Below are 132,223 nucleotides of genomic sequence, written 5' to 3'. Positions count from 1 at the left end.
CACTGATTGGATGATGGATCCGGTAGCCTTTTGAACCGGAAGTTGTTCTGTTCGGAAGTTTGGTGACTGCTCTACCAACTTTTTTCCACAACTTGGACAAAACATGTTGGCTGTATCCCAATTCAGGGTCTGCAGCCTTAAAGGCTGCATTTTAAGGCCGATTACGTCACAGCGGCGCGCCGAAGGCTGTCCCAATTCAAAGGCTGCTGAAGAGCTTACTTCCTTTCTTGCTCAGTGTGTAAAATGTGGTACTTAATGGATTGAAAAGAAAAATGATGGCACCCTTGTAGTTCACACAGGTGGTGATGATTCAGGGTTTGAATTTGTAAGGTTTGAATTTTGAGCCATCATAAATTTTAAACCAGGAAAGTATACTGTTTAACATATGTTAAGTCAAAGCTAATATAGCTGCTCATATATAGCTACTTATAATTTGAAGAGCTGCCTACACCAATGAGTAGACTTCCCAGAATGGGAACAGCACTCTTTGTGTGGTTTGAGAAAACAGTCAAGTTGTTAAGAACTATGACTGAGAAGAATCCGCCTGTGTACAGCAGCAGGCTGCCTTCCTAGAATTTGGATATCCCCCGTGCTCTCGTCTCTGCATTATGTGCATTACCTCTCTTGGAAAATTAAAATCACGGCAGCTTTTTATAGTTTTCTTCATTCACTATCAGCTTACACCAAAAGTCTACTCTGAGTAAGATTATTCAAAACATGCAACGCAGTCACCAATCCCAGCAAATTCACCCCTAAGTCCGACTGTACAATACAGAAAATAAAAGAGCTACATCTCAGACTCTACAGGCTTCAGTTAGCATGTTAAATGTGAAAGTTCAGTTAGAAAATGACTGAACAAAAACGGCCTGAGTTGAGCCATTAACCAAAGTGACAAACATTGCTCGAAATAATACTCCCCTAATCCAAGTAGTCACCCAAACCTGGACGTGGATTTAGAGGCCTGAGGGCCATCTCACACATTTATTCAGAATAAAACAAGTTTCAATTAAAATTAAACAAATCAAAATCTCGAGGACGTATGCCTTTTACATGTTGGTAAAATGTTTAGGATGACATGGAGATATAACACTCATGCACCCTGAAAATTATGAAGGTCTAAGCATGTATCAAAGGGACTCACTGAACATCAGTGGATTTCTATGGGGCAAACGTACTTAAACCAGCCACTGTGACCATTGCTGCAGAGCAGAATGAATGATACTGATGGGGACTGTGAGGGTTTGTAGTTAAATTCCTGCTCTTACAGGATCAGTGAGTGTCTGTTTAAAGATTATTAACATACTTTTACATCACTATGGAACACCAGCATTTCTGCACAGGAGAGAACCACCTGCCTTCATCTACCATGATGCTCTGTGTTGTGTTGTCATGGCAATATGAAGTCAAATAAATACAAATGTAGAAAAATGCACATTTGAAGGAGGACAAGAAGACAGGCAACTGGAAGAGCTTTTGAAGCAGGAAAACTTTTCTGGATTTCTTTTAATTTAACTGGAAATTTTGCAAATACAAGTCAAGGAGGAAACAAGGAGGCAACAGGTTGGATTATATCTGAGGACAGGACGCATGAAGGAGAAGCATGAGGAGAGAGAAAACAGCAGAGCGATGGTGCAGAGCTAATCGTGGATCAAGTCGAAGAAGCAAGCATCAAAACTGTGAGTAAACATAACACACAAAGAGTTACAAATTACTGTGCTGATTAAGGAAACATTACATTTGGTTAGTTTGGGGTCTGGAGCTTAAGGTTTGTGGGTTCAGTTGGTCTCAAAATTGAGGAAAGACAAAAAATGTTTCTTTTGAAAGGTTGTTGGAGGATTCTTACTGTAAGAAATATCTGGGTCTGCATCTGCTTTTATTTAAAAAAGTTGAATTTTATTTAGTCACATTGGAAAGGGAAAATTGGAGGATCAGGACAATAATGTGGCCAAATTTACTGTTTCCTTAATCAGAACAATAATTTTGATCTGAACTAGAAATGTTGAAATGGGTTATTTTCTTTCCTCTCTACTGATCACTGTGTTAAAGGTTGAGTTACTTGTCAGTCTACATTAATGTTAATGGTACTTTAAAAAAACAAATGCAGTTTATTCGTAATTTTGTAGAAAAAGGCTCTGCACCTGTGAAAAAAATAGGTATCCACACCCCCAAAATCACTGTAGATCAGAGTAGCTAAGCCCTGGTTAACTGCAATTATATAACAGGAGATGAAAAATATTAGAATGATTGAAAGAAACAAAGATTGCTTTAAGGTTTGACGATTTGACTTTCTTATTGAAAGAGACGAAAACTAATCTATGTGTGACACTGAGAAAAAAACTGAAAGCTTAAAAGACCTGGACGTCCAACTGTTGTTATACAAATGTGCAAACTTGTTTTAGTGACATTAGAAAGAAAAATGGGATGTTTAAAAAGGTAATATATAAAATTAATTTTTATATTACTTGAAAAAATGATGTTGGTTAGTGCTGCTGTACTTGGAAAAATGCTGGGTCACTAGTAAGCTGAGATTTAATGTGATAAACTGAGGAAAGGTAATATAATCTACACACTCGCTATTATTGTTGCATCCATACACCAGTTAGTATTTTATCAAGCATCATTCATAATTGGTGATCTATGCAAGTTTTAAGCAATTATATTTATTTGCATTCCCAATTAATTTACAAAATCTAAAAACGAATCTTGGTTTTTTAAGAAAAAATTACGTTTCTAACTGACTTCAAACTTTTGAGCTGTAGAGTAGATTGATGAGCACGCAATAAAGTGAACTTGTTAGGGAGAGTTTGCCATCAATTCAATTTTTGATGATAGACACAGATAAAAAAAAATGAGCGTTTTGTTGACACTGCTGTATGGACTGATCACATGGTTATAAACCGGGTGAAAATTGACTTCAAACTTTTGAGCTGTAGTGTAGATTGATGAGCACGCAATAAAGTGAACTTGTTAGGGAGAGTTTGCCATCAATTCAATTTTTGATGATAGACACAGATAAAAAAAAATGAGCGTTTTGTTGACACTGCTGTATGGACCGATCACATGGTTATAAACCGGGTGAAAATTGACTTCAAACTTTTGAGCTGTAGTGTAGATTGCAATGATAGTGTATAGTTATCTATTACAGAAGAATATATAGAAGTATGAGGACAGGGAGACACTGTAAAAAAGTTATGAGCTGTCTTGCTGCAGAGAAAGTGGAGTCTGTCATCCTTGAAAAGCTCCCATGATAGGCAGCTGGCAGGTTGAATGATGCTCTGCCTCTGTGGTCAAGTACAGACATAGGCCTTAAGCAATCATGAGCAACTGATAAGCGTGAGAAATTAGTCCACTTAATGCATGTTTCCTAATTATATATGTATGAGCCACTAATAGGAGAAAATGAGCACGCAATAAAGTGGACTTGTTAGGGAGAGATTGCCATCAGAGTTAAAACACTCCAACTCAATATTGATGATAGACACAGCTAAAAAAATGAGCATTTTGTTGACACTGATGACAAAATCCTGATCAGTTACAGACAGACACATGCATACAACACACACTACTGCTCAAAGGTTTGTGGTCAGATTCAAACTGTCGTCTTTTAATTAATCATTTACATTTACTTTAACATAATATTACATGAAATTTATTAGTAATGTTTTCACAGATGTGTGTTTAATGAATCATTTATGTTAAATCACCCATGATGCATTAGGAAATGTCTACACACTTATACATGGGCCCATTTTTAGCAACAATCACTCCTGTGTGGACCGATCACATGATTATATACGTGGAACACATCTGATGAGTACAAACAGAAAATGGGATGATCCATCACAAACTTCAACAATTTGCTGTTTTTAATCCGCACAATGATTTTGGTTTGTGCTGATATCTTTGGAAAAAGGTTTTGTGACTGACAAGTTGGGATGTAACATCACAAACTGACATCTGGCAACACGATGTACCGAATGAAAATGGGCCTCTGTAGATGTCATGGTTCCCTTGTCCTCTTTTTCTGGCCTGCTTCTTTCTCTCTCTCCTCTTTATATTTCTTTACGCTTCTGATTAATTTAGTAAAACATCAAAAAGATTTTCACTGTTGTCAGTAAATAAGACATTTCTAATGCTCTACAGACTTTTGCGCTGTAGTATAGATTGCAATAATAGTGTATGGTTATTGTTTATAGCAGATGAAACAGAAGTATCAGGACAGGGTGTGAATAAAAGTTCTGAGTTGTGTTGCTGCAGAGAAAGTTGTTCACTCTGGTGAGGTCTAATGAGTCTAATGGGAGGCTGAGCCTTCAGCTTTCCTGTCCCTGTCCTGTTTAACCAGAAATGCTCTCGTCTTTTAACATTAAACTCATAACTTTCCTTTTTGATCAGTCTTATAGCTACAGCTGGATCAGCTGACCCTGTCCCATCCTTTAGTTACGCTGTTATAGGCCACAACTGCTCATTAACTTCCCATCATGCACTGAGCACTTCTGTCTTTTACTCTCAGTGTGTTAATATATCACTACTGCGTGTCAGTAACGTTGGTCCTCTTCCTCCCATCATGTGTTTTGTCTTGTCCTCGTATGCTCTTGATTTTTTTCTTATTTTGTCTTTTCTGTCATCCCCAACCAGTTGCTCGTCCTTGAGCCTCATTCTGCCGAACATTTCTTAAAAGGGCTTTTTTCCATCCCACCATCCCCAAGTGCTTGCTCATAGGGGATTATTTACTTGTTAGGGTTTTGTCTCTATTATTTTTAAGGTCTTTTATTTATTATATTTAACAATTATTATTGTAAAACGGTGCTAAATCAAATGTACTCAAATTAAACTCCCACTCAAACCTCAAGTCGTCTCACCCAATTTGGACGTCCAGCCTAAAAGAATACTACAATATCAACCAGAAATTAGAAGCATAGCCAGCAGCTGTTATATTTAGTTTCTAATTTAATCATTTTGGCTGGTTTAAAAATAAACACTCATAAAAGATCATTGTTTCATTGTCTGGTTTATTCTTTTTCCATTTATCGATTATCCAAGTCCTTAAAACACACACATGTATATATGAATAATTCAGTCATAGAAATATTAATTTACTGAGAGCCTGTGGTCTTACATGCAGATATAAAACTGTTTTTGTTAAACAATGACCTCTTTATTGCTTGATAGTATAAAATAAAACTATTTTGTCCATACTTATACTCTGTATGAGGACATAATTTTAAAAAACTATGTAATGGCACCAAAGTAACAACTTCCTGTTAGAAAGAGGTTTAGTTTTTAGCTATTTTATTCTACTGTATATAGTATTTTATTTTATTCTATTCTGTACAGTTGTGTACTGTATTTATTCTTATTGTATTCTAATTTTTGCTTCATAACTTTTGCACTGTCCACTTCCTGCTGTGAAAAAACAAATTTCCCACGTGTGGGACTAATAAAGGTTATCTTATCTTATCTTATCTTATCTTAATACTAAGCTGTTAAGAGGCTACTTACAATAATCTGCCTCCTTGAACTGAAACCTGTATACAGTCTGTGATCAGCTGATCTTGACCTGAGGTTTACTGCTTTTTGTGGATTTACACATCTGAATCCAACAAGATGTACACAGATGTTTCATGCTTTCCATCCCATACACTGTCTTTACACTGTTTAAACCAGAGATGTTAAACTGATTTTTACATCGAGGGCTACATACATGCCACCAGTGAAAATCTCCTGTGTAAAGTAGTTTAACTGCACATTTCACTTCTGAGCTATCTCAATATTGGAAAAAGAAGTGCAATTTCAACAGTATGTCTCAGTTTTCTCTACATGATAAAAAAAATGCTGTGGTTGCTAATGAAAGAAATCTCTCTTGTCCTTTTGTGCAATAAAAAAAAAAGTAATTTCAATATCCAGGCGGTATACTGCGCTAACATTTTCCTCCCCTGGTGCATGACCTCTAATCAGCTGGTTGTAGCTGAAATGCAAGTGGAACTGATAAGCAGGTGTCTTTATTAAATGTTTTTGTTACTACAAAGTCAAAATGTTATGATGGTTTCAGTATTTTAATGATTGCAAGCCCTGCATGTTTTCTGGAAGAAGAAATGACGATATCATTAATTAGATTATACGACATCCGAATCAGATTTTAGAGGAAGAGTTCACACCAAAACGAAATGTTTTCACTTTCCTATGTCCTATAATGTTATGGCTTCATTCTAAGACATCTGCTAAGGAAATGCCGGCCTTCTCTCCAATAAAACTGAAAAAAAAAAAAAAAAAAAGATTCAAATGCTAGTTTCTTCATGGCTCTTAAAGCAGCAAACATCAAAAAAAAATTGAAAAACATCTGTTAAAACTGAGCAGCAATATTTCTTTGCAGAAATGATAAACTGGAGACTTAACACTTAAAGGCTGGGGATTGGGTGGGGTGCTCCTAGGGTTGCCAACTCCCTGAAAAATAAATAAGGGACACCTCGTGGCCAGGGCCGGGCAACCCAGTTGTCTTCACCCTTCCCAGTGTGGTGAATTTTGTAGCTCTTTTTTTTTCTGTGTGAAATAATTTTTTTAACCATTTGACTTAATTTTGATTTAAGTAGATGCATATTCTTTGTGATATGACCATATGGGAAACAAATGATCATTTAGCCATTTATTTTTAGCTCAAAATGACAACATTAACACAATAAAACAGGTCTCTTTCTTAAACAGAAGCCTGTCATGCTTAACTTTTGAGAATATAAGTAAATCTTTCTTTAAAAGAACTCTGTCCTGCTTAACTTAAAATTATATAAATTAATAGAAAACAATAGAACGAAAAACATTCTTGTAACAGTGCACATTTAGTGCGTTTAGTGCAATTGGCTTCAGTTGAGGTATTATTTCAGCTTTTCTAATGCTAATCAGCTGCTGCCGTTTGTAAACCCGCTTGTTCCCATGATTACGCATCATAACTCATCATCATTATTCATCTATGTATTACTTTTATGTATTAGTCATCTATTTGTTGTAATCATCTATCCTTGCAGTTGTTTATTACACAAAATAAATTATATTATCACACTTCTGGCCACATAGCGCTGATATTCACTGCACATGCCCATATTAACCTTAACCAGAGGGTTTAAAAAAAACAAACCAGTGTTTACATACCATATCTGCTTCTGCCGTGGCCTGGTGGACAAAAAATTGGTTAAGGGTTCCCCGAGCTTTCACGCCCCTCATGTTCTTCATGTGCCCACCATTAGAAGCATGCCTATGGAAAAAGTGCACCGGCACACAGTGCAGTGCGCTTTATAGGTGTTGTGGTGCACTTTTCCAGCCCGGTGTTTTCCTTTTCCCATTCCTCCCTGTACTTTTGCAGCCTTTTTTTGCTTTCTCTGAGGCAGGGGTGTCCAAAGTCCGGCCCGCGGGGCCGCGTTTGGCCCTCAAGTAATTTTATAAATAGGATAGAATATGGCCCGAACTTCAACTTTTGCTTGAGTGTATTGCACTTCTTAGTTTTAACACCAGGGGGAGCTGCTGTTGATCAAGGCAGTTGCTCCACCAAAAAGGAGAATCACAGAAGAAATTTACCCCAAGTTACTAAACATGGCAGAACCAAAGAAGCGAAAGATAGAAAGTGAGTGCAGAAAATTTCAGACATGGTGGGAGAGTGAATATTTCTTCAAAGAATTCAAGGGGAAGTGTGTCTGTTTGATCTGCACTGAAAATGTGGCAGTTATGAAAGAGTACAATGTACGACGTCATTATGAAGCCAAACATCAGGCCTGTGCATCCTACACTGGTGCCGAGCGAGAGCAGAAATTAAAGCAAATGCTAGCTGTCCTGCGGGGTCAGCAACAGTATTTTTTTCGTGCTCAAATTGTCCAGGAAAAGGCTACAATAGCCCGCTATGAGGTCGCCCAACTCATCGCAAGACATGGCAAGCCTTTTTCAGATGGAGACCTCATAAAACACGGCCTCGTTAAAGTCACCGAAATAATGTGCCCGGAAACAGTGCAGGACTTCAACAACGTCAGCATGTCCAGAAATCCAGTTGTGCGACGCATTGAAGACTCGTCAGCCAACATTAAACTGCAACTGTCTGATAAAGCTGTGCTTTTGATTTTTACTCCATCGCATGTGATGAGAGCACCGATGCCACAGACACCGCACAGCTGCTATTTTTTTGCGGGGAGTGGATGAGAGCACGAGCACTTTAGGTGTGTAAAAAATACATTCCACAGTACCCGTGTGTTAATGTGCAGGTACACATGCTTCAAATATCAATAATGCGCATCAATTCTGTCACTACCCTGCTTTTACGCACCACTTTCTTATATGCGTTTTTCTTGTTAACACACAGAGTACACACCGCTGTACGCAGTCCACGCACACGCAAAGTCAGCTGATCTGATCTGATTCAGATTTGCTCCTTGATCAAGTGACATTTGTCTGGATTTTTGGCACGAGTGGCGTACGATCAGCACCGCGGCTGGATCACCCGATTTACATACCCAGCGCAGCTGATACTCACCAGAATAATTTACTAAAATTATATGCACTCCTGTTATTAAGTCCAGTTCAGTCTGTTAATGTTGATAACAGTTTCAAACAAAGGTTAATAGGTGTGTTGTATGGGCTCAAAATGTGGTCATAAATATTTTGTACTTGTAAATCAGGATTTGTATGTGTAAAAAGAATTTGTGTGTGTGTAAAAAAGATTTGTATGTGTAAAAAAGATTTGTGTGTGCGTAAAAAAGATTTGTATGTGTAAAAAGAATTTGTGTGTGCGTAAAAAAGATTTGTATGTGTAAAAAAGATTTGTGTGTGCGTAAAAAAGATTTGTATGTGTAAAAAGAATTTGTGTGTGCGTAAAAAAGATTTGTATGTGTAAAAAGAATTTGTGTGTGCGTAAAAAAAGATTTGTGTGTGGACTTAGCCAAAAAAACACCCTGCAAGTTACAAGTACGAATTTTGACCCTATTTTTCTTCCTTTCATCTGATTGGTCAATGTCATGTCAATCACAAATGTAATAATCCAATCAGAGAACAGATGTGTTTGGCTGTTGGAGGGGCACTTTTTTTGAACTGCAGGTCTTTGAAGGGAATAAATGCCCTTTTACATGCCAACCCAGCGTTTTCCTTCATCACCACGAAGGAAAACAGTCTGTGGTCGTCTGAGTTTGGTGATTTTTGTGTCACAGGTCTACGTGTTTAATACAGGGACTTCCACAGCCTTTTCAACAGCGCTGCGGACCGCGGGGAGCGGGCAGTGTTTTGGAAATGACAGTCTTCATTACAAAGCTTTCTTCGTTATGAATTAGCATACATGTTTTTATTGAACATTTGAAGAACCAGCAAAAAAACCCGAAACTCTTGTAGAGGACATAAAGTCAGAGATAGAAACGACAAGGAGCAGGTGCATCTAGTACAGGTAGAGCTGCTGCAAAAACCCACAGAGCCCAGCAGCCAGCGCAACAAATTCTGTATCCTTAGCTTTTAGTTAGCATTAGCAGCACATGCTGCGTTCGATGTGAAAGGACCTTTATGCTGCGCACTGTGACTCACAGCAATGGTCCCGGGTCAGCCCTGACTTTGTGTTAAACTAATCCTAAAGTAATGATGGTATTTCTAACCACTGACATACCACAACTTTATCCTTTCAACAGCTGCTGAAAGTTAGCGGACCTAGCTGCTATCGGATATTTATATAGAGATCCTCCAGCTTCAAACTGTATTACCCTTCAAGGACCTGCAGTTCAAAAAGCGCCCCTCCGACAGGCAAACCCATCTGTTCTCTGATTGGATTGTTACATTTGCGATTGACATGACATTGACCAATCAGATGAAAGGAAGAAAAATAGGGTCAAAATTCGTACTTGTAACTTGCAGGGTGTTTTTTGGCTAAGTCCACACACAAATCTTTTTTACGCACACACAAATCTTTTTTACACATACAAATCTTTTTTACGCACACACAAATCTTTTTTACACATACAAATCCTGATTTACAAGTACAAAATATTTATGACCACATTTTGAGCCCATAGTGTTGCTAAGCCTAAGAACTTAAATAACAAGCTTGAAATGTACCCGTCCCATTTTCCCCTTTATTGTTTTTTCTCTGTGCTGTAAATCTTCTGTCCAAGAAGAAATCTGCTGCTGTTCTGAGAATGAGCTACCAAAGCTTGTTCTGAATAAATCAATAAAGATCCATTTATGGAAAGCTGTGATGAAGGCAGTTTTGTCTTTAATTATATTCAACAATATAACACATTTGACCACTTTTAAATGATTATTCTAACTTTTATACAGTAAAGTTAAGGTTATATACCTAATTTCTAGTAAGTGGCCCAGCCCCTCCTATATTTTTATGTATGTGGCCCTCAGTGAAAAAAGTTTGGACACCCCTGCTTTAAAATATACGCCATTCAATAGCTGACCTTAATCCTACAGAGAATGTGATGATGTCATGGATAATTAAAGTCAGTCATATATCCACAAACACAACAAGCTGAAAGTCAGTGATGCTGCTCGGTTTGCAGTCCTGAATATCACGGCACAAGCAGGATTCACTGCACTGTTAATGTTAGCTGTGTTATATTGCTGCCTCTGTTCGGTGGTGTCGAGCCAAACGGACTTTAACGTGTGTTTGAACGAGCTGACGGTTCACTCGTTAAGCTGAAAGAAAGATGCTTTAATCACAGGAGTCACACATGTGTCCACTGTACCATCTGGGAACTCTTCTTGTTTAGCACTCGTAATAACACAAACGCTAAATCCTCCTTCTCTTGTGCTGTTTTGTAGCAGTGTATACACCTGAGACTGTCACCTGTCTGTCTGTCCTGCACTCTCTCTCTGTTTCTTTCTCTCTGATTGTGGAATAAAAGTATGAACATGTATTTATAAGTTACACTTGTGTTTGAATCCTGCAGCTTATCACACATTTGATTTCCATGTGTGACAACTGCAAGTGTCCAGAGTGAGGACAGACTGAGGGACCCACTGCTGCACATCATCTGTGAGGCTTTGCACTCCTGATGATCCACCAGGACAAACTCAGCAGTGTGTGAGGAAGAGGAGGAGGAAGAGCCAGCAGCAGCTGACAGATGGAGAGAATAGACAGACTGTTCCCTGTTTGTGAAGGACTGCTAGAAAAGTTTAAAATAACTAATTGTCTGTCCTGAATCAGTCTTATTAGGTAATGTTCAAATAATGTTATCATTCCAGTGTTTTCAGTGTGGGAGAAAGTACTCAGGGCCTTCAAGTTACACACTATGAAAGGCAGCAACAAGTTTAATATTCAGAAACCTAAAGTATGTATCAGCAGCAGGTTTAAACCCAGTGGGTTTAAACCCAGTGGGTTTAAATCTGGGACTCTCGGCCATTTGACCTTAGAACTGAAGAAGCTTCTCGGATGAGAGGTGAAACGTCTTCAAGCAACTCAAAGAAGTCCAGACGCTTTTCTTTGCAAACTCCTTTGGCTACGATGACCTGGATGACTGAGAACCTTCACAGACATTAAACGGCGTAGCAAACATCTCCAGCTCCTTTTGGATATTCTGCACATCTTGAAACCTCTCGTCAAATGCCTGAATAAGTTTTGCACAACGACTGTTGTTGTGATTTGGCGCTACATAACTTGTTTGTTTTATTTTATTGTGAAAGAACTATAGAGGAAGCGACCACCTTTTCGCACATGCGTAGAAAAACATTCTAGTTTCCGGAACCGATCAGACAGCCAAAAGCAACAACATGGCTGCTGATAGCGATGTGAGTTTGTTTTGTAACGTTAGTGTGGTTATTAAGCGCGTTTGTAACAACACAACAGCTGAATTTGCGTTTGTGTTTTGCAGCCCGAGTCGGAGGTTTTCGAGATCACCGACTTCACCACTGCGTCCGAGTGGGAGCGGTAAGCCAGCTGGTCATTACTCTGAATACTAGGATTACTCCACAGGTTTACGTGTTCCGCACAGTTTTCCCTCGGAGACACGAACCTGCATGTATTTCTTCAGGCCTGAACATAACAACATGATTGTATTTTACAGCGAACCTCAAAGCTAAAGAGTGAGGCTGTGCATCTGTGTACTTACATTTATTGACACCACTCTGGGCGCCACCACTCTGATATCGCACACCAGCCATCACTAAAACTATAACACTGCACAGATATAGATGTGCTTCCTAGGTAGATGAATAGCGAGACTGATGGCACATGTGTGAGCCATTTTTTAAATAATCCTCTGGATATTGATTACCAAACAAACTACAGCCAACTAAAATGTATTATTACAAAATGTGCGTTAAATAAAAATTCATTTTCCAAGAACTGACCTGTAATTAGAGACATTTGTAAATAAAGAACTCACCAACTTGTTAGGATATCAGTGGGGCTGGTACAGTGTCAGGAGTGGGACAGCGAGGCATGAGTCAGAGGTTTGAACTAGGAGTGGGTTTCCATAATCGATTTTCCAATTAAAATAGATTTTGGCTTGAATAAAGTGATATTGATTCATTAAATTCTGAATCAGTTTTAAATATAAATGTATTTTGCCAGAAAGTCCAGAATCTTAGGTTAAACCTCACAAAACGATTTCTGCAACCACCAAACAGCTGAAACAGTAAATGAGAGCAGCTACACACAAAGACGCAAACACAGAGCGTGGATTGTTCACCCGACGGCGTGTACACAGACATATGAGCTGAAAGCTGCAGCTCACAGATCCTGAGCTGCAGGTTTGTCACTCTGACCAAAATTGACTGAACCAGCAGCAAAAGAAGATCCAGACTAGGCTTCACGTTTGATAAACATCGTCATTAAATCTCTTATACTTTGGCTGTTTTACTTCCACCACGATAAAATCACACTTCCTGCACAGCTCTCTCTCTCTTTGTACTTCAAGAACAATTTCCTATCTCAAGTCTCTGTTTTCTGCATTATTCGCTGCTTATTATGCACCAGTCTACCGTCGTTTACACTGCTGTTGGACGCGATTTTTCTAAAAAAAAAAATGTATTTATTTATTTTTAAATGACCTCCGACAACAAATCCTCATTTCTGCTGTTCAGTTCTGAAGAAATCTAAACTTTAGCTGTCTCTAATCAAACCCCTGTAACTTTGCTCTGCTTCCCTTCAGCATCATCAGGTCATGTTTACATGTTGATTCATGGTTTGCTTCAGTTTTTGTTCTACTGCAGAATATTTTTAAGGTAAAAAAAAAAGTCAGGACAGGAAAATCTGCGTTATGTTTTTCTGTTTTATCCTCAGTTACTTTGACACAAAGGCGTCTGCTGTGATGCTCACACCTCTGATGAAGTCTCACAGTGTCAGTACTAGAGATGGACCGATCCGATATTACGTATCGGTATCGGTCCGATACTGACGTAAGTTACTGGATCGGATATCGGAGAGAAATAAAAAATGTAATCCGATCCATTAAATATCAAAAAAGCACCTCACAAAACTTGCGACACGGCGTAACTCGGCTCATAACCATAGCACGTCGGAGCAGTGTGCATCACGTGATAGAGCGGCTGTGGCGTGCAAGACCTGTTGTCTGGTTGAGCATTCGTAGCCTCGCTACCAAACCGGCATTTCATCTCCGAGGAGGTTATCCCAGAGAGAAGTAAAGCAAGTGTGTAAGTTCATCTCTGAATGTTTGTAAAGCATTCCCACGTTAAGCTTAACAACCAATATATGGAGCGACTGCCTCTCCAGTTGCTACTTCAATCATGAAACTGATCAATGATCAGCTGATCGGCTTTTCTCTCTTCTTTGTTTTTGGTCCACTTTGCACCAGAAAGAGGAAACCAGCGGCTGAACAACAGCAGCACGTTTAACCTTGATAAGCTGTTGTTAGAATTTATTTAATATTACTTTCTAGACCAGGATCCTTTTCTATGTAGCTGACGGCTGGTAACTGTGCAGGGGCGGATCTAGCAAAGTTTAGCCAGGGGGGCCGATAGGGCATTAACAGGGAAAAGGGGGCACAAAGACATACTTATCTTTCTTATTCTCATTTAAAATGTCTAGCTTTTAATAAATAATTATCTGAATCTTACACCCAAAGTTTTAATCTGATGTAAAATGTATAGAAGTCCATTACTGTATATAGTAACTGTTAAGTCTAATATACCCTAGTAAGCTATAGTACTTTTTCCTTTGGGAAAGTACCATCTGTGCAGTCTGCAGTTCTGTTGAAGAAAGATGTTGAATCTATTTAATTATTCTTGAAAAATAATTTATTTCTGTGCATTTTTTTCACACTGCATCACATTAAAGTTGATTACGTCGATTAAGCATCATCAGGTGGAGGGTGGGGGGTGGTTCCCCATTTTTTTTTTTTTTTTTTTGCTGGGAGTTTGCAACCCTATTAGTTAGGTTGCTTAATATTTCTGCTAAGTTCTCTTTAAAATACCAGAATAGGAAGGATGGTGCAGGTTTAAGTTTATTAGATTGATCAGTATTGCTGAACTATGAAATATTTTGGGTGCAGTGTATTTTTTACATACAGGTATAACAGAATAGCTTTAGTGTTGTTGTTTATTTAAACTTGAGTATGAACTTATACAAAATGCAGCAAGATATTAAAAAACAGTTTTATTGATTAAAAAACACACTATATCGGATTCATATCGGTATCGGCAGATATCTAAATTTATGATATCGGTATCGGCATCGGACATAAAAAAGTGGTATTGTGCCATCTCTAGTCAGTACTGATAAATGATCAGAATTATAATATTTCTGACTGTCTGAGACAAAATTTTCCCCGAATCAAATCGAATCAGGACCCTTTGAATCAGAATCGAATCTATTCTAGAAATCAGTGCTGATGCCCTAGTTTGAACTGGCACCAGGTCATCAGTGATTTCGTATTCATACGGGTCTGCCTGCACTGATTACATGTTGGGTAAAAAACACTTGCTATTTCTGTGTGAAACAAAATAAACTCGCTAATACTAGGAAAGTCAAGGAGTTTCTGTCATGTGGGATTCACTATGAATGTAATCTCCACCTGTGTCTTTTCTTGATGGAAACCCAAATTTGACCTTTAACTGAGCCGTCTCATCGTCTTACTGCTCCAGTAAGACGATGGCTAATGGGTTGTTTGTACCAAAGAACTGTCTCGGCAACTTACCGCGTTGTCATCTCCTAATATGTTGATCAATTGGTTGGTGTTGCATGAAAGACAAACAGAAATCTGCCAGAGTCAGTTTGGGTTCCAAAACCAGCAGGCAGTTCAAATGGCTGCAGCCTCTTTAACTTGTTATAACGAATCACAGTTAACATTTGCACTCAGTCATCTTCACTGCTTACTGTAAATGTAATATTTAAAGCACAGTGTGCTTGGAGGGAAATTCATTTCTGAAGATTAGTTTCAGTGGTTATTTAGCATGAACCAGACACTGTGCATGTATGCTGGGCTAATCTGTTCATCTGCCTGAAGTTTTGTGTCCAGAGTGGAGGAAGTGCTTAATGATTGGAAGCTGACAGGGAACACTGCACGGAAGGTTTCTCCAGAGAAGGTATTTTACACTCATCAAACCTTTAAACGAGTGTGAAGTATGCAGAAAGGAAGTACTTCACCTTCATCGTATGATGCTGCATTATCTGAACACAGGGGGAATACACCAGTGGAACCTGGGGGGAGAAGTCACAGGAAATTAATTTTGCTGACTTCAAGTTCTACATAAGCCACTACTTTCTGAAACAAGAGTGTGAAGAGGATGATGGGAAGGACAACCTCGAGGACGGTAGAGTCACATTGTCTGCACTATTATCAACATCAGCCTTTAGTATCATTGACTGTTTGTTGTAAATGATGTTGACAGTGTTGGACAGTCCTGCTCAGCACACATGTAGGCTGTGGTAGAAGGACCGTCATGTTTTCAGAAATTTGTTATCAGAATGATGACAGGCTGACATCCAGACTCCACACACTTTATTATGTAGCCTTAGTTTTTATTATTCTGCAGATTTGCAGAAATATTTATTATTATTAACATCATCCCAGGGCACAGCTGTGGGCCTTCATCCTCTGGTTTGACTCTGGCCTGAACCACAGCCTGCTCCCACACCACTGTTGAAACACTGATGAAGTAAACCTTCTCAGAAAAAGCACGAGGTTTGGATGTATCTGCTTAAAAAGGGAATAAACAACTTTTTTCGTTGTACTAAAAAAGCAGGTAAAGCAGAAATGTTACCTGGATAGTTGCTTATTTGGTTGTGAATGGCAGTGGACGTCCACTGAGGAGGGTAGCAAGGCTCCATCTTTGAAATCGAACGCTGCACTGAGGTCTAGCAGGACAAGCACAGAGATGAGTCCACTGTCAGAGGCCATAAGAAGATCATTTGTAACCTTCACTAAAGCTGTTTCTGTGCTGTGATGAGCTCTGAAACCTGACTGAAACTCTTCAAATAAGCCATTCCTCTGCAAATGATCTGTTAGCTGTTTGACAACTACTCTTTCAAGGATGTTTGATATGAAAGGAAGGTTGGAGATTGGCCTATAATTAGCTAAGACTGCTGGGTCAAGAGATCCTCAGTCATCAGTGATGTACAGGACAGTAAATTACTGCCACCTTGTGGCCACAACACAAATGAGCATCTGTGAGAAGTCAACCCAGTACAGTGATTCTGACAGATATCCCACTTTAATAATCATATGCACCTCAGATGGTGTTTAAAATGAACAATGTTTTTGACACAGTTCTTCTATTGGCAGATGCTATACCGTTGGCAATGCAGGATCTTCTCTGTATGAACAATGATTTCCCTCCACGAGCCCACTGCCTGGTCAGATGGTAAGTTTAGTCTTTACTTTTTTATGCTAAAAACTGCTTCAGTTATTTATCTGCACGCCTCACAGCGAGAAGGTCCTCGGATCAAATCTGTGTGGAGATGCATGCTTAACTGTGCCTGCGTGGGTTTCCTCCACAGTGCAAAGATGTGCATGTTAGGTTAAATGGATATGTGAGCTAGATGCAGTGCATAGCATAAAGTGCAATATGAATATATAGTTTAAGTGTGTCGTGCATTTAAGAGTGCAAGTCCAGAAAGTGCAAGTCTTCCTGGCTTTGAGTTGCCAGAAAGACTTGCTTTGTAAATATAAGCACAGAATCATAGATGCGTCTACAAACCAGTAATTCAGACCACTTCTGAATATTTTTTTTCTTCAGAGTGAAATAGTAAAATAATATCCCATTTATTAGTGATGGTCTTTATAAATTGTTACCAAGGGATCTAACGGCATACAGAATGAAGCAAATGTTTCTTCCAGTGTAGTAAGTGGATATGTGGATAAATGTCTGCTGTGATCCTGTATGTGTTGGTAGGTTTGGCATACGAGAGTTTGTGGTCATCAGCCCTGGAACCAACTGTGAGGCCATCATCAGTGAGTCGAAGTGCAACCTGCTTCTAAGCTCCATCTCCATTTCTCTGGCCAACAGTGGCTGGTAAGTTATGGTCATCGCCTTCATGGAAGGTTTTCTGAGCGCATTAGAGCCTCCTGACGGTGTGTTGTGTTTTCATGTTTGAGTTTTAAGTGTGCAACTGAAGGAGGGAGTTTTTCTTTAAATGAGCATGTGGTGGATCCAGTGAGATAGAGTGAGCTTGTGTTTTGATGCAAACCTTTGTTCTCCCTCTCGGTACCATTTTTGCAAATTTGATCTTCACTTTCACTGTTTTGCTGATGACACCCAGTTATATCTCTCCTGCAGACCTGATCCCTCCCTCCTTCCTCCCTCATGTCTATCCGAATTAAAATCCTGGTTTAGCTCTAATTTTCTCCAGCTCAATGAAGATAAAACTGAAATCCTCCTTATTGGCACCAAATCCAACCTTCTGAAGGCGAACCATTTCTCACTCACTATGATAACTCCACAGTTTTCCCTTCTCCTCAGGTTAAGAGCCTTGGTGTCATCCTGACAGTTCACTTTCCTATAAATCTCATATCAATAATCTCACCTGTTCTGACTTTTTCCATCTACGCAACATTAACAGATTACGTCCTTCTCTTTCCACTCAGTCTACGTCCATTCTTGTCCACAGTCTCGTTACCTCCTGCAGTGATTATTGTAATTCTCTTTTGCATCGTCTCCCCCAAAAATCCCTCCATAAGCTTCAACTGGTTCAGAACTGCTGCTCGCATTATCACCAGAACCCCCTCCTACCAGCACATCACCCCTGTTCTTCAGGAACTTCACTGGCTCCCAGTAAAATTCCGGATAATATACAAACTTCTTCTGCTCACCTTCAAGGCCCTTCATAACATTGCACCTCCTTACCTTTCTGACCTGTTAAGCACTACCTTTTCTGCCCGTTCACTTCTATCTTCCTCTATCCAGCTTGCTCTGCCTTCCTTCCGCCTCAGCACCATGGGAAGCAGAGCTTTTAGCTGCTCTGCTCCCAGGCTGTAAAACTTTCTACTCCCACATATAAGAAACATTGGTTTTCTCCCCCAGTTTAAATCCCAACTCAAAACCCATCTGTTCAAATCTGCATGTTCACTGTGAATCCACTGTTCATTTTATCTTGTGCTTTTGTTTTTATTGTTCATTGTGTCATTGTTCTATTATGTGTTTTTATCTATTGTACAGTGTCCGTGGGTGTCTTGAAAGGTGCTTTATAAATAAAATGTATTATTATTATTATTATTATTATTATTATTATTATTATTATTATTATTGTTCTGCTGGAAGAAGAGTTTTACTGGCCCTAAGAGTTTTTTATATTATTTCATTTTCAATCTGAAAAATGTTAGAAAAGCCTTCAAATTAACATGGTCTCGCCCACCCCATGCCCCCCCTTTAGACTCACCCCTGTTTGCTGCAGTAAAATGCGACGGTTGCAGGCTGTGACATGTAAACATGGTATCAGACTAAATGAATAGTTCATCAACATATTTGAATGTAGCCTGACTTCTGTAGCTTTCCTGCTGTGATGGAGCTTTTTCAGAGTGAAGGTTTTAATGATGATCACGAGAGCAGCGCTGCTGAAATACGTTTTCTTTCACTTTACCTGAACTCACCGTCTCAGTAACGCCTCTTTGCTCCTCTCAGTGTGTAAACTTCAGCTCCACGTCAAACTGTGCAGCGTCATCCTCACTGCTGCTGCTGTGTTATCAGTGTTTTTGTTTAAAACTGGGGATGTGTGTTCTTAATGTTGTCAGACCTTTTATTCACATGCTGCTCCTAAACTAGTTTGTTTTGCATGGCTGTTTATACTTGCAAATGTGGGTGAATAATGTATATGTGTTAGTCCCTGTAGGGAAATTACTACATTTAACCCATTCACCCAATGCAGCGCCTGGGGAGTGTGTAGGGACCTTGCTCAGGGGTACCTCAGCTTAGCCGTTCACTGGATTCGAACCCCCAACCTGCCAATCCTGGGGCAACAACATATTAAAACCAATCTGTGTAGCACTCAGTGGTCCGTGCAGTGATAGTGCTGACATATATGCCACTAAAATGCCGTTCTGCAGCTTGTTCAGAGTGACCCGTAGTTGCTCTGTGTTGCAGTCGGGACTGTTTAGTTTAGCTGGATTGTTTGTTTGTTTGTTTTTTTTTGTTTTTTTGTTTTTTTTTCGCCTGTCCCGTTTGGCTCTTTTGCATCAGAATTATTGTCTAAAGGCGAAGAAAGATGCCCAACGGATTTACTTTACCAAATGGACCATCCCAGCCTTGCCGTATTGATCTATTTGATTCACCTTTTATTATTTATTTTATTTTCACTTGCTGAATACGGGACAGACTTGACTGGGGAAAAGAAAGGGGAGAAAGAAAGAGGGAAAGAAAAACAGCGGGGAAGAGGGACGGTGATAAAGGGCAAAAAACAAAAACCAACAGAATAAGTAGACAGAAAATACATATATCGATCACCTGGATCACCTGTTGAGAGAGAAAAAAGAAAACAAGCAGAAGAAAACGAGAGCAATAGAATAAACAACATCACAATGATATATGGGAATATGGCAGTAAATACTAAATGTTAAACATTATTGTGCAGCACGTAAGATCGACAGCGCACAGTGTGCTTTGAGGTAGGAGCCAAAAAGGGTGTAGTTTGTGTGTGTGATCACCTGTGTGTACACCTGTGAGCATGAACGCGCTTGTATTTAAAAGGTTCCTTCATGTAATGACCTGCTAGAGGGTGTGGGGGGGCCACAGCCCCGTCCTCCAGGGCATGAAGCAGGTATGGAGGAGATCAAAACTCCAGACATCCAGAGGCCCTCAGAACACAAGAGACCAAGGAAGACCAACAGAGGGGCAGCCGCGCCACTATCCCAGAAAGAGCTGAGGAGAGTCCCAGATGAGGGGTCACTCAGCAGCCGCGGAGCAGAAGCCAGGGGGGGTTGCAGTGATGTGCCCGTGAGCTCTGCCGGCAGCCAGCTGTGCCTGAGTAACCGAGCTGGATTGTTGCTGGTTGAGAGAAACTGAAGCTGTACTAGAGATCCTGCTAGTAATGCCTTCTGCTCTTTATCTTGTGCGTTCAGTCAGGTGCCGATGTTTGTGCAGATCCAGCAGAAGTGGAGGCGGATGTATGCCGGAGAGTGCAAAGGACCAGGTGTGCGCACCGACTTTGAGATTGTTCACCTGCGCCGAGCGCCCGTGCAGTACAACCACTTGTCCGGCCTGCTTGACATCTTCAAATCTAAGATAGTAAGTGCTCTGGAACAAACATCTTTATATAGATCATATTTCAAGGTTGTTTGTTTGTTTTTTTGTAATAAAGAAAAAATAAAATTGTGCAGCCTTAGAGCGTCATGTACCCATGTTCTAAAACCTCAGCATCCTGTTCCAGACGATTTTAGGACAATGCAACTAATAATCATAAAAGCATCCACAAAATGCATGTAAATGTATTTTCTAAAACATTTGCTCATCTGGTTTTTCCTGCTCATGTACAGTCTCTCTGTCCTCCTCCTCTTGTGCTCTGACAGTCACACAAAAACTGTATTCAACTAGAAAATAACACAAACATATCATCTTATAATATTCTTATCTTATAATAAGAATATATTCTTGTAATAGTTCTTTAGAGAGCAGGTTGATAACAGTACAGCACACTGCTTAGTTATGTGAACATTGGAAAAACAGAAGAGGAAGAAGAAGACGTCTGATTCTGTGTAAATTCGGGGTTCTGGATTTTTGTGGAGTTAATTTGTGAATAAAATAAAGACTGTTAGGAAGTGGATGTGTGTTTAATGATCAGTTTGTTTGAACTTTGTTTATTCTTATTCCTGGAAACACAACGAATTCCCAAAAGTCACGTTGTTTAACCCTTTCATGCACAGTGGTCACTACAGTGACAGCATTCAGAGGCTGTGTTCTTGTATTTGTGTCAGTGTTGGTGGTAAACTTTCACAGAAACACTACACACTGATGTGTCCCTCCATACCTAATTCATAAGTCAAAACGTTTGTTGTCCAACTAAGTGGACAATTTAAAAAAAATACGTGTTTAAAAAAAATGAAGTTCAAAAATCTTCTTTTCATTTCTAAAGATGAATAAAAATCCTGATTGATGTTGTCATCATCCACACATGAAAGGGTTAAATGTGTTCAGTATGTTCCCAGAAACAGCCGAGAATGACGTGGTGTAATCCACGCCTGTACAGAGAGATTGATGCTGAAGCTTGTTACCATAAACATGAGCTGATGTCTTGCTGTTGTCATCAGGGTTGTTCCCTGTTCCCTCTGCCTCCAGTCAACATTGCCATTCGCTTCACCTACGTTCTCCAAGACTGGCAGCAGTATTCGTGGCCGCAGCAGCCTCCAGGTAAGCAGTACATGTCATGGTATTAATAAATGTAATATTATTATTAAGAAATGATTTAAATTTTTAAAATGCATATCAACAGGTGGCTGACATCCAGAAAACCCTGCCAGTGGCTTTTAGGAGTCTTGTGTGATACAGGTCATGCATTGTTGTTTCCTGTGGAACGATTGTACCTGCTGGTTCCAGGTCGTTCTTCTGATAAATCTTTTCACTCGTCTGTCTGAAATCATGTGGGGAGCGCTGGGTCGTGGCTGGTTTATCATAAAGAAAAAAAAAACCCTGCAGGGGCAACGCCAGGATTATGGTGCCAACACTGGAATCTTCAGTAATTTAGAAGTTCTTCTGTAGCCAATGCCATCAGTGCCTTTTGCAATAAGTGTGCAAAGGTCTTGAGAGAGCTTGTTGGTTTTACCCATCATGAGACATAATGAGGCCATCAGTTGGGACTGAATTTTCCCCGTGTCATTCTTCATTGTTAGACGTCATGTATGGACATCTATGGTAGCGCTGGGTGATATGAGGAAAATGTAATATCAAAATATTTTTTTGCTATATCACAAAACACGATATAAATCACGATATGTTTGTTATTTTCAACCATGTAGGGTCTAAATTTGCACTCATTCAAATCGACCATTCAGGATGTTTTTCTATTTTCAACATAAAAATGATCTGAATGAATTGAAATGTTTTCTTTTAACCATCAGCTGCACACAGAGGATTTTCACAGATTACAGTACAATCACAGTAAGTCTCTTTCTGTGGTCAACGCTAGACTTTAACAAACAAAAGGTCACAGCAACAAAAAACGACGTCAAGAAAGAATTTATGAGTCAAAATAAAACAACTGAAATGAAAAAGCTGCTCTGTGCTCATAAAAATGTCAAAATAAAAAAATGGGATGACATCAAATTACAGAAGCAAAAGTCAAGACAATGACTATAAAACAGTTTATTTAATATTTTCTTGGTGTGTGGGGAGACGTTGACATGCAGAGTTTAAAACATCGTTACGTTTGCAGCGAGTTTCATTCTCTCACCGTCTGAAACTCCTGATGTCGCCATATTTTTACCAATTCAATTCAATTTTATTTATACAGCACCGAATCACAACAAGAGTCGCCTCAAGGCACTTTATATTGTACAGTAGATCGCACAATAATACATACAGAGAAAAGCCCAACAATCATATGACCCCCTATGAGCAAGCACTTTGGTGACAGTGGGAAGGAAAAACTTCCTTTTAACAGGAAGGAACCTCCGGCAGAACCAGGCTCAGGGAGGGGCGGGGCCATCTGCTGTGATTGGTTGGGGTGAGAGAAGGAAGACAGGATAAAGACATGCTGTGGAAGAGAGACAGAGATTAAGAACAGATATGATCACATGCAGAGAGGTCTATTAACACATAGTGAGTGAAGAAGAAACACCCAGTGCATCATGGGAATCCCCCGGCAGCCTACGTCTATTGCAGCATAACTAAGGGAGGATTCAGGGTCACCTGGTCCAGCCCTAACTATATGCTTTAGCAAAAAGGAAAGTTTGAAGCCTAATCTTAAAAGTAGAGATAGTGTCTGTCTCCTGAATCCAAACTGGAAGCTGGTTCCACAGAAGAGGGGCCTGAAAACTGAAGGCTCTGCCTCCCATTCTACTTTTAAATACTCTAGGAACAACAAGTAAGCCTGTAGTGTGAGAGCGAAGTGCTCTAATAGGGTGATATGGTACTACAAGTAGGGCTGCCACGATTAGTCGACTATTAAAATCGTCGACGCTTTGTAAGATCACAAAGGAATAAGTAGTAGGATTTAAGAGTGTAATAACGGACTGAAACAGAAGATGGCAGCACTGCATGTACAAGGATGTCAGCTGCCGTTAAACCCCGAAGAAGAAGAAGCTGTGTCCCAGAATTCATAGCGCGGCCCAGCTCAGTTTCCAACAATGGCGGCAGCTAGTTAGTTTTAATATTACTCTTATTATTCATTCTGGGTCACAAAATAAACGTTTAACATGTTTTCAGGCGAGAATGTAGCTGTGTAAACCTCAAATATCTGCTCAGTTTATCAAGACACCACATATTTTCAAAAGCGCTCCGATGTTTTCGGAGACGTCTGTTAATCGATAGCGAGCCGGGGTTCAAGGCTCACTAGAGCCGCTGAGAACACCGGACTCCCGGCAAATCGTTTTCAAACCCACCGCTGTCTTTCACTACTCAGGTTAAACATACATAAGTCACTTAGATAACTTAAAATGTTACTGTTTGGCTTTTTTCAGTGTTTTATTTGTTCCTGAGTAAATCGGTTTGGCTGAGATTAAAGTTATAGTTTTTACACAGCTGAATAAACGCCAAGCAGACAGCTGATTATCAGAAGTGTGAGATGCTCCAGAATATACTCCGGTGTCCTGTTATATTTTAGATAGCAAGGAGCAGACGGCTGAGTTTATTAAACTCCACCGAAACAATCTGCAAATGTCATTAAAAATTTAATAAACTGTCATCTTGTCTTTATTTTTAGTTAGCACATACCTTAAACACTTAAAGCTGTAAGCTAATGATAGTTATATAAGAGCAGATGCTGCTGGTGCAATAAGCTGCACGTTTTACGTCCAATGGATGATGATCTGATTAGTCGACTAATCGCAAAAATAATCGGTGACTAGTCGACTATCAAAATAACCGTTTGTGGCAGCCCTAGCTACAAGGTCTTTAAGATAAGCTGGGGCCTGATTATTTAAGACACAGGCATCGAACTCCAGGCCTCAAGGGCCGGTGTCCTGCAGGTTTTAGATGTGTCCTTGATCCAACACAGATGATTTAAATGGCTAAATGACCTCCTCAACATGTCTTGAAGTTCTCCAGAGACTGGTAATGAACTAATCATGTGATTCAGGTGTGTAGACCCAGGGTGAGATCCAAAACCTGCAGGACACCGGCCCTCGAGGCCTGGAGTTGGCCAAGCCTTATTTAAGACCCTGTATGTGTGGAGCAGGATTTTGAATTTTAACCGTCGTACGTAGAAAAACTCACAATACATCGAGTTTATTTGATATATTGTTTGATTTATAGTTTGTATAGTTTAAAGTTATTTATCTGCATGTGTGGATTGGATGGGTTGTTACCAACATCTACTGAGAATTTCATGTCAATAGCACCTTTAGAAATATATGTAGACAATTGGTGATGCGTTCAATATGTTTTACGTGTGTGTGTGTGTGTGTTCCTGGCTAGCTATCTTTGTGAGGACCGAAATCTGCATTCTACTAGTGAGAACCAACAGTCACTTGTGAGGACGCACTCACCGGTCCTCACAAGTTTGAAGCCTTTTTGAGGGTCAAAATGTGGTTTTAGTGTCAGGGTTACAATTAGTTAGGTTTAGGGTAAGACGTTGATTTTTAATGGTTAGGGTTAGGGTAAGGAGCTAGGGAAAGCATTATGTCAATGAAGGTCCTCACTAAGATAGCTGAACGGGGTTGTGGTGTGTGTGTGTGTTCACAAACAGAGGTTGGTTGTGTGACTGAACTCCCTGACTGTGAGGAAGCCCTGGGTGGGCTCTGGTGACAGACTGCCTGCTCTGCTGTTTGGACGATTATTCAGTTTTTTGTGTTTTTTCTGGTAGATTTTGATGCGCTCCTTGGTGGCGAGGTGGGGGGGGTGGAGTTTGGGAAGTTTCCATTCGGTGCCTGTGAGGAGCCAATAAGGTAAAAACTGTAATTTTGATGATACTTTCTAAAAATTACAGTGACATGCAACAATATTTCAGTTTTCTGCAAACTGAGCAGTCGATGCGACGGCTTTGTTGCTTATCACATGGTCTCGGAGCCACTTCATCATTCTTCTTATCTGTGGGTCCGAGGAAGGCTTACTTTGTTTGGTGTTACTGTGTTTCTGAGTGATGTTTTTCACTTTGTAGTGAACTTCATCTCGCAACAACCTGGCCTCATCTTACTGAAGGCATAGTTGTGGATAATGACGTGTACAGGTAAGGCTGTCTGAGATTCGCTAGTGTGTGCAGTGTTCTGGTGTACTGTACTACTGTGCTTCAACATACCAACTAGATTGTTTTGTTACCTCACAACACTCAGCCTGGCTGCAACTGTGTCACCAGCTGTGCCACGAGGAAACCGATGGGCTCAAATTGTGGTCATAAATATTTTGTAGTTGTGAGGTGAAACTCGCACACAGCCAGGGGACTTGAGCGCAGAGTTTTACACACAGTTTGTTGCTTTGCGTCTGTAAGACAACCTTAACAAAAAAAATTGTAACTTGTGTAAATATTTTTTACAAACACACAAATTCTCATCTGTAGATGCACAAACATAAAATCTTCAGATATTCTGGCTTACAAGGTTACAAAACTCACAACTACACATTTGATTTACAAGTACAAATAACCACAATCTGAGCCCATAGAAACCAACACAAATCAGCCAGTGACCACAGCTGATGCTAGCGTGGGCTAAGGTGCACCACACTGAGTGATGAGGTACCCCGGGCTAGAAAGACAACTACAGTTGGAGGCAGTTGTCCTCCTGACATTCGGTGTTTGTGTTAACGATCCAGTGGAAAAGCTTTGATGGGAGTGAGCTGTTCACTTGCACTATAGCACACAAAATGCTGCGCTGAGCACTGAGCATTGCATCAATGTACACACTGCATTGCTTCATATTTCGCTCGTAAAGTAGGAAATGGGTGGAGCAGTTTATTAAAAGGGTAAACATACATGGGTGTGACTGTAAGGCCCAAACAGAGCTGGCACAGGTCTAACAAGCCTGTGCATGAAGGGACAAACTGAGTGTAATATAAGGAAATGCTTACATGGGTAATTATTTTGATTACTTGTGAAGGACTACGTCACAAGTAATCAAACATGAATCATTACTTATAAAAGCCCTTTAACTAAAAGTGTATATCAGAAACTCTCCTCTACTGTTTACTCTGTTTATCATCCAACAGTGACCTCGACCCTCTTCAAGCTCCTCACTGGTCAGTTCGAGTCAGGACGGCTGAAAATCCTCAGTGTTTACTGGGTAAGTTACACTGATCAGTGGGACCCTCAGGGACAGAGACCATGATGCTTTGGGGCAGACCACAGAGGTTTTACTAGTCAGTACAGATTTCAAACACACCGCTGTGAAATGCTAAAGTGCACTGACCTTAATGTTGTATTTTTCTGGTTACTAATACACTTGGATCCATTACAAACATACACGTTATTGTATGATGTGTGAAGACTTTTTATGGCTTTGTTTTGTGTCCAAACCGCACAGAGGAAACCATTTCTAAGCCAAGAGGCTAAAATTCATGCATCAAATGATATACAGCAGATAAGATGAATGTAATCAAGCTACCGATAGAAAGAACATAGTGAAGGACAAACAAAGTGTCTCTTTTCCTAAGTGGGCCCCCCACTTCCTCCCACAGTCCAAAGACATGCAGTTAGTGGGGACAGGTTCATTGGGGCTCTAAATTTCCCACGCTGTGAACGTCTTTCTCTGTGTTTGCCCTGCGACAGACTGGCGACCTGTCCAGGATGTGCCCCGCCTCTCATGACAGCCGGGATAGGCTCCACCCCCCGTGGCCCTGATAAGGATTATGTATTATTTTAGGCGACTGTTGTGATTTGGTGCTGTATAAATAAAATTGAACTGATAAGAGGAGAGTGGATGGATGAGTTACTTTAAAATGAAAATTTATTCTTTTAAAAGTTTGTTTAAACATGTGTGCGCACTCTCGTCTCATAAACTGTCATTGGAAAATGTGTGTTTATTAAAGACACAGTGGTGCCAGATTTAATAACTGCTGCACGACTGTTGGGCAAATGTTGTGGCTCATTTCCTTATAAACTGCTTCAGGTTTGAATCCTGTGGTCGTTCCACCGTTAATGGGATTAGATTAAGACTCTGGCTGAGCCAAAGGGAGATTTCTGTCCTGTGCAAACTGTAGCCTTAATAAACCTGGAAATTCGGTCAGATCCAGTGAGGGTGTGATGTCATTGTTGTGTTGTCTCCACTGCTCCTGGCTGTTGTTGTTTTTGGGTAAAAACTCTTACATGTGATGTAAAGTGGACTTTTCTTTTGTTGCCACGTCCATGATTGAGAAAATGTTAAACAGATGTTGTCCTGCTTCGCTGTGCTGAAGCATGTGCTTCATGAAAAGTTCAGTAACTGTTTTCAGTGTATTTGGCATATTCCTGTCGTTCCCTGTAGGTGAGGCTGTGACAGAGCTCTTTAAACTGTGCTGTAGGACTGAGTCTACTGAGGAGATTCCTGGAAGAGGATACGCTGAAGATGAGGGCAAAGGTCAGGTTCCTGGCTTTACTTGTTAAGTGACCATACTGCATTCTGGAAACGTGCATAGCTTACTGGGAGGATGGGGATCTGGGCATCTCTGCCGACCTGGGCCTCAGTAATTGAACAGAAACTCTTGGATGTGTTTGTCGTCTGTAGAAAACAGTGATATCAGCTCTGCTTTATCCAAGCTCACCGAGCCAGCAGCAACTGTGCCCATTTCCAAACTGTCCGTCTCCAACATGGTGCACAGTGCCCGGAAGCACATTCGCCGCCATCGACGCATCGATGAGTCGCCCCTAAACACCGAGATACTCAATTCTGTCCTTCTGGTAAGAGTTAATCATGTAACCTGTTTAAAAGGCGTTAACTAGTCCGAGTTAACTAATACTTGACTGAGTTTTAATGGTTTCAGCTGCAAAATAAGGAAATGGATTCAGACAGAAGAGGTGTGGATCCGTGTTAGGAGACAGTGAGCGTGATATTCAGAGAAGCAGAGACCTCGGAGCGTGTGGTTATTTGACTCGTACTGATGTGGCTCCTCCGCTTCCTTTCACAAACAGTTTTCCCTTCCTGGTTACTGTTGTGCCCGTCACACTCAGCAGGTTAGAGCTCGAGCCAAGACAACCTTGAATCTTAAAACTACAGCTGTAATTGCATTTACGTCTTAGAGTGCTGATCACAGATATTGATCCCGTCTGACAGCAGCTCAGTAATGCACCAGAGCATCATCTTAAACAGGATATCAGGCAGCGTTCTTATTTTTATTGTCTACTTCTGGTCACATCCTGCTTTTACCACTGAGCGATCAGTATCCTGTGTTTTATCATGAAGTGATGAATGCATGAGCTGTTTAATTCTTCTAACATCTATAAAACACCAGAGTTTCTAAATGACAGACTTGTTTGTGTTGTTTGTGTGTCAGTATCTCTTTCCAGATGCTGCTGTGGAGAAGTCTGACTGTAAGAATAACGCTCAGCTGTCGAGCTCCTGTGGGACATCGGAGCAAGAGAAAACCTCTGATTATGTAAGTTTGCCTCTTCACCACTCGCACACTGAAGGTTACACTCAGGTCAGGTCCAATATAAGTTTCAGAATGAAGACAGGCTGTGCTGTCAGTACTTTGTCAGTATTTTTATTGATTTCATGCTGGTCTTTTCCCTCGTCCTAGAACCTTTTCCACCAGCTGAAGTCAGCACCCAGTGACAGCCTGACCTACCGTCTGGCTCTGTGTGTGTGTCTGGTCAACTATTACTACGGTGGGCTGCGGGCTGTTGGACACCTCTGGCAGGAGTTTGTCCTTGAGTTGCGCTACCGGTGGGAAAATAACCATCTTATTTGTGGGTGGGTACCTCACATGCTTGTGCTGCTTTTATTTTAAATGTCACACATGTTAACATTTTCATTTTAAAGCAGGTAAAATAAGTATTGAACACGTCAGCAGTTTTGTAAGTAAATATATTTCTAAAGGTGCTTTGATGTGAAATTATCACCAGATGTCAGTAACAACACTTCCAATCCAGATGTGCAAAGAAATCAAACCACAGATGAAGTTGTGTAATAATAAAAAGTGACACAGGGAAAATGCACACTGACATTTATTTATTACTTTATACAAATGTTGGTGATGACAGTTCATGACCGCTTCTGTAAGGAGAAACCAGTCCCATGCACTGCTCATGACTTTGACCCCTTCACCACACAAACAGTCTATAAATCCCGAATGCTCCGTGGACCCTTCCCACAGATTCAGGTCAGGTGATTGGCTGGGCCGTTCTAGCAGCTTTACTTGATTTCTCTGAAACCAACAGTTTCCATTGGCTGTGTTTGGGATCATGGTCTTGCTGAAACATCCATGCTTGTTTCATCTTCATCATCCTGGTAGATGGCAGCAGATTTTAATCAACCATGTCTCCATTCATCCTTCCTGGAGTTATATTTAATGTCTCAGTGCTGTACGCTGAATAAACAGCCCCCCACCATGATGCTCCCACCTCCAGACTTCAGTGTTGCTGTGGTGTTTTTGGGGTGAAGCCACCCAAACACGGTGTGTTTACAGCATTCAAAGAGTTCAGTTTTGGTCTCATGTGACCAAACTGTATTAAAGATAAAGCGTATCGTTGTCCCTATGCATTACAGTGACACTGGATCACAGCTTACATACATTCTTACCTGTTACACTCATCATTCATTCGTCGAACTGAATAAAATAGCAAATGTAACCAGAGGAGTGTTGCACTGGTTGGATGACAGCAGCCATGGAGGGAGGGTGTTATTGTCCCGTGTTATGCTGGTGTTTAGTATTAGATGTAAGCTTACATTTGGCAGCATTAGTGAACATTGTACTGAATGTTACCTGAGTGTCTCAGGCAGGAGGGAGGCTCATTCGGTCCATTCACTGGGTTATTCAATTCAATTCAATTCAATTTTATTTATATAGCGCCAAATCACAACAAAAGTCGCCTCAAGGTGCTTTATATTGTACAGTAGATCGCACAATAATAAATACAGAGAAAAACCCAACAATCATATGACCCCCTATGAGCAAGCACTTTGGTGACAGTGGGAAGGAAAAACTCCCTTTTAACAGGAAGAAACCTCCGGCAGAACCAGGCTTAGTGTTCAGTGATGGATGGTCCAGGGGGAAAGCTGTTTTCTTAGCCTGGCTGTCCTGTTTCTTGAACAGGTGCTGTCCAGGATGAGATGAGATTTGATTGGCTCTCCTGACACAGCGAGTGCTGGCCATTCAGAGAAGGAAAGGGACAGCCACTATTCTTCTGTGCTGTCTTGTCGAGCAGTTACCTAACCAAGCTGTGAGCAGTAGGTGGGGACACACTATGGTGCTGTGGTAAAAAAGCCACCAAGAGTTTCTTCTCCAGATGGTTCCTCCTCCTCCTCAGCATCCTGAGGTGGAGTCTTTGACTTTGGACCATGAGAGGTCCTCAGCTATGTGAGTCCCCAGGAACGAGGACACTCGCTGAACACAGTCTGCTTGATGTGGAGAGGAACGTGTTTCCCTCTGCTGAGGTCACATCTCCTTAGTTTTGATGGTGCTGAGCAGAAGGTTGTGTTCATTGCAGCAGCCTGTCAGGTTTTAACCTCCTGCCTGTTCGCAGTCTTCTCCACTGATGATTTTCGTGTCGTCAGCAAATGTAATTATGTTGTTAGAGGGTAGGAGTGTATTCATGAGTGTACAGGAGAGCAGGCAGAGACGCCTGTGGATACTTTATGACTGCAGACGTTAATATTCTGCCAGTGTTTCACAGACTTGTTCAGCAAACTTTAAACACACTTCACGCTTCTCTTTTTGACGTGGCTCTTGAGCACATATTGTTTTCTTTGAAACAGTCGTACCTGCTGATTCCTGGCCTTTCTGTAGCTCTCCACAACTGGGCCTTGGCTCTCGGGCGACTCTTCTGATCATTCTTTTCACTGGTCTGTGTGAAATCTTGTGGGAAGCACCTGGTTGTGGCCAATGTTCCCTCTAAGCTGCGCATGTGCGCAATTGCGCACTGTTGGCACGGTCTCTGCGCAGAGAAAATCTGCGTTGCGCACACAAAAAAAAAATTCTAATCTGAATTGAAATTAAAGTAAATATGTGCGACACCGGTGTTTTAGCTAGCAAAGCGGCGTGGCTGATGTGGAGTGAAGCCACGTTAATGGCAACGTGTACAACCGTCAATTGACGGGAAAAGTGTGGACTTTATACCAGTTTTTAAATTGTGTTGATAGGCCATGTAAAACCAGTTATGATAAAAATATCTGCAATGTTTGGTTTTCTTCCTGAATACTATCGTTGTTTATATTTACTGCGGGAAGAAACGGTAAAAACGGCGTTTTATAAGGAAAACGCTCAACAGCGCTCTCCGCCTGTGAGCAAAATGCCCCACCCTTTCCTATTGGTGGAAAAATGTACCATGTGGACCAATCAAAAAATGATATGGCAACATGGCATTTAGTTGTTTAGGAAGGAGGAAGTTTTAGGAGTGACGGCGGTGTTTTGAGATGTGACAGATTTGCGACGTTTAGCACAAATCTTGTGTAGTTAGTGTGTAGTGTAGTCAATAGTTTTGTTGTGTGTGTCAGAACAATGAGGCGACTGCTGAATGTTACAGGTGTTACAGGAGTGCCTGCAGGTATCAGGCTGTTGGTCTCCTTTATCTCATAGTGGACAGAAATTATTTTTTGGAGTGGCACAAATAATTTGTGTGGCATCAGATTTGATGCAGAACAGCTGATTGTTCTGTAAATAGTTTGAAATATTTATTTAAAAAACGCCTTGGCTGCATTTTTAGATAAACAGCTGCTTTGTTGTTTGCAAAACTCAGTTACTTTTTTGAAGAAGTAACTATATAATTAATTGCCCAGCATTGGTCATTATATACAGGACTCTCTCCCAGACCACAGACTCATAACACAAGTCAGAGCTTTAAAAAAAAAAGTAGTTGTGTTTTCAAAATTGGAGTTCAAGTTATTTTTCCTTCCAATAGTGGTAACATATTACACAGGTCATGAACAAGATTTTTTTTACATTTTCATTATAAGTGGGCTAAAGCAGTTAATTAAAAGTAGTCTAACATAAATGCTGTAATTTGATTACTTTAATAAACCATGTAACTTGGATGGATGCTGGCGTGACCACAGTGCACACGTCTGCTGTTGCTCACAGTGGTCCAAGGGACCGCTCAGGGAGTTTGTGTGTTCGCTCACACACATGAAAAATTAGAGGAAACATTGGTTGTGGCCCATTTATGGTGAAATAATCTTCTTTCCACTTTACCAAAAGTGCAGTGGTGCCTTCAGTAGTTCTTCTGTAACCACTGCCATCAGCATGTTTTGCAAAGGTCTTGAGAGAGCTCGTTGTTTTTACCCGTCATGAGACGTTTGTTGTGTGAAACCTGAATAATGAGACCATCAGTTGGGACTGAACCAGCTGATATTTGATTTGATATTAATTTGCGAGGTCTGTGACGTAGTTACTTGACTCTTTGGTGGCAGGGCTCCTGGGCTGGAGGAGTCCCACTGAGTCTGTGGATGTTGTTGGACTGTCCTGGTTTCCCACCTCGGGATAAGCAGACTGCAGTAGCGGTTTCTCTTTCTAAGAAGTGGGACTGGGGGCTGTCCTTGAACTTGGGAATTATACTCCAACGCCTCCCTGGAAGTCTGTGACTGGGTCAGTTCGTTAGTTGAACCTGAGGTTGAGGATATATTTTCACTCCTGGAGCTCCTCTGCATGGTGACGGCATACAAAGTATCTGGTACCACTGTCCTCTGTGTGCTGCTGTTGGTCCGTCAGCTGCGGAGAGAGTGAAGAATAAATGAAAAGTTGTTGCTTCATTCGTGGCCAGCATTCAGCAGATATTGGCATCAGCCGATTTCAGTTGGGATCTCGAAGGACTTCATGGAAGAGAAAAACTTACATGCAGACATTTTTGGGACCTCGTTAGTTTGTTGACTTGGACACAGATAAAAGACAGAAAGACATTTTGAGACCAGAGGAGATGGATCTGTCAGAGCGGTGGCCCCCAGGCTGTGGAGTGCTTTGCCTCCATCATTACGTTGCCATGATTGCATTTATTTTTTAACAGCAGCTTGAGACTCATTTATTTAGCCTGGCTTTGATTTGTGCTGTTTTATATTATTGTGAAGCACTCTGTGGTTCTGATCCTGTGCCATATAAATAAAGTCAAATGCTGGATGTCTGTACTTTGTCCAGCTTCACAGTAAAGAGTTTTTTCATTTGCACTTTACAATCGGGCTTTGGTGTTGTTGTCAGTCATGTTGGATCTGCATCTGTCTCTACTAACAGACGAATGAGCAAAATGCAAAAATCCAACTGGAAGTACATAAAAGCAGGCACAAAAGCCCCTGCAGTGAAACTGTTTGTGCCATGCTCTAACTAAAACTTTGCTTGAAATTGTTTAAGCAGTATTTGTTTCTCTGTTAACACACTGGTGTTCACTCATATCCATCTATGTGCTTCCTAATCTGCAGGCTGGCAGGTGGAGCTCCTGATCTTCGCTGTTGTCTTTTGCATCAGAAGTTCCAGGTAGCCTCACAGTGCACAAAGTGCAAGGATTTAAAAAGGATTTAAAAGACACAAAAAACAACATCATGCACATTTGTAGACTTGTAACTTTAATTCAAGTTTATCAAAAGTGTTGTGTTAACTTTGATAATTGGAACGATGTTTAGGTGATAATAAAGGGAAACATATGAATTATGAGAGTTGATGCTCAGTGTAATACAGCATCTTCAAACTCCCAAACACCTGTTTATTAAATAAATGTCGTGTTGTCTGTTGAACACAAGTAGCAGTGTTAGGTTTCCATGTGTAAAAAGAGTTTTTGTTCCTGGACAGATGCTGAATTGTTGTATCGAAAGGAAGAAGGCCAGAGATGAATCTCACAAAGTACCCGAGGGGAAAGAAAAAGAACACAGGGTCTCAGGTGCCTGCCAGAAGAGCCGCCAAGGACCAGAGTGTGCAACCAGTGCTCCCAGTTCAACAAGAGAGGTGTCTCAAGGAAAGTCCTGGGACTCGTGGAGTGACAGCGAGGAGGAATTCTTCGAGTGCCTGAGTGACCAGGGCGAGACTGAGGCGACACAAACTGAGGAGCGCAGGGAGGGGAGTAAAAGCAGAGCTGAGGGCAGGCTGCACCCCTACAACAACATGACTCTGCTCAACTCTGCAGAGCCTCTCTATGTTCCCGTCACACAGGTCAGAGTCACTGCCTCACTGTGCAAACACATCAGCAACTCATTGTTTTAGCTCATAATGCTGTTGTTTATTCCAAATACAGCATGTTGAAAATAATAGTCGGGGTCACACAGGGTGGAGCCTATCCCATACCATAGGGCGAGAGGCGGGGTTCACCCTGGACAGGTCACCAGTTGCAGGGTGAACACAGAGAGACAGACAAACATTTATCCCAGGAGTGGGCAACTCCAGGCCTCGAGGGCCGGTGTCCTGAAGATCTCACCCTGTGTCAACACACCTGAATCACATGATGAGTTCATTACCAGCCTCTGGAGAACTGCAAGGATAAGGATAAGCTTTATTTGCCTGCAACTGAGATGACCTAATCAACCATACTTACAATGTACAAACTTAACATTAGGGATACAGGTCAGGCTAAGTAGCAACAAAGGATAGCCCTAACCCAAGACATGTTGGGGAGATCATTTAGCCATTTGAATCAGCTGTGTTGGATCAAGGACACATCTAAAACCTGCAGGACACCGGCCCTCGAGGACTGGAGTTGGACAGCCCTGATTTATGCTCTCATTCATAGGGTGGCTGTGGCTCAGGTGGTAGAGCAGATCAGCTACTGATTGGAAGGTTGGTGGTTCGATTCCTGGCTCCCCAAATCTGCATGCCAAATATCCTTGGCCAAGATACTAACCCCAAGTTGCCCTCCGATGCGTTCATCAGAGTGTGAATGTGTATGTATATATATTAGTTGCACTTGAGTTTAGAAGTGCTTGTATAAGTGGGTGTGAATGGGTGCATGTTGTATACAGCTAGTACTTTGAGTACTCCGGGAGAGTAGAAAAGCGCTATATAAGAATCAGTCCATTTACCATTCACACCTGTGAGCAGTTTAGAGTCAGAGTTAACCGAACCCCACTCGCTCCATGTTCAAAGACATGCAGTTAATAATTAGAACTAAAAGAAAGCGGTTGTAACAGTACGGAGGCGACCTTTGTGTGACAAAACCATGAAAGCAGATCTCATATAAGTGGTTCACAGAAATGTCATTAACCTCAGCTGAAGCTGACTGAGTCTAATATCAGTGCATCATGTTTTATTTTCAGGAACCAGCTCCAATGACAGAGGACCTGTTAGCAGAGCAGTCAGAGGTACTGACCAAACTGGGCACATCAGCTGAAGGTACCCACCTGCGTGCTCGGATGCAGAGTGCCTGTCTGCTATCTGACATGGAGTCCTTCAAAGTGAGTCGGGCAAACGCACACTCTGGGTCAGCTGTCTCCTTAGTGCTTCCTGTCTAACATCCACACTTAGACGGACACATCGGAGAGCAGCTTGGGGTTAGTATCTTGGCCAAGGATACTTGGCCTGCAGACTGGAGGAGCCAGGGATCGAACCACCAACCTTCTGATCAGTAGATGAACTGCTAATGAGCTACAGCCACCCATTAGCCTTTAGCATTAGCCACATTAGCGTCAGTGTGCCCGTAGTTGCAGCTACGTGTCTGCTAGTTTTACTGTTCAGGATGTTTTGTGTGTGTGTGTGAACTGCCTGCAGTGAACATAACTGTGCTGTCACACACACACACACACAGTAGTCACAGTGGTAGCTGCTACTCCGCTGAGATGACTGTAGAGGGGAGCCTCTGCAGGATGACGCTGTGGTAGGGTGACCATAAACAGGACACTTGGCCCAGTCATGAAGAACTTAAATAAAACTGTTAGCTGTTAACATATTTAAACGATGTCTTCTATGTGCGGTTAATGAATGGGGAAATAAAAAATGTCACGTTGGCTTTTACAAGTAAACAAGTGCAAAATAAGAGGGCGGTTGGTCAGCCTACTGTGGAAAGCTGTGAATCTGTCACACGTGTGGCCTGATGGATGCAGTCATGCTGGGAGAAGCTATGTGAGTGCGGAAACCTCTGATCACCAGACGATCACATGGTCTTCAGTTTATTGCAGTTTTATGAATCATCGTTTGAATTCTGCTGACAGATGACAGACGAGGGCGTCTCTGACTTCAGGGTTATTTGAACCTTGTCTTTGCAGAGACCTGTAGATCTGAGGCAATAATACAGTGATACAGACCAGCACACAGTGTAAGGTTCATGCTGCAGCTGCCCTGAATCAACAGTGTTGGTTATTCCCACCATGATGTCTTTATGTTTCTGATCCAGCAGTGTGGACGAGCTCTTTATTCAGTCTGAACTTGTTTTAATACGAAAATAAAATTGATTTGTTATTCATAGATTTTCAGATTTACACAAAAAAGTAAAACATTTGAACTAAGATGTCAGATCACACGTATTTACTTCCACTCCTGAACAGAAGAAAATAGTTTTGATGCCTAAATGACATTTTATGTTTGGTGACAGTCTGGTGTGCTTGGGTCCATGAATGCAGTGGTGTCGTGTTTTTATGACAGGTGGTCTACATGCAAACCTGGATCCATCTGTCCATCCTTGACCTCACTGTAGAGGTCAAGGGTTAAAACTTCCTCCTTTCAGTTCTCCACCCATCTTTCTGTAATCAGCATTAGACCATGATAACCCCGTCAGTGGGCCCTGTCAGAGAGTCGTCAGTGAATAGAATATATTTACACATTACTTCGTTTAAAGTAAGAGTTTGTGTCTCTGTCCACAGGCAGCCAATCCCGGCTGTGTCCTGGAGGATTTTGTGCGCTGGTATTCACCTCGGGATTACATAGAAGAGGAAGTGTTCGATGAGAAGGGTAACGCGACGGTGACGGGGACACTCAGTCCCAGGATGAAGATCCCAGGCAACATGTGGGTTGAGGCTTGGGAGACTGCCAGGGTCACACCTGCACGGCGCCAAAAAAGACTTTTTGATGACACCAAGGAGGCCGAGAAGGTCTGAAGCAGGTCGTTCGTTTTGCCACATGCGTGTTTTAAGCCAAACGTGTTTACTAAGTGGATCACAAAGTGTTTTCATGAATGTTTCTGCTGATTTTCAGGATCAGCTTGTGCCATGGGACCGTTTTGGCTCATGTCTGTTGGAGAAGCCAGTTTAACACAGATCTGTGCTCACAAACACGTTGAAGCATTTTCACATGTTGATGAAAAAGCATCTGATGCTGTCACACGCGATGTTTAACTGACACAGCAGCTTTCTGTGGTGTGATGGTGTTAGTGCCACGCACTCACGTGTTAAATGAAGAACAACTTTAAACCAGCTTCTCTTGATGATCCAATCGGCTTTATGGGAAAGGGACAAACAGTAACTGGGGTTAGTGGTTTCCTCACCCAAAGAGGGTCCTGGATTTGGACCCGGGCGGGTCCCTGCCAAGCGTTTGCATATTCTTCCTGCACATATGAAAGCAGAGCTCAGAGCTCCAGTTTGCCCCCTCACTGAAAGTGTTGCCTGTCTGTTAAAGACATTGTTTTTCCAAAAAGAGAAAGTTAAAAATAATGCTCATTTTCTCTGCAGTCACTGATAGTCTTATGACAGATTTAAAGATTTGGGTATGACTGGTACCTCTGTGAATAACCATCATAGAGAAAGGTCACCGTTTATCTGGAGTCTTCTTCAGAGGCAAAAATATTATGTTGATCTGAAAGAGCAAAAGGAAAACAGAAGCCAGGCAAACTAAACTTTTGGGTTTTGTCTTTAGGTTCTGCACTACATGGCGATGCAGAAACCTGCAGACCTGGCCCGTCACCTCCTGCCCTGTATACTTCATGCAACTATCCTGAAGTTGAAGGAAGAAGGTAAGTCCTCACCGTTTGGTTGAAAAACATGTTTATATGAAATAAAATCAGGGAAAATAACTCTTTGAGCCCACAGCAGGTAAACTACAGAACAGTCAGACCGAAATACAAAAAACTAAAGATATTTAAAATAAGTACAAAAAAAATAAAGTGCAACCCGAGATGAGAAAAAAAACAGAAGCTGCATGAATAAAAAAGTAGAAAGCTTGGATGCTGCCAGCATAATGCACAGGCGGGGCTCGCACACAAACACAAAGCAGAGGATGAAGCATCACCAAATATGTTTCCAAACCAAAGAAGGCACTGTATGATACACGCTGGCGTCTAGACAGCTCAGTCCTGAGCTGAATGATGTAATGATTGCATCGACACAGTCATTACATCAAAACACAACACTTTTTTTCGGCACTGTGCAACAAAACAGGCTCCGCCCACACAGCCGTTCTGTATCACAGCTGTGATGCAAAAAGATTTGGGAACCACTGGTATAGAGTGACTGGAACACAGAACCTGAAAGTGTCCAGTGATGTGAGGGTAAAGGACTTCTTACTGTATACTTTGGTGCACAGATGAGTTTGTGGCCGGTTCAGTGAATGCAGCCCATGAGCTGCAGAAAAAGCCCAAATCCTGAGCCCCCCCAAGATATGGGCTCAAGATATGTTCTGCCTGGAAAGTTTCCCCAACATGAATTTTGTTTTCAGTTAAGTTTTCTCCAGTAAAGATCAGAAATCAGATAAAACCGATTCTTTATTTTATTCTACAGACAATAAATTGATAATTATTCCAGGATACAGAAAAGTCTAGATTTTGTCTTCAGACTGTCACATCTGGAGCAGGGGATCATTTGATTTGGTTTTTAGAAGAAGCTAAAGATCTTTCAGTCGTGTTGCTATTGTTACCCTGACACCCGCAGTGCAACCATTAATTCAGCTAATGAGAGTTCACGTATAATTATAACAGGTCTTAGGTATACTGCTAAGACCAGTTCTGAGTCTAGAGACAGCCAATGAGAGACATCACTGAGGAGAGTTTTCTAGTACTTTGGAGAAACCTCAATCAGCTAATGTCCTGCTGTGATACTCAGACCTTTTTTCTAATTAAACCAGAAAACTAGTTTTAATTTTAATTTATTCTGTAATATCCCAGAATGTTTCAGCAGGTCAGAAATGCTTTGGTGCATATCCAGGTTGTATTCAAATTAATTCTGATGAAGTCTGGACTACAAAATACGAAAAATAGCTTGGACACAGCAATAATGTCCTCGTTTCACTTTTTAAAAAAATGTATTTTGATCTTATGACACTTAAAGCTTTACTTCCAGAGGTTGACAGAGACTGCTCCGTGCTCATAACATGTGAATGTGTGAAGGTTTGTATCATATCTATCTAATAGACTCCAGTTTGTACAAGTAAATGGAGAGTCCTCTTCACCCACTGATTTAATTATGGTGTTCCACAGGGTTCAGTGCTAGGACCAATTCTGTTTACATTATACATGCTTCCCTTAGGCAGCATCATTAGAAGACATAGCATACATTTTCACTGCTATGCAGATGACATGCAGCTCTATCTGTCCATGAAGCCAGGTAACACACACCAATGAGTTAAACTGCAGGAATGTCTTAAAGACATAAAGACCTGGATGGCCGCTAACTTTCTGCTTCTTCATTCAGATCAAACTGAGGTTATTGTACTCGGTTATTGCAGATGGCCCCTCCCTGAGCCTGGCTCTGCTGAAGGCTTCTTCCTGTTTAAAGGGAATTCTTCCTTCCCACTGTTGCCAAAGCACATGTGGGTATATTCCTGGACAAAAGGCTTAATTTGTATTTGCAGATGTGCTCTGCAATCCTCTGAAATAGGTGGAATAGCTCCAATAATAATCCATCAAGTCTTTGTGGATATGTGTTAATCTCTGTTGTAAAGATTATTATAAAATGTTGTGAAGGTTTTGTTTATTTCAAAAGGATCTATATTAGTAAGATAATGGTTTGCAGGTTTACTATATTTTAGGCTTTTTCTCATGTTAACAGTAATTGAGGTTACAAACGTGGTGGGTCTTTCTTTTAATCACAGCTTTCTGTCACTCTGGAAACACTGTCATTTCTTCTCTTTCACAGAGTCTGCTGAAGATATTCCATCAGTGCAAAAAAACATTCAGCAAGCTACAGTTCAAGCGAGCAAGCTCCTGCAGTCCCCCAACCAGGACTACAAGAAGTTAGAGGTCAGTGAAAACTCGACTGGACTTTCCACAAATAATTCCGTTTAAAAGAATGTATAATTAGATTCACCTAAAAAGTTTTGGTTTTAAATAAATTAATCAGGGATTGTTAACTGTGTTTTTTTTTTTTTGTAGTTGAGTATGTGCTGTACATGAGGTGTACGTAGCTTGGACAGTGTGTGCCATGGCTGAGAACTTGGTTGATAATTATTATGACCGTTGATGGTTGAGCCATGAAAACAGGGGTCTGGTGCAGTGGGATTGTAGTGGGAGCTGGAGTAACAAACTCCAGTGCTTCCTCAGTGATGGCTAACTTCATTTTTTTCTAAACCTAGGTAATTCCTTCGGCTGGTCCCTTAGCCACCTGGGCTCAAAGCTTTTATACTCTGCAGATATCGGATGTGTTTATCAGTGATCGAAAACAGAGACAGAGATTGTTATTATTGAGTTTGATCACACGTTAGGTGCATTAAACACCTGCTTTAATACTGTCCTAAAGTCTGAGAACAATCATCACTTCTTCACATATAAAAAATGTGCTTCTCACTAGCACTCAGTATTCATACGGCCCCTTTTCTTTGAATAACACTGTACAGCTGCACAGCTAAACCCCACCATGTTAGCTCTGCTTGATTGGACAGTGTTTCAAAACATGTCTTGTTGTGTAAAGGTATCCTTGGCTTTTTCAAAGTACATTTAAGCATGACATGTATCCACTGTCAATGTCTGTAATGTGACCCCAAACACACCTTTTACACCGAGGCTCACCCCATAACGTTCCACGTAGGAAAAACTACGTATGTGTATAAATGTGACAGTCTTGGTCTCATGCTGTCAGAATTGAGCAGACAGTCGTCCTGTGTGCAGGATTTCATTAACCAGCTGCTGACCATGGAGACAGTCATCACTCAAGCTCGCTCGCTCAAGGCCAAGTTCTCCATTCCTGAGGACGACAGCGGAGAGGCTGCTGATGAACTGAAGAAGTGAGTCAGAGTTTGAGCTGCTCTGTCTGTTTGCTGCTCTCACTGGCGGCTTTGCACATGTTTGTGCTGTTGGTAATATGTAACCGTCTTCACGGTCACTATAAATAGTTTGTCGGCAACAGGTTGATGCATCTGTTAACGTTTCACAAAGATGAGTGTCTTCAGGATCACAGTCAGTTCACACGTTTCTTTCTCGCTCATGTTGTTGGTCTTATTTATACTTTTGGTGTCTTCAGGTTTTACATGTTCTTATTTAAGTGTTTTGTTTTGTGGGAATATTGTAACATTTTCCACATTGTGTGTTGTCTCTAGGTTTGTGAGCTCCCTGCTGGAGGAACCAGAGGTGGTAGTGACAGGAGCAGGCCAGGGCCTGGCTGGCAGTATAATCCACAGACTCTTCATCAGTGCTCAGAGGGTAACTCTCACTCTGCCTCCATGTCCTTACCACGTCTTACTGCCAGTTTCATGTATACAGGGAGTTATATATTTGTCATCTATAGAGACATCTTTAGAGGTACACACACACCAGTCAACCACTTATTCAGTATCAGCATTAAGAATAGGTCGGTGTCCCAGTCCTAGAACAAGACATGAAGTCAGCTGTTTTATTTATATGTACTTCATGTAGATGAAACTGGAAGGAAGTGGTAAGCACTGATGTAAAGACGTGGTGTTGTCTGTCAGTGTCAGGAGAGTCTGGTCTATTGTAACGTGCTGCTGCTGTGGTGTGAAGCACGTTCAGAGCTCACAGCAGAAAAGCGCTATAAGAACCAGTCTGTTTACCATTTGCTGAAAAAGAGAAAACTATCAATGAAAACTAAAGAATTATCAGTTTTACTGTGTGATAATTCTGCAGTAACAAAGTTGTGTAGCTCTCTAAACAGTGGAGCAGATCTCCTTCCTGTCTTTGACGCTTCTTTTTCTCTTTCTGCAGTAAAAACTATTAATGTGCATTTGTATATATTTACAGTGTTAGCAGATTGTGACTGAAACAAAGCTTTGGTCGCTGTGACTCCAGAGATGGAGCCGAGTATCTAATTGAATCATCGGTTTGTTCTTTAAGCCTTAAAGTGTCCATGTGCTCCACACTGGATTGACTCCGATGCATCGACTGGAACATGAATTCAAAATCCTGCTCCTCACATACAAGGTCTTAAATAATCAGGCCCCATCTTATCTTAATGACCTTGTAGTACCATATCACCCTATTAGAGCACTTCGCTCTCGCTCTGCAGGCCTACTTGTTGTTCCTAGAGTATTTAAAAGTAGAATGGGAGGCAGAGCCTTCAGTTTTCAGGCCCCTCTTCTGTGGAACCAGCTTCCAGTTTGGATTCAGGAGACAGACAAAACTTTCCTCTTTGATAAAGCATATAGTTAGGGTTGGATCAGGAACCTTAATTAGTCTGCAATAGACCCTGTGCACGAGAAAATGCTAACTTCCTGATTTAAGATCGGATGTAGGGTTGTACATTTCTGGTAGCTTTACTTTGCGGTCAATCGCTACTGCGAAGGTGGACTCCAAAAATCATGTCAAAAACACGAAAACGGAAAGATCGCGTTAAGTTACAAAGAGCAGAAGGTGGGAACACTCACCATTACTGTGTCATAAGAAAATCAAATGATCAATTTTGACGTTTGAAGCGTGTAGATCGATTGGTTGTTTACATCACTCAACACAAGCAGAACTGCATTACAAAATCAGAAGCACATCTCTGTATAGTGACAGTTCTTATGATTTAAACAGGCAGATGTTCAGCATTCAAACTACAGGTGAACAATAGTCAAAGGTTTCCCCGCTAGCCAAGTACACACCTACACAGCATGTCAACAAACCGGGAAAAAAGCCACAGAAAAAAATAAATGAATCATTGCCGATAAGGGTCTCTATACATTAGTATTTACAGAGGGTATGTTGTGACGTACCTTCAAAATTACAGCGGTCCCTCGCTATAACGTGGCCTCGCTGTTTCGCAGATTTTTTCTGTACACGTTTGATGCTTTTTTTTCTTTTCTTTTCTTTTTTCACAGCGCATTGTTTCTGCATCCTAATCGGCTGCAGACGATTGTCAATCTCCTCCGTGTCGTTTCTCCTGTACAGTACAGAATCGATGTAGATCGATCGTTGACTCATTGATGTTGAATTCCCTCACAGCTGCTCTATTCTCATGTTCTGGACCTGAAAACAGGGTTTGATCTTTGGTTTCATCCTATAATACTGGACTTATTGTTCTAGGTTTGAACTTTGAGAGTTTAAACAAGAGAAATGTGTGAAAATGTTCGTGCCTGTCTGAGAAAAGTGTATAAAGTGTGTAGTGAGGGGTTTTACAGTCTTAAAACATCTATAATCATTGTGAAAATAAAGTTCACTACTGCGCAGATTTCACCTATCGTGGGTTATTTTTAGAACATGACGCCCGCGCTAAACGAGGGACCGCTGTATACAAATACTGAGAAGTATAAAATTTGAATCCTTTCTCTCTTTTGCTCTGAGGCGCGGAGGAAAAATATCAACAAGTCGATGAACATCATCTACAGATATATTCGGTAAATGCCCAACACATCTCGAGAAATGTACATCGCCGCTTGATTCGTCCATTTGGTTGACTTGTTTTGGAAAACATGACCGTAAACAAGGAGCGAATATCACACCGGAAACTTCGCTATACGCCGGAAGTAGCATATGCTAAGGCACATAGGTCTAAGTTTCCCATGATGCACTGGGTGTTTCTTCTTCACTCAGCATGTGTTAATACACCTCTCTGCATTCAGTCCGTCTGCCCCTCATCTATGGATGGATGTTTGTTAGAAGCTTTGGTTCTAGGGCTGGGTATCGTCACTGATTTCTAGAATCGATTCGTTTCCGATTCACAAGGTCCCGAATCGATTCGATCCACGATTCGATTCGATTCGATTAAATTCGATTTGAATCTGGGAAATTTTGACAGTCAGAAATATTATAATTCAGATCAGTACATTTACATATTTTTGTATCTATAAAAAGGAAGCTGACACACGCAAGACTTTATCAAAGGTGTGAGCGTCACAGCAGATGCCTTTGTGTCAAAGTAGCTGAAGATAAAACACAGAAAAACATGAAGGTGATTTTCCTGGCCTGGGATTTTATAAAAAATATTCTGCAGTACATCAAAAACGAAAGAAAACCATTAATCAACATATGAACGTTACCTCTGACGTTACAGAGGTTTTATTAGAGACACGGCTAAGCATTTTGCATAATTTTAAAAAGTTTAAATTTGTTCAGTATTGAACGGCAGAAATTCGATTTTCTTTTCGGAAGTATGTAAAACGAAAAAAAAGCGGCCGACAGCGCTGTAAACCACAGTAGACTTGTGCGTAATAGGCAAGCGAATAATGCAGAAAACAGATTTTTAGACGGGAAACTGTTCTTGAAGTACAGAGAGAGAGAGAGAGAGAGAGAGAGAGCTGTGCATGAAGTGTGGTTTTATCGTGGGTGAAGCAAAACGGGAAAAGTAAGAGGGAATTCATGACGATGTTTATGTGAAGCGTAGTTTGGATCTTCTTTTGCTGCTGGTTCGGTCAATATTGTTTGGAGAGAGATCAAACTAACAGCTTTAGAATCAGCGCAAAAAGGGCGGAAACACAAAGCGCGGAGCCGCGAAAACATCAGAATCAGCGAGCTGTCGGCTTTCAGCCCCGACCGTGTCCGTGCAGTTGTTGTGCCAGAAAGTGATTGCCGTCCGCGGGAGCGCGCGCAGCCGCTTAAAGCTGCAGCGCCCGTCGGGTGAGAAAGGCGACATCTCACTGATTCTGATCCGCGCTGTGTGTTTACGTCCTTGTGCAGAATCCGTGTTCCTGCTCTCATTTACTGTCTTAGCTGTTTGGTGGTTGTTGAAATTTTGTGAGGTTTCACCTGAGATTCTGGCGTTTCGGGCAAAATAAATTTATATAAAAAAATCGATTCAGGATTTTAATGAATCGATTTCACGTTATCCAAGCCAGAATCGATTTTAATCGATGAATCGATTATTAAAACCCACCCCTATTTGGTTCCCACTGTCGCTCACAGACGGTCACCTAATGTTTCCCTGTATAACTGCAGGCTCTTTGCCTTATAACATAAAAGCAGATTGAGCTAACTGTTGTTGTGATGTGATGCTGTGTGTGTGTGTGTAATAAAGCTCCCTTATTAACAGTGGGTCACCACAGCTTGTAGCTCCATGTATTTGATGTGGCACGTTTGCCCTCGCTGACACAACCCTAAAGGGATTTGTGTGTATGAATACAGTTCATTGTTCATACATTTCAATGCTGTATGTCTGTGAAAGGGTGAATGAGGGTTGTAGTTTACAAGGAAAAACTCCCTCAGCAGCCGTGGAGCGATGGCTCGTGGTCACCTGATTCAGCCCTGGAGAAGTAGTTGGTTAAACGCTGCTTTAGTTTGACACTACAAACCACACTCAGCTGTTTACACAAACGCATACAATCCTTTTGTGTTACAACCACCTTGTTACACTCAAACACCAGATGATGCATCTGAGCCAACTAAGGAGTCACTGAGACTGAAGAAGCTCGAGATCATACGGTTTGAGGGTCAGCTGATACAGTATTATAGGAGAATCCAACCATTGTATGTCAGCATGCTCAAGAGACTATAGGCAGCAAAAGCTCCATCTGTTAATGCATGCATGAGGAACAACGTGGTTCAGAGTGTTGCCTCCTGCAGCTGGTAACATGTTCAGATTTCAGCTCTGTCAGTTATAAATCTGTTTTTGTTTTTCATCTGTGTGTTGCTCTTTCATCCTTTTGTTCTTCCTGTTTCTTGCATCAAGCTGGCTGACTTCACCACTGATGAGGTAACCATGAGCAGTAAGCCTCGTGTCTCTCACAGTTACATTTAACATAGTGCGATAAACACACTCAGTAAAGTACGTCCTCTCTAAAGGTTCACATAACAGACAAACAGGCTGTCCTCCGATGAACAACACACGACATTATTACACGTCTCAGTATTTGTTACACTGAACAAAAATATAAACGCAACACTTTTGTTTCCATGAGCCGAACCAGATCCTGACTGGTTTTGCAACATGTGTGTCATTGTGCTGTGTGATCACAGGGCATGTTTCAGAGTGGCCTTTTACTGTGGGCAGTCTCAGACACACCTGTGCAGCATGCTGTCTAATCAGCACCTTGACATGCCACACCTGTGAGGTGGAATGGATTATCTCGGCAAACGCGAAGTTCTCACTAACACAGATTTAGACAGATTTGTGAACAATGTTTGAGAGTCATGGGTTCTTTGTGTTTGTCGAAAATGTTTCAGATCTTTGAGTTCAGCTCATGGAAACAGGAGCAAAAAGTGTTGCGTTTATATTTTTGTTCAGTGTAAATGATAAAACATCAGGTGTGACCCAGAATACAGTTTGATCCACATGCTGTGAAAAGTGTTGCTGTACTGGTGTCACCAGTGTCCCCAGCCCACAGACCAGTGCTGCCACTAATCGAGTGCGTTTCATTAGCAGCATCTAAATGCTGTTTAAAGGTGGACTTCATCTGTCACACAGGAGCAGTTTGGTTTAGCTGTTCTTAAATAAATAATGACCTGGTGTATTTCTGTATACACACCTGCTAAGGATCAGGTGACTCTTATAATAAAAAGTTAATATGTAAAACCTTAAAAATAAAAGGGCTGTTTTAGCAGTATTTAGGCTGCAGTCTGTGTATTATGTCCACAATATTCTACATTACAGTAAAACCAGTAATTATATAAAGAACAGATGGATCAGGATCCTGTCTGTGTCTTTACAATGATCTCAGCTGATAATGTGGCTTAAAAGAGACATGTTTGAACTTTTGTATGGATTAGACAAATAAGCCTGGATGTTTGCATCAGCTTTACCTTTAACTGTAAAACATGGAGCCTTTATTGTTAAAAAACAAAACCCTTTTGGTGTCATGCAGGTAAGAAACCAGTGAAGCGTTTTTCTCTCTAACAGACGTTTCATCTGTTTTCTCTGCCGTTGCTCTGATGGGACCTGCAGGGTCTTTTTGGTGACGTGGAGGTTTGCACATGTTTTAGTTGCTGCCTGTGCTGTGTGTAGAAATGTTGTTCATGTTCTAGTCCCGCTGTATCCATGAAGCACATAGACGTGTCCTGACTTCCTGTCTGTCCCACACTCTGTTGTCTCTGTTTGTTGCTGCCAACGGTCACAATCATCTTTGCAGATTTTACTGAATTAACAAAAACATGTTCACTGAAAAATTCTTTCAGTGAACATGTTTGTTACACTGAGACTGAAAAAGAGGATCCCTGTTTACGCTCATAGAAAACAGTCCTCTGTTTTACTTTATTGAAAGCATTTCTAGTCACAGACAGGATCAGCAGCGTGCAGGTGCAGTGAGGTGTTAGTAGATGAGCTGTGTTTGTGAGTTGTTGTCAGGACTTTGGTGTAGTCTGGATCAGGTCTCTGTGGGAGACTCGGTTACAGTACTTCTGAATATCCACACGTCGACCTCTTTAGTGGGGGCAGCACATTTCTTCAGAATCGGTTGCTGTTTGCTAACATTTGACCTTTGCCCTTTTAGGCTGCCCTCCTGGCGCCCGTCGACGAGGACTTGGGATCTGACAAGAAGCAAACTGGGGGAAGCAGCAGAGTACCAGACTTCCCTCCTCCAGCAGGCCGGGAGATCTTGTTGCGCACCTGTGTGCCGCGACCAGCAGCGTACTCCAAGGCGCTGCCTCAGCGGCTCTTCTGTGTCCTGATGAGGGAGGAGTTTAGGTTGGCTGGAGCCTTCTCCACAGACACGTCCTTCTTTTAAGTCCTGTGAACAATTCACACCTTGGATAAAGATAAGTGAAGGACACAGGATGAAGACTTTCACATGTATGAACGTGGCCATGGAGTAAGATCATAGAAATACATTTCTTCATTTGTTTGCTTTGTTTGTACGAACAGTGCAATATTTCAGCATCAAGCTTAAAAGCAAGAAGCAGTGTATGATTAAGAAGTATTTATGGCTTTGTCTGGAAATATGTGAAACTAAATCCTTCTGTGTATTAATAAAGCTGCAGCTTTCCACGGTGCTGTGATAAAACAGTTTCACACTAAAACCTTCATTTTACCTTCAAAGCTTCTCTTGATGCCTTTTTAAGGAAATTAAATACGTCGTTAGAATGGAGTTACCCATCCTGCACTCACCACACGCTAACACAACCTTCTCAACTCTGATATTTAGTAGAAATATATTTCAGTTGCAGGGATTGGTACTGATGGTAAACACATCAGAGTCCGTGAGGACTTGATGTGTCGTTTCAGCTGAGCTCCATCCTCCAGCATGTCCTGCTGCTGCTGCTGGATTAACACACAGCTGTTTGTTTGCATCCAGCCAGAACCAGACCGTACAGTTCTTATTATCTTATTTCTGTTCATAACCTGATTGTTCAAACATGAAGCTCTTTGAGGTGATTTGTTGTAGAAAAACTGAAACGACACTTTACAGCTGACTGTGATGTTTTAGATCGAGCTGGTTCCACGAGGCCGTCGGCATGTCCGAGGGGAAAATTTGTTCTGTAATATTTTCTTTGTTTTGTTAAGGGTATATCCATCCCATAATACAGCACACTTTTAACGACAGGGCGTTTTCTGATTTGCTTTCAGTGTTCATTTGATTTGTTACTAAAGCAGCAGTCAGTGCTTTGCAGTTCGTTCACTGTCGTCTTGTTTCGTCCCTCGTACCCCTGACCACTCCACCCGCCTTTTCCTGTTGAAGGCTAACGTGAGTCCTTCCACCTACAGCTGCAGCGCACACACAGGATTTTTGATTTTGGGAATGTTCTCTGTAATATTGTAGAGCTGATGGCGACTGCTGTTGTTGGCACTGTAAAACAATAAAGCTGAATTGAACTAAAGTGAATAATTTGAAAATGACTGAGGATTTTATCAGCGACACGTTACCACAGCCTTTTCAGATCACTGTAATGAACCTGTTACTTCAAAAAACTACATTTGATGTTGAAGGGGACAAAGACTCCGATCATGTTTAACACCGATGTTAAAAGTTCTGAGCTCCAGGTTGAATAAAACAGCATTAGGTGTGTGATTTCACTCTGCTCCACACACCTGCATGCTCCAATCAGAGACATGCTCCAGGTGATAAATGTGACAGGGGCCCATACACAGGTGTGGGAATTACACGACATTATTACTGTTGATATATTGTCAGCGATCAGCTGTTAGTGAAGAGCATGAAAACCTTACTGCACATCTGCATTTTTCCAGAATCAACTTAACTCACTGGCTAATTTACTTGTCAGCTTGAAAATATAAATATAAAATAACTTTAACAAAATGTTCACCAACATACGGGTCAGTGCAGGTCACCGAGTCATCCTGCACACTAGCCCTGCCCCGCTCCCCTCCTCCTTCAGCCGGGACACTTGTTCTAAATCCTTTAAAGGAGCCTTCATTCACAAACTCGTGGTGGAATAAACCCGGCTTTCAGGATGACAAAAGGCTAACATGTAGCTGAAGTTCAGTCTGCATGCTCGACCCACACACTCCTGGCAGCTGAAGTGAAATACTGCTGTGCGTAAGGGTCGGGCGGGTGACCACGTCACCTGGTCGTAGGGTAAATGCTGCGTCCGGGTTCAAGTCTGACCTAAGGCCCTTTATTTCTCCCTCCCTGCTTTGCTGTCTGGTCATCATTGTGCTATGAAATACAGGCAAAAAAGTTTGTTGTTGTTCTCCTTCCATTATCACCTTTGTTGCATGTAGAAAAGTGTCATATAGAACCAGTCCAATTACTTTAATGGTCAAAACTTAATGGTCGGGTGGCGCCATGTCAACAGGGACTAAGAGTTTTCTGGGCCAACAGGGGCCGTTTATCAATGCCCAAGTACGCGAGTACGTACTCGCGTTCTCGGTGAGTACGTACCCGCCGAGAACGCGAGCACGGACTCGTGGGCAGTTTCTCAATTCTCAAGTACGCGAGCACGGACTCGTGATTTGTACAGTCGGAACACCAGCGTGCGTGATGATGTCACAGGTCCGGAGTTTTTACTGCCGTCCCCTCCTAATTTAACTGAGTAACATGTTATGAAGCTTAACTTTAATCACAGCCAAACCGGTTTACTCAGGAACAAATAAAACACTGAAATAAACCAAACATTAACATTTAGAAGTGATCTAAGTGACTTATATATCATTGTTAACCTCAGTAGTGAAACCTCTATTAATAAAAATAGTGTACATGTACATACGTGTACATACCTTAATAAAAACAAGCAGGTGAGATGTTAGAACGCTTTTATTTCTATTCTAGTGGACACTCAATACTATAGACAGCTGCTGGGATTTCTTTAACCTGAGTAGTGAGAAGTCCGCGAGCGGTTTGGGGGGGGGGGGGGGGGGTTGGAAACGATGTGCCGGGAGTCCGCTGTTGAGTTTTGGACGAAATGCATTCTGGGATATTTAGCTGTCCCAAGTCCACACCGATGCATGCTCGATAAAACGGGCGGATCGAGAACACATCCGGGACTTTTTCGCGTTCTCGGCGTGATGCGTACTTTGAATTGGAACAGTACTTGGTCTCCGACTGATGACGTATCACGAGTACACGAGAACGCAAGTATGCACAAGTACGCATATTGATAAACGCCCATGATTTGTGTTTCAGTCCCTGATAAACTGACCCGTCCTCTAAAAAACAAAACCCAAAAACTATATTTACAAAATAAATGATCAGAAATAGTAACGACAATAAAAGCACAGGAATCATAGATCCAACAGGACAGGCTCGTTACAATGAAGGAAAACACTGAGCGACTGTTGAGGCCTTTATTAGTCCTACAATACATAACAGAAATATTACAATAAAACACAGAGGCCTTTATTGTCACGTCCATCTTACTGTAACTCAGCACATTCATCTCCAATCAGCAGCTTCCTTCACTGACCCAATCACAGGTCTCAGGCCAGCTGTTGTACTCAGGTTTGGATTATTTGCTGAGGTTTTTAGATCTCTGGACCAAAGCCTTTAAAAGGAAACAGTTTCTCAGAGGTTACGTCAGTAAATATGATCTCACTGTTCTCATGTTACAGTGATCATTCACGATCTCTGATTAACCTCTGAAGAGACACATTTGGTCCTTAGCGACGCCTCTGTCACAGGCGACTATCAGAACAACAGCGTGTTTGATACAGTCCATCATGAAGAAACGCAGCCGTGTTTTTCTTCTGAATTAGTGAAATAACTGGTCTGTAAATTACAGTAACACAACGAGTGTCATTGTTAAAAAAAATACAGTTTATGAAACACTTAATTTGTTGTTAAGTTTTTGACAACGTAAACATTTGCTGGTTGCCACAGTAACTGATGACTGTGTGGTCACATGACTGAAAAGTAAACAAATGTCACAAAGTAAAGAAATGCCTCCAGCTTGTGTTACGAGTAGTTAGTGTGCAGAAACACAGCTGCAGGGTCAGCCCTCCACAGTCGCTCATCAGGCTGGTCGCAGCACGTTTGCCTGTCTACTGTCTGCATGAGCAGAAACACCAATTTAAGTGATGTTATGCAATTCAGGATTCAATAAATGTGTCAGTGATTGTTACTTAGTTACATTAATTTTTTAACCACGTTATTTAGTTGTGGGATGAAATCTGCAAACAACAACGTATGGCAACAAAATCTCACAGCTGTGAGATGATGGGATGTCGATTGGTTTACTAACCGTTAACATTTGGATATTAGGATAAAAGTAGCATGAAAACATAAGCAGTGCAAAGACTTCCTATAACGACACATTTACAGTCTAGTTTGGGGAAAGCTGAGGAATTAGGGTGAAGAGACGGTGGATGTTTAACCCTCCCTTGGTTTGACAGCTCGCTCAGCCAGTGAGTTATGAATGATGTTCTTGATAGACTCCGCCCCCTCGCCTTCTAGGAAAGTGCGGTGATCTCCCTCGATGACGTGGACCGACACCTCGCCATCACAGACCTGAAGAAAGACGCATCACACGGTTTGAACATTCAAAGCCTCAGACTGAGAGTTTAAAGAAGAAAACACACACACACACACACACACACACACACACACACACACACACACACACACACACAGTAAGGATAAGTACTACAGACTGATGTAAATGTGCGTCGTTACCTCGCTGAGCTTATAGTCAGCTCCCAGGTTTTGCTCATATTCGCTGCTGGTTTTGGCGCGCAGCAGCTTCACACTGCCGTGGTATTTTGCAGAAGGTACATATGCATCAGCAGCCTTTAGCTTGTAGTAGAAGGCGGAGGCTGCAAAATGCAGTGAGTCTCGGTCGATGTCCTTGTGAGCGGAGGTGATTAGGTCCACCGCCACACTGACACGTGCACTCAGGTCTGACAGCGGAAGAAGAGTCTCCAAAAGCTGTAAGACGAAACCATGGAGACGACTGTAAGTTCATAGCAAACTTTACCGCGTGCTCGTGGAGAGATTATTGTTTTCAGAAAAGTGACACATAATTAATGCACATCACAGTACTTATTATATAAAAATGCATAATGAAGATGTTTCGATATTCAGGAGTTACAAATGTCAGCTTTCAGTGAGAAACTGTACGAAGCTTTGATTTAACCGAATGTTTTACTTTAGTCTCTATAACAGGTCCAAACATCACATCATTGAGTCAAACCTGCACCACACACACAGACTGTGCTGGAACAGCAGCTTCAGACTGGACTATGTTACAGTCACCATCTTTACCTTACAGTTACAAGCACCGTGAGGCAACAGTTGAGGTTGTGTGGCCTTTAACGCTGATGCCACATAAAGGAGTATTTGTGTGTGAACGTGTGGGTCAGAGCCAGTATACCTTGTTGTATTCAATGCCAGTGAACTGCTGGATGAAGGCACACAAGGCTTCAGTCTCAGCCTCAGACTCGTTGCCGGGGGTTAGCTTGGCCCTGTAGCTCTGCAAATGAAAAACACAGTTAAACCTGGTCACATGCAGATCATGTGACCAGAGCTCATCCTTCAAAACCAACATCACTCCCATTATACAGCAGCTTAGTTAGAATAAGGAAACAGCCTTTATCAGTGTTAGAGTGACTGGTGCAGTAAATTCCCACATATACTGAAAGCTTAACAAATCATATTGTGACTATGATAACCTGCTGTTCCCGGATCAGGCCTGTGATTTCATCCATCACAGGTCAACACGTTCAGGTAAAATCCCCGAGCGTGACATGTGACATGTGACGCTTCCTTCACATTTAATGCATCTGCGGCTCACTGCCAATCATCCCTAATATGTTTTGATTGCATGAAATAAAGATGCGCGAGTGTTTCTCTGACCTGTGTGTACGCCGCCACATATGAATGTGAGCCATCAAAGAGAAACAGGAACTCCACCGGCTGATTCTGGGTCTGCAGCTGAGAGCACATTTCAAATGCTACACAGGCACCAAAAGAATATCCAGCGACTCTGTACGGCCCGTCCGGCTGCACCTGCCTGACACAGCTCACGTAGTAGGCAGCCAGGGACTCAATGCTATCCAGAGGAGCAGCTGCAAAGGAAACACACGAGGCCGAGTTAGTTTGGCTGCACAGTGACATAAACAGCTGGTGCACGACACGTGAGCTCTGAGAACAGAACCACAAACTTTTAAACTGTGACTGTGGCCAGAAACGCAGAAAACATGAAATCACATCAGGTTTTTGATTTTTCTCGGGCCATTATGGAGGGAGCTGTATATGTACACGCATAAATTAGCACAATGTTTGTAGTTTTACCTTTTTACAATCAGACTTTCAGCTTTAACACATTTTGCTGTTTAACAGTTACACACGTTTTGCTACACATGATTGGGACACCTGGTGAGGACGCACACTCATCATTTGATGACAAGTAAGGAGACGTCGTATCCACGATGGTTCAAAGTGTTGATTTTGTATTTTAAAGTTTTTCTCTGTGACTGTAAAGTCATTTTAATATGAGCCCCATTATGCTGACAAACCCACACAGCTCAGCAACGCCAACGAGCCTGAAACTCAAACAACATGAAAAGTTATCCATGAAGCGCCAACAACAGCTGCAGCAGGGCTCTTTATACTGTAAGATAAAGATCCTACAAAAGTACAAAGCCTCACAAACCACATGTAGCCTGGTTGGGCAAACTCCCACAGACCCTGCAATGCAGTCGAGAGGACAACGAGCTGCTCCAGTGTTCATGACCAGAACACAAACTGCTTCCTCCTGAATCAGAGGCCTGACTGACAGACACACCCTGGCATAGAGGAGGCTGGGGAGTGTGACAGTTGAGCACACGCTCAGGTCTAGGTTTTTAAACAGGGGAACCACCACCCCAGTCTGCCAGTCCAGAGGCAGCATCCCAGAGCTTCACGCAGCGTCGTGTCAGCCAGGACGGCCCTACAACACCCAGATCCTTCTCATCAACCTCAGGTCTGTCCTAAATCCAGGAGCTACCACGACGCGTACCACAAAATGCATCGCACTGGTTCTTCCCAGTAGTTCAACTCCTTGGAACTGGTTGTCTGCTTGCCTATGAATCCTGCTTATTGGTTCCACTTGTGCTACAATCAGGACGAATTGTAGTGGCGCAGTCCAAAGCTGGACATGAATATTATTTTTATATTTTATTTTTATTGCACAAAAGGACGAGAGTGCTAAAGTGCAAACTGGACCTGGACAGACAGCATGCTAGCTCCAAGCTATCCAAGAGCTCAGAGCGATGAGGAAGCTGAGCTTCAGCAGGTAACAGAGGCAGTGATGATCAGTCGAGCTGTCGCCTCTGTTATAGCTCATCATGTTTCTAAGGTACCAGCACAAACACACAGTGTGTTTGTGCTGGTTTTCATGTTTGCTCTAAACTCTGTGTGTCCTGTTTGCAAAGAGATGTTTGTGTGTGTGACTGCAGGTTTATATTGTTAAATGTAATTATGAGACAGTGCACTTCACAGAGAAAGCACTGTAACAAGTAACTAATAGACAAGTAACTAATTACTTTGTCTTGGGAGTAATTAAGATACATAGAACACTTCTAAAAAAGTAATGCAGTGTACAGAGTACAGAGTACACCAATGACCCAAACACTGATCACACCTCCAACATTTGACATCATATAATTCACTCATAATGAATGTGTTTGACTGTTCTCCGACTCTCACAGCGGAGCCAATAAGAATCAATAATAGAATCAATAAAAGAATTGATTCCATAAGTGACGTCAGTAATGGAGTCAGTTTCCATCCGCAGACACACCTCAACACTATCAGCCCAGAACCCGGACCTGGACCCAGCAGTGTGGGATCCTGCTGAGCTGTGGACGTCCTGAAGGATTCTAGCTTTGATTGACTTCAATCACAAAAAGCTTCCTCAGAGAGTCGAGGCTGTGCTGAGGAAGGTGGACACACCAAATACTGACTGAAGTCTACAAACTGTTTCTGACTGCATCCACCTGAGTCTGCACACGTTTCAATGAAGGACTCTGTATTTTGAAAGGAAATATGCACAGTAGCTCCTGCCTTTTGTGCAGCACTCTGTATTTTCATTGTCTTTAAAGTATAACAAACCTTTGGTGCACTGCAAGCCGTAGCAAGGCACACTGAGCTTAGAAGCAAGAGTCTTAAAGGCTGCGATGGAGCCCTCGATGGGATGTACCAGGAACAGGGGCGCGTCCTGGCTCTTCACCTTGTTGAGTGACATCACAGTAGGGCTGCTGGGGCTGACCAACAGCTTGGTCAGATCAGACTCCAACACAGAGCGAACGCCGTCCTTCTTAGCTGTAGTGTGTGGAGATGTACTCAGTTATGTTTGTACACACAAACACATTTCATACTAACAAGAGTCTTAAAATGCAACAAGATGAGCTAGATTTAAAAAAATACATCAGTGCTTTTTTACAACTTGAAACCTTTTCAAAGATCTTTTGCATTTAAAGAGCAGCTCTTCATACCGCTTGTTCCTTCTGGCTTGCTATTGGCCAGCTCTCGCAACTTGTTAATGGTGAGCTGGCGGATATCCCTCATGGCCATGACGATGTCATAGTCGCGTTCCAGAGTCTGGCGAACCTCAACGCCCATCAAAGAGTCCAGACCCAAATCAGCCAATGAGGTGTCAGCATTCAGACTGCTGACATCCCGCACACCTGTGAGTGAGAAGAAGTTAAAAACAACAAAGAAATGAGTCGATGTCTGTGATACAAAGTAACCTCAAAGATTACCAAAGCGACTCAGGACGGAGGTCTTTTCTTATATAACACCTTTATGAACGCTAGTTTGGTATAACTTGACTCTTACCTAGAATGTGAGCTACAGCATCCACCAAGTCTTTCCGGTTTCCTGCTTCACTCTTTACGACCGTCCTCTCTGCCAGCACAAAGCTGGACACCACTGGGTGCTGCTGGCACAGGAAGAAGTCCAGCACTTCCAGACAGGAGGCCATGCGCTGCGGGAGGGTGCCACCGATCACAGCATCATTCCCACCCATGGTCTCTAGAACCACCCCAACATCACCAATGGCACCCCACTGGACTGCAAGTCCAGGCAGGCCATCATAGTGGCGCTTCTCACACACGCGCTCCATCGCAGAGTTGGCGTAGCCATAATTACTTTGGCCAGCGTTGCCACGGCCACAGCTGACTGAAGAGAAGGCCACAAAGTGTCTGAGCTCGGGACACAGTTTCCTTGTTACTCTAGAGAGGGAATGGAAGCATCCAGAGATCAGCTCATGATGGTACCCAGTGACACACAGAGGGAGGAGCCACTCTTGACTTACCTGTCCAGGTTGATGGTGCCGTCATTTTTAGGTTTGTTAACTTCGAGATAAAGCTGAGGAGTTAAATTCTCCAACATACCGTCTTTCAACACCTGAATGCAAACAAACATCAACAAACGGTCACTTTACACGTTAACTAGTAGTTGTTTAGCTGTTAGCATGTTAGCATGTGATAGATGAGAAATTTGAGAGCATCGTTCTTCCTTTTGTTTTCGTTGCATGTCATGTGACACTGCAGCTATTGAAGTCCAACAAAGGGATCTGACCATCATTCCAGTATGCAGTAATAATGCGATAATAATGCAGTAATAATGCAGCAATAATGCAGTAATAATGCAGCATCCAAACACTGACAGCAACGTCAGACAGCAAGTGACGCGGCTGCTGGAAGGTGGACGACGTCGTAAATGTAAACAAACCGTCTTGACTGAGAAGTTACTTTAGAAAATAAAATTCTGTATGTATTTTTTTTTAATTAAAAGTAAAGAAAGAAAGCTACTGTTAGGTATTAGCACTGGTACAAACATGAAAGGTAGCACTCTCCCCTGCTCGCTGTAAAAAGTCACTGCTGCCTCTAACACATCCACGGCTTGTTTCTGGGAGGGGCAGTTACCCCACCCACAGTTAGTTAGTGACACTGAAGAGCAAAAGTATGGAGGGCTCAGCTCAGTGACAGCTACAGCAGCCAAAGTGCACTAACCACATACATGTAGTCCAAATTTAGGAAGGACCATAAAACCTGTGAAAACATGATTTTTCCAAGGTGACACATATAAATAACTAAAGGGAATCTGACCATGGCTAGGTGAAAGACACCACCCACTGGACCCATGGCACGGGCCTCAGCAATCAGTTGCTCTGTTCCTTTCAGTGTGCCGACATCACTGGTGGACACAAACACCTCCACGCCCTGATTCTGCCATTCATGCACCCGCTTCGCCTGGTAACCTGAAGACAGTTCAACAGTGAAGCTGTAAGATGAGTCACATCAGCACTGATGCAGGACTGTGCACATCAGTAAGAAGCACCGTGTCATCGTGCCTTACCGTTTCTCACGCCTGATCTAGAAGTCAGCACCAGTTTGCGGGCTCCCCTCTCCATCAGCCACTGAGCAAGCTCCAAACCAAACCCCCCGAGCCCCCCAGTTATAATGTAGGAGTGGGACGAGTGGCAGAAGGTGCGACAGATAGCTGGCAGCGACAGAGGGCAAGCAGCCTGTACAGCTGCTCCCTGTTCCTCACAACGCACCTGTGAGAAAAGAAAAGCTGGTCAGAAGATAAGCACCAGTCCAACCACTCTGCAGTCACAGTAACATACCAACCACATGCATGTAGGGATGGGCAGGTCCAGTACAAACACTTCACTCACCTGAACCAGGACCTTGCCGATGTGCTTGCCCTGAGCCATGTATCTGAATGCTTGCTCCACTTGGTCCTTATCGAACACTGTGGTTCTCAGAGGCTGAACTACTCCTCCCACAATGCCCTCCTGCAGACACTGGGACACCTCCTCCCACTCTTGATTGCCCTCTTCAAAGAGAGCATCCAGCAGGATACCATGGAAAGCCACATTCTTAAGGAATAACGCCATCCCTGAAGGAATCACAGCAACGTGACAGCGTTTGTCAAGGCTTCAAGAATCGTTTATGACAACAAAACTCTGGTTAACACCTACAGGAACCTTTAAAAAATGAATAAAACAGGTTTATATATTCATCTATCCTGTTGTCAATAAACACCAAATCTACTGACCCAGAGGAGTGTTGTTGGAAAGGTCATATTTGCCGATCTCCAGGAATCGTCCGTGTCGAGCGAGGCAGCGAACACTGGCCTGCAGCTTCTCCTCAGCCAGAGAATTCAGCACCACATCCACCCCTGAAACACACACAGCAAACACAACGTCACACAGTCAGTGTATAATATGGAAGTATAACTGTGGTGATTTCTCAGTGCACACAACTGTTACTTGTTAAACTCAAAAACCTGCTAAAGCTTTGTGTGCATAAGTCTTGTTGCAGGACATTCTTGGGTTCCTCAACATGGAACAAAGTGTCTGCAGTACATGTGCCGTGTTCCACACCGGCTTTTAAAATCCCACAGAGGAAACATCAAACATGTTAGAGGAGGCGGAGCTGACAACGACAAACAGCACCAGTGCTCACACAGAAGCACACACAGTCATCGATGCAGCACTGGGAGGAAACACACTGGCACAGGTGCAGGATGCAGATTTCACCAATAATGAGTTTAAAGTGAGCTCCTGAGCAGCAGCACCGTGACCTGACGGGGAAAATTACAATTAAAAGAAAGACAAGAAATTCTGGACTTAATGTCCGTCTCTGGATCCAAGACCGGCTCTCTGTTCAAACAGTCCAGTCTCTGATCCTTTGAGTATAATCCATAAGGCGGTGCAGAGCCTGGATGGAGCCGACGGGTGAGGGCACTGCCTCTGGCCTTCACATATCTCGCCTGCCTTCTCAAGCCGGGGCCCCGAGCAGCTTTGCAGGCCCAGCTTTCATCAGCCACTCACAGCAGCCCCTCTGCTCTTGGAATACGACTGTGTTCAAAGGCTGGAGTAACCTGTAAGTGCCATTTATACTAATGTATATTAACGCTCAGGGAATATTGTTTGGAAGAATGGTCTTCCATCCCTGCAGCAGAGCACAGGGAATGATTGCTGACTGCTAATCCAAGATATCTGATGTCATGTCAATCGTCCCCTGGAGCACTGAGAGCAGCTACCTTTGCCTTGTGTGTGGAGCAGAATGTGCCGTTCGAAGGAAGTATCTCTGGAGTTGGCGAAAGCCTCTGCTGATAGCTGAGGGAATCTCTTCTGCAGGTACGTCCGCTTCTCCATTGAGCCTAGACAAGAGGCCCCGCCCCCAAAGTTAGGGTAAAAAGACATGAGATATAATTACAGGTTCTTAGCAAAGGCTTTAAAAGAATCTATAATAAGAGTTTGATGTTGTTACTGTGAGTCTGTGTGCGAGTGTTACATACTCACCGACTGTAGTAAACACTCTGCACTTCTTACTGAGCGCTATGGCGATGGCAGCCTGGCCCACGCCTCCTGACCCTGAGTGGATGAGCACGGTCTCTCCAGGGCGTAATCTGCCACGCACTACCAGGGAGTAATACGCTGTGGCATAAACCACTGGCACAGAAGCTGCCTGCTCCAGTGTCCTGCAAACACACACACACACAATAAGTGTGTGTTTTATGTAGCAGGATGTAATTGTGCTGTATGCTGGAGAAACTGCACAGCAGTAGCTTCATGAATGAGACTAATGAATAAATGAATCCTGTGTCAGTGCTCCGCCTTCAGGCTTGGACACTGAAGACTGTCTCACCTAATAATCGAGTACTTACACGCCTGTCTGCTCATTCACACACACATTCATACAGTGATTCTTTTATCTAACACACACACCCACACACGTGCACACGCACGGACACACACACACACACACGTGCACACACACAGCTTTGTCATCATATCAGCAGGTGTCTGTGAGGGTTCAGCTAAAGAGGATCTTTGTGTTACAGATGTGTAGGACGTGCTGATACTGTGTATCTGCAGGACTAAACTGAGGTGAGTTGATACAATGTTTCTAATCAGGCTGTTCAGTTTGAGGACTTTCAGCACAAACAGCTTCATGTGTGGAAACAGACTGATGAGAACGTTCAGAGTTCACCGCACACTGACCAGCTGTGGGGAACCTCCCAAAGGAACCTTCTGTCAGCATCCACAACCGTCGCCAGGCCTTTAGCAGGCAACAGCCCCATCACACGACGCCCGCTGGGGTCGCGACCAGAAAACTCCATACCCAGCATGCACTGCTTTAGAGCCTGGTCCCCTTTACAACAAATAACGAATGGAAAAGGTTTGTCATGTGACTGCAGCTCTGAATGTTCAACAACAGCATCACACACTACGACCCACCAGTGTGTGGCATTACTTGCTGTGTACAGACACACTACCTGGGATGGCGTCAGGCGGCAGCTTGCCAGTAGCCAGCATGATATCTCTGAAGTTGAGCGAGCTGTAGTAGACGTGGCACAGCTGCACAGCAGGGCTGCTGCTCACAAAGTGGCGAAGCGGGGACGCGATCCAGCGCAGAGACGACAGGTCACCTCGTGTCAGCACGTTGACGTAAGCAGCCTCGGTCGGCGCTTCATTTACATCTGAAACGGCACGCAGAAAAGCCTCAGTGAGCACGGGAACCAAGAGGGAACTAAGAGGGAACTAAGAGGGAACTAGGTGGGAACTAAGAGGGAACTAGGTGGGAACTAAGAGGGAACTAGGTGGGAACTAAGAGGGAACTAGGTGGGAACTAAGAGGGAACTAGGTGGGAACTAAGAGGGAAATAGGTGGAAACTAAGAGGGAAATAGGTGGAAACTAAGAGGGAACTAGGTGGGAACTAAGAGGGAACTAGGTGGGAACTAAGAGGGAACCAAGAGGGAACTAAGAGGGAACAAGGCAGAACTGTCTAACTCACTGCTGGGTTCAAACACCTGCAGCAGGTGCGCCTTACAGGGCTTTGTGAGAGAGCACAGCTCAACAATTAAAAGTCATTCTGACTGTGACGACTGTTTGTTTCATGTAATTTTACAGTTTTGCAGATTTTACAGATTCATTTTTGTAAAAAGTGCAGCTGAATCTCAACTCTCAGAGTGTTGCAGCGTCTTGAAATAGAAGTGTAAGAATGACGTGTAAATAACAAAGTCATTATTTTTCTTTATGTTTGTGATGTCATTCATAGGAAGTGCGTCCTTCACACGTTTAGAGCGCAGGCCGAGACATGTAAAGTGACCTGGACACAAACATGAGTGGATACTGACACGTGACCATCTGCAGCTCATTCGCCTCCTTAAATACACCGTATGAGTGTGAGTCAAACCATGAGTGATGAGCTGGTGTCTGAAGGTGCCCCAGCGTCCGTCCCTGAACACGTTCATGACCAGATCCTTCTGCAGTACTGACTGGATGGACTGGTGGTCCTGCTGGAGGGCTGGTGCTGCTGAAGACTCGTTTAGATTGGACACAAACACACAGCTGGTGACAAAACGAGAGAAGACGCACAAACAGGCATAAAGACACGTTTGTCCTGCTGTAACACATGAATAATACAACAGTGAACCCAAAGTGTTGAACCAGGTCAGACTGTGACAGACTTTAGCTTGGCCTGAACCTGGAAGCGGAGAACGAGTCCTCAGAGGTTTGAGCCTCTGAGTCAGGCCTGTGGGATCAACTGATCCTTATCATTTGACTTTACACAGAAATAAAAGCAACAGAAAGTATCCACTATGTTTCCACTGTACAAGTGAAGTGTTGTTAACGACTCACCGATCACACTCGTGCTGAGTCTATTAGAAACCTGTGCTTTGGCACATTAGTGATCATCAGTAAGATCCAGCAGTGCTGTTAGCATGTTAGCGTGTGCCAACATGGACTCTAAATCCTGACTGGAAGTCTTGGTGTGACCCTTTCTAAATAAAACCTGCAGTGTGAAAACAACGAGCTGTTAACGATGTCTTACCGTATTCGGTTGCCACCAGGCTCTTGCCGTAAACAGTTGACCATTCCCACAATCCCACACTCTGCCTGAGAAGCAGTCAGCCACACTGGATGGTCTGAGGACACTGACATCACTTCCTGCTGCGGAGCAAAGTCCCCCACAGTTAGACTTTTAAACAGCTCAAATCTCTCTCATATATAGTTTATGATAACACAGAGAAACCAGCCAATCAGACGAGCCTGATGAGCAAGCACTTTGGCTGCTGTGAGTGTTCGGGGACAACGACAGACAGAGAGACGACGTGGGACCCACCTTGAGCGTTTCCACCCACTGATAGTCTTTGCTGTCCACAGGCAGGAAAACCGGCTGTTTGCTCACAGACTGACGGCGACACAGAAAGAGGGCGGAGCCATAGAAAGACTTCCTGACAGCCACCAGGTTAAGAGACTCCTCTGAGAACACTTCCTCCCACTCAGCCTTCAAACAAAATCAGAATAATCAAAACTCAGCTGACAGCACGTCACAGGAGCAGAGCAGGGTGTAAAAATGTGTTTAAACACACCTGTGTGAGGAGTCCCTGCTGGCTGCTGCTCTGAGCAGTGCTGGACAGGAAGGCCACAGTCTCCCCCACAGTCTCCCCCTTCAGCAGCGTGTGGAGGAGAACAAACCCACTTTCTTTGGCTCCAGATGCCAGATTTGCTACCAGCAGCCTGGGCTCTGTCCTCACTGGACCCCATGCATGGTTACACAGCACCAGGTCTGCCCCCACAGCAATGTCTCCAGCAGCTGGGCCGGTCAGAGGATCCCACTGAGCCGCAGCGACACCGAGCTCCTCCAGGGGAGCCTGGTGGGGGGCCAGAAGGTCCAGACTGGCCGCAGTCGCAGTGTAGTCCACACGGAGCATGGGCTGGATGTTGAGCAGGGGCATGACACGAGAGAAGAGCTGGCTGTCGTCTGAGAGAGCCTGCAGGAGTCAGAGACGTGAAAATGATGAGTGTGTGGAAATAATCCAGCTGAATCCAGCTGTTTGTGAGTCTTACCTCCAACACTTTGATCCTGCCAGGTGTGCTGTTTTCCACCGTGATGTCGAGGCAATGTCTCAGGGCGTCGCTGACCAGCAGACCCTGGAGCAGGTCGTCTTTAAGCAGGCACACCCGCTCCTTCTGCACCACCTGCTCCAGCTCAGAGTGGAGGTTCCCATTGAACTCGAGGCCACAGAGCAGGGTTAGCAGCCGCAGCAGGCTGGGCTCAGAAGGCTCACCGCTGGGAAGAGGTGCATCCGACCCCCCCTGTAACCCCGGGATGGAGAGCTTGACACCATGAGGGGCCAGCTTCTGCTGCAGTCTGTGGATCAAAGCTGGACAAGGAGGACAGGAAAGAAGACGGACTTTAGCACGATGTTTGGTTTGATGTTCGTCATCTCCTCACGAGGAGATAAAAACAAGTCTAACAGGTAACAGTTATTAAATACATACAGGGATAAAGGTGTGAACGACCAGACAATCCCATGATATCCGTCTCCTCACACATGCAATCATTATTTTGATCCAGTTATCACTCATATGTTTACTGCATGTAAGTGATGCAGGGCCCTGTGATGGAGAGACTCTCTGTACCTTTGCAAAGCCTCAGCTGCTCTGCCAGCTTCCCGTTGGCTGTAAGGCAGTCCGTCTCCACATAAGGAACAAACAGGAATTCCTCCAGTGTGGGCGGGCTCTGCAGCTGCTGCCGGCGAGGGGCTACTGTGGCGTGCAGGCCACAGATCTGGACTCCACCAGCAGTGATGCTGTCAAGGTAACGGCTTACGAGGACATCAACCGCTGCAGGAATCAAACAGAGTCAAACATCGAGCTGAAAGGGACCAAACGCTGAGAGCGAACAGCAGCTGGTGTTTTACACATAAAACAGTCACATCATGTTGGCATGACGGCCACAAACCGCCGTGCTAAAGTAACAATTAGGAGGAGTCACTGCTGCTGATCTGAAGTGAGGGAGGAAAACACACCTTGCTTTCCTTCAGCGTACTCGCTGACTTTTTCCAGGTGTGCAGCCGGATGGACGCACACGGAGCGGATTCTGGTCGGCAAACGCAAACCTCCACCCGGCAGCCCCAAGACGATCATCTGCAACATGGTGTCCAGAAACGTCACCCAGTTTCCTGTCCATTCCAGCTTCCCACGGTCTCCTAGAAACAGCCAATCAGATTATTAGAAAACCAGTCCTACCAACATCAAACTGACTATAATTCGAATGATGTCCTGACTGTCCTTCCAGCGTACCTGCCGTGTTTGACTCCAAGATGCCCTGAAAGGTTTTTCCATAGTCGTAACCTCGCAGTCTGAGCTCCTTGTAGATCTCGTGTGCGTTAAGCTTCATCGAGGCGTCGCTCCTGTCGGCAGCCTGCCGGCTGATCTCACTGTGGAATGAATCGAGTGCCGACTCCTCCAGGATGCTCACCTTACCTGAAAACCATTTGTGCAGCGATTCTGAATATTCACGAGTTCATACTGAAAGTCTGCAGACGAGTTTTACTCTGTCACTGGAAAAACTAACTGAGACCTCTGAGGTTTTGTTCACTGGTCACAGAGCTTCACCTCAGTCTGATGGATGCAGCTGGGTGTCATGTGACCTGAGCTACAGCCGGCCTGTGCTGAACCAATCAGCAGCTGAGCGAGACGGGAAACGTTTGTGTTCTCACAGCCGTTTAAACGATGCTGCGCTAAATAATAAACAATATGTTTGTGGATATAATGTTGTGTGTGTGTGATTTTCAGCTACAAATGTAAACGATGTGTAAACTTTGGGATGTTTATCAGCAGCTCAGCCTGTGCGCTCATGATGGCAGCAAAGACGTACCGCTGACAGTCAGGTTCCCGTTCTCCGAAACCTCAAACCTGCTGGTGGCGAGCATGAGACGCACCTCCAACTGCACCGCACCTGTGACAAACAGTCAACAGCTTCATCCACTATAACAATAATAATAATAATAATAATAATAATAACAATAACAATAACAATAACAATAATAATAATAATAATGATAATAATGCACTTATCAAAAACAGGGTTTTTCACAATAAAAGTCACAAAAAACAGATTAAATGTAAAGATGTTGCTGTTGATTATTTTAGTGATGAAGTCGTCTGGCAGTGACTCCATCGAGTCATCGAGGAAATGGAAATGAAATACTTCTGTCTTATTAACGAGGAAAAATAATTATTCAGAAGAAAAATCAGACTGAGCTGCTGGTGCGTACAACGTCTAACCCTTGGATTCATGTGACACAGTAAAGTAAATGGTAAATGGACTGGTTCTTATATAGCGCTTTTCTACTCTTCTGAGCACTCAAAGCACTTTACACAACTTGTGCATTCACCCATTCGCACAAGCACATTGTTCTAAGTGCTTTCTAAGTAACATTCACACACATTCATACTCCGATGGATGCATCGGAGAGCAATTTGGGGGTTAATATCTTGCCCAAGGATATTTGGCATGCAGACTAGGGGAAGCCAGGAATCGAACCACCAACCTTCCAATCAGTAGATGACCTGCTCTACCGCCTGAGCTACAGCCACCCCACCATCATTTGTCAAAGAAAACATCTTTAAAATTATCTCAAAGGTCAAATTCAGCTAGAATAACATCGATACGCAACCGAAACAAAGATGTATGTCAGTCTCCTTGGAAGGTTTCTGAATTTAATACAAGGCGTTAGGAAGGAAGCAAGGAATTAAGGAAGGAAGATTTTTAAATATTAATGCCAATATTTGATATTATTTCACTTTCAATCTGAAAAATGTTACAAAAGCCTCGTTTGACGTGGTTTAACATGCCGGTGCACTGCAGAGCAACGCAGAGCGCTGGCGTGTCAAACGAAGCACGGCAGCCAATAACGAGCGTCGAGGATTTTCATCATCCAATCACAGAGTTCAGGGATTTAAACGCCACGTGTGAAATCTTCAGTGTGGCGTAACTAAGACGCTCGGCAGTCCTTACAGAGCTGTATCACGTCTCACCGCCTCCACATCATCTCTTACTGGTTAAAGTGGGACTGACAGGATAGGCACTGGGCCAATCACATGACCTCACCTGCTTGACGAGGTCATGTGATCGTGGTTCGAGCCATTAACAAGCCACGCCTCCCATACTTACTGGCGTTTGACAGGATGGTGGCCCTGTGGATAGTCACGTCCTCAAAGGTTACGGGTGTCGTTTCCATGACAACCCCTAGACTCCTCACCAAGGTGCGCCAGGCCAGCACCAGGTAACCGGTCGCCGGGTAGAGGACACGCCCATCGATGCTGTGTCCAATGAGATAGTGGTCTGCAGACTCTGGGCTTACGTCTGTTACATCAATGACACGACGTTAAACCAAATCAGAAAAATGTTTTTACTGCGATGGAAACGCTGCGAGCGCACTTCTTACCAATGTTATACACCGCCGCAGAACCAGAGCCTCCCGAGCCCGACAGGAAGTGTTCCGCTTTAGGGATATCCCACGTCTGGGCGTGGTCCCACTGCACCAAGGGCGAGATCATTGGAGTGCCAACCGGCACAGGGTAGGTCACAGCGGGGCACAGGGCGTTGGCGTCCACGTCGATGCTAAAGTCAGAGAGTGGTGTGAGTGAGCAGCTGTCACAGTCAAACAGCCAACGAGGGAGGCTCTCCTCACCCGTTCATGAAGATTCTCCCGACGTTGGAGAGGAAAAACTCGAGGTTGTTGGTGTGGCCTCTCTTCATCAGGGGGACGACTGAACACGTGGGCTTCAGGCTGCGCTTCAGGATGGCCTGTGTGAAGAAGTCAGTGTCACATTTCAGCCACAGAGAGTGAAACGCTTTACAGCCCTGGTTTCCAACAGTAACGCCACCGAGCCACGCACCTATTCAGGGAGTGTCCCTGTAAAGTACATCACCCAGTAACATCTGGACACGTGTGTGTGGAAAAAAAAAAAGATATATGATAGAATTTTTAATATAAATTAAAATTTGGGTTTTTTAAACTGTAGCTCAAACACAGCGAGTGCAGACAGGATCAGGGCAGGTGCCTGCAGCCCTGAAACCGCTGGACTCAGACTGGGCCAGCAGACAGTCTGACTGGTTAACACACGCACACAGACACACACGCACGCACGCGGAAACACACAGGAAGCAGCCCCAAATGTGTGAACAGCACTGGTAGCAAACCTGCAGCAGAGCATGCGGAGCTATTTCCAGCACCACGGCGTTTTCAGGCACCAGGCTCAGGCCCTCCTGGAACAGCACGGGGCTCACGAGGTTGTTGACGTGGTATTCAGCCGAGCTGTGCAGAGCCAAAGCAGAGTCCCACTCAGACTGAGGGATGCTGGTGCTCACCCAGCGTGGCGAACGCTTCTTTGGCTCTTTGATCACCTGCAGTGACAGGATGGCAGCTCATTAATATTCAGCACAGCGGTCTGCACCAGGTTTCGTGTGAATGACGCTGCCAGTGTTGGCGCCTGGCACGCTGACCGGACCGAGCATGGATGGGACGTGCGGCGCTATGTACCTTCTTCAGAGCTGCGAGCAGGGCTGGAGCGATGGAGGCCATGTAGTAGGAGTGAAACGCCACCCCGGCACTGCGCACTTCCTTTGCAAACACTCCTTGTTGTTTGAGCTCAGACACAAAGGCACTGACTGCTTCCTGAAGAGTCAAACATGACACATGTTGAAACATCTGGGACCACAGCTGTACAGCAGGACACAGCTTCCATAGTTTAAAACACACTGGGATCTATTATTCTGCCACCTGCTGTCACTCATCTAATAATGAGTTCACTGTGTTTGGCTATAAATAAATAAATGAGAGCGTCACGGCGATCACGTGTGTTATATGATACATGACGCTCAGGTAAAGTAGAGACGTGCTGAGGCAGCCTCGCCTCTGTCAGTGCGCCCCAGGGCAGCTGTGGCTACAATGTAGCTTGCCATTGCCAGTGTGTGAATGTGTGTGTGAATGGGTGAATGACTGAATGTAGTGTAAAGCGCTTTGGGGTCCTTAGGGACTGAGTAAAGCGCTATACAAATGCAGGCCATTTACCATTTACCTTGATTTGGTGCCATATAACTCAAACAATACAGAATCCACATCTGAACCAAAGAGTAAAACAGTGAAATGTGGATTATTAAATATTAGGTCTCTCTCCTCCAAGTCTCTGTTAGTACATGACTTAATAATTGACCAACAAATCGATTTACTCTGCCTTACAGAAACCTGGTTGCAGCAGGATGATTATGTTAGTTTAAATGAATCAACACCCCCGAGTCATTCTAACTACCAGAAACCTCGAAGCACAGGCCGAGGGGGCGGTGTGGCAGCAATTTTTCACACCAGTCTATTAATTAACGAAAGACCAAGACAGACTTTTAATTCATTTGAAAGCCTGATGCTTAGCCTTGTCCAACCCAGCTGTAAAACTCAGAAACCAGTCTTACTTGTTATCATCTATCGTCCACCTGGGCCTTACACAGAGTTTCTCTCTGATTTCTCAGACTTTTTATCTGATTTAGTGCTCAACTCAGATAAAATAATTATTGTGGGTGATTTTAACATCCATGTAGATGCTAAAAATGACAGCCTCAAAATTGCATTTAATCTGTTATTAGACTCAATTGGCTTCTCTCAAAATGTAAAAGAACCCACCCACCACTTTAATCACACTCTAGATCTTGTTTTAACATATGGCATAGAAACTGAACATTTAACAGTGTTTCCTGAAAACCCTCTGCTGTCTGATCATTTCCTGATAACATTTACATTTACAATAATTGATTACACAGCAGTGGAGAGTAGACTTTATCAAACTAGATGTCTTTCTGATAGTGCTGTAACTAAGTTTAAGAATATAATCCACCCACTGTTATCATCTTCAATGCCCTGTACCAACATAGAGCAGGGCAGCTATCTGAACGCTACTCCAACAGAGGTCGATTATCTTGTTAATAATTTTACCTCCTCACTACGTACGACTCTGGATACTGTAGCTCCAGTGAAAACTAAGGTCTCAAATCAGAAGTACCTGACTCCGTGGTATAATTCTCAAACACGTAGCCTAAAGCAGATAACTCGTAAGCTGGAGAGGAAATGGCGTGTCACAAATTTAGAGGATCATCATTTAGCCTGGAGAAATAGTTTGCTGCTTTATAAGAAAGCCCTCCGCAAAGCCAGAACATCTTACTATTCGTCACTGATTGAAGAAAATAAGAACAACCCCAGGTTTCTCTTCAGCACTGTAGCCAGGCTGACAAAAAGTCAGAGCTCTACTGAGCCAACAATCCCTTTAACGTTAACTAGTAATGACTTCATGAACTTCTTCAGAAATAAAATTTTTATCATTAGAGAAAAAATTACCAATAATCATCCCACAGATGTAATATCGTCTACAGCTACTTTTAGTACCATTGATGTTAAGTTAGACTCTTTTTCTCCAATCGATCTTTCTGAGTTAACTTCAATAATTACTTCCTCCAAACCATCAACGTGTCTTTTAGACCCCATTCCTACAAAACTGCTCAAAGAAGTCCTGCCATTAATTAATTCTTCAATCTTAAATATGATCAATCTATCTCTAATAATTGGCTATGTACCACAGGCCTTCAAGGTGGCTGTAGTTAAACCCTTACTTAAAAAGCAATCTCTAGACCCAGCTGTCTTAGCTAATTATAGGCCAATCTCCAACCTTCCTTTCATATCAAAAATCCTTGAAAGAGTAGTTGTCAAACAGCTAACAGATCATCTGCAGAGGAATGGCTTATTTGAAGAGTTTCAGTCAGGTTTCAGAGCTCATCACAGCACAGAAACAGCTTTAGTGAAGGTTACAAATGATCTTCTTATGGCCTCTGACAGTGGACTCATCTCTGTGCTTGTCCTGCTAGACCTCAGTGCAGCGTTTGATACTGTCGACCATAATATCCTATTAGAGCGATTAGAACATGCTGTAGGTATTACAGGTACTGCACTGCAGTGGTTTGTATCATATCTATCTAATAGACTCCAATTTGTTCAAGTAAATGGAGAGTCTTCTTCACATGCTGAGGTTAATTATGGAGTTCCACAGGGTTCAGTGCTAGGACCAATTCTATTTACATTATACATGCTTCCCCTAGGTAGCATCATTAGAAGACATAGCATAAATTTTCACTGCTATGCAGATGATACGCAGCTCTATCTATCCATGAAGCCAGGTAACACACACCAATTAGTTAAACTGCAGGAATGTCTTAAAGACATAAAGACCTGGATGGCCGCTAACTTCCTGCTTCTTAATTCAGATAAAACTGAGGTTATTGTACTCGGCCCTGAAAATCTTAGAAATATGGTATCTAAGCAGATCCTTACTCTGGATGGCATTACCTTGGCCTCCAGTAATGCTGTGAGGAACCTTGGAGTCATTTTTGACCAGGACATGTCCTTCAAGGCACATATTAAACAAATATGTAAGACTGCTTTCTTCCATTTGCGCAACATCTCTAAAATTAGAAATATCCTGTCTCAGAGTGACGCTGAAAAACTAGTTCATGCCTTCATTACTTCCAGGCTGGACTACTGTAACTCATTATTATCAGGATGTCCTAAAAACTCCCTGAAAAGTCTTCAGTTAATCCAAAATGCTGCAGCAAGAGTACTGACAGGGACTAGAAAGAGAGAGCATATTTCTCCTGTTTTGGCTTCCCTTCATTGGCTTCCTGTTAAATCCAGAATTGAATTCAAAATCCTGCTCCTCACATACAAGGTCTTAAATAATCAGGCCCCATCTTATCTTAATGACCTTGTAGTACCATATCACCCTATTAGAGCACTTCGCTCTCGCTCTGCAGGCTTACTTGTTGTTCCTAGAGTATTTAAAAGTAGAATGGGAGGGAGAGCCTTCAGTTTTCAGGCCCCTCTTCTGTGGAACCAGCTTCCAGTTTGGATTCAGGAGACAGACACTATCTCTACTTTCAAGGTTAGGCTTAAAACTTTCCTTTTTGCTAAAGCATATAGTTAGGGCTGGACCAGGTGACCCTGAATCCTCCCTTAGTTATGCTGCAATAGACGTAGGCTGCCGGGGATTCCCATGATGCATTGAGTTTTTCCTTTCCAGTCACTTTCTCACTCACTATGTGTTAATAGACCTCTCTGCATCGAATCATATCTGTTATTAATCTCTGTCTCTCTTCCACAGCATGTCTTTCATCCTGTTTTCCTTCTTTCACCCCAACCGGTCGCAGCAGATGGCCGCCCCTCCCTGAGCCTGGTTCTGCCGGAGGTTTCTTCCTGTTAAAAGGGAGTTTTTCCTTCCCACTGTCGCCAAAGTGCTTGCTCATAGGGGGTCATATGATATGATTGTTGGGTTTTTCTCTGTATTTATTATTGTGCTATCTACTGTACAATATAAAGCGCCTTGAGGCGACTTTTGTTGTGATTTGGCGCTATATAAATAAAATTGAATTGAATTGAAATTGAATTGAAACTGAACCAACCAGCAGAAAAGAAAGAAATTCAAGCTGCAAGGGAAAACCAGGAAAGCGTGTGACCTGAGGGCCGGAGATGGTGACCGTGTCCTCAGCGTTGTGGCAGGCTGGAACCACTCCCTGAGGACACTGAGCGATGCACTCCTCCCAGGTCAGCCCTGCAACACACACAGGAAGCACAAAGCTCAAACATGGCGTCCGACCTTGCAGAATCAGAGCCCTGAACACAACACTGAGTCCCATCTGTTAAAAGAAGACACGCTCTCACCCACTGCAGCCATGCCTCCTGGAGGAAGGCTGGCCTCCTTGATGCAGCGGCCTCTCCAGTACGCAGCCAGGAGGGCCTCGCTGTGACTCAGGGACCGGTCAGCATAGCCACAGGCCAGCTCTCCCACCGAGTGCCCCACGATGCCGTCGGGCTGCAGACCCAGCTTGGTGAGCAGATCGATCTGAGCGATCTGTAAAGACACAAAACACGACCACTGTGACTGAACCTGACATCAGCTGACTGAGACCATGTCGTGTTTCTTTCCCTGCAGAAGTCGATTGCTCTGGCAGTCTGAGTCTTTATCCACCTGTGAACTCAGCAGCCGTAGACGGCCACTGCATGTTTATGCTTCTCCTTGTGCCCACAGATCGCTGCAGGCTCTTTCTGATGCTCTCGGGTCTAATTTGGCTCGACTGTGCAATGCATTCAAAATATTTTCAGGAAGTTTGACCTCTGACCCCTGTTGAGGTTGGGGTCACTGAGATTCAAACTCACCTGACATTTTCAGTAGGTACATCTAAGGTATAGATTTGAAGCTCCTCTCAGCCTTTTCCAGCCGAGAGGTAAAAAACGTCCAATAACTCTTCCTCACTGTGAGCTCAGACTAAACACTCGTTTCCACAGAGTGAGACGTTTCCACACAGGTATTAGTTAAAGCAGGGGCACAGTGATTGGTCGGGTCATAAATAAATGTTTGTGCTGACTCTTCTATAAACTCGTCGTACACATGGATGTGTGCTCGACTCAAAGCTTTGAAAACAAACGAGTGTTGAAATGCTTCCCTTTTCTGCCACATCGGTGTGTGTGAGGCAGCGTCGTTACAGTGCTGCGGTGCTGTACCTGTACTGCAGCCAGGCCAACGAAGGCGTGAACGGTGTCTTCGAACGCGTCCTCCTGAGCCTCCATCAGCAGGCGAGACACCACCAGCCCCGTCTCCTTCAGCGCCGCATCGGACCGCAGAATGGAGTCTCTGAAGTCTGGCAGCTGCATGAGACTGCGGCCCATCCCTGCCCACTGCGTCCCCATACCTGCATTACAGACAGCGCGTAGCAACACGTTGGTATATGAGGTGTGTGCGTGCAGCTCTGCATCACAGCTGTGTTCAAACCCTTTCAAATAAAATGGCAGCAAACTGGAAACAAACTGGCTTTTATGTTGCCAGCCCAGCTGATGGTTGCTTAGTAACAACACTGAGTGTGAGGCACGTTTCCCACAGCGTGCTCTCAGCGACTTCACTCCCATTACGTTCTTGTTCCTCCATCGATCTCATCGTTCACCCCAAATCTGTCCAAACATCTTTGTATCATGTGAAGCATCTCATACTTCTGTGTGCAGCGACTCACCTGAACAAACGTACCACAGAGGCCTGGCGGCGCCCGGCACCTGCTGCGCTTCCACGACGTCGCTCTGAGAGCCAATCAGAGCGAAGCCTCGGTAGGGCATGCTGGCGGCGGGCGCTCCTGACACTTCGTTCAGCAGAGACAGGAAGGCGTCGTCCGCAGCGTGTTCCTTCCCCTTCTGCAGGACGGAGCTCACCGCCGTCTCTGTGCGCCCGCAGGCCTGAAGCATTCTGGGAAGCTTCCCGGGTGAAGCCGAGGCGGCCGTTTTCTCAGCCGGACGAAGGATGACGTGAACGTTGGAACCTCCGAATCCAAAGGAGTTGATCCCTACGATGCCTCCTCGAACGGGAACGGGCCGATCGACGACTCGAACCCGACCGTTGGTGAGGGCGGGGATGTCAGGGTTAGGATGGAGGAAGTGCAGGTTGGGGGCCCAGACTCCTCGCTCCAGAGAGAGCAGCACCTGCACGTCCAATCAAACACATGAGCACCGGTTTAATATGCAAAAAGCAAATAATTACTCATGATTCCAGTTTAACACCGGTTCAATGCAGAGCTCGGAAATGTGGCTGCAGCTCATAAATATTTAATATTCAGGCTTTTTGAAAAAGGCCACAGCTCCAGATTTCTACTACGCAGCACGTCAGAATATTTGGAAGCATTTTTATTTCCCTGAGACGCCATTAAAGGAAGAGTGGAGGAGGTGTGTTTGGGTGGGTGTGGCTCCACCCCGGCGATGGCTGCATACAGGACACAGTGTGTTCATGATCTGTGTGTCTGTCAGCTGATTGGATGTTTCCATCGTCAGACGTTCTCAGTGAGAACATTAGAAGACGACTGTGGTTTCAAACCTTTGCCAGGGCAGCCAGCCCAGAGGCCGGCTCTGGATGACCCATGTTGGACTTGGTGGAGCCAATCAGCAGAGGTTCTCGCTTTGACTCGCAGAAAACGCTGACGATGCCATTCACTTCCTGCGGGTCGCCGACCTGCGTGGACAGAGCAGAGGTTAAACGACGGTGGATCTGGGTCAGTAAGAGCGCCTCTGACAGCTGCACTGACCTTTGTCCCGGTGCCGTGGGCTTCGATGTACTCCACCTGCTCTGGAGACACGCTGGCCTCCTGGTAGAGTGAACGAACCAGCCTCTGCTGCATCTCACCAGAAGGAAACGTCACCCCTGCGTGAGCACGTCACACAAAACCGGTAAACGAAACCATTTCTCCGATCGGCTGTGATGTCCAATTCTTTACTTGGAGTACTTCCAGTGCTTCCCTGGACCTCCTTACCTTGCTCTTTGTATCCGTCTGTGTTGTTGCCTGCGTTGATCACTGTGGCATACACTCTTTTAGCCACCGGTCGTTTAGTCAGCAGCACTGCCACCGCTGCCTCCGAGCGGCAGTATCCATTTCCTGACAACACAAACGTGACGCTTTAACCCTGCAGCACGCTCGTGTGCATGTCACACATTGAAGAGAGTTAAAGCTGAGACCCAAAACGTTCTACGTTATTGAGTTAGTCAAGAAATGTCAAAGTAAATGTAACACAGAAAGATTAAATGTGCCAGCAGCTGGAGGAGGAGCAGCTCCTCCCCATCGCTCCCAAACAGAAACTCTGTGATGTCACGTGTAGACCAGGTGATGTTTTACCTGAAGCATCAAATGACTTGCAGGTCCCCTCTGGACTGAGCATGCCCAGCTTCATGAATTGCACTGAAGTGTTCGGCTTGAGAAGCAGGTTCACTCCCCCAACTAAAGCAGCGTCACAGTGGCCCTGCCGGATGGCGTGGAAGGCGTTTTCTAGAGCCAGCAGGCTGGAGGAGCACGCCGTGTCTATGGCAGTGCTGGGGCCTGGAGAACAAAGGCAGCAGGGTTAGAGCCGGGCGCCACATACGGAGCCGCCCACGGGAATCTGATCGTCCGAGCTACGGTGAGCAAACCACTACGGCACAGAGCGAGCAACAGCTGAGACGACCCTGGAAATGTTTGTGAGAACAGATCTGAGTAAAAACACACAAAATATATCAGCAATAATTCAGTGGACGAATAAAATCAGAGCCCAAATAGTTCATTCAAAGCAGTCCAGCTGCTGCACCGTGCGTGCTCTCTGCACGTTTACGTTCTACCTGTCGACACAACACAAACACTACTGCACGTCACTGATCTGCAGACTGCTTTGCTACTAAGATTAAAGGTGATCCTGAGCTGCAGCAGAGCGTCCACATAAACCCGAGTGTGTGTCTCACTCTGGATCACACTGACAGCACTGCAAACACACACGTGCTGAGCCGTGCTGCGTGCACATACCGCTGAAGTCGAAGAAGTAGGACAGTCTATTGGCCAACATGCCGCGCTGGCAGCCCGTCATGCTGTAGCCCAGGAGCTCCTCTGGATCTCTGCTGAATGCTTCGCCCGCCTCGGAGCCGCTCACACCGATGTACACGCCTGTTTTGCTGCCGCGCAGCGTGGCTGGATTCAGTCCTGCGGCACAACATTTCATTTTCACTCACATGTCGTCTTTCCCCCAACTGCAAACTAAACCTCAGCTCACCAGTCGTTTGCCCTCTCACCTCCATCTACAATAGCCTCATAGGCGATCTCCAGCATGAGGCGCAGCTGCGGGTCCATGCTGTTGGCCTGTTTGGGATGGACTCCAAAGAAGGCTGCGTCGAAGTGGCTGATGTCTTTGAGTTTGCCGTTCCTCTTTGGAAGACCGTACAGACCTGCAAACAGCACAAAGTTACAGCAGCAGGACTCTGATCCCACACATGGTCCACAGCCACTGCTCACACGGAGCACCAGGGTCCAGCACCAAACACGATGCTGTGAGACCAGACTGAGCCAAAGAGGAGGAAAATCCTCAAGAGGACGTTTCTCTTTTCCAGCACAGAGACAGACGGAGGACATCTGAGTGCTTATTACTGCCCATGTGCAGCTCACAGGAAGCAGGCAAAAGCACACAGCAGGTTTATGATCACACCAGTTAGGAATCACCAGTAAAACTTGGATAACGAAACCATGAAGTTAAATCCATATGATGATGATTAAAAAACTTTACTTTTTAACAGGAAGTGAAATAAACTGAAGTGAGACTGGCAGTGATCAGATGAATCAGCTAAAGTAAATAAACCAAGCTGGTGGGAAAAGGCTGTTGGTTAAATCTGCTGCGTCCTCTGTTCCTGATGACTCACATTCATTATTTTACCTTCAAATATGTCAAAGCAGCTAAACTCAGCTGCAGCCTGCAGAGGCAAAAACACTGCTGCACAGTGCAGGAGGGCATGAAATATTAATATTTGAAGAGAAACTCAGCTTAGTAAATGTTACACAGAAACTGAAGGGAGGTTTTTACCTGGTGTCCATCGCCGGTTGTCCTCTGTTACCATATCCACACCATTGATGAGGTTTTCCCAGAATTCCTCCAGGTTACTGGACTCAGGCAGGCGGCCCGATATTCCAGCTATGACGATCTCATCCATGTTTATTTACTGCAGACACAGAGAGCCAATCAGTGACAAGCATTCTGCAGTTTAACGACAATGAATGTGGTCGGTGCTGGGGCCTCATTATTCATGTAACCATGGCAACAACCATCCCAACAATACAGCACTCCATGCTGCACAGGACAGTGACCTAGAAAAAAAACAGATGTGTGTGTGTGTGTGTGTCTCCTCTCTGATCACACTGATGTTTGAAACTTTGTGGACATCTCCAAAAAGTTGAATCTGTTCATCTGGACGTAGCGTTTCGTGGGAGAAACGTTTTGTCATCATCCAGGTGGCTTCTTCAGTCTCAGCTGACTGCAGGTTTCAATCTTATAAACAGTACATTTGCATAATGACTGAAACCAGCCCACTGAAGGAACAATGGGCTGGGAGGTCAGTTCCTTTGTGCACACAGTAAAAACACTGCTGCGTGTGACTGCGACCTGCAGAGCTGCAACTACGTTGTTTCTCCAAAACCATCCAGGTCCAGAGTAAAGCTGTGCCAGAGCCCGGCTCAGCATCACATGCAGCTCTGACCTGCACACTGTGAGGTTGCACCAACAAAGACGGCAACAATCACACTCACGCCACTGTTTTGCTTGTGTGGCATTACAAATGTGAAGACAGCCCGACCACGTTACACAACACGACACAGTCTGAAGGGACTTGGACTCCAGGATGTCCCGCCCCGGGATTAGATCTAGCCCGGCTCCTTCAGTGCACAATCTAATCTTGACCCAGATTACACCTCACTGTGAGCGTACGCAGACAGTTTGCTAACTACGAGCTAGCTGCTAAACTGCAAAGTCACTGTGTGCGCACAGCTCGGCATGACCATTTCTATTCAAGGCACATCCCCCTCGTCTTCCCCCGCTCTCCCTCACTCTGTTCCCTTTGTGTCAGGGCTTCACTCTGCAGCAGCGTGCCACAACAGGACCTGACTTGTCAGCATCTTCACAGGAAAAGCGTGAAACAGTGAACAACAATGACACATGCTCAGCTTCTTCCATGACTCCACACTGTAACTATGTGTGGATCCACGGGCACTGCATGAACAGGAAAAACTTGTTCCTGGATTTCATCTGCACATTAGTTCCCACAAACTTAAAGTCTCACCTCCAGCCCCAGAATGGCCCTTCACACCCCTGAGTTCAGCGCTTGTGTTGCTTTAACACTGCTGTCATTAAAAAGTTTCACGTTGCACTGCAGAGGCTCGACCACTGACTCGATGCTTTCTGAAATAGTGCCAGGAATGAGTTTGGTTTCTTTTGTCAACATATGCTTTAATCTCACTGTCCTACACATGCCTGCTAGCTTAGCTGGTCATTTTAAACTAACTTTGAATGTGAAGCTGATGAAGTGCTGTGAACGATGGTGACTGTAGTTTAAAGCGATCTGACAGATGAGCCAGTCTAAAAAGAATCAATGCTCAGAGCCCTGAAGCACTGTGGTGACCACAGGGCACTGAGCCGCAGTAACAACAGTGCTGCTGTTCACTGGACCCAAGCACCAGCGTGGCCACCATACTGATCAGGGGCCCAGGCCTCCAACACGTGCCTGTCCACGGACCCTCGAGTTCTCCCAGAATGACTGATGGAAGTGGGCTGTCACAGATGCTGATGAGCTACGACCCCCATCCTCAGTGCTCGCTCTGTCCTGGGATCATGTATCCCAGCTCCATGCTGTCACGCAGGTGAGCTGCTGCCTGTCACATTAGTGCCTCACACATCCACCGGCATCACCTGTTAACAAATAACCTGTTCAGGGTCTTTCTGACACACGGACCCTGTCAGCACAGTGAGCTCAGCTGAAGGATGAATTATTGTCCTCCGATAAATGAAACTCTGTGAAGGCAGTAGAGCCACAGAAAGCAGACCCTGGATCAGTCTATGATGGAGGTTATCGGCGGATAGAAAAGAACAACGAGGACCGCTGAGTTCAGGTCCCGGAAAGAGGGATGGAGGACATGCGCTCTCTCACAGCCTCACGTTAGCAGGAGCACGCGGTGACCGGTTGAGCCGGTTATCGCGGTGCCGACACCCGCGCAGGAGACTCGGCCGGTGTGAGCCAGCACAAAGTCCAGTTTGACCCTCGAACCGTGACCCCGCTGCGCTCAGCTTATCACAGCTCAGGTCTCACAGAGGGGCCGCTGACACAGCCGGTCGGGACCGCAATAAGCAGCGTGCAGCAGCCGCGGGCGAGCTTACCTGTCTGAGCCGAACCGACGGATGTTCCGGTAAAACGTGAGGCTGAGCCGCTCAGCACGCTCGGTCATGTGTCGAGTCTTCAGCCGCCGTGGGTGTGAGAGCCTCCGTTAGCCTCCGCGCTTCATTCACGCTTTTTTCTCTGATGAACTTAAATGTGTCACACTCTGCCTGCCCACGCCACATGGGCTGACAACCGCTTGGCTCAGCAGTCCAATGAGAGGAGAGGCAGGGCTGTGCGATCCAGCCAGTGATGGAGCAACTGTGTGGATGCGCGCAGAAAAAAGAGCCGGGGTTACTAACGGTCAACCGGCAGCGGAGCAACGAGAGCAGCCGGCAGATGGGACGCGATAAACTCTAAAGTCATCCTCGTACGACAGGGGGGGGACTGATAGCGTGCACGGGGCGAGGGAGCGTCTGTGTCCGCGGCACTTGCACGCGCAGAGCTGCTCAATGTTACACCGCAGCTGATGATGAGAAGGTGCAGCCGGCAACTTCTGGATGACAGGGGAAGCTGTCCAATCACGGAGCGAGGATGTGAGGCTTCGTCCAATTGCTGCAGACCTGCAGCCACTGATGAGATAGGGTGATTAAAGGGCGGGACCCAACTGTGACGTAGCCAGGAGAGCTCGCGTGACTTGTCAGGGTTACTGGAGTTCACGGTTCAGAGTAGCATGATGGTGTAAGGAGCTGCTGACCTCCGGCTCCACCTGTGGTCAGTACTCATCAGCTCCATCCAGCTCATCGGGACTTTGGCTCCTCAGCTGACGTGAAGTGTCCTGTAATGGACCACAACAAACACACTCATGTACACGAAGCACACAGCTCACCAAAGGAGCCACACCATGACCTGTGTGTCCCACCTGGAGCCTCAGAAGCCAGAGCAGGTCTTACACTGGAGCGCGTGCTTTGGTCCCTGCTGATCCAGTCTGCTTGCCAAATATCCTCGGGCAAGATTTACTCACGCATCCATCGGAGTGTGTGAATGTGTGTGAATGTGTGTGAATGTGAGAAAAAAACAGGAGAAAGTGCTTGTGTGAGTGTGTGACTGCGACTGCTATATAAAAATAGGTCCATTCACCACAATGTAGGTCTGTGGATGGATGATAGCTCAGGTACAGCTCGTGTTGTCTGAAATAAATTCATGTCATACCTCACAGTGTGTCTGTGGATCCTCAGGGCTGCATGACAAAGTGCCCTTGGGCAAAACACTCAAGCTTAATCTGCATCCATGTGAGTGTGCTGCAGGCAGTGAGCGTAACAAAAAGCACTCCGAGTTGTGAGCAGACAGGTGTGTCTCGCTGTCACGCAGCATTCACCTGTGTGTCCCTATACCAGTGCTGCCACACATGATATCCTAATGATGGTTCACTTGTATTTCACAGATCAGCGTTTCCCAGGTTTTCCACAGATACTACGATAATATGAAAGTGAAGGGGACAGTCCCAAACAACACAGAGTGGGTCAGTGTACAAAATTAGCAGTGTGTATCACCTGTTTGGTATCTGGGAATATCAGGAATAAAAGGATGGACTGACAAAGGTTTACTGAGAGGTGAGAGGAAATGTGGTGACAGCTGATATCATATGGAGCATATGGAATATGGTCTCCAGCACTTATAAAATCTCTATTCAGGGGAGAACTGCACCTCCTGTTTCTCCACAACAACATGTTACAGGAGTGGGTTTCTAAACCTGAGGAGAAACAGCAGCAGCTGACTGAAACTCTGCTCGTGTTTCAGAAAGAAGCTGCCTGTAGATCTGATCATGTGTCTGTTAAACCAAGAAGACACGGCTCCTGAGAGTCTCCTACGTTCATAGTTCACCAAAGCAAGTTGCAAACCTGTCAGTGATTGTTTCTGTCACAGTCAGGCCACTGTGAGCTTCTGTTCTGATTCACACCCACAGTGTACGCTGATGACCCAGCTGATCTCTTTGGCAAAGCAGATACTTTCTCGGGGATAAAGCATGTTTTGAAGCTGCTCGTGTGGAAGCCACCGTGGTCTGCTGCAGCAGTGTTTGCGTGTGACTGTCCTCATGTGTTTAGAGACGGATGAACACCAGAGAGAATTACACAGGACAGGACAAAACCTGAAACCTCCCACTACAAGGACATGAAGATGTACTGAAGGACAACAAGACTGGAACAATGATGGGGACACATTTTAACTTTATAAAAGTAAAGTATTTATTCATGAGTACGTGAATTTATGTTGGCGTTCTAACCCCCTGATCACAGTGTTACTTCCTCATGCTGCTGAGGTTGGTTCTTAGTCTTTCTGTAGATTCTGTTAGTTCACTTTTGTGACTCTAGTTTAGCTTCAGGCTTATTAGTTTCCACCACGTGTCTCCAGGTGTCTCCAGGTGTCTCCAGGTGTCTCCAGGTGTCTCCAGGTGTCTCCACGTGTCTCCAGGTGTCTTTACCTTTTTGTCCATGGTTCGTCCGTCTTTGCGTCTGTGTCAGTGTTATGTTTCCTGTTTTATTTTGACAGTCCCTTACTGTGACTCTGTCCAGCTGTGTTCCCCGTGGTGTCCACTCTGCCTCGTCCCCTCCTGTGTGTTTAAGGCCTCTGCTCTTCTCGTGCTGTTTACTCCTGTGTGTTCTGTGTCTCTAGTTTCTTCAGTTACTGGATTTGACAGAGTGTGTGAGAGCGCAGCAAAAAGCTGTGATGCTCCTTAAAATCATGAGTATTCCTCCCTAAAACTCTCACGTGGGTTCAACACGTTTGATTTCTGTTCAGGTTTTTGCTGCTCAGGGTTTGTTTTCTCCTTCTGTTGCAGTGCATATGTGCTCAAGTTGTTCTAATATATATAACAATGTGCATGAAAACAATCACATCTTATTCAGTGTAATCTGTTTGTTCTATAGCTTCATTGTCGGTCAGTCATAGTTGTCCTGTTGTGTTATTCGAGTTCTGCTTCCTGCTCAGTTTGATGGACTCTGTGGTTCAGCTCCAGTTTCAGGTTTTTGGTCCCTTTAGTGTTTCTTATCCGTCCTGGTCTCTGTCTGGTTTGTCTTTGTCCTGCAGTGTTTGTGTCTTTGTGTTCATGTTTACTGTGAGTGTTCTTGTGTTTGTGGTCTGTTTCCTCCTTTGCTGATGTGTGTTTGCTGTTGTTTTCTGTCTGATTATCTTCATTACTTCCACCAGAGTCTTGTTCCCTTCCTTGTCCCACTCTTCTCTCTCTGTTGTGATGTCCGTGATGCTCGTGTGTTACTCCCAGTGAGCCAGCTGCTGGGAGCTCTGGTCTGGGCTTGTCTTCTACGTCCATCTCAGTCTTTAACATTGTAGTTTCTGATCTTGCTGATCCTGGCAGGGACTGCAGGTCTCTTGGTCTTGGTAGTGCTTGACAGTGTTTTAGACTGGCTCCTGCTTTGCTGGACCTCAGTCTGGGGCTGGCTGGGAATCACACCACGACCATGCACCATCATCTGGACTCCAGAGCCACCAAACTGTCTGCTCCTGAGCTCACATTCACCTTTTGGAGAGACAAAAGAAGTTCACTTACAGCTGTTTCATTTGTTGAATTCAGATCCAAAAACACACCAACAGCAGCACAGGTCACTGCGATTCACTGCAGTGACGGTGCAGGTTGGTCCAGTGCAGCCTAATAATGCGTGCCACATCTACGATCTATAAACTGTTCAAAGACATCATAACTCCCACGAGTTTCAACCAGCTGTTCATTACTTGGTTTGGTTACAAATGCTACAAGTGCATTTGTGACATGTGTGCTCAGCTCAACTAAAGTGATGCTTCTCCTATATGTGTGTGTTAGTACCACATAATGCCTAAAATGAATAAAAGAATTCTGTTGCTGATTTTTATGCAGTTCTGTTGACAAACAACAACAACAGTACAAAGTCCAACCTCTCCCTGACTCCTGCTGCCATTCCCACCAGTCTGACGGCCTCCACCATCATTCCCATCCCCAAAACCATGTGAGACCTCTGGGCCTAACGTCTGTACTCACGAAGCACATCCCCATGACAGTGACAATAAAGGCAGATATTCATCATCATCACTGAAATGAGCTGTCAAGGCTGAGCAGAAGTAAATAAACGGTAGTGGACGTGTTCTTATTTAGCACTTTTCTGCTGTAACTGAGCACTCAGTGCTTTCTGCATCCATCCACACAGGCACTTTAAGTACTTTCTATCTAACATTCACGGAGCAACTTGGGCCCAGCATGTTGCCCAACGATCTTTCACATGCAGACTGGAGCAGACAGGGATCGAACCGCCAACCCTTCGATTAGTAGATGACCTGCTGGATGGACAAGAAGCTAAGATTTGTGGCTGTGGTCCGAGTTAGAGGCCGAGATCGTCTGCAGATCGATGTGTCTGTAAGCACCTTCCTGCTCATCATGACCTCCTCTACCTCCTGAACCACAACCACCCAGAAATATTGGCTCAAATAAGTCCTGAGTGTCAGAGTTCACTGTTGGATGTAAGTAAAGACAGAGCATAGATTCACTTTTCTCCCACAGTGGAACTGTACACAAGAAAGCAGCACTGTTGCTTTAACAGCTATCGCAGGCATCTCTAACTCATTGCTGCCTTTATCAACACATCATTCAAACTTTGTGCTTTGTTTTTCTGGTTTCACAATTATTGACTGCAATGATGCCAATCACTGCAAGTCTGCTTCATCTGGTTGGGAAATTGTTCCCTGGAGCGCTGACAGAGACGAGGCCACACGTTGAGCAACAGCTGATCTGTTGCCCTGTCGCTGACTCACACTGGGAGCAGAGTTTGTGTGTTTTATTCGAGTAATATAGAGTTACTGTACTTATGATCACAAACTAGATACAAAATGAGATGAAATGAATTTTTTCATGAGAATCTTAAAGGGAAAATAAAGGAGTTTGTGATGCTGATGTACTGGGTGTGAACTTGTTTTGTCTTCTAAGTAGGGCGTGCTACAAACTGAGACTCAGTGCTCTGACTACACTACAGTGATGTGCAAAGACTGCGAGTATACAGGTTCTTTATACAGACTGCGGCTCATCACAGCGCTGGCCTGTAGGCACACAGATGAGCGCATCGTGGGGAGGATGTGGATACCTTCTGAGTCCGTAAGTCCACGATCCAGAGTGTCCCACAGCATCGTTAATGAGCACAGCGATTCATGCGACACAGTCCTGGACAAGTGCAGCTGTGAGCGTGTCTAAAGAAGAAGAAGAGTTATTTTACACTACGGCTGTGTGAATCACAGATTTATTCTAATGTCTACTACTTCATTCATATAGAGACACAAACATGTACTTGCATTTACAGTATACAGCATTTTTCTAGTGTTGCTGAACACCCACACATTTAACCACAGGGCATTTAGGAACACCACTTAACATAACAAGCATGTTGGAGGAGAATACAGCCATCCAGGCAGGGAGTGAACAGGCCAGCTGGGCTTGGCAGTGCATTAATGCATTCTTTAAGGCTCTTACCTCAGACGTGTCTCTGGGTTTGAGCCCATGGCAAGTGTTTGCAGTCCCTTTGAAGAAAGCCTGGCTCTTTGTTGGTGGGATGTGCTGTTCAGCAGCAGCGGAAGCTCTCTGCATCAGTGCATACTGCAGCTCCTGATGGCACAAACACACTGACACTGTTTCCTGTGCAGCACAGACACGGATGTGTTCTTATTAAAGTAAAGCACATACTGTCCTGGGGTCTTACAGTTCGTGTCTCCCCTCAAGTAAAAACCTCAGATTTTTAATTTGAACACATTTGCACAAAGTGCAGCCTGCACTCATGTGTCAGTGTGTGCTACTGAGGGATGGAGACCACGGCATCTGTAACCATTTCAAATGACACCTACAACAAAGTAACACATTCACACCACTGTAACTGCCACAGACGTGCTGGAGAAGAGTTTATGACCGAGGACGTTGTTGGTGCAGATACCTGAGTGGTGAGCTGATACTGCAGCTGCTCCACAACAGAAAGGCGGCCATGGTGGTCTCCTATTTTCTCTGTGGGGGTGTCCTTCTCCAGGCCCCCCAGTGCTGTTGGACACAGAGATATTTAAGGACCTCTGACTGTTTCATTTTTCATGAGTCTGCCTGTAAACACCACAGAATATATCATCCACCTGTGGAAAGAATAATAACACGTGCATGCTAATAATAGTCCATACATGTAGAGTCTGAATCAGTTTTCTTTTTATGTAATTTTTCCCACTGCAGCCCCACACAGCACTGCTGAGTCTGTATCCATCCAGTACTGAAACAGCACGTTCTCATGCAGTCGCTGCAGCACATTTGATATACGTGTGACTCCCACATCCTGAAACTCTAAATGCTTTTGCTGTCGTTTGCTGTCTCCTCAAAAAGGCACTGGAGTCGCTGTCTTACATTCCTAAAAGGAGGAAACAGCAGGAAAGCCCACATCAGTGCCAACAGAAACTGAATAAAAGAAGGCTAACTGGTCAGGTGGAGTGATGTCAGGCAGACTGATCTGAGATGATCACGATCAGGTACGTGCTGTTCCTACCTGTGTGATTTCACCTGCAGTATCTGAATGAAGACTCACAGGTGCTGGAATTCCTCACATTCCTTCTCTAAAGGAAACTTCATTGTTTCCTTTATTACCTCCTTTAGCATACGATTAACCGGAGCATTCTTTACAACAGGGGAGTAAATAATCCCCATAATTCATAGCGACACACCATCCGACTATTCTTAAGAGGAAAAGTGTGACTGTGCAGGTTCAGTTTGATTTTGTACTGCCAGCATCTAAGTTTGTCCTAAAATTCATTTATGCTTCCATTTATGCTTAAACTGGGATCGGCTGCAGGCTCCCAGCACAGCCACCCTGCTGCTCTGTATCGTGGTGTGCAGTGACGGGTGTGTAACTCTACCCTGCCGTCCATCGGCGGCGATCTGGGCACGGAGGCGGTTGCCCAGCGCGATCAGCTGCTGTTTCTCTCTGCTCAAACGGGCGATGCAGGCTGCTGCCTGCTTCAGCCTGACGCGAAGGAGCTGGGGGTCGCTTTTAGCAGGATGGACGCTCTTAAACACGCCACACATCAGAGCTGGTTTCACATACTTGCTGTCTGCTTGGAGCTGCTGCACCAGTGTCCTCTGAAAAGATGATGATGAAACCATTTTGTGCTGTCTAACAGTGATAGGTAGGGGTTAAGCAGATCAGTGGCTCCATCTCCAAACCTCCTTTAGTACCTGCTGTGTGATGTCATTGGAAGCTGACTCCACACGTGTCACAGCGAGGCGCCTGCCACGTTCATCCAGACACGAACCACCTGAGGACCCACAGCACAAATACGATGCAATGATATGAGGGAGACAATGTGACCAACAAATACCAACAAACCTCAAAGATACAGGTTTCAGTCACTGTGGAAGATGAACATGTTCAACAGCCACAAACACCTCTGCTGCTTAACACCTTATGTACACCTCATGAATAATACCAGCTTGATTTTCAGGCTGTGATCTGTCTGGAACGATGTGTTGTGGGTCCTCTGTGGCTGAAGCCAGGCCCGACAGTGCTGTGACACCTCCTGGCTGCTCCTCGAGGTGCTTACCTGACAGGTGCACCTCCTGCTCCACAGGCTGACGGCAGTCTGAGTCCAGTTTTACAGAGAAGGAGAAGGAGTGTTAAACTTTAGCTTAACACTCAGATTATCCAAAGCTATTATTTTATACATTAAAATGAAAAATAGAAAATGAGTTCATGCTGATTCTAAGCTTTTCTTTCTCACACGCGATGAGCAGAGTGTCTGTGGCTGTAAGTTCAACAAAAGCATGTTTAATAGAAGAATCAGCAGCAGTGATGTGGGTCACTGGGTCAAATCTATCTTAGCATGTGGAGCCCAATGAAAGGGTTTGTGTGTATAGTTTGTCACACTGATGCAGAAACTCATCAAGGTTTGTATACAGAGCGCTGACAGCACCTGCTGTGTTGCCTTTGGAGGCTGAAGATTCCTGATACGCAGGTTGCACTGGTGCCTCAGCGTGAGGTAAGACTAGAAGATGGCCGAGACCTTCCATGTCCTTTCTCATCTGGGTAACCACAGCACGCAGGGCGCTGTTCTGCTCCTGTAGACGCCGGATCTCCACCGATGCCAGAGAATCCACCTTTGGAGTGAGACCCTGTGGATTTAGATGGTTTTATGTCGTGTAAGTGACGATCCACAGGAAGAAGAACAGGAATTGGAAATTTGCATTATTGTGTGTTGAATGTTCAGATCAAAAATAGAAGAAACGATGAGACTGCAGGGACACCAACAACACAACAATAAATCTGCTTCCATCAGTACTGATCAGGACTATGCAGAACTCTGTGCCGCTCACAGACATGTGCATCACCGTACAGCTTTTTAATTATAATTATGCAAATTTATGGGTAACAAAATTACAAATGTTTTGAGCAATGTGTATATTCATCCTAAATGTACCAGCGTTCGATACTGGTCGATACTGGTCGACAGTATGGAACGCTGCACTGAGGTCTAGCAGGACAAGCACAGAGATGAGTCCACTGTCAGAGGCCATAAGAAGATCATTTGTAACCTTCACTAAAGCTGTTTCTGTGCTGTGATGAGCTCTGAAACCTGACTGAAACTCTTCAAATAAGCCATTCCTCTGCAGATGATCTGTTAGCTGTTTGACAACTACTCTTTCAAGGATGTTTGATATGAAAGGAAGGTTGGAGATTGGCCTGCAAGTCAGCTGAGTGAAGAGCTCCTCAGTCATCAGTGATGTACAGGACAGTAAGATGTCTGTGAAGGTTCTCAGTCATCCAGGTCATCGTAGTCAAAGGAGTTTGCAAAGAAAAGCGGGCTCATGTGATTAGAGGATCACCAGGGGGTCCTTTGTAGCTCTTTGGGGGGAAACTCCCACTGGGTTTAAATCTGGGACTCTCGGCCATTTGACCTTAGAACTGAAGAAGCTTCTCGGATGAGAGGTGAAACGTCTTCAAGCAACTTAAAGAAGTCCAGACGCTTTTCTTTGCAACTCCTTTGACAGGACAGTAAATTACTGCCACCTTGTGGTCACAACAGAGATGAGCATCTGTGAGAAGTCAACCCAGTACAGTGATTCTGACAGATGTCCCACTTTAATAATCACATGCACCCTCAGATGGTGTATTCAAACCCAGGACCTTCTTGCTGTGAGGTTAATCACTGCACCACCGTGCAGCCCTTCTATTAGCTTCTTGTATTCATCTGAAAGTCCCATCTCAACTAATGAGCCAGCATGTTGTAGGCAATGAGAGCACGGCAGAAATCAATAGCAACACTACCGCTATCCAAGCCGAGCTGGACCAGGTGAAGGCTAAAGTGAAATCTATCGAAGCGGTCTGTCGAATTGGTCTGACAAAATGGTGGCTGTACAAGAGACGATGGAGTCCCTCACAAAAGAGGTGAAAGCCCTTAAATACAAATGTGAAGACTTAGAAGGACGGATGAGACGGAAATATCCGGATTACCGGTGTGGCTGAAACCCAGGGATCCAGCTCACCGGAGGTGGTCTCAGCACTCCTCAAAGAGGTGTTTCGGCTTGACAGGGAAGTCTGCGTGGAAAGATCTCATCACAGTCTGACTCAACGGAGACCCGGGATACCCCACAAGTTATCATTGCTAAATTAAACAGCAAAGGAGATGCGGCGGACATCCTCAGGAGAGTGTGCAGAGGTAAACTACTCTTCAACGGAAACCCAATCGCCATAATCCCCGACTACACAGCCAGCGTGGCGAAAGCCAGGGCGGCTTTCACTGCGTGAGGAAGATACTCCACGATAGACCGGGACTCCGCTTTGGCATCCTGTACCCTGCCAGATTTCATGTCTCTTACAACAACGTTGAAAAAGAGTTTGTGGATGCTGCCAAAGCCTTGGATTATGTCAAGGAAAACATACTTTCTCCAGCAGATGGTGAACTATGATTGTCTTATCTCCTGGACCAAGCTGGAAGGTAACTCGGAGTTCTTTATGTCAGTAAGCTACATCACAGTGCCTAGTTGCAAGTCGTGCAGGTTGGTTGCACTGAGACTGCTCGCCCAGCAATTTTCCCCGAACTTCAGTTCATCATATGAAGACATCTAAACTTGAGTTAGCTGCATTCGGGGACTTGTTGACTTTTTGTCTTGTTGTTGTCTGACCTGTTCAGGTCCCTTGTTCTCCCGGGGATCATTTGATGGGTAAAAAACTTGTACAAGGTGTTTTATATATTCGTTTTTGGTTTGTTGGTTTGATGGTTCCTTTTGTTTTGGGTCATCATGGAGTTCAAAATTACTTATGCTCCCAGATATCTCTCAAACTTCACTCTAAAGAGTTAAGATGGATTTGCTTAAGTCATAAGTTATAATGTCGAAGGCCTCCACAGCCCTTTTAAAAGAGGTAATACTAGGTCAGCTACAAAGTTTCAATTGTCATATAGCTTTTTTACAGGAGACACGTTTATCTGATGTTGAGCATGACAAGCTACAAAGGCCGTGGGCACAACAAGTGTTTTATTCATCTCACAAATCTGGCAGGAAACGAGGGGTGGCAATCCTAGTACACAAACAGATAAATTTCATCCCACTCACTACATATAAAGACCCAGATGGAAGGTACATTATGGTCAATGGCTCCATCGATGGAGTATTGGTTTCTCTCTTCAATATTTATGCCCCTAATGAGGATGAGCCAGAGTTCATACAATTTTTAATGTAGTGCTTTGAAAGTGTTCTGGTGTTTTACTGCTTGGAGGTGATTTTGACTGTGTCTTGTCACCTTACATGGATAAACAACCAAGCTCTAAAAGTCATGTGTCTCACATGACTAAAACACTTAACAACTGAACTGGGACCAACTGATGTTTGGAGAAATAGGTTTCCTAGAGTCAGAGGTTATACTTTTTACTCGCATAGACATGCATCCTATTCAGGGACAGATTTCTTTTTTACCTCCAAAACAGAAGAACATAGAATTAACAATATTGGAATTTTACCAATTACACTATCTGACCATGCACCGCTATCACTCTCGTGGGACTTAGGATTGACACCAACACTAAAACTTTGGCGATTAAATGCCTCACTCCTAAATAATAGCCAGTTTTGTGAGTTCATACATACTGAATTAAATATTTACTTAGAATTGAATACAACTCCAGAGATATCGCCCTTAACTCTCTGGCATACATTAGAGGTTGCATAATATCATTTGCAAGTGCCAGAAAAAAAGGGAGGCCAGGCAGTGTCAATTGGAGGCCAAAATAAAACACCTAGAGCAACAACACAAAAAAGCAGACAGCCAACTTGCTGTCCGATCTGAAAGTGCTGCGTAGTGAGATTAATAGTTTAATTAATGGAAAAATTGAGGGCAATTTAAGATACATTAAACAAAAGTATTATGAACAAGGTAGTAGGGCTAGTAGATTGCTGGCAACAAGACTCAGGAAACAGCAATCTTGTAATATGGTCCAAAAGTTGAGGTCGAATCAAACCCTAATTACTAAACCAAACCAAATTGCAAGTTGCTTTGCCAATTTTTTCAAGTCATTATATAAAAATTCAGATACATGCAAGGATAACAATACATGTACATATACACTATCTGATTTCTTAGAAAAGATCAATCTAAGAACACTGCTGGAATCGGCAGCAAAAGAGTTAGATGAACCAATTCAGGAACAAGAAATTCTACAGGTGATTTCAAACCTTAAAACTAAAAAAAGTCCTGGCCCTGATGGTTTTATTAGTGAATTTTATAAAAACTTTAAGGAAAAGTCGCCCCCTTATTACTAAAAGCTTACCACTGCGCTCTGTTCAGAAGGAAATTAAGGGTTAGGCTGCTGACCTTTGCCAGCACCATCTTACCCTTCCGACCATACATACATTACGCAAACATCACACGGGGTAGACAGATCAGAGAAGCATAACAATGGAAAATGCACAACATGAGGAAAGACGAGGAGAAAAAAGAACTCCCCCCACACTGAGCTCCAACAGGGAGATCAGTTTGAGAGCAAAACACCTCAGCACATGGCTAAACATTGAGAAGACAATATGCGAATGATGATTGGAATCCCTGCTTTTTTCTAACATTTCACTTAAGATGTGCATATGGGGGAATGGACAAGGGTCACACTAAAGATCTGGCGTAAAATCAAACAAACATTTGGTCTTCCAAAAGAAATTTCAATTGTATCAAGCCTTTCCTCCCTGCAGGGTTTTGCTCCTATTGTGGAAGACTTCGGAGCATGGTCAAATAATGGGCTTCATAAACTTTGTCATGTTGTGAGGAGTGGGCACCTGAGTTCATTTGAACAGCTGAGACGTCGGTTTCAGCTTCCTTCTTCGGACTTTTTTAGATTTTTGCAGCTAAGAAGTTTTTTGACAAAACATAAAGAATGGAGGCAAGTTTTGGAGCCCTCAGCCATCGAGGAAATATCTCTAAAGATATATCAAAGTAATTCCTCCCCAAAATTGATTAGTAATTTCTATAATGCATTTATGAGTTTTAATACAAGTGCAACTTTGAATATTAAGGCAAGGTGGGAAGCTGAGACTGGCACTCAAATCTCAGAGGAGACTTAGGAAGAAGTGTTCGGTGAGGCCCATCTGGTGACTAATTCTGGGCTGTGGAGAGAATTTAAATGGAAGGTGGTCATGAGATATTTTAGACCCCCAGAGATCGTTGCTAAAATGAACCAACTCCTGACACCTGTTGGTGAAATTGTGGTACTCACTTAGGAACCCACTCACACATATTCTGGTCATGTCCAAAAATGAGCTCCATTTGGAATGACATATTTAAAGCTCTCAATAGTTTCCCAACAACCATTAACAAACGACCAACAGTTAGCCATTTTAGGAGTACTACCAAATGGTTTTACAGGAAACAATAAAAAGTATCTCTTAAGAATCTTGCTACAGCAGCACTAAAGTGTATCACCATTAAACGGTTAAATCTTGATTGATTGATAAAGTAAGAGAGATGGAGGGAATAACACATGCTCTGTGGATGCAGAGAGGATTGTTCAGTGAGCGATGACCCATACATGCTTATTGTTTCAATAATCCAGCATAGGTTTGCTTCACTTTGTTCATTTATTGCTACTAAGATTGCCACGTCTTACTTAATATTATGTGAAGTTTTTTGTAATTTGAACTTCTACATTGCTGTCCCTGTTCCTGTATCTGTTCAACTTGTGAACATTGACAAGTATAAGTTGCAAGGTTGTAAATTATAATAGAAATTGGGTTTTAAAAACAGCTGAATGGCAGCAGGAGCTCTATTCCAGCACGCTTTGGCTGAGCAGCCAAGCTGCAGAACATGACATAAGACTTATATTAGTGTGTGGTTAAACATGTGCTCACCTGTACAGCCTGATCTCTCTCCCTCCTAGTGGACTGGAGTAAGACGGTCAGATCATGCAGCTGTTGCTCTCTCTCCATCAGCTCAGCTTTAGCCTGACACATGAAAACTGTGTTACATTCATAAAACATCCTGGGCTTTGAAACCAGCAGCTCTCCTCTGTCAGTGTGCTGAAACTGGAACAGGTCACTGCTGGGGGGGTGGGGGGAACCCAAGCCTGCTGCCATTACCAGCAGGTTTGCTGTGTCTCCCAGCACAACAGCATGGAGGAGATTCAGGAGACGGGCAGTTACTCTAGGAGAGCTGAACAGGGCTGTAGAAGGTCCTTAACCCATCAGCAGGTATGCTACTGCACACAGGAATGGGATGACTGGCACTAGCCATAGAATACCAGTACTGGCAGATCCACCCTGTGTTTTTCACAGATGAAAGAAGCTTCACCCTGACCACAGGTCAGACGTGAAAGAAGCCGTGGAGAGCATTATGCTGCCTGCAACATTGTTACAGACACCATCACGTTATGGGGAAGGAGATTCATGTAGGGATTGGTAAGGACACCCTGATTACATCTTGGGATGAAATCCTTGTACCCAGTATCAGACCCTATGCTGGTGCAGCGGGTCCTGATGTAAATTCAGTAGGACACCTCTGGGACATTATGTCGCGGCCCCAGAGACACTCCCAGGTTGCACCTCTGACTGTTCAGGAGCTCCATGATGCCCTGGGCCAGATCTGTCATCTCATCAGGAGCATGCCCCGATGTTGCCAGGCAACGTGAGGACCATACAAACTCCTCAGTATCATTTTTAATTGCTACAAAGAATCCACACAGACTAGCCTGCTGCATCAGAATCTCTCTGTAGTAATCATGTCCATCAGTCAGTCCTTTCATTCCTAACATTACCATCAGTCTGTATCGGCGTAGATCTGATGTGTTCTCGCCTCTCGTTTTTTAAATGACGCCTGCTGACATGAACAGGCGTGTAACAGAAAACAGGTGAAAATAGTCTATTTTTTCTGTCCTGCAGTGAACTGTCCAGCTTTGCATCACTGCAGGTATTTCAGTTAGCATTAGTGCTAAAGTGCACACAGAGTCTATTGAATGGGTTAGCGTTATGTGTGAGCCGCTGACCTGGTCTCTGACCTCGATCAGGTCTTGTATTAGCTGCTCATTTGCAAGGTAGTAGTCAGCCTTTACATCTTCAAAACGTCGCTGCCATTCCAACTCCATCTGGACTCTGTTCTTCTCCAAGACTTTCTCTCTGTTCAGACCAGCTCTCAGATGCTGTTTGTACCTGACAGGAAATTATAAATACAAAAAGATGATGCCCATACTCACACTGCATTTACCCCCTGTTTATTACTCCATTCAATGCATCAGGAAGGACCTCCATGGCACTCCCAACTTCGTATTTCTTCTTTCCCCCTCTCACCTTTCAGTCTGTTTCCTGCTCCGCTCCAGCTCAGTCCTTAGTGTGGTTTCTCTCTCCTGCAGGCTGATGATTTGTGTGTCTTTCAGGACCATTTCACTGGACACCTGCCTGACATACTCGTCCCACTGAGTCCACATTTGTGGCTGCTCTGTGTGAAGCCTTTGAAAATGCAGACAGAATAAGACTAGTACTTAAAATATGGGCTATTATATTTTATATGCGATATTGCTGTGTGTTGGACTGAGCCTTAGGGCACATGGCAAGAAAAGGTGGCTGAGGAGGAGGACGTAAAATGAAATGCTGCTGTGAGAGAGACAGGAAGCTAATCCAGACACACCCACGCCTCTCACGTCAGGGTCACTGTGATTAAAGCTCATGTGAGAATTTTAGCAGCTATGGTATCAGTTTCAAATTCCTAGGTCACTTCCTCGTTGAGTATTCATAATTCAATTCAATTCAATTCAATTTTATTTATATAGCGCCAAATCACAACAGCAGTTGCCTCAAGGCGCTTTATATTGTACAGTAGACCCTTCAATAATAGATACAGAGAAAAACCCAACAATCATATGACCCCCTATGAACAAGCACTTTGGCTACAGTGGGAAGGAAAAACTCCCTTTTAACAGGAAGAAACCTCCAGCAGAACCAGGCTCAGGGAGGGGCGGGGCCATCTGCTGCGACCGGTTGGGGTGAGAGAAGGAAAACAGGATAAAGACATGCTGTGGAAGAGAGACAGAGATTAATAACAGGTATGATTCAATGCATCATGGGAATCCCCCAGCAGCCTACGTCTATTGCAGCATAACTAAGGGAGGATTCAGGGTCACCTGGTCCAGCTCTAACTATATGCTTTAGCAAAAAGGAAAGTTTGAAGCCTAATCTTAAAAGTAGAGATAGTGTCTGTCTCCTGAATACAAACTGGAAGCTGGTTCCATAGAAGAGGGGCCTGAAAACTGAAGGCTCTGCCTCCCATTCTACTTTTAAATACTCTAGGAACAACAAGTAAGCCTGCAGTGTGAGAGCGAAGTGCTCTAATAGGGTGATATGATACTACAAGGTCATTAAGATAAGATGGGGCCTGATTATTTAAGACCTTGTATGTGAGGAGCAGGATTTTGAATTCTGGATTTAACAGGAAGCCAATGAAGGGAAGCCAAAACAGGAGAAATCTGCTCTCTCTTTCTAGTCCCTGTCAGGACTCTTGCTGCAGCATTTTGGATGTAACACACACACACACACACACACACTTTTACATAGCTTTAAATAACATCACTCAAGTAAAGACAACTCCTCGCAGTTGCACTGAAATAAAACTTCTTAATGTAAAGCAACAATCCCAAACAGCCCAAACCCTGGACCATGACAGCAGCACTGCCAAAGTTACACAGTGATTCTGTGTAGTGTGATCTCTCTGACCTCCAATCACTTTCAATAATTAACTGTTAATTCTGTCATTAGAGCTGACAGGAATAATAATTAACCCCATGCATGCGTCGTCCTGCTCCGGCCCCTGGGTGTGGTTAGCTATGGTCACTGTCTTCTCCAGATTCACGTTTCTCATTACTTTGCTGCCTTGTGACGTTCCCCCGGAGCTCCTCAGTCATCCTCACAGCCTGTGGACCACTAGACCCTTCAATCAACAGCTTAAACATACTGTGAAACGACTTCCGGTCGCTAGGGGGATGTAGTTGGTAGAGGAGAAGACTGCTCCGCTAACCTTTCTACCTTTTTCCACTCCTAAACCAGCCAATTCACAACAAAACTTTTGAACTGCGTACGTTTTATTTTACGGGTTCCGAAATTGGTTTTTGCTCGTTCTAACATGGCCTCAAAACACACTAAAGCGGCTGAAAAGGAGGACGACGCACCTAAGCTGAACATGGCGGCCATCTTCTCCCTCCTGGAGCAGCATAGGGAGGCATTGGCCAGCGATTTCAAAACATCTTTTAGCCTACTGGGGTCGAAGTTTGACGAAGTCCGCTCTGCGGTAGAAGATCATGGCCAGCGGCTCGGATCTTTAGAGCTAGCAGCGGACGACTTAAGCCAGCGGGTTAGAGAGCTTGAGAACATTTGTTCCAACCTCAGCGAATCTAACACTAAACTTCTGGCTAAAGTTATGGACCTAGAAAGCCGAAGTAGACGTCAAAACCTGCGTATCCTGGGACTCGAGGAGGGCGCCGAAGGTGGGCGTTCCACAGAATTTTTTGCAGATTTGCTCTGCGTGATTATACGCCTCCATCGGTACCAGGTAAAGGACTTTCTCATCCGAGAGGCCCGGCGAGGAGGGAAACTAGAATACCATGGTCGGCAGATTCGCGTGGTGGAGGACTACTGCCCGGAAATTCTGAGTAAGCGAGCGGAGTACCGTGAAGTGATGTCTGAGCTGTATAAACGAGGTCTCAAGCCCGCTCCGCTGTATCCTGCACGACTTCGCATCACGTCACCTGACGGCGCAAGACGCTGGCTTCGATCGGCCGATGAAGCGAGGAGATACTTGGACGATCTGCCCGCTACAGCCGAATCACCCTGAGAACCTGCTTATCTGGTCCTGACGTTTGTCTGCGGGACAGCCCTGTGAGTTGACTGTTCTGACTATTTTCCTCTCCTGGGATATGCAAGGACTTTCATTCATAGTCACACATCACGGACGCCTCTTCTTTTTTTCCCTTTCTTCTTCTTTTCTTTTCTTCTCCTCTGCTATTTACAAGCAGAGAGGCTATTCATATCTCATTGCTTCCATTGTCCCCAAAGTTGGTTATTGGTTGTGTTGTGGTTCCATGCTTACTGCTTTAAAAATTTTACTGTTCATCTTGGAGTGTTGTGTTTTCGGAAATCATCGTTATGGGAGCTAAAGTCAGTTCTTAGTGTTAGACAGGAAGAGTTTCTTTTTCTGGAGGGTGCACAATGTGTGTTTTGGAGAGCTTGCTGCTTTTTTCCTTAGCAGCTGTCTTGTGGGTGGGGGTGGGGGGGGAGGGGGGAGACACCCTTCAGAGCCGGGGTAGTTGTATGTTGTTTTGTCAAGTTGGGGGATCCAGGAACAATTCTACTCTCTGTTTTAGTCTCTTATTTGTCTTCTTTCTCATACTCCGTTTTCAGCTGCACTTGTTTTCCTACATTTTTAGCACAGGACTATGGGTAGTCGCTTAAACTTTGTAAGCTGGAATGTCAAAGGTTTAAACCACCCTGTGAAAAGAAGGAAGGTGCTCTCACACCTAAAGCAGTTTAAGGCAGCTGTTGTCTTTCTACAAGAAACACACCTCCGTGATTCGGATAACTCTCGTCTCATGTCCCGATGGGCAGGGCAGCATTTTCATTCCACCTTTCAGGCTAAGGCCAGAGGCGTTTCTATTCTAATTGACCAAAATATTCCCTTTGAGAAACATAATGTAATTTCTGATACGAGTGGCTTCGGGTAAGCTTTACAATACGAAAGTTATGTTGGCCAACATATATGCCCCCAATATTGACAATGTAGATTTCTTCCAGCGTGCTTTCTCATTGCTGCCTGATCTGAGCTCATATTCTCTCATACTTGGTGGTGACCTCAACTGCTGGCTGGACCCTGTGTTAGACCGATCCTCCCCGAATCCCTGCACTGTCAGTAAATCTGCTCTTTTCATTCAATCCTTTTTATCTAACTGTGGTGTCTCTGATGTTTGGCGCTGCTTACACCCCCACAGAAGAGGGTACTCTTTTTTTTCACAGGTACACCACACTTATTCTAGGATCGATTATTTTCTTATTCATAATCACCTGACTCCATGGGTCCAATCCTGTGAATACCAGACCATAGTAATATCAGACCACGCCCCTGTTGTGCTGTCAATGAGTTTCCCAGACATCCCACAACCCAGACGACACTGGCGTTTTAATTCAACTCTCCTGGCAGATGTAAACTTCCTGGAATTCATGAAAGAACAAATAACTTTGTTTCTTAAAACAAATGCCACAGGAGAAACTTCTAGCTTAATAGTTTGGGATACACTAAAAGCCTTTCTCAGGGGACAAGTTATTTCCTATACTGCTAATATGAAGAAAAAGGCCCGTATAGAACGACTCGATTTAGTCAACCGAATCAAGGAAGTAGACCTGCTCTATGCTAAGGTAAAAAGCCCAGATCTATACAATAAGCGTGTGGTGCTTCAGACTAAATTCGATCTCCTCTCAACACACTCCATTGAACGTCAGCTCCTGAAGAGTAAAAGCTTGTTTTATATTCATAGCGACAAATCGGGTAAGATGCTTGCCAGCCAGTTAAGGGGCTTCCAGGCAAAACAACATATCACAAAGATTAGGATGGCTAATGGTAATATCACCTCGGACCCCTCCAAAATTAACGATACGTTTAGGACTTTTTACTCCCAACTTTACACCTCTGAACTCCCGCAGGAAAGCACCTTAATGGATAACTTTCTAAAGACTTTGAATGTTCCTATGCTTTCCTCTGATAGTAAAAATAGGTTAGATGAACCTATCACGCCAGAGGAGCTGGGTGCGGCCATTTCTTCACTGCAGCCTGGAAAATCCCCTGGTCCTGACGGCTTTGCCGTTGAATTTTTCAAAGCATTTTCACCCTTGCTTTTACCCCAACTACATTTAACCCTCTCCGACTCATGGAAGTGTGGTAAACTTCCACCATCCTTTTATGAGGCAAGCATTGCTCTTGTCCCAAAGAAAGGTAAGGATCCAGTGGAATGCTCATCCTACAGGCCAATTTCCCTATTAAATGTTGATGCTAAAATTTTGGCCAAAGTTTTGGCGCGTAGACTGGAAAATATTTTGCCCTCCGTTATATCCGAAGATCAAACAGGCTTCATTAAAAATCGTTACTCTTATTCCAATATCCGCCGACTATTGGATATATTATACACTCCTTCCGGTCAGAGTCCTGAGTGCATTCTCTCCTTAGATGCGGAAAAGGCATTTGATCGGGTCGAGTGGAAATACTTATTCACAGTTCTAGATAAATTCAATTTTGGATCAAAATTTATTTCATGGATAAGGTTATTATATACGTGTCCTAACGCTTCAGTTTTTACTAATTCCATACAGTCGCAGCCTTTCAGCCTCCAACGTGGAACCCGTCAGGGATGCCCCTTAAGCCCTCTTCTTTTCAATCTGGCTATAGAGCCACTTGCCATTGCACTCCGCAGCTGTGGGGAGATCGATGGGATCTGGAGGAAGGGTGTTGAACACAAAGTATCCTTGTATGCAGATGATCTCTTAATCTTTATCTCAAAACCCAAAATGTCTATACCTGCATTGTTATCCATCTTTGCCAATTTGGCCAGTTTTCAGGATACAAGCTCAACCTATATAAAAGTGAGTTGTTTCCTGTGGATGGAGATACATCAGTGTATGACTATACTACCCTCCCCTTTAAAATGGCAGGAAATCAATTTACGTATCTAGGTGTAATAATTACAAGGAAGCATAATTGTCTCTTCAAAGCGAACCTTTTCCCTCTGTTAAATAATACAAAAAAACATCTGGCACAGTGGTCCCCTCTCTCCACCTCTTTGGTGGGAAGAATCAACTCAATCAAAATGAATGTACTTCCTAGATTTTTGTATCTCTTTCAATTGTTACCAGTATTTATCCCCAAATCCTTCTTTGATTCCTTGGACTCAATTATCTCATCTTACATATGGAGAGGTAAACGCCCTCGACTGAGCAAGGCTCAACTCCAAAAACCCAAGAGTCGGGGAGGCTTGGCACTGCCTAACTTTCGGTATTACTATTGGGCTGCAAATATGCGCTACATTATTTCTTGGCTGTACTTCCAAAACAAAGGTAATTGCCCGTCCTGGGTGCTCATGGAGTTGAACTCAACTTCAGGCTCTTCTGTCCTGGCCTTGATTGGGTCTTCACTCCCCCTTCCCCCAAACAAGACAATCGATAATCCAGTTGTCTGGCACACGGTGAGGGTGTGGGCTCAGATGAGGAAGCATTTTGGATTTACAGGCTTCTCCCTTCTGAGTCCAATTTTTTCTAACCCTTTTTTTCAGCCATCATTATCTGATCCTGTATTTCGAGATTGGCATGACAGGGGCATTACATGTTTCAATGATCTGTTTTCTGACAATACCTTTGCATCTTTTGCTCAGCTTTCTGAAAAGTTCAATCTCCCACGTACACATCTTTTCAGATACCTGCAGACCAGACATTTCCTCCAATCTCAGATTCCAAGTTTCCCGGTAGCACCAGCTGCAAGCCAAGGGGACATGCTCCTTACCCTAGTTCCAACTCGTAAAGGGTTTATCTCTCTTACCTATGACAGGCTGGTGAGCATGAACGATTCTTCGATAGATCGGATTAAAACGGCCTGGGAACAAGATTTAAATCAGTCATTGTCTATGGATACATGGGACTTAATACTTAAGTTAGTTAACTCCACATCCCTATGTGCTCGCCACTGTCTTTTACAATTTAAGGTCGTGCATAGGTTTCATCTCTCCAAAGTCAAACTATCTCGTATGTATCCAAATGTTGCCCCCACTTGTGATAAGTGTGAGAATGCGGAGGCTACCCTTATCCATATGTTCTGGACGTGCCCTAGCCTTGAAGGATTCTGGAGAGATACATTTCAAACCTTGTCCCTAATTCTTGGACACCGTATGGATCCAAATCCATTAGTTGCGCTTTTTGGCACCACTGGAGAGGCTGAAGCACGGTTGACCTCGTCACAGCGTTGCATGCTCTCCTTCGACTCCCTTGTAGCTAGGCGTGCAATCCTACTAAGATGGAGGGGTGCCTCTTTGCCCACCCAGACTCAATGGCTGAGGGACCTTATGTACTATCTGAGCCTTGAAAAGATCCGACATGCAGTTAGTAATAACAGCGGTAAGTTTCACAAGGTGTGGGGGCGATTCCTGAAATACTTTTCCAGCCTCCAGGTTGCGAACCTGACTTCCAGCATTACTCAGTAAATCCTCACCCCCCCTTCTTTTATTTTCTTTCTTTCTTTTTTTTTGTTGGTTTTAATTTTTTTTTAATTTTTATTTTTTTAAATGTTATGTAAAAAAATTTTTTATTTATACTTTCTAGTCACTTGTGGTTTTGTCTTTTTTTAAAATTATTATTATTTGTAAAAAAATTTTCTTGTTGTATTTGCAATGTTTTTTGTTGTTGTTGTTGTTGTATTTTTATTCTCATGTGCGTGTTTTTTGTTTCTGTTGCTTGTGGGTTTTGTTTTTTTTTGTTTTTTTTTCCTCCTACCTGGCCTGAGGGATAGGGGTTCTAAGTGGTATGGGTAGGGGGTAAACTGATGAAAACAATTATAAGACATGTGAGTGTGTTATTAATCTGTATTCTAATATTTCGGTTCAAACAGTCACTGTGAAGCCTACTTGTCTGTTTTTTAACAATTCTGCATGTATCTGTTCTTTTTTTTGTTCCTTTAAGTCAATAAAAATATCTTTGAGAAAAAAAACATACTGTGAAACATATTTTTGCAAATGACATATTTCATGATGTTGTTCTAGAGCCCTGTCCTTGTTTCATTTGGGGACTGCATGTTATCTAAACAGGGACAATAGAGGTGCATGGAATCTAGTTTGCAGAGCTTGTTGCATTGAAAATTAAACAATGACATTTAAATATTTAGCAAAACCAATTTATCTTTCCAGATCCAGCGTCTTAGTGTCTCTTGATAGCCCACAGACCTCCATTGTTTTCACTGGAGGCAGACTAATGTTTCAAAATGTGTGCAAATAAAGGCAAAGTTATCTGTGTGCACAGGTAGCAGCACAGGCAGGTGAGGAAATATATCTTTTGCAACCTGCCTCCATCCTGTCAGAGCTCACATGTCAAACTGGTGTCATTACGTAAAGTTTGATAGAAGCTTGAATGGTAGGTAGAGGTCAGTGCTTTTAATATGCATGAAAACACAATGAAAATACAGCAGACTGTAACTGCTCCACTGAGCCTTGAGTGACACGCTGTGGACAGACGAGTAACAAACAATGCTTTAAAAATGTTTGCTGGTTTTTAAAGGCCTTTACATTAAATAATCAATTAGAACATTTTCACTATTTTCAATGAAAAATGCAAAGACAGCGTGAATTACAGGCTTTAAAGAGAAGATTCAAATCGAGTTAATCATTACAAACAGAAACATGAAAAAGTGCTGATGAGCGTCCCACTCTGAACAGCCTGACTGCTGAGTAACTGCAAATACACGGCTGCAGCTGCACTGGTCTCAGTTCATTATTTCCAACACCAACATTGTTCTGGTTTTACACGTTCACATGTTTTCACATCATCCTTCTCAGAACACGAAGCAAATATTATCACATTATTACAGATTTCTATCAGACATGGAGCTGAATGCTAGTCTAAGTTTAGGACACAGACAGCTTCTCTACTTTAAAGATCAGCCTTCAAACGCTCTGATAAAGCCTGGAGTCTGGCTGGGTCAGTTATCCAGCTATGGCCTCAGGCTGCAGGCCGACTGCCTCCATGCACTGAGCGTTTCCTGTCACTCACCTGTTTTCACTCATGCATTGCTATAGTTCACCTCTCTATCCTCTATTGACCCTGGATCTGTTGGAGGACACTTCCTGTTGAAAGGGACTTCTTTCCTCGCAGTTGTTGGCGGGCTCGTAGAGGATCATGTGATCGTATTACAAAGAGCCTTGAGATGATTGTTATCATGAGGTGGTGCAGTTTAAATATAATGAAAAAAATGTTTGTTCTGAAGCACAGCTGTGGACCTTTCCACTCCACATGCTTCATGTCCCGCGCCTGCAGCATGCTACAGCGTGCCCATAACGAGCTCATCTTCTATTGTTTACAGAGAAACCTCGTCTGGTTTAATATCACAAGAGTGACCACAACATCTGTAAATTACATAATAATAATAATAATAATCATAAATGCAGTCACAGTTTTTTTTATATCTATAGCTGCACGACTATAGTCAAGACGATTAACCATTATTAGGATTAAACATATCACTGCTTTCACATTCATGTGGTGCCGCCAGTGTACAAACCTTTGCATTATATAAAGACACAGAGCGCCTCTAAGAAGAAAGATTACCACACACACACACACACACACACACACATCCTAATTGTAATGAAATCAACAACACACTGCCCTCCTCTTTACACTGTGCACATGCTTGTTAATTAAAACTTCTTTGCAGACAGTTAAGTTGTTTATTCACCTTAATTGAATCTCCAATAAATGTGAAGCACAACAGGGACGTCCAAAGTCCAGCCCGGGGGCCAATCATGGCCCTAGGTCTGATTTTTTATGGCATTAAAATGTATCATTTATGGCCCGCCACCACAAACAGAATTAATAAAGCATAATTTCTCTGTCCACCTTATGTTGTCAGCACCATGAGATGCAATGCATGAAAGCTTTATACACACATCAGTAAGTGTCGTTTAAAATGAGGCTGAGATACTGACGCTTCAGGTCCACACATTTTGATCTTTGTGTTACTCTGTGAATGAAAAGTTGTTTTATTCTGTTATGGCTTGAATGAACCTGATCTCCATAATTCTTGTGTTATTGAAAATAACATGTGAAAAACACCTCTGAGCTGCACACACAATCTGCAGCAAACAAAATAAACCATCTTTAACTCCATTCATTAGACCTGCAGGACGGATGTGACTAAAACCTGAAGCAAATAACTCGACGTCTGTGAGAAGTGCTTGCTCACAGCGGGTCGTTTGGTGGACGGAGTTTCTCTAGTAGGACTGTTACCTTGCAGCGTGATGTATCTTGAGGCTGCTGTTGTGATTTGGTGTTATAAAAATGGAACTGAATTTACGTGCAGTGCAGGTTTTGCCACTTTGGAAAAATAACTGCATGAGGGGATAACGTCTCCTCTGTCCGGTAAGTTGTCCTCGTTCCATCCAGGTCGTGGTTTTCTAAGGAGCTCAGAAAGAAAGGGACTGCACTTCACCTCTCATCCCAACAGCTTCTTCACTTCTAGTCAGTCAGCAGCTTACTTTCCGAGCTCATTAGACTCTAATGGATACGCTGCTCACTGTTGTGGATGTCTGATTGAGTGTTGGGCAACAAGGATTAGTAACCTTTTTTTTTTTAGCATGCATGCATGCATGCACTAATTGTGGTGTGGTGTGTCCAATAACAAAGTACGTCCAATAACAGATGATGTTGAGTCTCTTTGAGGATCAAGGTCCTTGTTATGTATCTATCTAACCTGGGTTACTCATTCAGAGGATTCCAGGTAACTTCCAGCTCCATGGTGCAGGGAACAATCTCATTAACTCTGATGTATGAATCATTCAAACACATAAAAAGTCTCTAACTGAAGGTATGAACCAGTGTTGTGTCGACACATAACAGCAGTAAATAAGTAAGCAAACAAAAACTGTATAGAGCCAAGAAGAAGAATGAAACTCACAGTCTTGGCCCTCAAAGCTGGACCATTGCAGCTGGGTCCTGATAACACTTACAAAAGACTCAATGTCAGATTGTACCTGTACGCACTGTGTTACAAGGAGTCTGTTGGAAGAACACAGCATTTGTTCCCATTTCTTTCACTGACTACAAAAAACGCCAAAGAAACAGGAAGTACGCCAAATTACACAAGAACACCGAAGCCAGTGACAGCAGGTCTGACAGAGATGAATCCAAATGAGAACATTTTTGTTCAAATCACTGTCAGTATGTACAGAGGAGGTCAGGAGAGAGGTCCGAGCATCCAGCATCCAGAGCCCTCTGTAAAAACAGGAGGCTCTGCCACCGTCTGGGTGGTGTTGGAGATCTCATCAGAAATGATGAACACAGATTTTGATCCACCGTGAAAGACGGGAACAGCTTCATTTTTCACAATGACAGTAATCCCAAACACACTGCCCGTGCAGTCACAGCATGGCTACTTGGAAAAGACATTAGAGCACTATCAGTCACGCACTGGCCTCCCCAATGCACCATGTGCCCCGCTACAGTACAGTACTACACAGCTACAGTACTACACAGCTGTACTGTTTCAAGTCCAATATTCTCCAGGACTCAGGCTGCTGTCCTGGAGTTTTCCCTGGACAGCAGGAGGTTCAGCTCTGTGTGACTCTGACTGTTGTCTGTGCACATGTGCTGAACAGCTAGGTGCTGTATATCATATACAGATTTATAGCGGTATTATGGTGGACACTGTGTTATGGCTCAACTCTACTGTAAACGTCACAGTTCATCCTTGTACTTCCATTAGCAAAAACTGTGTTGGAGGAGTTCAGGGAGGTCACGGAGGAGGAGGGCTTTGTCACAGGCAGAGCACGATAAACCTGCAGTGATGATGAAGTCAAAAACAGTAGTGACCAGAGTCTAAGCTGACCGATGACGTGCTTCTTTAGCCTGTACTTTAATGATGACGTCAGTGTTTCCGATCACAGTCGTGTTGCGCAGCCGCAGAGACAAAGTTACAAACGTATACGTGTACTTTTGCACTCAGTGTGCTGTAGCTGGTGCATCACTCCTGCAGCTCTAACGCGAGCGCAGAGACAGCCCGGTCCCTGAACACAGACCTGCTGTTACCGGATGAAAACAGGAAGTGCATAGACGTAACGAGCACGCGCTCACACACGCGCCTATCGTTGGGTTACCTTAAACAGCTACGTGCACACCAGCAGGCCTGATCCGTCTTCATGCAGTCACCACGTCACAGCTGGCGTGAACTTTTTGGCTTATTCCCCTGCGAGGTAAGCGGTTTCCATGGAAACCGTGCGTCGGCTAAATTGCTCCCCGCCTACAGCGATGACATGGTTCCTGTTTACTGCTGTGGGTTCAAGACTGTGTGCGATGTTGTGTTTGATATGAGACGACAGATGGGTGATAAGGACAGTGGAGCACAGACTTCGTGTTCTTCTAGAGGTGACAGCTCGGAACTCCCATTAAAATAATACATGTACCAGTCATGTCCCACCTGCAGTGATCAGTGCTCAGCATCACGGAGCGCCACCCTGACATAGTTCTGATGGAGCACCGGGTGTTGTGCCAAAAACTGATTGCTCGTATTTAAACTGCTATAAGTGAGTTGTTGGGCTATAATATGTGAAACATATGTCAAATGCATCCCTCATGGATGACACAAAGTCATACTGACCCACAAACAACATTTGTGTAACAAGGTAGAAGTCGCAATCAGTTTTTGGCAGTGACTTTTATATAACCTTTATTTATGCAGTTAAAAAAATGTCATTAACATTAAAAATGTCTTTTGTAAGAGTAAGTTGGCCAAGAGGACAGCGGAAATGGCAGCAAATATTACAATAGTTCTGTAAAAATATTTTAAGTGGGGATAAAGGACCGGATTGGTTATAATGTAAGCACAATAACACAGAGTTGTGAAGATACTTGAAAAAACAGATAATTTTTAAATTCTATATATACCCCTTTGTAAACGCTGTTCACCGAAGTCTATTTACCAACATACGTAAAGATATTACACATAAAAAATACACGGACACATTGGAAATCAGTTTTTGGCACAACACCGGCATCATCAGGAGGAGTCTTCTGAGCTTCGTTGTGCTGGTGCTGGTACAGATCCCTGACTTGGAGCGGAGTTTCCTGCAGTGTGGATCTGAAAGCGGGGCGGGGTTTAGGCTTTCCGTGTGCGCGTCATGCTTCAATAAAAACGAACAACGGACGCGCGCTCACGCGAGGAAGTCCAGCCGCGAGACGCAGACAGCATCTCAGCAGGTAGGTGATCGATGATCGATATTTGTTTCATTTCACACTCTGCTGTGATTGTCTTCATCACTGGGTGCTACAGGTGGGGCGCGCTGCGACTGCTTCACAGTTTAATAAAAGTTCAAATAGACTTTAAACTCTCAGTGATGGAGCTCAGGTGTATCTCAGACTGAGCGGCTGCTCAGGTCTGTATGATGCACTGAAAACTGAAGCTCTTATTGCTCCAGTCAGGCGCATGTGTGCTCAGCCGCATGCATCACACCAAGTTTAGTTTTTGGTCATCCAGTCTATTAAAGCGCATCAGTGCAATGTAGAAAAGCATATATGGGACATGTAGCTACTGAGAATGTGCTCTGTGAACACTGGCTCGTTCCCCTCATGTGAAATTATGGGAAGCACCACAAAAATAGGCGATTAGACAGAAAGTGTCTGCTGGGTGTCCTGAGTCGCTGAGACTTCAGCAGCTACAGACGTGCAGTGCTTTCCACGTTGATTCAGACTCACCAGGGTGACTCGTCCGTATCTGACTGATTTCAAGATAACAATAATGCTGTTTGGAATAACCAACTTAGTAATAAATTCTTTGTATGCATAGACACCATGTTGCTGTTGCACTACCGGTTTCCACTATATTAGCCGCACATTGGTGGCACACAAACAGCGACTGTATCACTGAGACCGGTGTGTGCCAAAAACTGATTTCCAATGTTTCCGTGTGTTTTCTATGTGTAATATCTTTACATATGTTCGGTGAGGAGGGTTTACAAAAGAGTTTTATATCAAATTTAAAGGTTCATGTTTTTCAAGTATCTTTTTAACTCTGTGTTATTGTACTTACATTGTAACCAATCCGGTCCTTTCTGTCCACTTAAAATATGTTTGCAGAACTGTTGTTATACTTGTTGCAGTATCTGCTATCCTGATTACTCTTAAAAACATATTTTTAGTGTCAATGAGATTTTTTTTAAAACTGCATAAATAAAAGGATATATTAACGTCACTGCCAAAGGTCGTGGTATTCTAAGGAGCTCGGAGCTGCAGGATTGTTGTTTGTGGCTCAAGATGACTCGATATCATTCATGAGGGAAACACTGACATATGTTTCACATATTATAGACGACACTGGGCTGAAGACACAACAGTATCTGTGCAGAGAGTCACAGATTCTGGCGACAGAGATGTTGCAACAGATTTTTAATTGTGTACCAGAACATCTAGAAGGTTTTTGTTTTTTCTTTTGGTCTGTTCAAAGAAAGCCCACCGTGGCAAACAGTTCCTGCACGTTAACATGCTCGATTCTGGGCCCTGCTGTCCTGAGTTTTCTCATGTCTAAAGTAGGAACAGGAAGACCAGTTTCTATCCACATGTGTGTGAATCGTTGGCTTCTAACATTATACAAACTGTCCCTGCCAGTTAAACAGTCATTCTGTTCTTTATCAACATTTCCTGCTGTTTAGATTTACATTTTATTTTCTTCAAATTTTACAAAAGGTCATAATTCAACAAGCTCATATTCTCACATTCGTTGAAGGTTTCTCATTTCTATAAGTATAATTAGAGCAAACTACTCAAAGACAGGCATGTTAGGTTGTCTGATGATTCTAAATTGGTCAGCACTTTGTTCTATAGACAGAGCTCTTGATTTACCTGCAGATCTACGTTCCTAACCTAACCTATGGTCCCAAACTCATGACTGAAAGAATGATATCACAGATACAAGCCGCAGAAATAAGCTTTCTCCAAATGGTTGCTGGTCTCTGACGCAGCATTTTGAGTTCATGGTGTATTTTTGTAGTTTTATTCTTGTTTAGGTTTCCATCGATGTCCCCTTCTGTAAGTCTGTCCTTGTCTTCTGTGTTAGTTGTCATGTCTACGTCTCTCAGTGTTTCCTGGTTTATTTTGAAAGAGTCTTGTGTTTCTTTGTTCAGTGTGTTTAGTTTCACTTCCCCTGCGGCGTCATTATGTTCATTTCAGTCAGCTGTGTTTCCACTTCCTCCTGTCTGTATTTAAGTCCTCTGTCTTCTTCTCTGTGGTACATCCCTCCATGTCTTATCAAAGTTAATTCATAGTTATCACAGTTTAGTCACAGTTATCATAGTCTGTCACTGCTGATGCTGCTTTATTTTTGTATTAATGTTTACAGCCTAAATAAACAGTGTGCCTTTTTTAAAAAACTTAGTTCCACCTCCTTCCCTGTCTGCTCTTGGGTCCACTGCATCATCACACCGGCGTACCCCGCCGTGACAGTGACTGGCCTCTTCCTTAGAGACAGAGTAGGGCAGACTGAGGAGACATGCTGAGAGACATTTGATTGGAGCTCTGGAGGAGATGGCTTTGAGAGAGGGAGGTCTGGGTGTTTCTGCTGCAGCCACAAGCTGGTGTTCAGGCATGGTACAAGGCAAGGAAGTACTTACTCTAAATAATCATTCAGACTTATTGTAAATTGTGGACCACACACACCAAATTTCATTTTAAGTGTTCAACAAAAGGGACTTGAGACAACAGAGCCAAAGCACACCACTGTAAAGGAAAATGTCTTGCCTAATTTATAGTACACAAAAAGAAACACAACTTCATAAAGACAATTAATAGATCAAAAAATAATTCAGGAAATGTGATTATTTTTGTCATGTAACTTGGAATAAGTTACATGACAAAAATGAATGAAATGACAGTTCAATGAAATGAACTGTGTTTCTAGAAGATGTTCCTTAAACACAAACATGAGCACACTCCTGATCATAGGCAATGGAAAAAAGCCACATAACCTTGAGGACAGCTGGTCCCTGGGATACCCATCAAGATAATCCTCCATGCCACACCTCATCGTTGCCTCTTGGTTGCCTTTTGGTCATGCTTTATTCAATTCAATTCAATATAGCGCCAAATCACAACAACAGTTGCCTCAAGGCGCTTTATATTGTACAGTAGACCCTACAATAATAGATACAGAGAAAAACCTAACAATCATATGACCCCCTATGAGCAAGCACTTTGGCGACAGTGGGAAGGAAAAACTGCCTTTTAACAGGAAGAAACCTCCAGCAGAACCAGGCTCAGGGAGGGGCGGGGCCATCTGCTGTGATTGGTTGGGGTGAGAGAAGGAAGACAGGATAAAGACATGCTGTGGAAGAGAGACAGAGATTAATAACAGATATGATTCGATGCAGAGAGGTCTATTAACACATAGTGAGTGAGAAAGGTGACTGGAAAGGAAAAACTCAATGCATCATGGGAATCCCCCAGCAGCCTACGTCTATTGCAGCATAACTAAGGGAGGATTCAGGGTCACCTGGTCCAGCCCTAACTATATGCTTTAGCAAAAAGGAAAGTTTGAAGCCTAATCTTGAAAGTAGAGATAGTGTCTGTCTCCTGAATCCAAACTGGAAGCTGGTTCCACAGAAGAGGGGCCTGAACACTGAAGGCTCTCCTGTCTCTACCACCTGAGAGCATCTCTGTATGACATTATAAGCCTCATTAAGCTCGAGTCAGACACACTTGACTGGAGATTATTTTTTAAATAAAGAGGAGTTTAGTAATTTGGCCCTGGGTTAGACAAAAGGAGATAGTTTGTCTGATTGTACTGTCATGAACTTTAACATTTAACTGTAGAGTCTGAAATGTAGCTCTAGGGTTTCTCTGCAGTTTCTCTGAGCACTGCATGGTCTGTACTTGGATTTGCTGAGAATCCACTTGGAAGATCAGCAAGTGTCTGGAAGATTTCCTCCTTGAAAAAATCGTCCTTGCTGTAGAATGACTGAGTTCAGATTTTTGGAAATGACCTTATAACCCCTCCAACAGATTGATAGGTAGGAACATTTAATTCATTTGTGATAAAGGCTAATGTCTCCAGACCAGCAAACAGCCAGACGAGGCCGTACGTGCTGATGATCCAGTAACTTGCAGCACAGTTAGCTTACCGAGGCTGCATAGCAGGCTGAGGAGACGCTCCTGAGAGACAGCTCATGTTTGCTTTATTTTTCCTTTTTGTCACAAAGTCTGTTTAGTATGATTTACTCACATATCGAAGAATATGCAGCTGTGGCACAGCTTTTGATGTTTTGTTTTCAGGCTTCCTTTTAAGCGGTTGGATTGAGTTGGTTGATGGCTGTATTAAGTCTGTGCTTTGTACCAGTGTGTCTACAGTTACTGACCTCATCATAGCTCCCAGAAAATAATGGGAGGAGCAGTGGTGGATGATGGACCTCCTGGAGTGAAGGCGCCAGATGGAGGCTGGGGTTGGGCAGTGTTGGCGGGATGCTTCGTCATCACTGGCTTCTCGTATGCGTTCCCTAAGGCTGTCAGCATCTTCTTCAAGGACCTTATTCAAGAGTTTGAGGTTGGCCACAGTGCCACTGCTTGGATCTCCTCAATACTGCTTGCCATGCTATATGGCACAGGTACCCAAGTATAACACATGAAACTGCTAATAACTGATTGCACACGTATACTGTGTACTGACGGATGAACTGTGTTCTTAGGCCCTCTGTGCAGTGTGCTGGTGAACAGATTTGGCTGTAGGCCGGTGATGATGGTTGGAGGAGTCTTTGCTTCAGTGGGAATGATTCTGGCTTCCTTTGCCAAAAGCATCACACATATTTACCTCTGCACTGGAATTATTACAGGTAGAGTCACAAAAAAGTGTTAAATATTTAGACTTTGTGAACAAATTTATGCTCAGAGTGGCAAGTACCAGTCTGTTTGTCTATCTATCTATCTAAATTGAATAATTGATAATAATAATAATCCAATAATTAATTATTCATTAACCCTGCAGTGTGATTCATTTCTCTATACTTGCGTCTCTCTGCAGGTCTGGGTCTAGCAATGAACTTCCAGCCATCTCTGATAATGTTGAACTGCTACTTCAGTGAGAAGCGTCCTCTAGCCAATGGCTTGGCAGCAGCAGGCAGCCCTGTGGCGCTATGCTGTCTCTCCCCATTGGGGCAGACTCTCCAAAACCAGTATGGCTGGCGGGGTGGATTCCTTATACTAGGAGGCATGCTGTTCAACTGCTGTGCCTGTGGTGCTCTCATGCGGCCTCTGTCAACCCCTAAGAAGTCCCAGATGCTGGAAGAAAACACTCTGCTGGCTGCAGACAAACCAAAGGCAAAGAAGAAACTATTAGACTTCAGTGTGTTCAAGGACAGAGGTTTTGTAATCTATGCCATTGCAGCTTCTGTTATGGTGCTAGGCTTGTTTGTGCCGCCTTTGTTTGTGGTCAGTTATGCTAAAGGCCTTGGCTACAAGGACACCAACTCGGCACTGCTGCTCACGATCTTAGGATTTGTTGATATGTTTGCCCGACCTGCATCAGGACTCATAGCAGGCATGAAGCGTGTGCGACCTCGAAGCGTCTATCTCTTCAGCTTCGCTATGATCTTCAATGGGTGCACTGACATCATAGGATCGCAGGTAACATTGCAGTAAAGTCCTCTTCAAGTAGAATGGCTTCCAGTTGGGGAGTTGTCTTAATGATTGCAGATCTGGGTCGTAATAAGTGAATATTGTAAACTGAGCCGTATACGTATTGTGAAACCTGTTGTCTCATTTCAGGCAAAGAACTATGCTGGTCTGGTGGTCTTCTGTATTTTCTTTGGTATATCATATGGGATGGTTGGAGCACTTCAGTTTGAGGTCCTCATGGCCATTGTGGGGAAAGAGAAGTTTTCCAGTGCCATCGGCCTGGTGCTGCTAATGGAAGCTGTTGCTGTGCTGGTGGGACCTCCTGGAGCAGGTCAGAGTATCCAAGCAACGATGGTGCTCTCTCTCTGTTGCCATCCCGCCCACATTTAGAGTACAATATCTCAGCTGTATAATAACACATAATCCTCAGATTGTCAGTTTAATCTGCATCTCTTCAAGTCTGCATGGGAAAATGTCCTAGGACAGGGTTACAACCACCATGTTGCCCTCGATGCAAAACAATATTAATGAGAATTATTAAAATAATAGAAAGCTAGTACGGTGGGGTTTTCTGGATGGGTTTGTACTGTGAAATTTACCACTTAATCACCTGAGCCAACATGAGTAGATCCAGACTGAAAGTGTTTGAGCTTCAGATGCTTTTAAGCTAGCTATAGCTGTGCTTCCCATGGAGAAAGAACATCAGCTGTCACGTTTTTTACAGAGATGTTGACTTTGTGTATCTGTTTAAGATAAAACCAAAAATAACAACCCTCGGTATAACCAGCTTCATCCATAGTCAGTGACAAACACTCGATGTACTCGGCTGCATCTTTCTATCAGACACAAACCAACCGTTACATGTGTCACTTTCTTAGTATCCTCCTTGTTTTTATAAAGTGATCACGGGGACAATGAACGACATTCATACTAACACTGTTGCACTCTCCACCAGGTCGGCTCTTGGACGCCACCCATCAGTACATGTACGTGTTCCTGTTGGCGGGCTGTGAAGTGACAGTATCTGCCTTTGTCATTGCCACCGGGAACTTTCTTTGCATTAGGAGGGAACGGGAAGATGGACAGGCTAAGATTGAGATGGCCGTAAGCGCTGCTGAGCTGGAGGGCCTCAACCAGGCGGGAAGCGAAGAACACGACGGAGGCAAAAAGGAGCAGACGGGAAAAGAAAATGGAAAAGTCCGTGTTTTGAAAGGGCAGGAAGACATGACGGTGACGGAGGCACCGGAAGACACCGGAAATTAACATTATTATTATCGAGATAGCATAAATTGTGTCAATAGGACACAGAAAGAACTGATGCTACAGTAAAAAAAGAAAGAGAGCTGACATTTGATCACAAATGTATATCCAAGTGTCACAGGTTCACTAGCTGGTTTCAGCTGAAATGGCTCTAATGCCCCACACCTGTAAGAGGAAAAACTCATCACCAGTTTGAGTGAAAATGTAGAATCATCTTTTTAGTTATCCGTCTTCCTCATCTGTAAAAAACATCCTTCAGCTGCTTTCAATCACATCTCTGAGTCTGTGTAAGCAGGCGCAGCTCGTGCTCGTCTTCAGGGTGAAGCTTGACCTGCTAATAAAAGAAAACATGTTTGCAGCTCAGTCTGTGGGTTCCTCTGCATCATTTGTGCAACTGTTTCTTGGTAAATTATACAAGAACAGGAAACATATTTAGAAAAATGGCTGTAGTCATCCAACATGCCCATAAAAGGCTTCATGATATACTGCTGCTGTTCACCTGCTCGTCTTACTCTGCTGGACTTCTCAGAAGTCGTCTGTTTCACATATAAAGTGCTGTTTCTCATTATTTTAATGTGCTGAATCCAAACCCGACAATTAATATATCTGAGTAGCTGCTGTCTCCAAGACATTTATTTTTACACTACATGTTGTTTAGATGAGTTTTTCATATGTTTGGTAATATTTGACCTTTCTTCAATATGAAACAATAATCAGAGAAAGGTCAACACAGATTAGTCTTAATATGAAACATTAGAAAGCACAGCAGGGTTATTGCAGCCCCGCCCTCACATTGTGAGCAATGCTGTGACGTTTCTCAGTTACAATAATGTGACATAACTTCAGCTGAGCAGCTTCTGTTTGGCAGCGTTGGTGTCACTGTGTCTGTAAACAGGATAACTGGAAACAGGCGTGTAGAGTGGCCCAGTGTTAACAATCCATTCAAAGTTTGCCTGACATGCACTGAGGTCATCAAAGTCCATCCACCGTCTTCCACTTATCAGGGTCATGGGGGGCTGGAGCCTATCACAACTGTCATAGGGCGAGAGGCGGGGTCCACCCTGGACAGGTCGCCAGCCTGTGGCAGGGCTAACACACAGACAACCATTCACACCGATCCCCACTAACTGCATGTCTTTGGACTGTGGGAGGAAGCCAGAGAAAACATGCAAACTCCACACAAAGACCCCGGCCTGATGGGGTTAGGGTCCTGAGTTCGATACCCTAACCTGGAACTGAACTCAGGACAGTGCTAACCACCGTGCTGCCCGTTATCAGAGACAAATATAAATAAATGATAAGTCTTCAAAGTCAACTTGATGATTTATTGGTGGAAACTTGACAAAAAGCTTTAGAGCCTACAAACTGTGATGTGCTGTGTGTTTGTCCATTTACAGAAAATACTGTAGAAAGATTTTAAACACATCTGACCTCACTTTGACATTTCTACCTCCCTCCCAAGTATCCTTACATCAGTACTGTGAAGACAAAGTGAACGACTTACCTATAATACATGTAGTATATTATATAATAGCTCAAGCTGCCCAGTTATTACCTCCTACATGTGTTTGGAGCGATACCCTGATTTTTGCTGCACTACAAACTTTGATCTTTCATGTTGTTTCAGCTCCTTGTGTTCGCTCCTGCCTGATTCTGTTACAGAGCTGCTCTGTGTGCATTTGTTTGACTTCTCTCAGACCAACATCAGAGCACGCACACTGCTGCAGCTCCGTTTGTTTTCCTGGCTCATGTGTACACAGCAGAGATGTGATGAAGGATTCTGCAGTCTTTTCCACAGGCTACACACTGCAGAGCGTAGCAGAGCGCACAGGTTCATCCACATCAAAAACACAATAACAGCAGAGCCTTTTCACAGCAGAGATGGAGCTTTATTGCAGTCGACTGTAAGACGCATTAATATAAAAACCCAATGCAGTACTTCTGGAAAAAGAGGCACACACTCTGGTTGGTGCAGACGGTGCTGTCACAGCACCAGGATGACAGAGTCCTTCAGCTTCTCACTGACACAGCTCTTGTTGCCCTTAAGGAGGCGCAGCGACTCCAGAATCATGTTCAGACCCTTCTCCACTGGTACGTCACAAAAAAACAAACACTTTAATATTATAAATGTTTCACAGTGCAGAAACAATACAAACTCAAAAGTAAGAATATTATATATACAGTGAAAGAACTTTTGGTGAAATATACCCAATGATGTGTTTGCCCCAACATAGTGCTTCTTTGTGATAGAGCAGAGAAACCTGGGACGCTCGGGGGAAACCCAACCCCTGCAAAGGTGTCTTCTTAAGTTTAACTCACACTCAGGCTTGTATCCAGACTCCTGCGATGCATTGAAACGTGCTCTGTGCAACCTTTTGTGTTACATTTAGCTTTTTATTGCCAAAGTCCATCCCTACACCAAATCAAGACAACCTTCTGCTCTCCCAGGTGCGTCTAACATTTACGCTCGGGTTCTGCCCAAACAACCGGCTCCACGCTGCGCTGCAGGAGAAACAAGGACATCAGCTCATCTACACACCTGCAGCTCATTTACTAACTTGCAATAAGATAAAGATGTTAGCATCGCCACCATAGCAGCATAGCTATGTTACAGCTAGCCTGCTAACTTTAGCACTTTAAAAATCCTGTTTAAAAACAACAACAACACAAAAAAACAGTTTTTCACCAAAGCAAAAAGATTTACCTGCTAGCTTGAATAACGTAAAAAGAGTACATGAGTGATTTTTAGCCAACGGTAAAGAAAAGATGGAAAACAGCATGCAGCTGTAAATGTGATGTCATGCTATGAGCTGCTGTCACAGTCCCATCAGCTGCCTCTGGGCTGATGCTAGCTCACATACACGAGCAGCAGGATGCCTGCTTTAGAGTTACTCGCTAACACAAACAGCTGAATCAATCGGGAGCACGTGGGGACGGCTGTCGGCGACAACCCGAACAAATGAGAGGAAATGAAAACTGAACGTGTGAACAGTGTGCCCGCCCTCAGACCGAGACGCTCCTATTCAGAGTTCTCACTGACAAACGCGTCCAGTGAGGAAGGCTGATGCAGCGGTCCATGAGGTCCTCATGGTTTGGATCAGCCTGCTGCGGTGTCGGCTCAGCCCTGATAAACTAGTTCAAGTGGCCCCAAAAGTAAAAAGCCCTGAAAACCAACAGTCTGGATTCAGACCACAAAGGTAAATGGAAAAGCATCAGAGGGTCAGTCTGTGACTGGAGCTGGAGCCGTAGACATTATGGTGGAGATCAGGGCTTGGACTGCTTGTATTGTTGGTGCTCATTGAGGAGCTCGTAGCTGGAGACCAGTGGATGGTACCTCAGACACCACCTGAAGGAGACACAGAGCAGCAGCCAGTGTCAGAACAGACCATGATGCTCCAAAACACAGCTGTCCCCACAGCCGGCGTCCAAGACAGCAGACTGAAGAGCTGCACCAAACACGGCGTGAACACTGGGAGGGACTTACCCCGCGCTGCTGCCGTCACACGAGGACATGGCGAGCGTCTACTTGGTGTGATGCTCGTAGGGAATGCTATTCTGAGGTTGAGGGAAGAGAGAGAACAGAGTCAATATGTCAGAATCCAAACACACAACTCAGCAACACGACATCATCACACAGGCATCAGATTACAGGACAACACTCTGCAAGTACTGCTGTAATACTACTGTAACACTGCTGTAATACAACTGCTATACTGCTGTAATACTGCTGTAATACAACTGCTATACTGCTGTAATACTGCTGTACTACTGCTGTAACACTGCTGTAATACTGCTGTAATACAACTGCTATACTGCTGTAATACTGCTGTACTACTGCTGTAATACAACTGCTATACTGCTGTAATACTGCTGTAATACTGCTGTAATACTGCTGTAATACTGCTGTAATACAACTGCTATACTGCTGTAATACTGCTGTACTACTGCTGTAACACTGCTGTAACACTGCTGTAATACAACTGCTATACTGCTGTAATACTACTGTAACACTGCTGTAATACTGCTGTACTACTGCTGTAATACTGCTGTACTACTGCTGTAACACTGCTGTAACACTGCTGTAATACAACTGCTGTAACACTGCTGTAATACAACTGCTATACTGCTGTAATACTGCTGTAATACAACTGCTATACTGCTGTAATACTGCTGTACTACTGCTGTAATACAACTGCTATACTGCTGTAATACTGCTGTAATACTGCTGTAATACTGCTGTAATACTGCTGTAATACTGCTGTAATACAACTGCTATACTGCTGTAATACTGCTGTACTACTGCTGTAACACTGCTGTAACACTGCTGTAATACAACTGCTATACTGCTGTAATACTACTGTAACACTGCTGTAATACTGCTGTACTACTGCTGTAATACTGCTGTACTACTGCTGTAACACTGCTGTAACACTGCTGTAATACAACTGCTGTAACACTGCTGTAATACAACTGCTATACTGCTGTAATACTGCTGTAATACAACTGCTATACTGCTGTAATACTGCTGTACTACTGCTGTAACACTGCTGTAATACTGCTGTAATACAACTGCTATACTGCTGTAATACTGCTGTACTACTGCTGTAACACTGCTGTAACACTGCTGTACTACTGCTGTAATACTGCTGTAATACAACTGCTATACTGCTGTAATACTACTGTAACACTGCTGTAATACTGCTGTACTACTGCTGTAATACTGCTGTACTACTGCTGTAATACAACTGCTATAATACAACTGCTATAATACAACTGCTATAATACAACTGCTATACTGCTGTAATACTGCTGTACTACTTCTGTAACACTGCTGTACTACTTCTGTAACACTGCTGTACTACTGCTGTAATACAACTGCTATACTGCTGTACTACTGCTGTAATACTGCTGTAATACAACTGCTATACTGCTGTAATACTACTGTAACACTGCTGTAATACTGCTGTACTACTGCTGTAATACTGCTGTACTACTGCTGTAATACAACTGCTATAATACAACTGCTATAATACAACTGCTATACTGCTGTAATACTGCTGTACTACTTCTGTAACACTGCTGTACTACTTCTGTAACACTGCTGTACTACTGCTGTAATACAACTGCTATACTGCTGTAATACTGCTGTACTACTGCTGTAACACTGCTGTAATACAACTGCTATACTGCTGTAATACTGCTGTAATACAACTGCTATACTGCTGTAATACAACTGCTATACTGCTGTAATACTGCTGTACTACTGCTGTAACACTGCTGTAACACTGCTGTAATACAACTGCTATACTGCTGTAATACTGCTGTAATACAACTGCTATACTGCTGTAATACTGCTGTAATACAACTGCTATAATACAACTGCTATAATACAACTGCTATACTGCTGTAATACTGCTGTACTACTTCTGTAACACTGCTGTACTACTTCTGTAACACTGCTGTACTACTGCTGTAATACAACTGCTATACTGCTGTAATACAACTGCTATACTGCTGTAACACTGCTGTAATACAACTGCTATACTGCTGTAATACTGCTGTAATACAACTGCTATACTGCTGTAATACTGCTGTACTACTGCTGTAACACTGCTGTAACACTGCTGTAATACAACTGCTATACTGCTGTAATACTGCTGTACTACTGCTGTACTACTGCTGTACTACTGCTGTACTACTGCTGTACTACTGCTGTAACACTGCTGTAATACTGCTGTAATACAACTGCTATACTGCTGTAATACTGCTGTAATACTGCTGTAATACAACTGCTATACTGCTGTAATACTGCTGTAATACAACTGCTATACTGCTGTAATACAACTGCTATACTGCTGTAATACTGCTGTACTACTGCTGTAACACTGCTGTAATACTGCTGTAATACAACTGCTATACTGCTGTAATACTGCTGTACTACTGCTGTAATACTGCTGTACTACTGCTGTAATACAACTGCTATACTGCTGTAATACTGCTGTAATACAACTGCTATACTGCTGTAATACTGCTGTAATACAACTGCTATAATACTGCTGTAATACTGCTGTAATACAACTGCTATAATACTGCTGTAATACAACTGCTATACTGCTGTAATACTGCTGTAATACTGCTGTACTACTGCTGTAATACAACTGCTATAATACTGCTGTAATACTGCTGTAATACAACTGCTATACTGCTGTAATACTGCTGTAATACTGCTGTAATACTGCTGTAATACTGCTGTAATACAACTGCTATACTGCTGTAATACTGCTGTAATACAACTGCTATACTGCTGTAACACTGCTGTAATACTGCTGTACTACTGCTGTAATACAACTGCTATACTGCTGTAATACTGCTGTACTACTGCTGTAACACTGCTGTAATACTGCTGTAATACAACTGCTATACTGCTGTAATACTGCTGTAATACTGCTGTAATACTGCTGTAATACTGCTGTAATACTGCTGTAATACAACTGCTATACTGCTGTAATACTGCTGTAATACAACTGCTATACTGCTGTACTACTGCTGTAATACTGCTGTAATACAACTGCTATACTGCTGTAATACTGCTGTAATACAACTGCTATACTGCTGTACTACTGCTGTACTACTGCTGTACTACTGCTGTACTACTGCTGTACTACAACTGCTATACTGCTGTACTACTGCTGTAACACTGCTGTACTACTGCTGTAACACTGCTGTAATACAACTGCTATACTGCTGTAATACTGCTGTAATACAACTGCTATACTGCTGTAATACTGCTGTACTACTGCTGTAACACTGCTGTAACACTGCTGTAACACTGCTGTAACACTGCTGTAATACAACTGCTATAATACTGCTGTAATACAACTGCTGTACTACTGCTGTAATACTGCTGTACTACTGCTGTAATACAACTGCTATACTGCTGTAATACTGCTGTAATACAACTGCTATAATACTGCTGTAATACTGCTGTAATACTGCTGTAATACAACTGCTATACTGCTGTAATACAACTGCTATACTGCTGTAACACTGCTGTAATACTGCTGTACTACTGCTGTAATACTGCTGTAATACTGCTGTACTACTGCTGTAATACAACTGCTATACTGCTGTAATACTGCTGTACTACTGCTGTAATACTGCTGTAATACTGCTGTAATACTGCTGTAATACTGCTGTAATACAACTGCTATACTGCTGTAATACTGCTGTACTACTGCTGTAATACTGCTGTAATACAACTGCTATACTGCTGTAATACTGCTGTAATACAACTGCTATACTGCTGTACTACTGCTGTACTACAACTGCTATACTGCTGTACTACTGCTGTACTACAACTGCTATACTGCTGTACTACTGCTGTAACACTGCTGTACTACTGCTGTAACACTGCTGTAATACAACTGCTATACTGCTGTAATACTGCTGTAATACAACTGCTATACTGCTGTAACACTGCTGTACTACTGCTGTAACACTGCTGTAACACTGCTGTAACACTGCTGTAACACTGCTGTAATACAACTGCTATACTGCTGTAATACTGCTGTACTACTGCTGTAATACTGCTGTACTACTGCTGTACTACTGCTGTAATACAACTGCTATACTGCTGTAACACTGCTGTAATACTGCTGTAATACAACTGCTATACTGCTGTAATACTGCTGTACTACTGCTGTAATACAACTGCTATACTGCTGTAACACTGCTGTACTACTGCTGTAACACTGCTGTAATACTGCTGTACTACTGCTGTACTACTGCTGTACTACTGCTGTAATACTGCTGTAATACTGCTGTAATACAACTGCTATACTGCTGTACTACTGCTGTACTACAACTGCTATACTGCTGTACTACTGCTGTACTACAACTGCTATACTGCTGTACTACTGCTGTAACACTGCTGTACTACTGCTGTAACACTGCTGTACTACTGCTGTAACACTGCTGTAATACAACTGCTATACTGCTGTAATACTGCTGTAATACAACTGCTATACTGCTGTAATACTGCTGTACTACTGCTGTACTACTGCTGTAACACTGCTGTAACACTGCTGTAACACTGCTGTAACACTGCTGTAACACTGCTGTAACACTGCTGTAATACAACTGCTATACTGCTGTAATACTGCTGTACTACTGCTGTAATACTGCTGTACTACTGCTGTAATACTGCTGTACTACTGCTGTAATACAACTGCTATACTGCTGTAACACTGCTGTAATACTGCTGTAATACAACTGCTATACTGCTGTAATACTGCTGTACTACTGCTGTAATACAACTGCTATACTGCTGTAACACTGCTGTACTACTGCTGTAACACTGCTGTAATACTGCTGTAATACTGCTGTAATACTGCTGTAATACAACTGCTATACTGCTGTAATACTGCTGTAATACAACTGCTATACTGCTGTAATACTGCTGTACTACTGCTGTAATACTGCTGTACTACTACTGTAATACTACTTTTGTTTACTAGAAACCCCCCCCCCCCAAACAAGCTAGAGCCCAGCTTTGTCGTGCGTACTTGTGCGCGTGCTTTCCTGCGTGCTCAGGTCACATGAAATATTCAGTGAGTCTCATCTTTCTGCTCATACTGTTGGTTCACACAGACTAAGCGCAGAGGGAATGTTGTACCTGTGAGGTGGACATGCGGGAGGTGTCCTGTCGCCCGGTCAGATCGGAGGATGACACGTTGATCGGAGCGCCGCGGTGCAGCCTCATGCTAACCTTTCGCTCACGCTCCATCCCGGACACTTGTCGAGGAGACGTGTTAGCTGGAGACCATAAACACATTGTACTGTGAGATGAATGAGTCCATGTTTCAAAGACTGACTGCAAAGGGCTGGAGTTCATGTTAACCTGTACACGCTTGCACCGTGGCACAGTAACATCACCTGAACCGTTAAAGAAAAGACAAACGAAGTGAGAGCACCATCACCTCCATCAAGGAGCCAGCCGCACAACAGCTGACAGATCATCAGCTGACACGCTGAGGTCACTGAGGCCACAGAAACACTACGAGAGCAGCTCCTCTTCCTCTACAGGACGTGCGCACTGCATATAAACACGTCTGGACTTTAACACCAGATTCCTACAGAGTTACAATCTGAATGCACCAGGATCAGCTCTATAAGAGCTCTACATCGTGTTTCTTTTATTTATTCTTTGGTGTTATTTCAGTTACAGCAGACAGCGTCTGAGCTGACAGGCAGGAGAAAGGAATAAAAGGAAGGAGGGAGAAAATAGAACAAAATCTAATAAAAGGATGGAGTACAAATAGAAATGCACAACGCTGCACCTGTAAGAAAAACCAACATAGAGCATCTGGAACACAGAAATATGAGAGTGCACAGACACATGTACCAACGACCTCCTTGTGGTGCGTATGGAGGAGAACACCGTCCTCTACCGACGTTGTTTCCTACATTTTTGTGCGTATTTGGGACACTTACATGTGATCTAATGATGCTAATGCAGCTGGAGTGAACTGACCTGTCTGTGAGGTGGGTGTTAGCGGGGTGGGCACTGTTCCCTCCTGGGTCCCTCGAGGGCGCCCGGGCGCAGCAGGGACTCTGGCCCCGGGGTTCCTGCTGTGCCTCAACCGGTCGTCCCGATCCCGACGCTCCCTTTCTGCTTCCTCTGCTGCACGGTTGGCTCCCTTTAGCAGGTCACAAAAGAACGGATTATGGACCCGACTGAGACTCTGCGGGTTCATTAGCGCTCTGCACGCATGCTAACCCTGTACTGTAACCATCGCGCTCACTTTGCCCGGCACAGATTAGTTTATGCTCAGCGGGCTTCTGTACTTCTCATTTTTGCACTAATGTGTGCGCTCGTGCTGGAGCTCTATTCCCCTTCATGAATCCCTCTGTCTGTTACAAAGACGCCATCACAGGACCGCGTACCAGCCTCCACACACTCATCTTACTAACGTGATAGGCTTGCCATCCTGGTTTGTCGCCAACATGGACGCGTGACAGGGCGGGACTTCCACCAGCTTTGGTCTAAAGCAAAGTAACCTCACAGTCCACGCCGAGACATCTGAACCTGAGCCACAGAAAAACAGGGTAATGAAGTATCTATTAAAACTATGACATGATCCAAACTAACAGTGCGCCCTGTTACAAACTGCAGAGCTGATCTTTAACCCTGTGTTCATGTCTATGTACGGTTTTAATACCTCTTTACATGTGAACAGAGTCGGGCATAATTAGAGGCATGGCTGCTTTGAGTGACAGGTGGATGCTGACTGCTTGTTACACCTCACTGAGCTGGACCCATCAGCTGCCTTTAAACACAGCTGTGTTGGTACTGAGCAGCTGTCAGCAGGACTCAAACAACCATTGCAGATCATTTCTAAATGATTTGTATCTCCACACAATAACAAACCAGCAGCTAACAAACGAGGAGGAGACGAGCCCTGTTTGTCAGTCTGGTCCCCAGCAGGCGCCCGTGTGTGTGATGCATCCTACTGAGACTAGCAGGTCACTAAACATCTGACCGTCCTGTAAAATGCTCACAGACGCAGCAGAGAGCAGAGAGCTCGCATGCAGGTGAGGACACACTGTGTCAGGAGACACAGTTTGCTTCAGGCTGACGTCTGTTTCTTTAACGTTAACTAATAAAGATTTCATGAATTACAAATTAACTTTCATCCATACAGAAAAAATGACTCGTGACCATCTCACAGACAAAACATTATGTACAGCTACTTCCAGTGTTGCCCTTACAGTATAAAGGGCCTCGAGGTAATCATCGTTGTGTTTGGCACTAAAGAAAAACACTGAATGATATTGCAGCTCCAACAGAACATGTCAGACCACAGGATGGAGTCACGCCTGTTACACCTGTTGGTTTTTAATGTTCTCCTGCTTCTCTGACAGCTGATACTCACAAACTTCAGCATGTTCCAGTCAAACACGTAGTCGTAGGAGAAGCCCTGTCTGTGGAACAGGTTTCTGAAGAGCTGCCGTAAGTACGAGTAATCGGGCTTGTCATCGAAGCGCAGGGAGCGACAAAAGTTCAGATAGGTGGCGAACTCAGCTGTGACAGAAAGTGGAAACAAACATGTTTCAGCCGACGTGCAGCTGGGACTCACACGGCTTCAAATAAAGGAAAGCTCTGAAGGCTGCAAACTCACAGGGGTAGCCTTTGCACAGCACCTCGATCGGCGTGGACATTTTCTTCTCACTGATGCGTTCGTACTTCTGCCTCTTGGTAGCGGCCTTCAGCCCCTGCCAAGGCAGCGAGCCCAGATTGAAATACATAAGGACGTATCCCAACGACTCAAGGTCATCGCGCCTCGACTGCTCTGTGGATACAACGAGCGAAAATAAAGATGATGAAGAGGAAACGGGTTTCACTACAGCAGCAGAATATCTCAGGTGGAATAAGGAGGAGCAGGAGAGAGGCGGACGTATAAAATGACAAACAGGCTTGTTACCGATCCCAAGATGAGTGTTGATTGAGGCGTAGCGAGCGGTGCCAGTCAGGTTCTTGTTCTCGCGGTACGGGATGTGCTGGTGCGTGCGAGCGTCTCGGTACTTTTTAGCCAGACCAAAGTCAATAATGTACACCAAGTTGCCCTTTTTGCCGAGTCCCATCAGGAAGTTATCCGGCTTCACGTCTCTGTGAATGAAGTTCTTTGAGTGAATGTACTCGATGCGACTGATCTGCAACGGACCACAAACAAAGAGACAGATTAGGTCCAATGCAGCTCGTATCTGACGCTCGGCTTCATTCGTGCATGCACGTGTGTGCACGTTTGTATGTGTGTGTGTGTGTGTGTGTGAGAGCAGCAGGTGTGTGTGCACATTTGTATGTGTGTGTGTGTGTATGTGTGTGAGCAGCTCACCATCTGGTCAGCGAGCAGCAGGACCGTCTTCAGGCTGAACTTGCGGGAACAAAAGTTGAAGAGATCCTCCAGGCTGGGTCCCAGCAGCTCCATCACCATCACATTGTAGTCGCCTTCAGCTCCACACCACTTTATTGTTGGGATGCCCACTGCAACCACACAGAAACAAATGCGTCTGCAGTCACTGTCTGATGGGTTTCTCCTGCTGGCAGCTGTCTCCACTGTCACCGCCTCCTGTGCTGCTCAGAATAAGCACACAGGGATGAAGGGCGTGTCCTCGGGGGTAAGAAAGTGCTCCTGCTCTGATACTGAAACCTGCACTCACACTCAGCAGGGCTCGTGAGGCCCACACCCACATCACATCTGCCAAAGTGTGATTCTGTCCTACTTCACTCCCTCGTTTAAATGTGGTGCTGACAAAATGAAAACTGGCGTCCTACTTGTGTACTGGTTTGGGCAGTCATTCCTACACTCTAAAGGAAACTCTGCAGCATCTCTGCAGTGTGTAAAGCCCACATGTGCCTGCAGGCAATCCTGACACGGGCTGAGCAGAACTGTCACGAGACAGCTGTGCTGTGCTGGGGTCTCCTCTCAGACCTGGATCAAGCATCAGTCAGGTCCTGGACTGCCTGTGGTGCTACCTCACAGGCTTACATCACATCCCACAGGGTGTGATTTAGACTCAGGAACGTGAGGGCCAGTCAGTGGTGTTGGTGCATCCACCATCTACACCAGCCACATGAAGGTCTGTCCTGTCCTTCTGTGGACCTGTCTCACAGTCCTGAGACTGCAGAGGGAGACCTGGAAGAGCTGGACTACCTGGTGCTGTCCCATGCTCCCAGCACTGACACGGACATGAAGGAAGAGCAAAACTGGACAGCTCAGCAGTGTGGAACGCTGCAGATTCACAGTGTTTGACTTTCTCAGTGATAATCCTGAACTGAAACGAACTTTGTGTTAAACTCTGATCATCACTGTGAGCCGTGGACCGAGCGCCACAGCACAAAACACTGGATGCTACATCCAACCCACGGGACAGTCGAGGCGTGGACTACACACAGAAACCTTCTGTGCTAAACTGCAGCACAGCGGTGGTCCACGGCTCACTCAGGTCATTCAACATGACCTTGCATTTGTTTGGTGACTAATGGGATCACTGCAATGACAGACAAGTGTCCATCACATTACACGTGGAGGAATAAAGAGAGCAGAGAGTGGGAGCAGGAAACGAGTCCTGCAGCTAACCGTGACAGAGCGCATGAGAACGAAGACACAGACAGACTGTGGTCACCTCCTCCTTGCATCATCTTGTAGATCTTGCTCTCGATGTGGAGCTGCGGATGTTTCGTCTTCACACATTCCAACTTGATCGCAACTTCTTCTCCCACTGAGATGTCTGTGCCTGGAAAAAGACCAACAAGGATACACATTAATACACACAGTGACACACACAGTGACACACACACACATAATGGAAGCCACAACATCAACAACAGTAATATGCATGGAGATGTTCCTGATGATGAGTCCTGTGGTCTCTAACATGACACGTTCTCTTTCAGAGATGTTCCTGTTTCCAGCAGCACACAGAAGGACAACAACACCTACACACTGCTGTGTAAACGTCAGTATGTCTCCTTCAAAATAAACAAAATACAAACAAATTTCATAAATCGTGACCAAGCTGGACTCACAACACTGCACCTTCAAAGTCGGTGACAGCAGAGAAACAGGAAACCACAACAAATCCCCCAAGAAGCTGCATCTTTGTCAGCTGTGGCACAAACATGCAGACCAGGGTCAGGCAGCAGACAGGTGCTCGAAGAGTGGGAAGGTGGATGCTGTGAGTGGAGCAGAAACAGGGAGCAGCATGTTCTGGAATATTCACGCCACCCTTCCAAATGCTTTTGTGACACAGCACATGTGCAGATTCTTCTCCTGCTGCAGCACCTTACCTGCTTCTTTAAAGAAAACTCAGGACCTGCCAGCCTCAGGCCCTCGGTGCACCAGCCAAACAGTATGTTTAATAATAAAAAGCCTATCATCAGTTTGCTAAACGTAACTTAAAACACAGTCAACACTAGTCACAGTGTTAGTGTAGTGGTCCTCGCGCAGTATTTGGGTGGTGCAGTGGTTCACACTGCTGTCTACCTGAAGACATTTGTGGGTTCAAAGCTGCACATTCAGCACACCCAGACCTGCCGCGCCGACATCGGCACCGTTAAAACATGTCAGCGGCGCACAAACAGAGCTTCTATCGTCTGCCTGTGAATGTGACTTCAAGGCTGACACTAACAACTCTGATGTTATTTAACTGAGACAAAAAAACGATGCTGTACTCATGCAATGATTACTGTGTAACTACATTTCCCAGTAACTTCAATCCTTCTCATAGATGGGCTGTGGAAGCTGCCATGTTACCTCGCCATCTTGAGTGCAGAGGCTAGGATGGACATGCTGTGTCACCTAATCGTGTTTTATGTATGTGGTGAGAACCCAGCAGAACCCTGCAGTGCAAGTGAACAGTCTGAATACATCCTCATGCATGTGTGAGCGTCCACGATGTTAGCGCTGACAGCTAACAGCTGCAAACACAGCAGGATCACTACCACTGCTGCCATCTAGTGGTGAGATTTCACACCCTGTAACTTTAATAAGTGCCAGCAGCATCACAGCCGTAGAAAAAACAAAGAGACACATTTACACACAGTATTTTCATTAACACACACGAACAGATCAGGATGGTGCATAATGTTTGGTGTTCCACACATTCCACATTATCTCCTGTGGATAAATCCTGAGCTCCACCGGAGTCTCAGTGTTTTCTAACAGGTGAGTTCAGTCTTGGTTCATCTTCAGCCGACTCTCCCCACTTTGGAGAGAACCACGTGGAAACCTGCGTCCACACGTTATCATTTTCAGTGGGACAACAATCGCTCCCCCATCGGGTGTGTTCATAGGACCCTACGCACCATGATGAGCTCCAACCACTCACTTTAAAGTGACGACTGAATTTCAAGGAATTAAGATAAGTGTGAATATTATTTTTAGCTCTGGCACAATGACACCTCTGAGTGTCTGTAACTAGCAGACAGCCACAAATCCAGCCTCAGGGGTCACCAGCAGCAGTAACAGGCCAACCCCTGCAGGCCCGAGGATGGACAAAAGCAGGCGCCTTCTAAACAGGGTCAGGGTGACCTTTGTTTGAAGCACACTCTCCGTCCTCACACCAGCACAGAGGGTTTAGACTTTTACATAATGCAATCCAGTAAAAAAGGTTACATTTAAAATATTTACTGTGGTAACTGATGTAAGGATGTCTCGTATGTACCTCACAGTGAGTGATACACACGATTAGCAAAACACAGCGTGCTGGACGTGACGAATTCACACTCCTAGCTCAGCATACAAGTGAAGACTAAGCTTCTATCATATCAGGTAGCATCTAAAGCTGGAGGCTGCTGGGCCTCGACCACCACGTCAGCATGTGTGAGCTTGCTGTGTGGTGCAGACATCAGTAACTTTGTGGTTCAGTCTTAGTGAATGTTGTGTTTTTGATCACATGTGTTTGTTGAAACAGTACTGCTTACTGACCCATACATGAGTGCTGTCTGTTTCATTGTAGGCGGTAACTTCTGGCTGAACCCCGCCTCCCTAAAATAAATTCAAGATGGCAGCAGCCCAGATGTTAAAATTCAAGCTACAGCCATCTTTTTATACAGTCTTTGTTCATATCAGTGGCAGGTGGACTTTGCCAGTCAGCGTGTCCTGGCTCACACTGGTGCCACTCCCTGAACCATTGATGTTATGGACTGTGGTCACAGTGGGCAACCCTTTGAACAGCACAGACTGAAGAAATTCCCACACGGAGTGGACAGTGTGGCTGTACGGTTACACACATGTGTAACACAAAGGCTAACAGATATGTTCTGCATTAAGACCTGCGCAGTACACACAGTAGCAGTACACACAGTAACAGTACACACAGTAGCAGTACACACTCTTCCTCGTTTTGTTCCTTGTTGTTTCCGTACTTTCAGGCTATTGTATCATCCCCCCCCCCCCCCCCCCCCCTCTGCCTCGGGTTAAACACCACACACGGGTAACAAACAGTATATGTTACGTAGACCCGGAAGTCCTGCAGCGGTGACCTAATCTTCCCTTTCTGAAGCGCAGCAGTGTTTTGAACGGTACGTTTCAGGTGACAGCTTCCACTCACCTAAGTAGATGTCCCCGAAGGACCCACTCCCGATCTTCCTGCCCAGCCGGTAGCGGTTGCCCACTCTCAGCTCCATGTCCGCGGTGCTCTTTGACACAGCGCTCCTGATCTTAGTTATGAAGCACTTCTCCTGTTGTATGAAGGAATATTAGAGCTTTGAGCCCATCGGTGTACACAGCCCGGTCCCTTTCGATCTCTTCCTGTAACAGCGCAGGTTTCACCATCCCTTTTTTCTCTTTCTGACCACCGGAAGTCTGTAATATCGGTATGGCCCGGTACCGTGAAACGCGTAGTCTATGCTCTCCGTAGTTTGGGGGCCACTGTGATCCCAAACTTAACGATGGACTCCGATTATTCGGATCCAACTCCAGACAGCTGAACGGGTACGCACCGTCTCCCAGTCTGTGAAAGCTGTCACTCGCTGCTGACGTCACTTCCCCTAGCAACTACAGGCAGATGTGGAAAAACATGTCAAAGTGAACTCGACACTTACTCACATGTCCTCATACAGACACGGAAACCCAAACACACGTTGGAGCACAGTAAAGCGCTGTGATTACACGGAAGCAGAGCGCGTGAAGCCGCTCGCTCTTATCACAGTTCATTTTGCTTCTTTGTGTCGAACAGAGTCCAGCAGACACACAGTCTGTGTATATAACAGCATTATTGTGGTGAATGTTTGCGGGACACGCCCACAGGTCTGTTGCTGTTTTCTGATTGGCTCAATGTGGACCGACCACAAGTTTTTTTTCATTGGCTGTTAGGAAGCCTCTCACATGGCAGGAGTGTGTTTTTAAAGTTAGGTAACCCGCCCTCACGTGTACGCCAATGCGCTGTCTGCAAGCTGCATTCAAGTCCTGTAAGAATGCGTGTTTTTATCGCTTCATCCCGCCTCACAGTTCACAGGCTGAGCTTTAAATATAAAATACATTCTGGGTGAAAATACTCCCTCCATGTGAAGGGTCCATGTAAAAGAAGAAAAAACCCAAATGATTGTTGACCACACAAGAAATGCAAAAATTAGCCAAGCAATGCAGCAAAGTTATAACACCAATGGCAACGTAATAATAATCATATAATGACCAATGATATATATTTTTAAAATGTATTTTCCATGGCTGACAGCAGGTGCTGTAAAATAGATCTTACAGTCAGTGCAGATTTGAGGGTGAATGTCTGCAGCTCTGTGAGTTGCTCAGTGAGCCAGCATCCCGTGGATGCTCCGAGGAATCACCCAGGAACAAAATGCTAACTTTCCTTTTACTCTCTATTTCAAACTGTGACAATAACTCACTCAAGGACAGAATGTACAGGTGATCATAGGGCCAAACAAATACAATTTATTGGCATACTTTTACTTCTGTTTAAAAAGTCTTTTAACGTTATAATATTTAGTAAGATAAAGTAATGCATTTTAATTACACAAAGGTGACAAAATCACTCTCTCATAACCAAAACACTGCTACTAGCTGTATGGGACATTTATATATGGATCCTGGTGTAAAATCAGGATGAGGATTCTTTCATGTTGTTCTCAGTATACTGTTGCAGGGCTGAACACCTCAGCTCAGTGGGTGTGTAGAATATTTGATTAACGATCTTTAATCACATAGTTTTATTCACCACTATTGAATGTAATCATGATCAATTCCTAAACTCTGGCTCCCACAGTGTGTCTTTTGTCTCTTTCCTTCACCCAAAGATGCACATGATCAGTAGTGAGTCAAAGACCTTAAGCGATGACTCCCAGTAGGGCTGAAATGACCTCTCCACCGTTTGGTCTGAGAACTGAAGAAGCTTCTTTAATGAGAGGTGAAACTTCACGAAACATCCAATCGCTTTCCTTTCCAAGCTCCTCACACTGTGCCAAACAGTTTTTAGTGCAGTTAAACTTCGGGGTCACTGGATATCTGCACACATGTTCATAAACACTGATGCTAATAGTGCTTTTAAATTATAATTTGCAGCTTGCAAAAAATGGGTAATAAATATATGTATTTATTACAACATTTCTGCCATAATACGACATAAAAAGTATGTTACAAGAAATGAATTGGGGGTGTCACGTTCCCAGAGCTTAGTCATGGCCATAAAGCAGGTAAAATAAATATTGAACAAAGTATCAAGCAAAGGTTTTTGTACGAAATATTAAATACATTTCAGTAAATGTGTTCAATACTTTTTCCCTGTGTAATCTTTCATTATAAACTTATGGGAGTCTACAATTTGAATTCTTTGCACGTTTGGATTGGATGGGTTGTAACAGACGTTGTAACAACGAGTGGATCTC

At 43.9% G+C, this 132,223-nt stretch overlaps 5 protein-coding genes across 13 annotated transcripts; 2 read left to right on the top strand and 3 right to left on the bottom strand.

The window, feature by feature from the left end:
- Positions 1 to 11,665: 11,665 nt before the first annotated feature.
- Positions 11,666 to 49,563, top strand: rab3gap1 (RAB3 GTPase activating protein subunit 1). Of its 3 annotated transcripts, XM_063481824.1 has the most exons (26): positions 11,666 to 11,745; positions 11,829 to 11,884; positions 15,423 to 15,501; positions 15,597 to 15,729; positions 16,701 to 16,779; positions 17,311 to 17,430; positions 20,469 to 20,634; positions 21,654 to 21,753; positions 25,364 to 25,445; positions 25,658 to 25,726; positions 26,701 to 26,774; positions 27,954 to 28,046; positions 28,194 to 28,366; positions 28,960 to 29,061; positions 29,206 to 29,378; positions 34,029 to 34,083; positions 34,396 to 34,752; positions 35,850 to 35,987; positions 37,389 to 37,616; positions 38,377 to 38,473; positions 40,590 to 40,693; positions 41,558 to 41,673; positions 41,986 to 42,088; positions 46,485 to 46,508; positions 47,697 to 47,717; positions 48,241 to 49,563. In XM_063481824.1, the coding sequence occupies exons 1-26, from the start codon at positions 11,728 to 11,730 to the stop codon at positions 48,472 to 48,474; spliced, it is 2,994 nt and encodes a 997-aa protein (XP_063337894.1). In that variant the 5' UTR covers positions 11,666 to 11,727; the 3' UTR covers positions 48,475 to 49,563. The 3 variants fall into 3 exon arrangements, with proteins under 3 accessions (XP_063337894.1, XP_063337895.1, XP_063337896.1); XM_063481825.1 differs by lacking the exon at positions 47,697 to 47,717; XM_063481826.1 differs by lacking the exons at positions 46,485 to 46,508; positions 47,697 to 47,717.
- A 1,914-nt stretch (positions 49,564 to 51,477) lies between these two features.
- On the bottom strand, positions 51,478 to 80,270 carry fasn (fatty acid synthase). 2 transcript variants are annotated; one of them, XM_063481816.1, is made up of 42 exons: positions 79,721 to 80,270; positions 77,381 to 77,516; positions 76,599 to 76,751; positions 76,336 to 76,509; positions 75,679 to 75,879; positions 75,319 to 75,441; positions 75,094 to 75,209; positions 74,886 to 75,020; positions 74,038 to 74,497; positions 73,535 to 73,722; positions 72,695 to 72,884; positions 72,490 to 72,584; positions 68,483 to 68,617; positions 68,143 to 68,346; positions 67,631 to 67,746; positions 67,385 to 67,560; positions 67,111 to 67,302; positions 65,812 to 65,892; positions 65,235 to 65,417; positions 64,961 to 65,140; positions 64,572 to 64,775; positions 63,996 to 64,312; positions 63,518 to 63,919; positions 63,268 to 63,432; positions 62,977 to 63,092; positions 62,338 to 62,492; positions 61,417 to 61,620; positions 61,142 to 61,292; positions 60,440 to 60,618; positions 60,178 to 60,297; positions 59,188 to 59,310; positions 58,805 to 59,028; positions 58,483 to 58,684; positions 58,233 to 58,384; positions 57,437 to 57,528; positions 56,959 to 57,353; positions 56,616 to 56,807; positions 56,233 to 56,442; positions 53,995 to 54,206; positions 53,513 to 53,611; positions 52,816 to 53,067; positions 51,478 to 52,650 (listed from the first exon to the last, which is right to left on the bottom strand). In XM_063481816.1, the coding sequence occupies exons 2-42, from the start codon at positions 77,505 to 77,507 to the stop codon at positions 52,513 to 52,515; spliced, it is 7,533 nt and encodes a 2,510-aa protein (XP_063337886.1). In that variant the 5' UTR covers positions 77,508 to 77,516; positions 79,721 to 80,270; the 3' UTR covers positions 51,478 to 52,512. The 2 variants fall into 2 exon arrangements, with proteins under 2 accessions (XP_063337886.1, XP_063337885.1); XM_063481815.1 differs by having other exon boundaries at positions 62,977 to 63,095; positions 79,721 to 80,269.
- A 646-nt stretch (positions 80,271 to 80,916) lies between these two features.
- ccdc57 (coiled-coil domain containing 57) lies at positions 80,917 to 106,151 on the bottom strand. Of its 4 annotated transcripts, none has more exons than XM_063481818.1 (12): positions 106,065 to 106,151; positions 94,474 to 94,632; positions 94,185 to 94,335; positions 93,043 to 93,135; positions 87,627 to 87,825; positions 87,144 to 87,296; positions 86,893 to 86,972; positions 86,574 to 86,796; positions 85,619 to 85,719; positions 85,165 to 85,296; positions 84,782 to 84,884; positions 80,917 to 83,193 (listed from the first exon to the last, which is right to left on the bottom strand). In XM_063481818.1, exons 1-12 carry the CDS (start codon positions 106,106 to 106,108, stop codon positions 82,988 to 82,990), a joined length of 1,644 nt encoding a protein of 547 aa, XP_063337888.1. In that variant the 5' UTR covers positions 106,109 to 106,151; the 3' UTR covers positions 80,917 to 82,987. The 4 variants fall into 4 exon arrangements, with proteins under 4 accessions (XP_063337888.1, XP_063337887.1, XP_063337889.1 ...); XM_063481817.1 differs by having other exon boundaries at positions 80,918 to 83,193; positions 94,173 to 94,335; XM_063481819.1 differs by having other exon boundaries at positions 80,919 to 83,193; positions 87,258 to 87,296; positions 94,173 to 94,335.
- On the top strand, positions 104,774 to 114,368 carry LOC134632937 (monocarboxylate transporter 4-like). 3 transcript variants are annotated; one of them, XM_063481822.1, is made up of 6 exons: positions 104,774 to 106,160; positions 111,290 to 111,554; positions 111,636 to 111,779; positions 111,968 to 112,569; positions 112,711 to 112,891; positions 113,516 to 114,368. In XM_063481822.1, the coding sequence occupies exons 2-6, from the start codon at positions 111,332 to 111,334 to the stop codon at positions 113,821 to 113,823; spliced, it is 1,458 nt and encodes a 485-aa protein (XP_063337892.1). In that variant the 5' UTR covers positions 104,774 to 106,160; positions 111,290 to 111,331; the 3' UTR covers positions 113,824 to 114,368. The 3 variants fall into 3 exon arrangements, with proteins under 3 accessions (XP_063337892.1, XP_063337893.1, XP_063337891.1); XM_063481823.1 differs by lacking the exon at positions 104,774 to 106,160 and adding an exon at positions 106,170 to 106,332; XM_063481821.1 differs by lacking the exon at positions 104,774 to 106,160 and adding an exon at positions 106,350 to 107,163.
- Positions 114,369 to 115,687: 1,319 nt separating this feature from the next.
- csnk1db (casein kinase 1, delta b) lies at positions 115,688 to 130,497 on the bottom strand. Its single transcript, XM_063481814.1, has 10 exons — positions 129,934 to 130,497; positions 127,006 to 127,116; positions 125,715 to 125,863; positions 125,304 to 125,532; positions 125,001 to 125,171; positions 124,755 to 124,903; positions 123,353 to 123,518; positions 122,495 to 122,634; positions 117,305 to 117,375; positions 115,688 to 117,166 (listed from the first exon to the last, which is right to left on the bottom strand). The coding sequence occupies exons 1-9, from the start codon at positions 130,007 to 130,009 to the stop codon at positions 117,343 to 117,345; spliced, it is 1,224 nt and encodes a 407-aa protein (XP_063337884.1). The 5' UTR covers positions 130,010 to 130,497; the 3' UTR covers positions 115,688 to 117,166; positions 117,305 to 117,342.
- Between the last annotated feature and the right edge of the window lie 1,726 nt (positions 130,498 to 132,223).

The sequence above is a fragment of the Pelmatolapia mariae genome, linkage group LG8 (genome assembly GCF_036321145.2).
Source record: "Pelmatolapia mariae isolate MD_Pm_ZW linkage group LG8, Pm_UMD_F_2, whole genome shotgun sequence".
Lineage (NCBI taxonomy): Eukaryota > Metazoa > Chordata > Actinopteri > Cichliformes > Cichlidae > Pelmatolapia > Pelmatolapia mariae.
The sequence above is the reverse complement of the archived record's forward strand: the minus strand, read 5'-3'. Positions and strand labels throughout refer to the sequence as shown.

What these genes read in the sequence shown, in the direction of transcription:
- csnk1db (XM_063481814.1), bottom strand. Translation starts at nt 130,009, where the DNA reads ATGGAGCTGAGAGTGGGCAACCGCTACCGGCTGGGCAGGAAGATCGGG. An exon ending in TGCTGCTCGCTGACCAGATG is followed by an intron (nt 125,533 to 125,714) that starts GTGAGCTGCTCA and finishes GGTCCGTTGCAG; the next exon opens with ATCAGTCGCATCGAGTACAT. An exon ending in CCCGCATGTCCACCTCACAG is followed by an intron (nt 117,376 to 122,494) that starts GTACAACATTCC and finishes CCTCAACCTCAG; the next exon opens with AATAGCATTCCCTACGAGCA.
- rab3gap1 (XM_063481824.1), top strand. An exon ending in GCCTGTGAGGAGCCAATAAG is followed by an intron (nt 25,446 to 25,657) that starts GTAAAAACTGTA and finishes TTCACTTTGTAG; the next exon opens with TGAACTTCATCTCGCAACAA. An exon ending in GCTGCTGATGAACTGAAGAA is followed by an intron (nt 41,674 to 41,985) that starts GTGAGTCAGAGT and finishes TGTTGTCTCTAG; the next exon opens with GTTTGTGAGCTCCCTGCTGG.
- ccdc57 (XM_063481817.1), bottom strand. Translation starts at nt 106,108, where the DNA reads ATGAAGACGGATCAGGCCTGCTGGTGTGCACGTAGCTGTTTAAG. An exon ending in TGATCGAGGTCAGAGACCAG is followed by an intron (nt 93,136 to 94,172) that starts GTCAGCGGCTCA and finishes TTCATGTGTCAG; the next exon opens with GCTAAAGCTGAGCTGATGGA. An exon ending in CTCCAAAGGCAACACAGCAG is followed by an intron (nt 87,297 to 87,626) that starts GTGCTGTCAGCG and finishes AACTGGACTCAG; the next exon opens with ACTGCCGTCAGCCTGTGGAG.
- fasn (XM_063481815.1), bottom strand. Translation starts at nt 77,507, where the DNA reads ATGGATGAGATCGTCATAGCTGGAATATCGGGCCGCCTGCCTGAGTCC. An exon ending in GCTCCACACACAAGGCAAAG is followed by an intron (nt 59,311 to 60,177) that starts GTAGCTGCTCTC and finishes TGTGTGTTTCAG; the next exon opens with GGGTGGATGTGGTGCTGAAT. An exon ending in CTGACTATAAGCTCAGCGAG is followed by an intron (nt 52,651 to 52,815) that starts GTAACGACGCAC and finishes GTCTTTCTTCAG; the next exon opens with GTCTGTGATGGCGAGGTGTC.
- LOC134632937 (XM_063481822.1), top strand. Translation starts at nt 111,332, where the DNA reads ATGGGAGGAGCAGTGGTGGATGATGGACCTCCTGGAGTGAAGGCGCCA. An exon ending in TGCCATGCTATATGGCACAG is followed by an intron (nt 111,555 to 111,635) that starts GTACCCAAGTAT and finishes CTGTGTTCTTAG; the next exon opens with GCCCTCTGTGCAGTGTGCTG. An exon ending in CTGACATCATAGGATCGCAG is followed by an intron (nt 112,570 to 112,710) that starts GTAACATTGCAG and finishes GTCTCATTTCAG; the next exon opens with GCAAAGAACTATGCTGGTCT.